Source organism: Poecilia reticulata, chromosome 21 (genome assembly GCF_904066995.2).
Source record: "Poecilia reticulata chromosome 21, P_reticulata-male-v2, whole genome shotgun sequence".
Classification (NCBI taxonomy): Eukaryota; Metazoa; Chordata; class Actinopteri; order Cyprinodontiformes; family Poeciliidae; genus Poecilia; species Poecilia reticulata.
Genome location: NC_088850.1, coordinates 11,552,723 through 11,674,618, shown reverse-complemented (window position 1 = coordinate 11,674,618; position 121,896 = coordinate 11,552,723). Strand labels below are relative to the sequence as shown.

Genomic DNA, 121,896 nt, shown 5'->3' with positions numbered 1-121,896 from the left:
ATTTAGAAAGGAGGGGGGAAAAAGAGCAGGGCAGTCCGGGTAAGACATCTTGTGGAATTCCGGGAGATAAGAGGTGAAAAATGGAGTGCGAGTGAGTGAAAAGTTTGCTGAAGTACGGACAGCTGAATCTCTCATGCGGTCGAGGTCATGCTGCCGTCTAGTGGCGCACTATTGTTCTCCCGCACGACTCCTTTCCAAAGCCACAGACACTGTGCATTGGATTTGCGTTGCAGCATAATGTGGATAACTCAGTTTGGGAAAATTGCAGGGAAGAGTGTTCCTACATTTACAGATCCAACTAAACGTGCCGGAAATCATTTCCAGCAGCAGTGAAAGAAATATTGTTAGAGTCCAGCTAAAAGGAAAACAAAGGAAAAGGAAACCGTTTATTAATTTGCTGCCCAAAGCACTAGTACAGCCTGCAAGGCAAGGATGATAAAACATCATCAAATAATTAACATGATTCGAAATAAGAAGGAAAATGGTTTATTTGATTATTAATTATAATAAAGTTATTAAAGCAGTCTAAATAAAACTCCAAATCAGTGAGGCTAAATGGAACATTAGGACTGCAAGTCTGGAAAAAGCAGGTTTAAGTCAGCGAAGTCCACATTTACCGTCAAATACACCCAGCACGCTGAATATGGAAGGAAACAAAACTTACTTCTCATAAATATCACTTTCTCACAAGTCTCAACTTGAACCTGTGGTGGGAGCTAAAGATTAGCGCCAAGGCAGGGAGGCCTTTCAGCCTCCAAAGCTTTGAATCTTATTGCATGGATGAACAGTTGGCAGTTAAAGTGGAAACATAAAAACACCATTTAATCATGCAACCATTTCAAGATGCATTTTTGTATACATGTAAAAACTAAGGTGATGTAAATTGTATATTGGGCTATTTTTTCCTTTTTTTTTGGAAGATGCCTGTGTCACTTTGACCAAACTTCCTAATTGGATAAAAAATGACCTTAGATCTTAATCAAATATTACCATTAAATGACAATATTTTTTGTACTACAAATAGTGATATAGAAAAGAAAATGAAATAAAGATAAAAGTCATTATATGGGTAAATAAATGAGTTGGTTAAACTGGAACCCTCGTTATTGAGTGACGGCTTCAGAGCGTGATCAAAGTCTATCCAGGGTTGATTTGTGGCTGGAAGATCTGCAAAGTCAGGAAAGGAATCTCTCTTTCTCTCTCTCTCATACACAGAGAAAGAGGACGTTAATTATGCACTCCATCTTAAGACGCAAGCTGCCTCAGCATCTATGTGGACTGGATAACTTTAAACATTCCCACATGACTCCTTTCTCACTCGCTTTGTTAAAGAATGAAAAGGAACAACATGATCTTTAGAAAAATGTTATTCATATTTCATGGTAGCACACTTGGAGACAATAGAAACAGAAAACAATAATATCCTTTGGTCTACATAAATCCCATTGAAAAACTTCCACTGCTAAAAAAAAAATAAATAAAAAAAATAAACTTCCACCCTGAAAGAAAGTAGTCCTTTTAAAGTCACAAGAGCAAATCTGTTTTCCTTTCCCAAAATTCAGGATTAGCAGGGGAGAGATTCTCAATTCTCCCGGTGAAGGCCATGTACGGACTTTGGGAAAGGGATCAGTCGTTTTTCTCCCTCTTCTCTCGACGGGCCCTTCTCTTCAGCTGAAGCGTCTTGAGTTCAGTCATGGTGGAAAAGGTCCTGTAAACCCACACCATCTGTCAGCGAGGAAGAAGAAGAAGAAGAAAAGACTTACACGTGATCTGAGGTTTAATCTTTTAGAGAGCATTTCTAACATATTTCTTTGATGTGACAAGTTGAAGGAGAACAAAGTTGAAAACTTGCCACGATGATGACTGCGTTGAGAAGGAGAGGAATTGAGTAAACCAGTGATATGAACATTCCCTTGGAATCAAAATACTGGAAATTAGAAAAAGACCTAAGAGAAGAGCAAAAGAAAAACTTTACATAAACAATTTTTTTGTAGACAAAGTTTAAAAAAAAATGTTTTTTTTCAATTAATAGATACTAAAATGCACAAAAATATTAGGTCTTACCTCCAGTTCATCGCTGCCAGTTCATTCAGATATTCAGCACTATAAACCAGGCCAACTGTGGAGAGATCTTACATTAACTAATTTATTAAAACTTAAACACGTGAGGGCACTTAATGATGTTATCACTAACACGACATCGTCACATGTCTGCACTTTCCTGTCCTCAAAGTTTGCTCTAGTTCGACGGCTCCAAATATCCCAGGTTACTTGACAATTAACTGTCACGATTTAAAGTCAGTAAACAAGACAGAGATACAAACAAGATATGGAAGGGTTAAAAAGGTTTATGATGAACACAACTGAAGTATTTTACAATGTGTGTGCTGTACTTTTATATTGACATTAACTAGTCTTCACCATTTTTCCCATCAAAACTTTCATAGCGATTGTAAACAAGTAAATACACTTAATAATAACATATCAGTAAATATGTAAATCAATACAGCAATATTATTTTTCGAATTTATTAACATGTTTTAAACATATACATTGCAATTTTTACTTATCATATATTTTAAAAAATTATGTATTTAATAGTTTCTGTGCCACAGTTCATAATTATGTTCGCCCCCTTTTTTTTTTCTTGTTTTTTTTTGTCTTCGTAGAATCTACACCTGGCCCAGTGAAGCTGCGACACATTCCTGCAAGAGGCCTTCAGCTCAGCGGTTGTAGCCAAACACTTCATGTTCACTTTCTAAATCTGACACATTTGGCCCTGCTTTCCTGTGTTTAACTCAGTCTCTCGCCTAGACACATGAACTAACCACATGTTATACGATCCTCATGCCATAAATTACCATGCTGGCTCACAGGGCATGCCAGGGGGATTCAACTCCATTCTTAAAATCACATTTCAGATGGTTTCCTGGACCTGAACCAAATGGCTGCGTTAACTCCTCAGTATGCAGTCAGGTTCTCCAGAGTGTTGCTGATTACATGATTATTTGACTCAGGTGTGTCTAAAAGTTGCAGAAAACCGGCCCTTGACAACCCCAAGCTCCTGCATATGTGCTTTTGCTGTGCAATTCCTGCAAAGTTAATGACTAAATGCAACTCAAGCTATCTGCACCTGCACGTTCAGGAGAAGGGATTCCTATGTAGGCAGTCGCTCCATTCGTTTTTTTTAGACGGAGAAGTTTTAAAATTTTCTAGTGTATGTGTTGCATTAAAATAAGCAATCTGTTTGAAAGGTCTTGATTTTACATCTGCTTGCTTAGCAGCAAAAGCACTTATTTTTTTTATCTCGCTATCCTAACTACTTAAATTGATGGGTAAAGCCTCTGAATAAAATAAATGCATGCTGTGGGTCAGCATCGGACCATGACATAATTAAATAGTCCGTTTATATCCAACATTTTCCTATTTTGACGTATTCACTTAATAAAATTAAGTTTTATTAAAACTGGCATTGTTCAGCTGCATTGCTCGTATAGAATCTTGTACAGTTAATGTTTTGTCTTCCAATTATCTAATCACATCCTATATTTCTAAGCTAAAACGATATGGATTCTTCAGAGTTGTAAATAATGTTCTTATGTGGAGTCAGTAAGAAATACACCGCTGCTATGGCGCCTCCTGTTCACTTTTCCTGAGTATTTTTCCAAGCCAATAACTTGCTCGTTTCCAGGATTTTGCTACTTTTGTACTAATCTATCAGCCATCACTCTATTAAGCACGTAGGCTTTATCGGTAGTTTTCCCAGAAACTGATCTAGATACTGATGGGACGTTGCAGAACACGTACCGATGACCAGGAAGTGGCAGATCTGAGCTCTGTAAAACCTGCAGGTTACTACAGTCAGGAACAAACACACAACATGAAATACTATGAGCCCGATTAGCCATGGTTCCGACCACTGCACCTGTAAAACACACAAAATGTTCATTGTAATAAATCATTGTTTTTAGTCAGGCAGAGATGGCTAACACCTCGATTAGCTAGTTAGTTAAGCCATTTTGGCAAAAGGAAATTAAAACGTACCGACATTAGAAACGTCCATATCGACGTTATTCTTAAATTACTGAATCCGTCGATGGGTATGGAGCTAATATTCTCTGGTTTTTGTTCTGTCATCTTCAAAAAACGACAAAGCTAACCGTATAGCTTAGCTAAAGGTAAAAGAAAACGGAAATGCGAATGAGGCGGATGAGGTCACAGCCAGACAGCCAATCAGCTTCCTTCAAAGTGTAAACATGAATACGTCTTCAAAAGTGTGTTTTTTTATTTGTCATAATTATGTTTTACAAAAGTTCTTTAAATGTTTAAACCGTGAAAATCTGAAAAAAATATTTTGCTACACAGCTGCAAAAATGATTAAATAGGTAAAATAATAAAAGACGAAAGTGAAGCAAAATATTTTAAAATCAGTTTTATTTACAATGTAGAGTGCAGTTAAGCACCACGTACGACCAAGAGACATTTTTGTCTTACTACACAAAATCTGACTTAGTCTTAAAATCTATATTAACAACAAAAGATAACACCTCTAACAAGTTTTCAACATGTAACATAAAAACACATTTAGTTTATAGTGCTGTATACAATAAATAAAAATATATATTTTTCTTCTATCAGCTGACAGTAATGCTCTTGAGGACTGGAGCTGGCCTCCCTTTCTCTAAAGCAAACCACAGTTGTCACTACAGAGCACAATACCAGTTTCTGACATCATTATTCATAGAACCTCATCCTTCAGACATGATCGCTGATATAATGCCTCTCCGACTTTGAATTTATAACTCCTACCACATATCCCGCCACTATTTCACTGTCCTTGTGCATGTTATCAAAGGTAGATATGCTTCTAATCACTTTCATGCATGTCCTGCTTCTCTTTGCCACAACTGAATCCAGAGCTCCTCCTAAGGTTTCTCCTGATCTATAAAAATACAGGACATCTTCTCTTCTTCTTCTTCAGTGTTTTCTCTGCACTTCTTCACCAACTTTGCCTAAACTTCACATCTTCTATGAGATTTCCCAACATGTAAACACATTGCATCCTCTAGCCTTACTACATAAAGCAATTGTGTATTAATGCAATTATAGGGCACAAATTGCATTAAAATAAAAATTGCTAAAATGTGCTGTTGCTCATTTCCATATATGTTATCTTTGGTCAGGTGAATGAAGTTATATAAGGCTGTTGGAAAGAAAATGTGTATTCTCACTTCCTACCTGTTCCAGTACAACATACTGTTAACTTTTTCTGTTTCTAAATATCTATATCCACAAAAATACATAAACACATAACCTGCTACTGCTATCCTGCAGCAGGAGACTTGATTAAACATATGGAAACAACAAAATTGTGTGTGGGGGGGTGGGGGGGGGATAATCTATGTATTCTATTCTTAAATATTATACTGTACAGAACATTGAAATTTAAGCATAACAAGTCTAAATAGGTGGAATTTATATAAAAAAGAATCAAAGACAAAAAAAAACAACAATTTTTTAAAAAAATACAAGAATAAAAAAAACACAGAGAGTTTGGTCAAGGTTCTAAGGTTACAACTATTTACAACAAACTCCAAAGGTGGCATCCTTGCAGCGTAGCTCATGTTCTGTCTCTGCTGGGGTGAAAATCCGGAACAAAAGTCGCTGCCGCTGCGATGGGAGTGGCGTAGGCCAGGGCAAAGTTGTACAGACCGAGCATCAGACACTTCCAGGTGGTGCGAAGTGCCTTCCCAACATTCTGGATATAGAAGAAAAATCGTCAAAAAGTTGTTTTTCGACACAAGGGTGTCACCATTACTTTAGCCCTGCCAGACAAATAGGTTAAAATAATAAAAGGACAGCACTTAGTTTTCAAGGATGTATATATATATATTCCTTTGTGGCACAATAACAGCGGCAGGAAGAGAAGCTCGTTTTCGTCCTGACTGCAACATCAAGACAAAACGTCCTGAGAACTCCATTGTCTCGCGCATCCTGGACAGGAAAGGGCTGACCGGCTGCAGCAGAAACAGGATGAACTGAGTATAACTCTATCTACTAGTGGAGCTGAACAAGGAACCATACATTTTAAGCAGACAATCTTCAGTTTGGATAAGTAGCTACCATATTTATGTAGATTTGATAGCTACATAAATACAGCGTAGCTATCAAATCTACATCAAAGAGGCCTGATCTGGATCTCACAATGAGAAGTATCTTTTTTGCCAAAGATTAAGTCAGTTTCTTAACAACTTTAATCGTGTATAGTACCTGTGCTTAGCAAGTACAGCTCCTATTTTTCAGAATGTTACTTTGGCAATTATAACTCATAACTCATGCTTCAAATATTTATTGGAGTATCTGATTGGTGTGGCCATATAGGAGTTTTTATTTATTTATTTTTATTTATTGCAATTGCTTGTTTTGTTTTTGTCCTTGGAGATTTAAAGATATACAAGGCATTATAAATAAAATATATTATATCAATATTTATATTTGACTTTCTGTCCACAGGGTTATGAGGGCAAAATTTGTAAATAGGTTTATTAATCTACAAAGACATCTGACCATTTTTAATATATCATGTGACGTGAAAGAATCATAATCAAAATACATCAGATGAAATTTAGCAGTTGTGTATGGAAATACTTAAAACTCAAAAGTGTGCTGCGCACTCCTTTTTGTCGCTATATCTAAACAGTAACCGCCAGCTTTAGTTTAAATACACAATACATACCTTTTTTACTTTCTTGTAGTTTTCCTTCTTCCTCTTTTTCTTCCCTTCTTTAGCCTCGTCATCTATCAGTGGTTCATACCTCTCTGGCAGAAAGGCAAAGTTTAGGTCTTTTTTGGCTTTCTCGTTTGGACTGCTGTCATCAGAGGGTGGTTGATCCACAGAGTCAACATGTCGTTGATACTTTGCTGCACAACTATTCCTCCTTTCACCTGACGCTCCTGCTGAATTCCTATCAAACAGTCGGGATGGAAAGGATTTGGGCTTCATGTTGTCTCCTGGTTGCAGATTTGGGAGATGTAAGGAGAAGCACCAGTTTCCTCTGAGAGGTCAGCTATGTTGTCAACTAGTGTTACGTGCATCAGGCTGAAATGCATTCCAGTGGTGTTGGTGTGTGGGGGGTTTGGCACACAGCCCTTAAAGGTGCAAGTCCATTCTCCTCACAAGGCTGACCTCGAAAGAGCGTCAAGTGCAGCGTTTTAATCAAAGTGACCATTATTCTGAAGCATACAGCATAGCAACCAGACTTAAGACCATGTGGAGTTAATATTGATATACGTGATTAAGCTAGTGCATTTTTCCTAAACCTGCCTAAAAATAAATTCAAAACCGATAAATTATTTTTTACAGCTTTCAATAAAACCATTAACAGTAGAAGAAAAATGTATGCAAATCCTTTTAAGTGTACCAATAAATGTTTATATTAATAATCCAAAAACAATATACAGGTTTGCATCCCCGCCCCCAACATCTCTGGTCTTGTGCACAAGAGGGTCTTGATTGCTCTATATGTGCATTCAGTGTCTTGCAAGAAAATTAATTTCTCTTAAACTTCAGGATCTGTGAAGACATTTCCCCCCCCCCAAGTCCTGCTACAGATTCACAATGAGATTTAGGTCTGGACTTTGCCTAGCCCATTTCTCAACATAATTTTTTGCTTTTATGCCAACTTTTACTCAAAATACAAATTGGGGATTTTGTGTAAAAGACAGCTAAGAAATAGAAAACAATTGACTTTAAACTATTCCATTATTGCTCTACCTGCAATATTGTCCTTCTTTAAGGTGAACTGCCTCAAGTCTAAAGTATTTTAAAATCTCTGGTTTTCTTCCATTATTGTTGTTTAGCTCTCTTCATTGTCCCACCTACGCTGACCAGTTTCCCCTTCATTCTGAAGAAATGGGCCTGCATGATGCGGTCATGACCACATTTCACCACAGGTGACAAGAAGTGTGTGTACAGACCAATGTGTCGTTTGTTTTTAAACACAGCATTTTTCGCTTGGGGCCAAAAAGTTAAGTTCTTGTCTCTGGCTTTTGACGAACAGCACAATAAAGTTATCCAGTAAAGAATTTTTCTACCTCAGTTTTGCATCTCTATTTCTTCCAGTCAGAAGTATCCCAAAGGGAGGGGGCAAAAACACCAATACACATTTGCAGAACAGTTTATAAACTTTATTGTTTTGTGGCTTCAAAAATATTTAACCCGAGATAAATTATGCATCCATTGAATAGAAATGAGAGCATAAAGAAAATGCTACAAATATGAGAGACTGTTTATGAATCTGAAATGTGACCAACCTTTGCAACAACTGATGGCAAAACGATACAAAACTAGCAGCAATTTTTATTTTATGCTATAACGTAAAAGTTTATCATTCCCTTTTAACAGCAGCCGTAAGAGAAGCGTACTTGAGAAAAAAGTACAAGGACCCGCTGAAAAACCTAAAACTACAAAACTTCTCTCTGCTGCAAAATCTGTACAATTTTTAAAGTGAAAAGGTGAAAAAATTCAATTAATTTAGACGTGTAGGCATTTGTAGGCTTTTAAAAGAATCCCACCAAAATCGTCTTTAAATAATTACAAGTAAAATACAAATTAGTAATTAACATTAAAAGCTTAAAAGTTAACTTTTCAAACAGTTTGCATTTCAGAAATATTTCTTATATAGCCAACACAAGGAAAATGTGCAACATTGTACATCTTAAATCAATTTTGCCATTTTTTTCATCAACCAATCCTTTACACAATAGCTTTTACATGAAACAAATTCGGTCTTAAGGGTTAAAACTGAAAAAAAAACTGTATACTCTTACAAAAAAAACAAACTTTACTTTAGAAATATAAACTGGCAATTGATATAGTTTTTTTTGTGGTATTCAGTCAGTATTTCACCACTAGATGCCACTGTGCTCCAGAAACTGAAGCTGTAACTTGTTTTGGCTCAAGTAGTTGCGTTGATCATAACCTCGACTTTAAAGCTGCAAGCAGCATTGTGTGGCCATATTTCTGAAAATAGACTCTTTAGTGGCTATGTTTTATTCATTATTAATGCAGCCATTTTTCTTTTTAGTTTATTTTTTAATTTTACGAATTGAACACGTTACATTACATTAACAAATTCAACATTGCAATGGAGAGTATTACTGGTCTTCACTGCGAAAGCTGTTCTGCCCTCGGTCAGGGTCCTTCAGGCGGAGGATACGGATGGTTTTGCTCACCGGAAGAGAACTGAGCAGGAAAGAAAGCAACACAAATATTGACAAGATTTTAAGTTGCTTAGTACTTTTAAAAGAATCAGAAAGTTCTTAAAGTAGTGTCATTTCAGTTAAGCGGTTCTGCCAAACACTATTTAAGACACGAGAAAGTAAGACAGTCGAAAGATGTGGGTGGAATTGATTTGTGTTGCACACACAGAAATGGTTCTGATGGTTACCTCATGTTCTGGGGTGTGAGGAAAATGAACTGTCTGTAGCGCTGACTGGCAGCTACTTTCAGCATCATGTCCATCGATATCCTCCTGTTCACCATGTCCTAAAAGAGCAAAAGAGGAACGGAGTCGAGTTCATTTTTTTCCCATCTTAAACCAAGTTATGCTGCAAATTCTAGTAAGTTAGAGATAAATTGGCTAATAATTTATTTTAATAATCATAATAATGATTTTTTTAAAATTATATTAAAAGAAAGTTTTTGCAATATGCACGGCCAATCATATCAACCCCCCCAAAAAAGGTCAGATTTGTGTCACTAAATCAAACACACTCAATAGTTTTCAAAGCGTCTGCAGACTGAGAAGTCACGTCGCAATTTATCCGACTTTAATGTCACCATCGTGAGACATGCACTATAATTCTGCACCAGAAAAAGCCAGACAGTAAATGGATGAAATGTAAGGAGGGATGAACCACACATGTGACGTCTGTTCAGTCAGATCTATAATTACTAAATGATACAAAGTAAACTTTGTTAGCCAGCTATGTTCTGAACTTGTAGACATATCAGGCGGCTTTAATGTTGGGCCTAACACATGAAAAAATAGATCTAGTTCATGTTACCCTCCCCTGGTCATCATGCCAAATAAATGGCATACAAACACGCAACAAATGTGAATAAAACTGTATGACATTACCATGTAAACATCAAACTCGTCAAGGCAGCGAAAAGGCGACTCTGTGATTGCCCAGAGAGAGAGGACGAAACAAACGGTGGAGAAGGAACGCTCGCCTCCAGACAGAGATCGCATGTCATTCAAATCCGCTTTGTTTCCTTGGCCTGGCTGCACCTAAGAAAAAAAAAAAAAAGAAAATCAACCATGTCAGGTTTATACAGAAAATTCCTTCTCTGAGGTCATTTTATTTATTGAATTTCCCTTTGGGATCAAGAAAGTGTTTTTGAATTAATGACTTAATTTGTAAAAAGCAGTGGAACCAATCTATAATAAACAAAACTGCCAAAAACTTTTTCTGTTAACTGTAGTTAGACTTTACAACTGAAACAAAAGAAAGTGCTAAAACATATATACTTATTATAGTTAAATGTAGGTGTATCAACCAGGATATTGGATTAGCACCTACAATTTTCTAGTCTTTCTGCTATGAAAGATCAAAGTACTTACAAGTAAAAAAAAAAACAAAACAAAAAAATGACTGCATTTGATCCTTTTGTCACTTATTTCAGAATCAGAATGCATTTATTGTCATTGTACAGAAGCAACAACATTTCCATTCAGTACAGCCTATCCAAAGAAAAGACAGAGCCTGTTTGTTTGCTTAGCAGCGCTTTGGGTCAGGTCCACAGATGTCATGGGAAGGGAATGGGACCAGGGCAACTTGTTCCGTTAATTTTCCATCTGCCTTAAGAGTCTTGCTGGTACATCGCAATGGCAACTCACACAGAGTCAAATTTGTGGTCGTTCCTGCTGAACCGAGCTTATATCTGAATCAGCATCTGAAACTCATCACTTCATTGAACGTAGAGTGAAATACATCAGGGCTTTATTCGTTGTGGATTATGCTAATGATCAGATAATAAAAACTAACTTTCACCGCTCCTCAGCACCAGTACCACAGGTTAATCACCTCAATGCAACATCAATGTACGTATAATTGATGCTGATCCTTGAAAAAACGGTGAAAAAGATTCATGAGCCTAACAAGTAGTGCCAATCGCCTGGTGGTACATTTCTGTCTGAATCCAAACTTAAGGCTGAAGCAAACAAACGAAAGCTGCTTACCGAGATGGTCAAGGTCTCATTCTTGTGGTCAAACGTCATGCTTCCACTATAGCCTCTCTGAGCCAGCATACTATTAAAGTAGTATTTACAACGGGCTGAGAGGAACCTAATGTGGAAAAATTAACAATCGTAAATAAAAAAAAGCTTCCAGAGGAAAAATAAGAGTATCTGAAACAAAATTAATATTTTTCTGTTGGAAATACAAAGAAAATGCTCTTAAGCAGTGATGCACTAAATGTAGTGCATCATTCATTAAGCAGTGATTAAGTATCACTGCTTAATGAACAAAGGCGTCGTCGTGACTTACTTTCTGAGATCAGCGTAAACTTGGAGTCTGTAGTTCATGACGGTATCCAGACTTCTGATGAAGCTGTTCAGGCTCCTCATTTGCTGAGACATATTCTTGTAGCTCTCTAAAGCCTCGTGATATTGCCTAGACAAAAGAGTGTAAAAACAAAATTAGGAGCACTAGTATTTTGGTGTGTTGTCAGAACTGCATTCTGTCAAGCAAAGAGGAAATTGTACATGGTAATGGCTCCCAAATACAATCCTTGTTGCAAAACATGAAGCTATTACCTCACAATCTCCTCGCGGTCCCCTTGCTGTTCCTGCTGAGTTGAGATCTTGACTTTGAGACGATTAATTTCACTGTCAATGCTTTTGGCAGTTCGACGGACTTCAAGGCGTTCTGGACAAATCTCAGAGGCCTTACTGACAGAAGTCTAAGTTCAAAAAAAGGCAGCCGTTACAAAAAAACAGAAAGAAAGCTGTGGCGTGTCGCCTAGACAACCAGTTTGCATGCACAAAAACAAACGAGAAATAAAAACAAGAGGTTAATATGGGCAACAAGAAATGCTCATCTGAGGAAAAAGACGCAAGCTGTAGCTAAGGGGTCAAATCATCAGACTAATCCTGCATTTAATTTGTCTTTATATGTGATCTAAAGAATGTGTACAGCATATAGTCTTTATGTGTGCAACTGGTTTACAATGATGGTAACAGAACGTTTCATACGTGCAGCAGCGTTATTGGATATCGGGCTTGGAGTAGTTCAGGGATGTCTGTGTTGTTTTGTTTTTTTTAAAACAATAATACTTAAGATTTTCCGTAAAAAAGAAAAAAGTAGTACAACATTTAAAACATTATTAGCTTTGATCCCTGTGTCTAAACTAACTGTAGTTGAAACCATTTAATTTTATTTTTCGCTTTAAACCATCGGGACACCCAGTTGTCTCGCAGCCACTTGTTAATCAATAACCATACACTGACAATCTCGCGTACCGCAAGGTTTTCCTCCTTGTTTTTAAGTTGAGCTTCAACAGTTTGAATGATGCGGAGGTGGGCACTGCGTTTGTCATCGTAGTGTTTCTTGTGATGTTTGCACTTCATCACCTCCTGGTCAGTTTTACTCAGCTCGTCCTGCAGTAAAACAAGAAGCAGCAAAAATAAAGTGAGACACAACATGAATGAATTGGCTGACTGCGCCAGCTCACAAAGTCACACAGTTGATATTTAAATGATGATGATATTTTCATATGCAAAACAATTGTTCAGAATATGCATTTACTGAGACAGCGCATGAACAACAGGATATCTGTTCCAACAGCTTACTTAGGCTGGTGGAGAGAGTAAAAGCAAACAAACAAAAAAACCTGTGGAGTAAATCTGAAAATAAAGTTTTCACACATGTTACTTTATCTTGACAGAAGCTCAAAGTTTACTGTTGTGAATAATAAAGATACATGTAGTAAAGATACATTACATATGTAAATTTAAAACTAAAATATTTGGAATTACCCACCGCAAAAACCACATTAAGAGGATATGCAGGTCATTTTTGAAGACCCCTTAAGTCATTTTTGTCTGCCTCCAACCAGAATAATTACCTTGACTGAATCAGCCTCCTCAGTGATGGTGCTTATGTTCTCTTTGTGCTGCTTGTATTCCTGGTCTGCCTTGTCATAATCTGCCTTCAGGTTGGCCATTTTGGTTTTAGCTTCCTCGTACTCGGCACGCTTGGATGAAATCTTTGCAACAATCTCCTGAAGCTCTTCCTCCTGAGACAGACAAAATATAACAGTTTAACACGATGAGCCTGCAACATCTAAAGGTTTTTACGTATGTGTGAAGGCAGGAACGTGATCTGTTCCTACCAGTGGCCTGAGGTCCTCTGACTGAGGCTCTTCCACGTTCTCTAGGTCTGTCAACTCAAGCTGGAGCTTTGTGGCCTTATCCTAAAATAAATAAGCAAAGTGAGGCATTAAATTAGATATAGCTTCAAGTAGAGATATATTTTAAAAATTTTATACCGGAATTTATTCGTAACAATTGTGGCTATTTTAATTACTCTATATTAAAAGCCGTTCATATTTTTTTGCAAATAATTAGAAGAACACAATAATGCAGAGGTTCCCAAACTGTGGGGCGCACCGCCTAGGGGGGGCGCCGTGCCATTGCATGGGGGGCGCGGGAAGCCGCCTGGATGAAAAAAAACAAAAAAACAAAACAAAACATGAACGCTGTATGCGCTTGGTTTTTACCTTAGAATGGCCAACTCTTTGTTATTCCTCTGTCAATTTGATACAGTAGGGGCTTCCACACTTCCCATATCTGTGTCCTGTCACTTTTATCAGCAGTTAAAACTGTTTCAGCCGTTGTTAACTTGTGGTAACCTGTTTTTCCGAGCCGCCTTTAAACGCAACATGAGCGCTACGACGCTCGTGCTGGGTTTACACCTGTGCGGCAGTGAAGGAGACCTGCTGCTGCTGTGCAGAGTTACGCAGGTGTGTTAGCATCATGGCAGCAAACCAGCAAAACGCAAAGAACATTTCAGTTTTCCCCCCAAACTAACGAGACTGTTGAGTGAAGCTGTTGGATGCAGGTAAAGTTAGCTAAAAGATGACTAACTAATATCAATACAGCACCTTAAGCTTAACAAGTAGCCTGTAGGCTACCGATGTCATTGTCTATGTTCAGCTACGTCACATGTGTCAAACTCAAGGCCCGTGGGCCACATGTGGCCCACCATGTCATTTTATGTGCCCCCCTAGCGTTTTATAGGCCCATGATTGACTTAAAATAGGTTTTGAGCATGAATTGACTACAAACTACATCTCCCATAATTCCGATTATTACCAGCCAACATTACGGCTTCTCGCCACTAGAGAGCAGCAGAGTCACCTCAAGCTGCTTATTGATTTTACCAGCGAATAAAACTGAGACATCGACAAGCTAACGTCAAAATGTCCAAGAAAAGAAACATCAATTTACAAGACTGTGAATGAAGATGTGTGTGAGTTGGTGTCAGGGTGGCAGGTCGCGCTAGACTTTTTTTGTTATCCGTCATCTTGACCGACAACATAAAAAATAAAAAAAAATCAGTCATACTATTTTTATCCGTGAAATTACAATCATATTAACATCGGCTATTTAGTCGTATTTTATGCGGTTTAGTTAATATTCACCGTGAATCCAGATCCCATCACAAATTAAGCAGATAAATGTATCTACATTTTTATCCGTAGTGACAAAAACCACTGACTGTGGCCCCAATAACTTTTAATAAATTAAATAAAGCGGCTTCACATAAATTACCAGCACTTCACCTGCTGTGGTCTGAACACACAGCTTCACAAATTCCTCCTGGTCCCCATCTGTCCCCAACTGACTGATGAATTAGTCAGTTGGATCTGTCTGATCCAAACAGATCAACTAAACTCTGAGTGTTTTATCCTGCGAAGTCCGGTGTGCGCTTTTACCAGAATTTTATTTTTTTTTGCGTGGTTTTGCTTCTCCGAAATGGACAGATGTTACGTCTGCAGCGCTCCTCCAGAACGCCGCTCTCCTGGGTAACGTGCACCAAGAAAGCTCCATTTGTTAAATCTTCTGGATGAGTTACTTCCAGTGGTTTTTAATTCTTCGCAGCGGTGTAGCGGCTTCCGCAGTGTTTGAGCAGCGGACTGCGCATGTTACAGTCTAATTAACTTCTGCGTCTTCATTTATTTCCTCAAGATAAACTGTCGAATCCTCAAATGGATTAATACAACGTTTTCTCTGGTCTGTAATGGAGACTTTTATTTAACGTGCCATTTCAACCAAAGGTTTTGAATGCGCTTCCTAACCAGATGCTCAAAAGCGTTATTTAACAATATGAGGTGTTTGATTTATTTTTAACATTGTATTTTCATACATTTATGCTAGGGCTGCCCAAGTCTAGTTTTCCAGAGCTACCATCTGCAACTTTAGATGCATTCCTTCTCTAACACACCTGGATCATTGACTCATTATAAGCCTCTACAGAACTGAGTTGCTGCTGATGAGGGAAGTCAACCTTTTGTCTGGGGTGTGTTTTAGCAGGGATGCATCTAAAAGTTGCAGTCTGAAGGACTGAACCTGGGAACTCCTGATTTGTACTGTCTATATGGCCCGTTGAGGGTGGCCAATGTGCTGAAGTGGCCCTCGGTGAAATTGAGTTTTACACCCCTGTACATACAAAATGAATGTACTTTCTGGTATATTCATTTTGCTCCCAACAAAGTCGATCCACCCCCCCTTCCTCCGTTCTTAGAGTCACCCCTCCCTTCGCTAACACACGTCGTTCAACCAGACAGCTATTTGTAATCCATAGGGGGGGCACAGAAAATGTTTGTACACCACTGGGGGGAGCACAGGAGAAAAAGTTTGGGAACCACTGCAATAATGAAAAAAATATTTGGAAAATTATTTACTTTGGTGGTTTTTTGCTCCATGAGCACTTTTCTTAGAAGTCCCTCATTGTGTTTGATGTCTTCATCCAACTTTCTCATTTGTTGCTGGAAACGAGCTTCCTGACCTGCCTGGTTTTCCAGTTCTCTCTGTAAATGCCTGATGGGAAAAACAGAAAACAGGAAAGGGAAAGAAAAAGAAAGAGGGTATAAAATGGTAAAGCACAGTTTTAAAGCACAGTCTTTCAGATAAAATAGATGTAGATAAAACTCTAAATACCTGGAGTCAATTTATTATTGCTTTGATTTTTTGATTTGAATTTTCACATTTATGTAAATATGTAGTGTTTATGTTCTTGTACAAAAAAAAAGCACGCTTAGAGAGCATATAAATCTAAGAAACTCACCTGATTTCTTCCTCAACATCCCCTGAGAGGTAGTTTGGTCTGGTTTGATCAGAAGAATAATTACGGTTAGTGAAGATCTGGTCACCATCTTTAGAGAAGGCTTGGATGCAGTTAGCTGGAGGATTCTTGCCCTGCATTATTCTTCGAGCCTCTGTGCGATTCTGAAAACACACACATAACGAATGCAAATAATAAAAAAACCACCACTTACTCACATTTTATTGACACATTTCAGTTTTAAGGAAAAAATACCAAAACCTTCTTACAGATAATCCTTTATATAAAAGGATACACAGCTGATGTTTGGTTCAGTTGGACTTATCCAAGTCTAATAAAGTTGTCTGAACATTTGCACGCAGTGAAGACAGTAGGACATTCACTCTGGACAAAAGACTTCTCACCTTAATAAGAAGAATGCTCTCAATGTTTTTTTGATCAATGAGGCAGTTGGCCACAATGGGATCTTCAATGTCCAGAGCTTGGAGCACAGAGGGATATTGGGGATGATTCACAGCCCTAAACAAAATAAACCGATGTTAGGTCAATAAAATGGTCAGCTTTTTTTTTTTTTTTTTAACAAGTTCTGTCTGGAATTGTGGCAGAATTATGCCAGTGTGAAGTCCAACAGATTCACTTTCACAAGTGGAGGATTACAGTTTTTTGCTATAATGCTCCACTTTATAGTATATATATATATATATATATATATATAATGCTAAAAAAATATATTATATATTCCTTTGGGTTTATTTCAAATGTACTGGACATGGAGATGGAACAAAGAAAGGGAAAAATAGATAGAGAGAAAGGTGGAGGAAAAGTTTAAACGGGATCACAGATAAGAGTAGAGGAGCGAAAGAAGAGTCCAGGTTACACAAGATAACAGAAGTCTGCTTCTATACCTGCAGGAAAAGACAAAACCAAGAACCAAGACACTAACGCAACAAACCACGTGTATAACAATAACTACATCACTGAAGAGTACACGTCAATAATTAATACGAGACATATCTTGTTTTAATTACAAGACATCTTTTTTTATAAGATCAGTTATAAGCCTTAATCATTAACCGAAACAAAGAAAAGTGTTTGTAAAGAATTTATGCAATAAAGAGTTTCACTTTTTGATTTGAATTAAAATAAAAACCTTTTCATTATACTGCAATTTATTTGGCTGGACCTGTACGTTTGGCTATATCACAGTTAATAGACAAGCACCCTTATCTTCCCAAACAGTTAAAATACATCTAAACAATAAATAGCTTTTTTGCCACAGTGCTCTGCAATTAATGTGGCTTGAAAGCACCATAATTATAAAGAGGAAGAATAAACTAATGAGTCTGGAATGAAATGTATTCACCTTCTTCTTGTATCATGGACATGGTGGAGAAATTGGCTGGTGATGATGGTTGGCCTTTGACCAGATTTGTACACTTTGGCCATGAGGCTCTTTAGAATTTTTTCATCCTCATAGTTGTCACATGTGAAAGCCACAAGCAGGTATTTAAGACATACTTCCACAGCCAATGCCAGCTCTGGATCCTTCAGACCTATAAGGTAACCTGCAGAGCGGAATAAATACGTAAGGGTAAAGCAGGCTTTCTCTAGTCATTATGCTTGTTTTCTGACTTTAACAAGCCACTCAAAACGAGAAACCAAATTCTACCCAGAGGTCCTCGAGGTTTGTGTCTGAAGTGGCCTTTGCTGTTAGCTTCCTCAATAGCACTAAGCAATGCAGGCATATATTCTCCAAAACGCCGAAGTCGATTTGAGCGACTGCTCTTCATGGTCTGTAGTTTCCTTTTGTTTGCTTCGATGGATTTCTTGAGCCCATTATACTCCATTCTGGAAAGGTAAAGAACAATTGATTTGAGATGATTAAGTTTTAGACTGTGAAACAAACATATCCAGCAGAATTGATTTCACTCCAAAAGAAATAAATGTGTCGTAAAACTCCGTTGGAGTTCATTTAACTATTAGCAGGCAGATGGGGGAATCTTGTTGATTGTATTTACATATGTCAGCCTGACCTGAAACATCTACATGGAAATGTCCATTTTTAGTTCTACTAAAACCTTTACTATATAATAACCAGAAAGAATAGCATAAATAATGTATTTTTTCTGTTTACATACTTCATCTTTCCTTGCTCTTCTTTGGCACGGTTGCTGGCGTGTTGAAACAAGTCAATCTGTTGACCTAGAGTGGAAATGTGAAGACGGAGGTTTTCCTGCTCGGCTTGAATCTGCGCCATGCGTTCTGCCCTCGCCTGGCTCTCTGCTCCAGTTGTTTGGTTGATGCTACAGAAATTAAAAGGTGATCAAAAAGGAGAACAAAAATAAACCCACCAGTCATATGGTTTATAAAGAAGACTGTAAGCAAAGCTCACACCTCAGAGTCAGATCCTTTATACGTGAAGTCAGCTGGGCTTTGTCTTTTTCCAGGTCCCTGAGGTTAGTTCTACACCTATGGACAGTGAGCTGAAGAGAGGAAAAAAAACAAGATTAATTTCCTGCATCAAAATTACAGCAATATAAGAAAGTATTGCATTTTTAAGTAAAACAAGACTGTAAGATTAAAGGACTGCTGTAATTGAGTAACATAAATAATAGCATTACATTTGGCACTGGTACTTTGTTGGCTCCATCTGTGCTTCTAATTAAATAAACATGTAATTCCTAATTACTTCCTAATGAGCTGGATTGGCCAAATAAACAGTGGTTTGTAAAAATGCTGTAACAGCTCTTTCTTCTGAGCCGCTGTAACACTAACAGCTACAGGAGATCCTTCCTGCCCACACAATCAGAATCTACAACAAATCTTTGAAGAAACTTGGGTAATAAGAGTCAGCCTTGAATTTTGTTTTGTAGCAAAAGGCAACTGTAGGAAGAAAATGCACAAACATACAGTAGAGAAATAGTTTATCATGAGTTGCTGCTGATATCTACTTTCTTTGCTTTTGTAACAGATTTGTACCATCTGGAAGTTGTTTTCAGGTTGTTTTTGTACCATCTGGAGCTGAGCACAAGTGGAAACAGAAAACACAAAAGTGTGTGTAAAACAATGCTCAGACTCTGACCTCACAGGACTTGAGAAGGCTGTTGCGTTTCTGGGCTTCAGCCTTAAGCTCAGCACATTTAGGCTGCAGCTCCTGGACTTGCTGAGTGATTCCCTCCAGCTGTTCCTGAATCTGCTTGTACTTTTTCTCAGACTGCTCAACCTTATTCTGTAAAAACATTCACGTTACAAAAGACAACAAGGTTGGAGTCAATAACTATTACATTTAAAGACTAAATTATTGATTTAAGTAAAATGAGCAAATGGTGCAACAGGTCATCATTAAAAATAAAGGAGAAAAAAAGGTTCAGGAGATTTTTTTTCCCTTTAACTGACATTTAAATACTGTTTTAAAAAACAAAAAACAGCAGACATATCCTACCTTCCATTCATCAACCTTTTCATCATATTTCTCTGTGGAACGTTTGTCTGCCTGTAACTTCTCCTTTACTGGTTCCAGCTCTCTTTCCATTTCAGTCACCTGAAAGAGTCAAGTCACTGGTTTTACTCAATACAAATCCTACATACAGTGGGATTCATGCTACTTGCACAAAAAATTATATATATATATACACACTTACCAAGGACCAAGCCATTTGTTTCTGCAATTCTTCCAGTTTGGTGTGCATTTCCCCAAGTGAAGCTAAGCTCTTGTACCGGTCCTCTTTTTCAAGGTATTTACGCTTCAAGTCTTTCAAACACTGAAAACAAAACAAATGATAACAGTAATAATAATAATTCTAATAACAATACTGTTATGAGACTGTACAAAGTGTTAAATGTTTTGTTACACTTTAATTTAAAGAGGTTATATTAATTTTTTTTCATGAATTTCTGAAGATCCTTGACAATGAAATGAATTAGCTCATGGCCCAGTAAATCCATTAATATGACTTAAGATCATAATAAATAACTATGGACAATATTTATCTCACTTAGTCAAAATAATTTAAGTTAAAACTAAACTTTAGCTACAAAAAAAAACAAAAACTAAAAAAAAACTAAAAAATACAGTAAAAAGATTTGACACATTACTAATAAAAGGTTCTAATAAACAAAAACTTGTAGGTGAAACCGAGCCATACTTCTCCATGCTGCTCAACTTTCTCCTCTGTGACTTGCTTGGTGGCTTTGATATAAATAAAGTCCTCCCTCATCTGCTCTAGTTGCGTAGCCTTCATGAAAAACTGTAAGAAAAAAACAAAACAAAAAAAAAACACATGTACATTTGTTTTTACTTGCAGAAAAAGAAAACAGCTAGATCCAAATGACAACAAAATTGAGGTCAAGGTTTGCAACTAACGCTGTGTCAAGACAGGCTACTAACTACTAAGATAGAATATTAACTACTCTAAACAGACCTTATACTTGTCTCCTTCTCCTTTAGAGTGCAGGAAGTATTTGCTCATTTCCTGTGTGAGAACTGACACAGGATTGTTAACCTAGAAAAGAAAAGCAAAAAATAACAATCACAGATTTTGCTGTAACACAGGACCATCAGTTACACAACCTCACCTGGGTGGAAAAATACAACTTTCTGATGTATTTAGATGTCCAACTTACTTGAATGTTGAAATTGTCCAAGATGGAAATGAGCTCTTCTTTTTTGGTAGAGATGACCTGACCTATCAGAGGATAAAAAGAATGACTTTCAATGATGAGGTTTTCCTTGCAAATCCAAAAACAGAGGAATCTAAAACACCCCCCCCCCCCACCCCCCCCCCAAGTGTTTACCTCCGTTACTCTTCAGTTTATAGGTTCTCAGCCCTTCCCGTGTTATTCGCAGGTCTATGGTGATGGCCGGGCCGTACACGTCAAGCTTGTAAGCATCTCTCCCTTTGTTACGCAGGGTGATTGACACATCAGCAGAACTGAACAAAAAAAAGAAAAAGCATTTGAAAATTTTTTGAGTAACTTTTTAATTCAAAATTGCTTATAAGTTTAATATTTCATACTGGCTTACATGGTTTGTAAAAGCAAGTAAACAAAAATCTGACTTTGAAAACCCGATCAAAGATAAAGAACCTCTAATTAGACAGGACTTTAGAAAAGATAATAAAATTCCAACTTAGAATAATAGCAAAAATATTATTAAATTACATTTTTTTAGGTAATAAATACTTGAGTTTTTATAACAATTCAATCTTTAATTTAAAACAGGCAGAAACAATTTATGCAATTGTTTTTAAACAAGATCAGTTATAGCAGTCATTAGAATCTCTAACAAGCAAACGAATAAAAAAAAAAGGCATATTTTTAATTATTTTAACACTTCTAGTGGATTTGGTATGAAACCCATCCATCCATCCATTTTCTTTACACCCTTGTCCCTTAGCGGGGTCGGGAGGGGTGCTGGTGCCTATCTCCAGCTAATGTTCCGGGCGAGAGGTGGGGTACACCCTGGACAGGTCGCCAGTCTGTCGCAGGATGAAACAAAGTGGAATAATATGTGGTTACAAAGGCCCTGGTAACCTGCTGGAGTGCATGGCATCATTGACTCTAAATTATCAGAGTCCATTAGCATTTGGTGGCTTCAGGAGGCTGTCTGAAGTCACCAGCAGTCTGAGTGTTCGCTAGTTCAGCCAAGTCCGGCACAAATTTGTAGATAAGCCAGGTATCTACAAATTGTAACAGGCTCCAAACAGCAGAAATCCTGTTATGAATAAATCCAGGGTGAATCCCGCCGGGTATGTCCCCTTCAGGACAAGAGGCCACTCTTGTGCCCAAATTTTCTCGTCGAGAAAATTTGATGAATTGCATTGAGAAACCGGTTGAGCAGATCCATAATTTGTAGATTCGGAGGATGTGCAAAAAAAGGCTCCAAAAATATAGAAAAAGACAGGACAAAAACAGAGCAAGCAGGGCAGGCAATGGCAGGGAGGGAGCAGAGGTCTATATGCTCCTATTTGGAAATGTCATAGGTGAAGAGTAAGAGCTGGCGCTTTGGCAAAAGTGGATGGTACAAAGTATTAACAGCAGTGGTACCAGTATTTAATTTGCTGAAAGTGACATTTTCTTTCCCCACTGAGGAATGGTATTGAAAAATAAAAGAATAGACAATTTTGTAGATCAAAGAGCATGCTAGGCTTTTACACGGTGTCATCAAATGCATAAAAACTATACATTTGGTAAACCTTTACCTTTCTCCTTCTTTCACAAAACCCTTCAAAGAGGATCCTCTATTTGTAGCCTGTGCATTCCCTCCTAAGGCAACTATGAGAGCTGTCAGAATGGCACTTTTCCCACCTGTTACAAGCAGTTTGCATACAGATCAGAGGTTATAGAAAATTAAAGACAAACAACGGGTATTGTAAAAAGATAGCTGATCTACATTGTCAAGTTTAAACCACTACAGGAACCCAATAAGGCTTAGAGGCTGTTATCAAGTGTCATGTGTGATCGACTCACGCAGAAACATCTACTTGTACTCTTAGTAATGAAATGCTTACAAGCAAATGCCCCTTTTTTTAAGTAACAACAAACTACACATTAAGATAATCTGTAAACCTGAAGTTATATTGTGTAAAAAATACTGTTTGAAATATTAATTGCAATTTATCTAAAAAATTATCTCCAAAAGATTATTTCAATTAAAGACATTTCAAACATTTATAGATGTCGACTTACTTCCATTATTACCAACAACAAAGTTGACATTGGAACCAAATGCAAATGGTCCAAGAAGTGAGTGACACATGAAGTTCTTCAGAGTGATGCTCTCAACTATCCCTGCATCACTCACCACATCACCAGAACACTGAAACTATACACAAAAAGTTAATGAGAGGGCTTTTTGAGAAGTATTTTGAGAAATACTTCTTGAACTTTTCCACATGCCCACTTGCCCCCAAGCTCCAATGAATTTTAGTAGCATTTTATATGATAGACCAACATAGAAATAAAATGGAAGTAAAGGAAAATGAGTAATTGTTTTCAAAATGTTGGTATGATCAACAGTCACTTTTAATCTCATAACATAAAATCTAATGCAATCAAATTTCATAAGAAGATTTTGGCATAAAGTAAATGGTATGCCAGTTTTCATACTCATGTGTCAGAATAACCCAGTCAAAACCCGGGGATACATTTAAATCAAAATCTGCAGCAAAATTAATGTAAACTAAATGTTAACAGAAGCTCTCCGTGCAATTTATCCGAGTTTAAGAGAATACGCTCAGAATAATGAGCAAAAACTGGAAGTGTAAAGCTGCTAGAAACATAGACCAAAAGATAGATTAGCAGCTATAATTTATGCTATGATGTATTCATTCTGGAGCCCTTTTATAGAAATGCATTCCGCACTTTTAAGATAATCCACTTCGACACACACACATCATTTTTCCTCAACTTCTTTGTTAATGAGCTACTTCATGTTAGTCTAGTACATAACATTCCCCCAAAATACACTGCAGAAAAACATAGAAGTAACATTACCTACCCGTTTACTCAGAGCGGAGTCTCCCTGCTCACTTTCAGCAATATCCTGATCCTCATCGTCCTCATTTTCACCATTCTCGGCAGGTCGGAGACGTTTGTTTGGGGTTTCACTAACAGCTGTGTTTCTTCGCTTCGACATGTTGGACACCCGACCTCACTTTTAAGGACAAAACGAAACCGAAAGAAAAAATGACTAGTATCAAGTAAGACTGAGCTTTTTTAAGCGTGTTTCATCCCGCCACTGTACTCCCATTTAGTGAGACTCGTTCCGGCGGTTATTAGGAGTGAAGTGTTTTTTCTTTTGCCACAGGTATACTTTATATATTATTGCAGCCAGTTAGCTTGTGTGGCTAACCAACCTTGCCCGCTAAACAAAAATAGACGAGGGTTATCTATTAAAGAAGCAGCTAGGAGCATTGTTATTGACTTTATGCTATTAAGAGTAACAAAGGAAAGACGTTAATTAACGTAACGGGCTGACCTCTTACCTAGTTTGTGTGGCTCAGCAACTAAACACCAAACCGGCGTCCATCGAATTCGCGCTATTTCCAACAAAACATCGCGAGAACAGATGAGATCAAACAGTGCAAAAAATGCCTCTTTCTACCTGCCAGATGAATTTGAAGGGTATGGTTACATCTTTTGGCTTTAAATGGCATTTCTAAATGAAAGTATATGGAAGTAGTTAGCTGTGAAATACCGCAAGGTTTTTAGCAAAATTTCTCAGAAAAAGGGTTTTATGCCATAAACACTGCAGTGCAAATAACCTTTGTTATGACCCTTCAGAGAAGGCATGAAGGACCTGGTTATGAATTTTTTTTAGTTCAACTTCCTGTTTCTGTCTAATTTGTGAGTACAATAGGGTACACAATATTTTTATTTGCTCAATTTACAGTGTGACAAAATATTTTAAAATGAAAATTAGATTTTTTTTTTTTTTACAAACTTTACTACTTTAGTGTTCTCAAATGTTTTATTAACCTCCTGAACTACCCTATGACTTTTGGGTCATATTTCACACAGCCTTTTGTTAATAAATAAATCAAGTTTATCAAAGTTATTAACAGATTTTAAAATAGATTAATTAAGATCTTGAGAATTTCCTGTCTGACCCCGAGTTGCAATATTTTCATATCTTTCTTGCCATTTTTGCATTGTGGCACAGTGTTAGGAAAAAGCATTGTCCTCCTGAATCGTCAATCCAAGTCTTTTCCTGAAGGCAGGGTTTTTATAGGCAAAATTGTAAGTAATCAAAATTGTAAGTAATCAAAATTGTAAGTAATGGCAGTGGTCATTGTAAGTAAATGACCACTCCCAATGGATAATGGAGACTCAGGCAATGAGCCTCCGTTATCTAACTCAGACTCATTTCTGTCAACATGATTAACATTCATAGTCATGGTTGTGTTCACCTTTTTCCTTCAAAACATCTTAGATAGCATGAAGGGGTCTTCGTCAAAGAGGATAACTTTATCCAATTTTTTTGAAATGGCTAATTTTGTGCACATCTTCACAGATATCCAAAACATCCTCCTTCTTCATGCGTTCTTTCTTCGCAGCAATTAAACCTCTCTACTGAATTTCTGCACAAATCGATGAGTTGTTTAGTGAGATGCAATCTTATGAACAGCAACACCCTTCACCCTAATTCCTGAGAGGGAGCCATATAAGTGACAAAAAGGATTCAGCTCCGCATTTAATTGCGTTTCATCTTATCATTTTTTATGGCAACCTAGACTCAGTCCAAATTCCCACCATAAAAACCAAAGCTAAAAAGTGTTTAAATAACTGTATTTCTGCCAGACTCTTTTAAAGCTTTTGGATACAAACAAGATTGAATAATGATCGAAGCCAATGTTTTTTATTTAAAGAGAAATATGCTTCATTACAGATTGCACATTTCTAAAACGTCACAGATTTAAAATGTTATTCATACACATACACAGAACTGCACTACTGCTAAATGACCATGCTGAAAGAACACCCAGAAAAGATGTAGCTACAGACTATCAGTGGCTCCCGGAGCTCCCAGTGCCATAAACCTGTTGAGCTTAAAGTCAAAATCTATGGGACGTTCGCCGGGAGGTTTATAGGCTCCTGTCATTGCTGAACTGAGGTAGGTTATGAGCTCACAGTTCTCTTCAAATGATGCAAGTTTTTTCTTGTACTTCTGACGAAGACAGCCAGTGGACTTTTGATTGAAAGCTTGTAAAACAGAACAATAATAATAATAATTAAAAAAAAAACACTTAGATTCTTTGTCATCATAAAACTTGATTAATGATTTAGTTTAAGTACATGCACCTTTGACAGTCTGCTCACCTTTCAAATAGAAGGCCACATACACAAGAGCTGATCTTTTTACACTGACAAAAGGGTACTTTGGTTTGAGAGACCCAACAGCTGTCATGGCTTTGATCACTGCTTCTGCCACTCCCTAAAGAAACAAACAAGTTCAACTCGAACCCGATTCAGAACAGCAAAAACACTCGTAAAATGCATGCAATGAAAATTTCAACTTTAAAAAGACATGAGTCGGGCGGACAGGGTGTCTAACCTGTTCCAGGTAGCCCAGTGTTGGAAGAGAAGTGAGCGGAACAGGCTCATCAAGAGGAGGAACCTTACAGGGCAGCTTTTGGTCACAGTAGAGTTCAGGCGTCCTTTGGTAACAAATACCGAGGCAAAAATGTTTAATTCCATTGTCATTTAAAACAAAACCTGGAACTGTTATTTTCAGACAAGAACAGAAATACAGTGATGTAAAAGCATTTTTACCCTGATACAGTTCAGATTTTCTACTGTTTATGCACTTTTGTCACACTTGGATATTTTGGATCATCAAATAAAATTTCATATCAAACAAAGATAACCTGAGTAAATGCAATAAGCAGTTTTCAAAAGGAAAAAAAATATATATATACAAATTGTCCTGGTCCTGGGAAAAATAACTACTGCCTAAACCTAATAACTATTTGTGTCACTCTTTGGCCAGAACATCTTTTGAGATGTATTTTAATTCTGCCAGTCTGGAGGCTTCTCAAGCATGGGCAGCCTTTTTAAGGCCACAGTCTATCAACTGGATGTCAGTCCAGACTTTGACTAGGCCACTCCAAAACCTTGGCTTTGCTTTTTTTTTTTTTTTTTTTGCCAGTCAGAGTTGGATTTGCTGGTGCTGTTCAGATCATTGTCTTTTTGTGACTCCTTGAGATTTTCCATAAGGGTTGAAGAATTTTGCAGAAAAGCAGTTTTTCTGTAATGGCTACTGAAATTCTATTTAGCTTTCAAAATCATTCATGACTAAAAAGGGGATGATTGGGATGGGACTTGCTTTTTCACAATGGGCCAGATTAGTTTGCGTAGTCATTTCCCTTGATGAACTAAATCACCATAAGAATTTCTTTTCATATTTACTCAACTTATATTAGCCTGACATTAAAATTTTGTTTGATTATCAGAAATAAGTAAGAAGGAGTACAGGTAAAAATAAAAGAGCAATGAGAGCATAATATAGCAAAAAGTTGTTTTGCATCGTCTACCTCATGAACTTCTGCTGCTTCTCTTTTGTCTCAAAAATGTAAAGTTTTTCCTTGTATTCCACTGCATATTGCATCAGTCCTCGAACCAGTGCTTCATACCTACAAAAAAAAAATGTTTAGACATGTTCAAAAGATATGACAAAGCAGCTACTTTTTTAATGTATGATGAATTATAATTTCTGCTAGCAATGCATACCTCTGGTTTCCATCCTTGAAAGTGACAGGACAGAATCCCTTCAACTCAATCTGCTGTGGGAATTTGTTTTTCACCTGCAACTCTGTCAGCTTTCTTGGCAGTAGATGGGGTCCAGGGAGGTTGTATGGACAACAAGGCGCCAAAAACTCGTCAGGATTTGACAGGAATATCTGTTACCAAAAGAATATAATGCAATTGTTATCTTTCTTAAGCGCAACTTTAGCCATATATTTGGTCGTACATTCAATTCAATACAGGGAACGTGTGTAAAAGAGAACGTAACCATATGCAAGTAATCATATTATGTAAATATCGTACACTGACCTCCAGATGGTTTCCACCACATAGGCGATAATACAACTTTTTGTACTCAGCAGCATGAGTCAAGTCTGCAGTTTCTGAGCAATCCTCCAGGTGATGGAAGAGAGCAAGGCAGACAGGACAGTAATGGCCAAACTCCCCAATGCGACTATTAAGCTCTTTGGGTGTGATGCACAGCCTGTTTATGCAGGCAGCTTTCCCTGTTTAGAAATAATGTTTGTAATTGAAGGGCTGCACATAAAAAGTTTTAGAAATTTTTTTTTCTTTACAGTTTTTCCAACACTTACCACTATATCTCCTCTTCATGTAGGAATTCACACATTTCATACTGATGTCGACTTGTTGTAAAATATTTTTCCACAGCCACCATTTGTTTTTAGAGCCATCGAGCATGAACCAGTTCTGATGCTGTTCTTGGAAGTATGGCCTAACATGTTCAACCTCTTTCTTGTAAGACGAATCCCAACTGTGCAGGATCTCAGAGCTGTCATGTAATAGGTAAGGCCTACATTGATGAAAAATAAAGCATGGGCAGAGTTTGCATTGATTTTTATTTGCTTCAACCAGCTATCAGACTGGCAGTATTTAAGGAAACTGCTGTTTTTAATAAAAGCTGTTTTACTTGTTGGGGTTCATCTTGTCAGAAAGGCCTCTCAGAAGGACCTCTACGGTACTGATGTGGAGCTCAAATACTAGTATGGGTATGATGTTCTGAGACTCCATGAGTTCTACCTGGTGAAGGGTCATTGGAAAGCCATCCAGTACATACCTGAAACATAAATTAAGCCAGATATTTGTTTTTACACTCGCATAACTAGAAACTGTAGTTTTTTTCTTGCATCATAAAAGATCATTTTCTTGTTCAAACTTTAGATGACAGAATAAAAAAAAACAAACACACTTTTAGACTTACGGGGCCTTCTAAAGCTATCAATAACACTTGACTTGTTTCAAAATTCATGTTACTACCACAAATTTTGGATTTTGTTTGTGAGACCAGTAAAAAGTAGCAAATAATTGTGAAGTAAAAGGAAAATTATTCATGTTTTTTTTTAACACTTTTCTTCAAATAAAACTGGGAAAACTGTAACATTATTTTGTATTCAGTTCACTTTGCTCCGGTATCACAAAAAGATGCAGTGTAACTCGTTATGTTCAGAAGTCACCTAATTAGTGAATATTTCTGCTATCAGTTTAATGCCAGGATAAAGACAGATGTTCTGTGAAGTCTTCATAGGTTTGTTGACAACATTAGAGAGCAAACAGCATCACAAAGACCAAAGAATACAGCAAACAAGTCAGAGATAAAGCCGTGTGGAAGTTTAAAGTAGGATTAAATCTTTAAACAAATTACATGATTTTGAACATCTCACAGAAGCACAGTTCAATTCAGCCATCTACCTAGAACAATTGGCCGGTTAAGGAACGCATTCATCAGAGAAGCAGCAGAGATGCTCATGGTAACTCACACCATGGAGAGCAACAGCGATCCACATCTCATACTGGAGTATTTGTGGATAGATTATGGATATGGAGTGGATTGTTCACCCCATATCCATCATCTGTCTCTCATGGAACAATAGCCATTGTTGAAAGAAATCCTAAAGCAGTTGTGTTATTACACAATATAAAGATTACACAAAACAATTAGCACTGATGGGAAGATAAATAGAGCAGTGAACGAGTAGTATTGGATGAAAACCCCATGAAGTCTGCAAAGTCTTAAGAGCACAGTAAAGGTTCACATTCATGTAGTGGTGAGACTAAACATAAAGCTAGAGCTAAAATAGAATGATGTAGATCAAAACATATGCATGTGTTAAAATGGACCAGTTAAAGTCCAGATTTAAATTTAACAGAGAACATGTGACAAGACTTAAAAATGTTCACAGAATCTCTGGATCCCATCTGGGTGAGTTTAAGCAATGTTGCAAGAAAGAGTGAGCAGAAATTCAGCACCTAAATGCACAAGACTGGTAGAGACATACCTCAAAAGAGTTGCACATGTAAAATGCAGTAAAAGGTCGCTCTACAAAGTGTTAAAGTGGAATAAAATCTGATGCACGCATCTCTTTTTGAGTATTAGGGGGTATGTGCATCTTTTTTCTCTCAATTCATAATCTATAAAAATTAGTTTCTGCACTTCTGTGTTGGTCTTTCACATAAAATTCTAATAAAATATGCAGACATCTGTAGCTGAAATGCAACACATTTCAACAAACTGCAAATGATATTGAGACCAAGGTACTGTCATTTCAAATAATATTGTATGAACATAAATAATAATAATATTAAGAAAATATATATCTTACCCTCGAATGCTACATACAGAGCTAAGGAGCGCCACTCCCAGACACTGAACAGCCAGTTCATCAGGCACAACAAGGCCCTGTGTGAGATACTTTTTCATCTCTGCAGCGAGGTTGGTGTGCGCCTTGTAGTTCAACACCAGACGCATTGCTGCCCCAATGGAAAGCCGAGCTAAACCATATTTATCGGCAAACATTTTTGACACTACAGAGATAAATGGTTAACAAAAGTCAAAAGTCATTTGACGCTTTCTTGACAATTGAGAATCATCTGTTTTTACACTCACTCACTAGGTAGCTGCCTCGAGACTTACCAGTGGTTTTTCCAGCTTTAGGAGGTCCAGTCACTGCTATTTTTATAGGGAAGGAAGTGGTGGGCGTTGGCTGTCGAAGGTATTTTAAGGGGTTCAGTGTGAACTTGCTGCGGTTTTCCTTGGTTCGAAAAAAGTAAATAAACGGACTGAGGATGAGGGAATATGAGGAAGTTAGAGGCCACTGGATTGGATGAATTATGTCCTCGTCGTATTGCTGGGTTATACATGAAAAACAACAACAAAAAAAAAAAAAACAATTCAGGCAATCAGTCAGTTTCCAAACTCAAAATAGAAATAAATATAAATGAATGTCAAATCATTTTTAAAATCTCTAGAAACACAGCTGTTACTTCCCATTTTCCTTAATTATACTAACCTCGACAGGGTCTGCACAGCCAAAGGCACTGTTAAGCTTATAGGAGTAGAGCAGCAGATTGTGTGAGAGTCTGTATGAGACGTGCTGACATGATAGGAAAAGTGACTCCCTGTTTGTTATCATGGGCTTGATTTTGTGGAGCATGTGATTCTGGATTTTTTCTAGCTTTTGAGATGCATTGAATTCCAGCTTGGGTATGTGATATTCACTGATGAGTTCCTGAGATTACAACGACACATGAAAAAACTCAGAAGACCATTAAAAAATGCAAGGATGTTAGGATCTTCACATTAACATGAAAAGAGAGGTGGAGAAGACATGCTCAGAAGTCATATGTTCTCCAGAGTGATTATTAGACTTCCACTTATTAGCTTTTAAAAGTTTTCTGTATTCATACCATCACAGACATAATGTTTGCAGAGTCCTTTTCAAAGCGGTCTTCTATTTCCTCCTCAATCCATTCAGTCGCTGCCTCTTCAGTCTCCTGTTCCTCTATGTCCTCATTGAAGCCTGTTTCAGGAAATTCCACCTCCAATATAGCGTCTATCTCTTCCATGTTGGTGGAATCGTCTGCTTCTTCCTCATTTTCTTTCATCTGGTGCCTAAACTATTCGTTTAAATATATAAAATTAAAGAACATCTAAAATCCAAAGTGAAATAACAAGGTATTGATGAGTTTGCTTACGGTAAATCTGGACTCATCAGCCTCTTGTAGTTCTATGAGTTCAGCCGTTCTCTTGGCGATCATTTCATCCTAGATCAAAGCAGTAAAAACAAATGATTCAGACACTAGTAAAGGAAATAACATAATAATAACAATCTGTCATCACACACACACACACACACACACAAAAGAAATCACATTCATACTCGATTTTTTTGCCGCAGATGTTGCAGAAGTTTTATCTGTTCTTCATGCTTGTGGTAGAGCATGCGCCACTTCTCAAGGTAGCCTGGCAACAGGCGTCTTTGGACATCTGTTGCTTCAACTTCCATGACAACAACAACATCAGGGAATAGCTGTCGTTCCAACATGAAGTCCACCTGCTCAGGATCATGGGGGAAACCCTCCATGATGAAGCCTACAGACCTAGAAAGTACACAGCAGCATATGAAAAACAAAAATCGAGAAAAAGTGTTTACCATAACCAAAACTACTAAAGATGTAAAAGAAAAAGGTGCATGGTGTTATGTGTGTTAACTACATTTGAATTCAAAATAAGATTCTGAGCTTAATGCTCGTTAATGCGGACAGGACCTAATATAATTCCCGTGAAGACAGATAGAGCAGCTGAAAATCCAGACCCCTGCCTGTCACCTGACTTGCATGGCACCCAATCCCAATGTTCCTGAGTGCAAGGGGTGAAGGGGGCTTCCAGATATGTCTTCAGGCTGTTTACAGCCAATCTTCAGGACCAAAAACTCGACAACGGTATGACAGTAACCTCCCCCAGAATAATCCAAAATAAACTGTTGTTGCCACATGATGTTTAATAAAATGGATATGTGGATTTATGGATGGGTGGACAAACAAACAGCTTTAGAGTAGTAAAATAACTACTCTAGTGAAGTACATCCTAAAATGGAGAATGTCTGATGATAATTACTTGTATGGTTCTTCTTGAAAGTAAGGTAAAATAACCATATCCAAAACTTGATTAGTCAATGGCTCTCCCTCGGCTAGGTAGGCTTTGATGACTAATTCGTCTTCAGTCAAAAACATCTCCTGTTGTGAAAACAAAAACACAGAAGTTCTGTTCAAATATTTTATCCTGACAACAACATTCCTGCTTTTAAAACTTAGAGAAAAAACCCTAAACGTCAATAGCAAAAAAATAAAAAATTAAAATGAACCAAACCTCATCAATGTTCAAGTTGCCAGATCTATTTTCTGTTTCCTCTTCCTCTCCCTTTTCTACTCTTATTTGCTCCTCCACATACTCAGTATCACTTTTTAGGTACACGGCCTCATCAGCAGAGGGAACTGGGTTATATGTCTTGGCCATAATTTTCATTTGCAGTTGCTCTTTGAACTGAATATGGAAAAGCCCGAGTTGCTTTGCAAGCCATTCACCATTAGTCGTTTTTCCTGACCCTCTCGCGCCAAGCATAAAGATTCGCAAGGGAGGAGGCTTGCATAGGAGGAAAGTAGAAACACGTAAGTGATTCTATCTTATTCTGAAAAAAAAAACACTTCTTTATTCTCATTCTTGCTGCTTTACCTTAAGGAGCTCTCCTTGTGCAACAAATTCGCCAGGATTTTCAATGAAGGAGTATCTGGCCTCTATGGTGGAGAAGTAATAAGTTCTTTCACGGTACTTGGCTGAGATTTTGTCAGTCACTGGCCACAGGACATTGTTTCTTTTGAAGGCAACAGGGCAGAAATACTTGGTGTCGCCCAACAACCTCCTGCTTGCTAGTTCAACCTGTAACATTGGTTGAACAAAAAATGATCTTACAGATTATAAAAATCTATATTTATCTACAAAATAAAAGATCTACATCTTAGTAAGGTTTAAACAGATTTGTAATATCAATTTTAAATCAAAAGTATTTGTCAGTACATCCTCTTCCTCGTCGTCTTCATCTTCTGATTCCTCACTCTCTTCTTCTTCGAGTAATGCTAAGGCCTCCAGATCTTCTTCCTCCTCGGTCAGGTCAACTGAAGAAAACTCCCAAGCCACATACTGAAATGGTCCTAGAGGTGATGGAAATAAAGATGAAAATACTTTTTCTCACAAATTTTCTCTATTTTTGTGCGTTGTCACACTTAAATATTTGAGAGCATAATACATATCAATATCAGACAAAGATAATCTTCGAGTAAATACAAAATGCAGTTTTCAAATACAAAATGTTATGTTTATTAGGGCAAAAGGCTTTCCAACCCAGTCTGGCTCTGTGTGAAATAGTGATTACCTGCCATGTTTAATCCAGGCTGAATTTAGATTATCCACATTTTCTTTATAGCTTTGTCCAAATTCATTTAAACTGGATTAATGCCAGACCTGTTCAGTGAATAAATTGCTTTTAGTAGATTTTATTATATTTTTTTGTTTTTTTTGTGATACTATGTGACATGTCTTTCTTCTAAATGAGAAAAGTCTAAAGAGATAAAGGATAAAAATTGCACCTGTCTAACAGCATGAAGTAGACTAACTATTCTAAAAAACAACATAACATGCTTGAACAGGTTGTTCATGATCAAAAACTTTTGCAGAATTCAAAAAGATATTTTAAAAGGACTCCTTGCCAGTTTTTTCTAATAAATGGTGGTAGTTGCTATCAGCTATGATCATTGCCAAGAAGGGATTATTTTTTTTACACATGGCCAGGTTATTTTGGATAATTTTTCCCCCTTAATAAAGGAAAGAATAATTTAAAAAAACACTTTTTGCACATACGTAAGTTACTCTTTGAATATAGCATTTTTGGCAATTTGAAATATTTAAGTACAAAAAAGCCAAAAAGGCACTACAATTTCCATTCAAATTGCAGAACCTTAAAAGTTTATTGCAATGACTTGAAACAGGTTTGTACACTCACTTTCCATTTTTTTGACAATTTCTTGAAGCAAGTCGTCAGGGCTTTTTTTCCCAATCTCAACATCGAAGTGGCTTACTGTTATATTCGATTGCATTTGATCCCACTCCGTCTCAAATATCTCAATTTGCTCTCTATACTCCATCATCTCTGGAATGCTGGCGTAATCAATTTCCATACCTTCTGGTAATTCTGCCAGTACAGCACAGAGTAAGAGGAGAAAGGGATTCAAGATTAAATTTTTATCGTTGGCGCTTCTGTTAATTTTTGTTCAGACTGTCCCGATTAGTTCTAAAAGCACATGGAGATATAATACCCTCTTCCTCTTCGATAATCGCCAGTAGGTCTGACTGGGCCTCTGATTCTTCCTCCTTTTCTTTGCTGAAGTGGGAAGAAATTTAACACTGTATCAGAAATGTGCAAAAACACTTAAATAATCTAAACTGGAGAAGGCTACTGAGTCTGAACTTACAAAAGTGTTTCACTTCGCAGACACGGTTGGCTCTGTAATCTTTTCTCAATCTCTTTGTCCACACTTTCCTTATTCTTCTCATAAACTCTCTGCATTACTGTTTTGTGCACATACACAATAAAGTGGACACATTAAAAACACGGTCTAAGGGGAAACTTGGAGAAAACAAATCCACAAAGTATGCCCCCACTGTAATGTTTATCAGTGTCTTGGAGACAGATGATTGTGTCTGGCAGGGTTCCGACTTGCTGAATGACATCCATTTCAGAAAGATTCTTGGGAAAGTTGTCAAGCACCCATCCTGTTTTGTCCTCAGAATTGGAGTTCATTTTCTCTATCTGTGACATCAACACTTTAATGCTAATATACTTAAAAGCAAAATTGACAACGTAATAAAAATAATACTGTACAGCAGTTAAGAAAAGCATACTCAGATTAAACGAAAAGTGATGCATGAGTGGGTTAATTAAAAAACTGAAGATGTGTATGTATTTTGTGAATTTAAGAAAACCCAACAACAACAACAAAAACTGTCTACAGGAAGAATATATATTGAATGCTTTGCCTGTGTGCATAGTAGATTTTCAATTTTCCATTGTACATGTTCAGGATTTTAAAATGTAACATATTGCATACATGAAAGAAAATAATAGATAAGAATAAGAATGATGAATCAATAAAACAGGAAAACAAGCTCAATGCTAACATTGAACTTGGAACTTACCTCTTCCATTCGATCTTTCAGAGCATTAACATACATTTCAAAGGGCGGTATGGCCATTTGTTTCGCGTCCTCAATGGCTTGTTGCACCAGAGCAGTTACTTGTGGATTATCCATCGCCACTGAGAGCAGCATACAACAGAAAATTACACACACATACATGTTATGTGTGTATGAACATGCATATAGATATATAAAATATATACATATTGCCTGTAGAAAATGACATATGACTTTATTTTGCAAATACATTTTTGAGATATTTATTTTAAAACAATCATAAAACCATGCATCATTTTTTACTTAGTGATTTTGATTTTATTTGATTATGTCTATTACAAAAACCAAAAATGCAGTGGCTGTAATGTGACAAACTGACAAAAGGTTAATGAGGTATGAATATGTATAGTCAAATTATTTTTAGTTACGATAAAAACTCCATTTGTTCACATAAAAAATATAAGGGTTTAACATAATATCAGTGATATATATATCTACATAACTTTGATAAAGGATAATATTTTATGTGAAAATCTGAAATCTTACATAAGGCCCAACTTGCCTGAAGCGCTTTCTCGCGATTTCTTCTTCTTCCTCATACTCTTTACAGCAGGTGTTGTGATGTCTCTAAGTTTTTCGAACCTCTCCTGGTCAGCCTTGGCTAAAAATGGCTTTATCAGCTCCTCTAAATCGAGCACCACAGCACCGTAGTGCTGAGCTAGAAGACTGCACATGGTGCTCTTTCCAGCCTGAGAAAAGCCAATGATGCCAACCTTGCAAGGGGGTCTGGGCATTGGAGGCAGTAGGTACCTGCGTGGATTTGCGATAAACTTGTGGTAGGCGTCCTGACATGAAAGTATGTACAACTTGTCCTGAAAGCTGTACAATAGTTGACCAGGGAAAGGTTTTTATCCAGTTAGACCTATTTGTTAGTGGTAGGCCAGTCAATTTAAGGAGCATACGTCATTAAAGAATACTCACCCTACACACAAATCTATCTCTCCTTGAATAATGTTGCCCTCCTTCAGAGCAACTGGACAAATTCTACCCCAGCGGCTTCTTCTCCACCGAAAGCCAGGGGCCACGATTCTGATGGAGGTCATGTATCTTAGAAGGTCTTCCTATGAAAGAGAGAAATGCCTGCTAAGACTGATTCAAGTTAAATTTGCAGAAGTTTCGTCAGAGGAGGAGTATTTAAAGACTCCACCAACAAATTAGTAGGAGGTTTTATTCATTAATGAAAATTAAGGAAAACTATGAGGATGGCCTTGCTGTGGAAATGGTGTCTGTTAGTTCTTCCTCAACATGTTGACTGAGCAGGATTGGAACAGAGACAGGCTTTATAGCCATAGTTTCAAGACGAGCCATCACAGACTGCAAAGTAAAAATAGAAATAGACCAAAGTCAGACCACCAAAAAGATCAGCTGCTGAACTTTTCTAAATGTATATTTTTAACTTTACCAAGTACAGTTCTCCAGGTGGGTCGTTTCCGTCTAGTTCCAAGAGGTAGATGGGGTTGTGTTCTGCAAAAACGTCCTGGAAAAATGTCAAGCAACACCAAACATGGTATGTGTTCAAAGAAGTTTTTATCACCCATGTTGGTTCCATTACTTTATTCTTTACTTAATTTTTGCAAAACATTGGCTATGTTGGTGCAAATCACGACAATTTTATCCAGGGTGTGTATATGTTCTGCTGAATTCTGATATATGATTTTATTCTTTTTATTTATTTATTTATTTATTTATTTGTTTGTTTGTTTGTTTGTTTGTTTATTAACAGTTTTTGATTTTTCTATATGCCCTTAATCTTTGCGAGAATTAAGCCTGCATGGAAAATGGCCCACACAAGAAATCAAAGGGCATCATACACCTTGGACAGGTCATCAATGTATCACTGGTAAGATGTGGAAAGTAATTTCACTTTACACTTGTAAATGGGGAATGCATAAAAATCCACCTTTTGTGTGTTTTAATAGAAAAAAATAAGACTTTAATAAGTAAAACTTCAGTTTATGTGGCTAAAAATTCAGAATATTTTGAAACACGTACAACTTAAGTTGATAAAGATTTTCTTAAAATCTTGAGATGCAAAGAATATTTTTTGTGGCAATCTATAATGTTTTATTAAAGAATCGAGTTGAGCAATTTATGAATGACTGCAGAGCAAAATAAAAAAAAGATCAAAATCCTTCTTGCTGCCAGTTTTGCTTTCTACTAGCTTTTAGTGTGCTGCTAAAATTTAGGAATTTACAAATTCTAAAAATTTATGAATATTTTACATGCATAGCAAATAGAAATCAGAATCAGCCTTATTTGCCAATATTATACTTAAAACTAGTGTTAATATTTTCCTAAAAGAATAATGAAAACAGTATCGCTATGGTGATCTTCAAAATAGCATTCCTTGTGTTTAGGGGACATAAGAGGAACAGAAAATATCTACTGTTCAAAACACACTTCGGTCTGAAATGAAAAGAAGTACAAAACGTTATGTGTGTACTGAATATTTTAGAAAATAAAAAAGCCATTCTAACTTGCCTCCAACTGTCTAAGCAGGATGTTCTTGTAAGTGCTGATTTTAGCAAAAATATTTTGGGGCAGGTATTCTGGTAACCACACCATCTGTTCAAATATTTCCATAGAGAGGGGTTGCTCCTCAGCCTGAAAGAAAAAAAAAGGAAAGTGGTGTATTAGAATATTGTAGTTAAGCACATTCTTTTCAGAAGTTTGTTGTTGTCCTATTATCATGTCTTATTTTATTTATTGTTTGCTAAAAATAATAAACCTGGTTGCAAATCCAGGTTAAAAACCACCAACAACAAAATTAATTTATGATTTTATGAAACAGCAGCAGAAGTAAAAAAAAGTTTTTGTACACTAAGTACCTCCTCGTAATCTTCGTCAGCATCGTCCATCTCCTGTTCCTTGCTCTTCCTGAGAAGCTCCTCTTCCTGTTGCCAAACAGTCAGGTTGTGTAGCTGCCCAGTTTCTGGATGCTGCTTCAGACCAGACAACCTTTTGACCAGGTCAATGTCTGAACACTGTTAAAAGACAGGACATATCGTTTATAGACGATATCAGTAACTCTGAGGAACATTTTTAAGTTATATAAGTTTTCTAAATATGTACTGTTATCATACTTTGATTATGTGAACTACAAATGAAGAAGTACAAAATAACAAAAGAACAAAATACAACATTCAACTCTACGAATTTGACCTTGATGTTAATGATGAAATCTGGCGTCAGCTTGAGGTTTTTGATCAATTCAATCTGGTCATGGATCTCTTGGGGATCTTCTGTTACATAAGGGAGGCAGCTCAGCACGTAGCCTGTACAGAGAAACGGAATGACCAAACATTGGCACGGTTTTAATAAAAATTGTTTTTTCTGCTTGCTTAGGTAATCTCATACATTCTGGTTGATCATTTTTGGACTTCTTATTATCAAAAACAATGTTTGGTGTTTAAAGAGCATGCAGTACTAAACCGTTTTAGTTTACTATTAGAGCAGTTTACCGTAGTGCTGAACATCGGGCTTGTTAATTCTGTCAAGAATCAACTGCACAACCTCATCGTTTGTGACACTTTTCCCCTCGTTCAAGATGTTCAGAAGCTGAAATGGTGTAAAATTACAACATGGACATTATATTCCTTTTAAGATGTATATAACCACATTAATGAAAATAATCTCTCTTACCTCTATTCCTTCCTGGGTTTTGGTTTTAATGTATGTGTTGATCATATCTGTTGCTGAAACGTTTTTAAATAAGAAATGTATTAGGTGCCAGGCATACAAGTATGAAAACAAAGTATCTGAGAAGAGCATACCATCAATTAGAATACACTTGCAAGAGACTGCAATGTTTCTGGCCAATGTTGTTTTCCCAACACCCTGTAAAAAAAAGAAAAAAAATGAGGTCAAGGATACGGAATTAGTCTTGGAATTTATATATATATATATATATATATATATATATATATATATATATATATTTTTTTTTTTTTTTGAATGGGTTTTCTTCTATGCTTAAATGTAATTTCCTGCAATAGCTCAAATTGATGCCTTATGCACATTGATAAATTAAACCATAATCATCTGGAGCCTATTTAACTTTTTTTAAATGAGGAAAACACCATCCCTATTCATCCCACATCTGTCTACCTTATCTTTAGTTTCCTTACTTGTTATGGGTTGAACAGATAAGTCTACTTAATCCATGAATCAATAATTAATCAATCACATTAATATCAACATTATTAAGAGGGATATGACTTGCCGTTACAGAATTATTGATACTTTGTGGAGAATTTAAGTCTGTTCTTTACATTTATGAATTGTTATCTGTAGAAAGAAGCCTACATAATTTCCAAAGGGTCCTTGAAGAAAACTGTAAATGTCTCATAGAACTTACTGGTCTTCCAAATATAACGAAGCAGGTGGGTTTGGCAAGAAGACCCGCTCTCTCAGCTTCATCTTCTGTTAGATAGTCCACCAAAGCGTACATTTAGCTTGTCGAACGGAGAAACTACCGAAACATTAAAATGCTTTCAAAGAAGACCGTTTCTTTTTTTAACCATATCAACTGTCACCCGTTTAACCGTTTGTGCTTACTTTTGCCTTAAATAATCGAATAATCCCTTCTACATGTATTAATTGTAGGTAACGAACACTGTCGACGTTGCTTTTGGAGAAACAAAGCAGCTGTCTGCTGGTTGCCATAGAGACAAACTTAAACTCAGCGCGTGGAAGGGCACAAGTTGCTGCATATTTTGCAATCTGACAAATTCGATAAATTTGTCAGATTACCTTATCATCAGTTTTATATATATATGAACGTTTTTTCATATATATATTTTATATATAAATTATATATGAAGTATAAATATGAAAGTGGGGAGTTAGTATTTTCTCCTCGCATTTTCGCCCCTTGGGACTTCGCCCTTTTAGATTTTTTGACTTCGCAAGGCACCGTATCAGCTGATAAGCGACATATGACTGTCACATGACTACAATGAATTAATTTAGCATTTTTCTGGTTTCTGACCGCTAAGGTTTACATAGACATATCTGTTAAAATTCCTTGCTAAAACATTTAATACTGTAGTTTTAGCATAAGTACAAATAAGATTGTTTCTCAATGGGAGCGATTGCTGTTTTTTGCAGCTAGCTAGCTAGCTAACTTATTAGAGAGTTATGTTTGCTAGTTTGGGAGATTCAATAAGACAACGATCTGAATTAGTTTCTTAATCAGTGTTTGGTTTTAGGCGCATTTTGTACGGTTTTGGACTTATATGTTTATTTTCACTTTGCAACTCTTGTATTATCTCCTCTGTACTTTGACTTTTTAACGACCAAAAATGCCTCAAACAGCGGCTGTCATCAGTGGGATCCAGAGGATGGTTTTGTACGAAACAAGAGCAGTAAGTTTAAATGAACTATATAAATTGTGTCTGCTGCTAGTTCTATGTTGTCATGTTCATGAGGTTCACTTAGAGTCCAGTTCTAATGCCAACTGATAAAAATTTACCTGTATGGGCTTCTTACCATCTTCTGATTTTTTCTTGAGATTCCTCCAGAGCAAGGATGTAGTGACAATCGAATCAATGAGCATATAGATGCTCAATCCTCCCAACTCTGTTTGTTGAGAAATGTATTTATTATTTATAATGTTGACATTGGTCTGAAAATCAACCAATGTGCAGAATAAAACTGAAATATCCACCAAGCCTTGTGGTTATTTGCTTATGAAAGTAAGAATTATTTAAGCCCAATTCAAAATATGACTGTTGGTTTTACAAGTAAAATGTATGTGTCATTAGGTAAGTTACTGTGCTGTAGCTAATGGTAGGCTGCTGGATACATTCAGATTGAATACTGGCTGATGAAGACAATAATTAAAACTCGTAAAAAAAATGATCACTTAAAACTGTACTTGTGTAAACCACTGCATTGTTATCAGTTAATTGAAAAGAGTTTTAAAGGTCTTAAATTTTCTGGAGCAGTATGAAATATGATTTGTAGTATTTTTCTAACTTTGAGAATGTCTATTGTTCCTTCCATCAGCCTGTTTCTGGTTTTTGTAGGTTTCATATTTAAAACCTCACCGTGAACTTTTGCATTTATTATGTAAGAATGGGCTGAAAATGCCTGAGAACTGAAATCTTGATTTTTAAAAAGTATGGAACTTTGTCATCAGAAATGTTTTGGAAACTTGGAACGTGGAGCGTGATAGCGACACATTGTTATGCTGTGACACTAGATGGCAGTAGATGTCTACTTTGGATAAGTGTCGCACTCTTTTAGGCTTAATCAAAATGTACAACTTTTTAGATCGTTTTAGTTAACTGGTGTGATTTTTCTTTCCCCCGTCATGTTGCTAGAAGGAAAGTAGATATTTTAATTCATTTGTATGTTTATAACTCATTCAAAAGTGGAACAGAATAGTTCTGATAGTTACAGAACGTACAATACATGACGTTCTAATTTGACGCTTCTTGCTGGCCTCCAAATCTTCGGCCATTTTGCCACCGAGTATGACGAGGATAATGACATGAAAGGAAGAAACATGAATGGAAGTTCTGATCAACATTTTATTGTGTAAATTTGTTATCAGATATTTGACATGTTCAAATTGTTCAGTACTTGTTACTTTCTATTTTCCATAAAGTGCATTGATCAATATATTGCTTAATTAAATTTAATTATATACGGTTTATCATGCTTTAATACAGTATATTGTATGATTGCACTGACTCCAATTATATGCTGGTTCATCATATTAATAAGTCAAAATGGCCAAATAAAGTGCTGTAGAAGGGAGGAATGCCATGTATTTCTATGAGCTGGATTTATAAACCCGAGTGTTTTCTTTGAATTTTATAAATGAATTTATAACGTGGTAGACTAAAAATAAATATATAGATTAATTGAATACTACGCATAAGAAAACTTTTTTTTTATTGAGTTCTGTTTTTTTTTCTTTTTAAAAAAAACTGTCTTCAGTATGCACGTAGAAGAGGTTCCTCATTAATTATTATTATTTTTTCTTGCCAGAGATACTTTTTGGTTGGCAGCAACCATGCACAGACCAAGCACAGAGTCCTAAAGATTGACCGCACCGAACCAAAGGATCTGGTGATAATTGACGATAAGGTAAACGGTGACTTTTCATCAGATCCGATATCATGTCAGTGTATATGCGTATGCAATATAGCACTATGGACCTCTAGTGACTTTGTTCAATCACTGAGCATGTCACAAATGTAACTTGCACGTCACTTCCTGTTTGGCTGCCTGCTGCTCATTTCTAGAATATATGAGCTGGTTGTTGATAAGACTTTGGTCATGTTCTTGTTTACTACACTTTATACTTATGATGTGTTTCGTTATTATGATGCAGCCATGACTAAAGCATGAGCTGTATCAACTCATGCTTTCAATTTTGAACACTCAAAAACTGTGACAATGTTGCCACTGGTTTCAGAATCTCATCTTGAAATCTCTCCATATTGAGTTTGCCTCCAATGACGACAAACCTTATTTCCCGAGTAAGACAGATGCCGCCTGACACATGACCACTGCAGCCACGTCCAGGCTTGCAGGTGCTGATATTTAGACTCCAATCAGTCACCTGACTGTCAACACCTAGGGTATCAGAAGTTCAAAACGAGTCAAAAAACAAAATAAGCAGAGAAGACTAGGGATTTTTTTTTTGTGGACAACCTATGTACTCAACTGTGCTACTAAACTCAAAGAAGCATTTTCTTTACACAATTATAGGCAAATAAACAGGCTTTCTAATGGTTTCAGATTTCTTAGCAAAAAATATGTTTCAACAAAGAAGTTACGTTCAATCAATGTCGGCATCTTAACTCTATGACGATATCAATCTAATCCCAGTAGAATAAAATCTGTATTTTTGCTATATATGTTTTTCTGTCTGTAGCATGTGTATAGCCAACAAGAAGTGCGGGAGCTACTAAGCCGTCTGGACTTGGGAAACCGCACCAAAATGGGTCAAAAGGGCTCGTCTGGTTTGTCCAGAGCTGTGTCAGCTTTCGGCATTGTAGGTGAGTAAAGTTTGTTCACTTGCCCCGCTAAACTGGCATTACTTTGACTATTGCTTTGTTAAACAATGTCAACAAGTAGTTTGTTTTAAAGCAGAAACAGTGTGGGGTGACCTGGTTTTGCTTTTATGTAGAGGGAATTGAAAGGACGAAGTAAAAGGAGCGAGCACCTGCTTTGATTTATCTAAAAAATCAAAAAGCAAACACGTTGAGTCTCCTGTCAGGTCAACACGTGCTGCATCAACACATTTTGTGCAATAGCCAAAATGTCTAAGTAAAGAATAGTTAATATTTTTGTCTGTATAGCACTTTACCGAGAATGTGGGGATAAAACGAACAAGCTCCTAAAAAGAAATATCGATTAACATAATGTTGAACAAATCAGATTTTTGAAAAACCAATTTTTTGGAATTTAGTGTCTTGGCAAACTCTGATCTCACTTGACAAATTATTTTTCAGTGCCATGTGGTTTTCATTCTGGTTTAGAAGGTCACAGAACACAAAGTAGTTACATTTACACAATATGTTATGTGTGTGTTTTTGTTTAGATGGTCTCTATGAGGTAGACCTTGTCCACGTAGCTTTTTTTTTTCTTTTTTTTTTTTAATCAAATTCTCAAGTATATTAACTGGTTTAACAAAACATTACACAACATTACAGCATTGCAGTAATCCAATCACCCTTAAGCTTTTTTCTTCAATTTTTCTGTGTATAGAACTACTTTTTAAGAGTATAAGAAGGCCAACATTGCTGCAGTAGACAAAAGTACCTCGATGTTTGTGTGAACTCTTCTGGATCTTTTTTTATAATGTCGGGGTTTAACATAATTCTTTTTTGTATGACGTGGTTTGTTGGTTAGCACTGTTAGCTTGCAGCAAAACCATTGTGGGTGTGTCTTAGCTTAGGGGTTGCAAAGAGTTTGCACGTTACATACTGTTTTTCAAATGTCTTAATATTCTGAAATGACTTTGATTTTACATTTTTAACAAAAAGTGTTGTTCAATAGAAATCATTGTCACATTGAGATGCACTGATGAGTTTGCCAGAGAACAGAATTGGTCAATTACATTGGCTCTGTTTAGTGATTGATCATAAATAAAACTGGGAATATTTTTTATTATTCATTAAATGCATGAAAACGTTGAACTTCTACCACTTACAGTCTATAAATTAATTAACCAGAACCTTCAATACAACTTTTTCACTTAAATTAAAAATCTGATCAAGTTTATATTTTGATTTGGAGCATTAATGAGGATAATCTTGTAGTTCCACCATTATCCATTGGATGTAAAACTTCTGCCAATGTCAAGCTTCTGTCAAGCAACACAATTATTTGTGTTGAATGACGTTAACATTTTCAAAACTTTGAGAAATTCATACACAAAATGACCCACTATCATTTTTTTCTTAGAAAAGTAAAGAATTAAATTAATGTGATCTGTGAGATGCAGCTGTAAAAACATATTCATTAATCAGCCTTTTATGTTCCACAGAAAAATAATTTCCCCTCTATGGTTTTCATATTGACCTACAGACCTAGTTACAGTTTATTATAATCAATGTTTTTCACTGCTTTAGAACTAGCCACTTTTTCTTTTGTCAAAATCCAAAAGAGGCTTCTGTAACTCATTGCATGATAAACATTTCCAGTGTCACTGAGGTGTGAATTCATTAGTGGGATCGTTAAGTACACTAGTCTCGTACAGGGATCGAGTGCGATAAGCACATGTACTAGACACACCACAGTGGATGTAGCACTATAGGTCAGGGATTTGAAACCTGTGACTCCATGTGGCTCTCTAGGACCCTCTACTGTGGTTCATATCAGCTTTGATTGAAAGCACTAAAGATTTGAGCAATGTTTCAAAATATAATGATAAATGAATGCTAACTTCCGTAGTTTTTCCTTGGCATTTTTACGTAATATATGCATAGCATTTTCCACGAAGAATGAACAAATGCAGCGTATAGTTCCATGAGTTACAGCTAAGCTGTTCAGGTTGTAAAGAAGTAAAGCAGGCCCAGAAAATTGCAATACGGCCAACGTGTATGACTGTGGGTTAAAGTTGTCTTATTCCCAAACATTGCCAGTTTTGTGCCAGATGTAATAGGAGGTACACTTGTGAAATGTCCCACTTTTGTCTCAACAGTTCACTGAGTATTATCACACAAATCTTGGGGTTCATCATGATGTTTTTTTTTTTTTGACATATTTGAATAATGCTTTTGTGTTTTCTTTGAGTAAGAATGGTTTTGGCTTTGAAATTCTCTGAAGGCTATTTTTGGATGATCCATTTGCTTTTGTTGATTCATGAACACTGAATTTATGTCATTTACATTAAAGCTGAAATGCTTTAGATGTTTTGGGATTTATTATAACTTCCTGACTGATGTTACATGGAGGAATTCTGTTAGTGACTCCTGGGAAAATGTAGTAATTCCTGGGAAAATTTCAAAACTGTTCATTTAAGGATACTGGTTCTCGCTGTGGTTTGCTCAAGTCCCAAAGCCATAGAAACTGATTTAATGCAAACTGAACAGAAAAATGTACCTAGACTAAAATTTGATTTCTTACTTCAATTTGTGGAAAAGTTCCTTAAAATTATGACAACTACTTCTCAAGCAATGCATGGATGATTGTTGAATTTATGTTGCACTCAACATCATTTTAAAGCATCATGGTCACACTGATGCTAACAAGTTCTGTTTTTGACATTTAATTAGACTTAAATTGCTTATTTTCCATCTATGTTCGCAAAACATTTTTATTCCCTTAATAGTATAAGTGATTCACCCATGTGGGTTACAGTGCCTCTTAGGAGACGCTTTGCCTGGTACAGTTCTTATTATAGTATTTATTAAGGATTGTCATTCTAAGTATATTTTTATTCAATGTCATTTTCTGGGCTTGTCATTCTGACCCAGTATCCTGGTAACAAAACACAGCGTTCTGAAAGAAAGAGAGTCCTGAATTAAGTGATAACTATTTGAAAACATTAGACATTATTAGCTTACGTTAACAAAACTATTAACATAAAGCCACTTTTTTTTTTTTCCCCAGGGATAATTTTAAAATTTCATTATCAACTAAGAAAAAGCCTTGGATGTCTTACAGAAGACTGAATCATTTATTTTCAGGGTTTCTAAGCCATTTTTAGAAATAACATGCAAACATGTTATGTGTGAAGTGTGATATTTGAGAACTAGGTGAGCCGTGGCTAAAAGCAAGTAATTAACCTTGCTGCAGGTCATCTCTTTGAGATGTTTCAATAATAAAAGCGTAAATGCATCAGTAGTCCGTATTTAAAAAGAGAAATGAGTCATAATGAACCTCTGGTAATGGGTTAAATAAACTGAGACATTGACATACTTATCAAGTTGTTGAGAGTTTGTATTGAACTGATGAACTTTCGCAAAGAGAAAGAAAATCTGGGTCAAATTACATCAACAGGGATTAGGGACTACTAGGCTCCTTGCAAATTTATTCCAACCCCTTAAAGTTTATGACATTTTTGTCTGAATACTACCACAAACTCCAATGTTTCAATAGAATATATGCGATACAAAAATAAATGTATTCCAACCCTTTCACTCTGATATGCTTAATGTAGTTCAGTGACTGTAAACAAGCCACAGGGGATACAAGGAAATGGTTTAGTACAAAGCATACTCATGTTAGAATGACCAGTCTTATAACTTAAGACTTTCTGACTACACTTAAAACTTGAGACACTTTTGTCCATCCAGTTTAGCTGAGCTTGAACAAAAGAATAAAAACTACTGTTTACATCCTACCAAAGGTGTGCAGTGATTGTTGCAGAGAAAGATACTTCAACAATATATAGACCAAGGAGTGGTGAACACAGATGACTGCAACACTTTTTCTAGTTATATAATTATGCACTACTTTATGTTGGTCTATCACATAAAATCCCTACATATTACCTTAAAGTTTGTGTTTGTAAAATAAACATGTTCCTTAAAAGAAACCTGTATTTATGTATGTGTGTAATTGTTTTTTTGTTTTTTTTGCAGGGTTTGTGCGTTTCCTTGAAGGGTATTACATTGTACTCATCACTAAGCGCAGAAAAATGGCTGACATCGGTGGCCACTCCATTTATAAAATTGAGGACACCACCATGATCTACATCCCCAATGACTCTGTTAGAGTCTCACATCCTGATGAAGCAAGGTGTTGTCTCAATCGCTCCATCATCCGTTTTTGTGCTTTTTTTTTTTAAATATAATGAGTGTAAATTAAAATGTCTAATACTACAGGAGAGTTACTGATATTTTTTCCTATTGATATCTTTATATTTGCAGATATAATATAAGATGGATATAATAGATATTTCTTTGCAACAAGTTATTTGTTTTAATCTTTGGTTTAAACACAAAGTTAAACCATGATTTGCTTCTAAATTTGTGTTTCCTCTTAAACTGTGATTTTAATAAGCCTTCATTAATACGAGTTCATTAAGATGCTTTGATAAGTTGGAGGCAGCAAAGCAACAATTTACTAATTAGGCTGCTTTTGGTATTTCCCGGCATCAAATGCTTTCCTTCGCATTCTGTCTGCATTTTACTTCATTCACACCTACAAAGTCATGAATAAAATAAAATTCCAGCTTGATGAAACTTCTTGACACTAATCTCTCTTCATCAGGTTATTCCAAGGAAAACAAATCTTGTTTTTTAAGTACATTAGCTCATCATTGTGTTAAATTTGGGATGGCTGAGTTGATGACTGTGTTTTTATGTTACAGGTACGTGCGAATCTTTCAGAATGTGGACCTTTCCAGCAACTTCTACTTCAGGTACGACAAACTTGAGTTTAAATTCAAAAACCTTCAAAAACCTTCTTGAATTTAGGTTTGCATTTGTGGGAAATTACTCATCCAGCGCAATACGCATTATTAGTTTGTCAAAAAAAGATTGAGTCTTAATTTCAACAAATTATTTGCAGTTTATCATGAGTGAATCTTTGACTCAACTGTTTGAATGAACATAAAATAAAACTATATATTTTGGCGTTTTTCCATTTTTTTAACAAGATGCTCCTCAAAATGTAAAATAAAAAAAGTAGTTCAATTTGTTTTCATTAAGCAGAACTTGCATAATTTAATAATGCAATTTATTTAAGACAGATCACAAACGTATTAACGTGGTGTCTTTTGGAGGAGCAAATGCACGTTTTTATTTCTTTCTGTTCTGAGCTTTTGAAGTCTAAAGATAGGAATGAAATCTTCTCACATCAGTTTTAAAAGGTTTTCTTCGGCTGAGTTAACGAGTCACTCTTGCCTGATGTAAAACGTGCTAGATATTTCTTACTGTTCTAATTTCTAGCGATAGCAAATGGGTGAAGGCAAATTATGGGGCTGAACAGCCTGTTCTTTCTTCACATGACACTGCCATTGTGCCCTGCAGCTACAGCTACGACCTGAGCCACTCGTTGCAGTACAACCTGACATTGCTGCAGAGACCTTACGAACTGTGGTCAGCGGCGCCCCCCTTGACTAAGGAAGAGGAACACACACAGGGCAAGCAGGACAGCTTTGACATCTTTGAGGACGAAGGTTTGCCTACACAAGGTGAGCAGAGGTGAATCACTGTCACTTTTGTTGAATGTCTTGCCTCGAGTTTGCCTGGGTGGCCTCTTTTAGTTTTTATGTTGAGGTCATACTGGTACGCACAAGATAAGGCCAACGGAATAAAGGCGGTAGATTGCTTCAAAAATAGTTGGATGGAGGAGAGCCGGAAAAGAAGGAAGTCATTCAAAAGGCTAATTGAATGAGAAATAAAGCATACTTCGGTCACAATACAAAAAAGCAAAACATCCGCTATGTGATATTAACAAATGTATTGGAAATATGTTCACTATTTTATACATATAATGGTTATAAAATAATTAAATTGGAGAGGTCGTTTCAGGATCTCGGGAAATAATTTACGGAATTAGTATTCCAATAAGATAAAATGTTGCAGTAACCAAATATAGCTCTGTAAAATTATATAATAAAATGCCCCAATCAGCCTTTTTTAGTGATGTAGGAATGTGCACGGCTTTCACATGACATCCAAATAATTTGCGTCACTTCCTGCTTATAAACACAATCTGTAAAATGCATTTTTGTTGCATGTTTTTATTTTTAGTTTAATTCAAATCAGGTTAAGTATGGGGACAAATGCTGTGATGAAAAATGTAAATGATCTTGCAATTCCTTCATTCTTAGTAGTTTTACTTATAAAATGTGTCATTGATTAAAAAAAAAAAACTTAAAAAAAAATTCCATTTAAAAAATTTTTATTTACATGTCACACATAAAAAAACCTGGAAAATAACAGACATGAACTGTGACTTATCAGTGCATCTTAAATTGCATTAAAAAAAAGCTGATTTTGGGTGGGTAGTAAATTGTTCAATAAACCTGCAAGATGTAATTGCAAAAACTTTTTTCTTTAGTCGCAACCATTAATTTTGTAATTTATGATACTGTGTTGCATTTTTATGCTCAATGTCGTCTTATAGATACTGGTACATCAGAACAGGTGTACTTGTTAAAAAAAACAACTTTCATTTTCTAACAACCCACTGATTACATTTATATTGCAACACACACACATTTCATATTGTACCACCTTTGTAAGTTTTTTAAATGCACTTCATAGTTTATGATGCATATATTTTTTTAAATATGTATTTTCCAGAACATTATTTGGACTGAATCCATGTCAATAAAATGACCCGCTTGTTTTGTGTGCTCCGATTTTCCGCCACAGTGGTTTATGGTCTCCAGAACGAGCCGTACTACAAGTACGTGTGGAACGGCAAGCTCCTTGAGCGGATCAAGGACATTGTGCATCCTGACTGGCTCATGTACATAATCCATGGCTTTTGTGGCCAGTCCAGTATCCTTTTTTAAGCAAGGGAGTAGCTTTATTTGGTGTTTTTTTTTGTTCTTTTGATTTCTCTGAGAAGTTTTTTTTTTTTTTTTTCTTGAGCTAAATGTTTCCTTTGCTTCTACTATTAAGAAAAACGTGAAAGTATATTGGTAATAAATAACACACAAAGTCCCTTTCTGAGGCTTTGAATGGGGATTTAAGTGAACACACATACCCAGCAAACACAGTTGCATTTGTCTTTTGTCCCAATTTCTCTCTTTGTTGAGCACGTGGATCTCACTGAGCTCCAGCGTGGGAGTCAGAGTGAAATTTGCAGGATTTGGTAACTAAACTGAAGCAAAATAAATTTGATGGGTTTCGGCAAAAGCTATCAGGTGTAAAGACACTGGTGATTACATAACCTCTCCTTCTGTTAGTGGCTGGGAGCAAGTTAATTGTGCATTTTTTTTGTTTTGTTTTTTTTAAGACAGAAGGGAAAGTCAGTGTTTTGATTAAAACCTAAGCTTGTGTACATTTTAATCCAATCTTTTAAGTAAATATATTCTTGATGCATACCACTAAATTGGTTCCACATGAATAATTCTCTCTCGACTTGTGAACAGCTTTTGTTATAATGATTCATGATTTATTCCAGCAAAGCATTAGGAGACTGATTGATTCGGGTAGCAGTCTCCCTGAGGCTCAGATTAAAATTTCAAGTCATTTACCATCAGCACAAATCATATCAAACCGAGTGAAATATGTCACTTTTTTACTAATATTATTTTCAGTTGTGGCTGATTCTGAACAAGTAAATATTTCTAGGCCAGCCTTTGTCTTTTGTTTGCTCTGTAGTTCTTCATTTAAAGTACACAGACTGATAAGCGAGTAAGTGCTTTTCTCAACATCTCTATTTTTTTTCTTCTTTTTTTAAAATTCTTTTTATTTCGCACGTGAGTTTGTGCTGCCACACGCTGACAAAGTGTGGGTGAGTTTAGATGATTCCTAGAAACTGCTTGGCCTTCACTGGGGTTTCAGTGCGACAACAAGAGAGCCAGCTGGTGCAATGCAGCAACATTCAGTAGATTGGGTATATCTAAAAGTATGAAACATGAGGGAAGTACATACTCCAAAAACAACATGCAAGAAAAGACACTACCTAATCTTGTTGGTGTTGCATGTGCACTATTTGACACCCCTCCTCTTTCTGTATATCATCAGTCAAATGCATCCACTTCTTAAGTGACTCGCTTTAACAATAATATGCTAGTTTCTATGACTACAAGACACGAAATACAAAAACATTAATAAAAGCATGACATGTCCTGGTAGAAAAAGGCTGTGCTGACTTTGGATATGGTGAACCAACACCAGCAAATAACAGAACCCCCCAAATCACCAGTGGCTGTGGAAACTTTATATCAGACATCAAGAAACTTTAAGTCATTCTTTTGCAATCTTCCTCTAGATATTGATGTCCCACAAAGTGCAGCAATTTTCATCAGAAAAGAGGAATTTGAACGGTTTAGCAACAGCCCATTTCATTTACTCCTTGGTCAAAGTAAGATGTTGTTTTCTGGTTCAGGAGTGGCTCTGACTCTGACTCTCGCCAACGTCCATGCCTGGTCCAGCAATTTAAATAGCTTCCTCGATGCCATCGGCATCTCGGTTGCAAACGGCCATTTTTCTACCAGGATTCCACTTAACTTTCCATTAATATTTTTTTTAGTTATGACCTTTATGACTGCTGTTAAGGCAATATTCTTCCCTTTTATTTTATGTTAGGCAGCAATATGGGAATAACATGAAATTTCAGTTTTAAAAATATTTTTGATTTAATATATAAAACACAACTCATCAACATACGCAAAACATGAACAGTTGAAATATATCCCCCTTTGCACCTATGTAATGCGAGTTTCTTTTTTTTTTATTTAATAACAAACAACAAAAAAATATATAAAATTTAGATTTGTTAAGATGTACATAAAACGCAGATGCATCAGAATGTTCAGATTTGAGACTTTCGTTTTGCTTTTGCCAGCATGCTTATTCTTTTAATCCTTAACCCACTGACTTCAGAGCTTCTGATCTACGGTCGACCGGTTCACATCACCCTCATTGCCAGGCGCTCCAGCAAATTCGCCGGGACCCGCTTCCTGAAAAGAGGTGCTAACTGCGAGGTACAACCGTTTCCGCGGCAACGGGGACAATAGATAGTGGAAGCAAAGATGAGGGCCTTCAGCATGATTGAGATGACTCAGGTTGATCACAGGGGGTTAATTGGATCCCCTGCCTCTTTCTTCAGTATGCATGAGTATCTGTGTGGGTGTTTTGTGGAAGGAAGGATGAACTTAAGGCACACATTTTGTTTTTCATTCTCCTGTTTTGGACTGTTTTAATAAAAAATAAAAAAAAAATTGGGGATTTGCAGGTAGTCGTATTTTTGTGGACATATGAATGAACATGAATGGATACGTGTCATTTTAAATAAGAAAATCCATAATTAATTTTAGAAAGAAATACCCATATCACCCTTCACCTTTGCTTTTTGCATTTTCTGTATGAAAATGAAAGAGGATTTTTATCCTGCACCGTTACAGGAGTAAATAGTCCTGCAACTAATATGTCTTAATGTAATTTCAAGATTGTGGCAATTTCTGAAGAAATCTCTGAAGAGCATTGTCAGTGCACATACTGTAGCTGTTGCTGTACCAAGATTTTTCAATCTTTTTCTTTATGTTTAAATAAAGCGCTAAAGAACATTCGCTCTCTGTATTTGAAAATGTCTCCTTTTTAATCTCTTGGTTATGATTTAATTAAGTTTTTCTTTTCTACCCCAGGGGGACGTAGCTAATGAGGTAGAGACCGAACAGATCGTCCACGATGCCTCGGTTATGTCTTTCACAGCAGGAAGCTACTCCTCGTACGTCCAGGTCCGAGGTTCTGTACCACTGTACTGGTCTCAGGACATTTCCACCATGATGCCAAAGCCACCCATAAGATGTAAGACCTATGGGTATCTCATGCACTATTAAAAGGGAATGTTTTTCATTGTTTTGTGTACATGTATTCAGCTTTACTCGACAAAAAACACAGACTACTTGTCTTTTTAATAAGTTTGAATCTCCATGTCGTTTATTTTTAAAATATTATGAGGCAGCACTGAGGCCCAGGAAAAAAAAAAAAAAAAAAAATTACATTTTGCTTCTCAAAACCTAAAACAACCTGTTTGGAACCTGTTTTACATTAAAATAAGACTTTGGTTTCTTATGAAGGCCTTTCTGTTTCCTGTACAATCCTACGTAAGTAGGATTTAAAAAGATCAGTAGATAAGGGCAGGATGACCCCCTCATGGTTTCCATATTTGTATCTGTCTCATTCCGAATGGAATAAAAGCTCTATAACCTCAACCAATGGGAGGTGATCGGGTGAGACTGATGACACTAGAGACTGATAGGGTTTACCGTGTGTGTATCAACAGAAATACACTGAGGCTTACGTAAGTACAATGCCTGTATCAACTGATAATCCCTTTCTCCTCTGCTGTGGTCCTTTTTCATCCTCAGATGACTTTTAGTAGCTCAACATAACCCTCAAAATCCCTCTTGTCTTGTCTTATTGTCCTGGTCCTCCTCTGATCCCAAGTCCTTATATGACTTTTGGAAATCTAATCCAGGCCTTGGACAGTCTGGTTATATTTCATACTATATGTTTGTATATACTGTCAGTATATATTTGTGGATTCTTGACACCGGTTTTTGATTCAAGCGAAGTCTCAAAGTTGTTTTTGGGGGTCATCTTATCACTGAAGACGCCATAAATTAATGAATGAATAATTTTTTAAAATGTTTTTCATATTTTGGAATGTTATTCCTTTCAGCTAAAATATTTTAATCATAAAAATTGAGAAAAAGTGCTACTTGTGTTTGTTTTCTGACTCTTAACAGCTTAAATGTAGTGCAACCAATTGCTGTCACAAAATACCTAATCGGTAAATAGTCTACCTGTGTGAAATTTATTCATAAACTGAAGACCAAGTAACACAGAAAAGAGTCCAGGGAGACGTTTAAAGCTGGTTTAGCCAATAAAGTAATAAAACAAAGTTTGAACATTTCACCGAGTACTGCAAACCTACCAATACACGGCTGTCCACCTGAACTGACAGATTCTCAAACAAAGCCTCTGGTTACTAATATAGCTGGTGCTTTTCATTAAAAGCTGAGCTGCTTATTCAAGACAGGACTGTAATTATTTGGCCTTTAGTCCTTATGAAACAGCTTCAGTCTTTGTTTGACTCTTCAGAAACTCAAAGATAATTAGTGTGTAAATGAAGCAAAGTATCTTAACTAAGTATACTTTCATACAGTTTCTTTGTGTGTCGAAGTGGGTGTGACCAGTCCACATCCAACGCGGTTGTAATATTTAACCGATCCCGTTGCTGCCTGACATCTGTTAGAAAGATCTAGGTCAGCGCCATGGCTGTAAATGCATAACCATCCATTTCTTGCTACTCCATTTTCAAAATGACAGCAAAATCTCTAAATTTGCATCTGTAATGTAATGGGTAATGACTGGATTAAAGATGACATGATTGCGAAGTTGATAGTCTGAATGATTTGCTCTGCCCCACTATTGTTGACGTTATCAGCACAATAACTCTTCAGAGGCACATCAAAATTATAATGGCGAAAAATGATGAAATGAGGGACAACAAAGTTGGAAACTGTCAGTTTTAAGTTGCATCAGCTGTCACAGTTATTGTCCTGGTGCAGTCCTGTAAATAGAATAAAAATAGATCCAGCGGTTTCTATTTAAAAAAATATATTTTAATTTAGTTCATCAGTGTCAAGGGATATTTATTAAGTTTATATGAGGTATAAATATGATGTGACAAAGAAGTCCTTTTCTAAGTAGGTGTTTATTGAGAAAAAATAATCTCCAAACGCAGTGCAGTTTAAGAACTGAAGCACTTTGTTTACTGCTGCAGCAGAATTTTTTATTTATTAAATTTTTTTTCATCCCAAGGATTTTCCACATCTTTACCAAGGGTGGCAGTTAATGTGGAAGATGCTGTACTTAAATTCAACTGCATGAAATGGCGCCTAGGACAGTCTGACCTATTTGATGCCTTTTTTTCCTCACACTTAATTTTCGCGCCACATAGCAGTTCTGCGGCTCAGCATGTGTCAGATGGAGACAGGTAATGTTTTTCAGGTTTTAGAATGAACAGAAGAGTGTAAATGGAAGTGAAGACACGCAGCACAGAACGCGAAGGAAAGGGGGGAGCTTGTGGTGAAGTTTGACATCACAGACTCAAGTTTCAGACTCTAAAAGTTTCAACCTTGAAAAGAAACGTGCGCAGATTCCAAAAATAAAAACCATGGATTGATTTTATTTCTAAAAGTTGCCATAAGGTTTTTTTTTCATTTGTTTTCTGCAATTGTGAACTACTGGATCTCTTGCAAATGTATACTACATTTTTCCAAGTACTTAGGGGAAGTTATTTTGAGGCAATCATGATTTTAGACTGTTGCACTTCCTATATAGGTGTGATGCCATCTGTTACAGAAAGGATTTTTTTTTAAATGTCTTATTTGCATATTGTTCTTTATGACTTTGGTTATATTTATGATTGTCAACCAAATGCTTCAAAGGCAGTACTGTAAGAATTGTATGTCTAAATTCCCAACATCCTTAGCACCACACTAAGACAACATTTTGCCAAATATGGAGCAAGATAATAATGTTGAATTCTTTTAAAAACGACCTTGATCAGAGAAGAATTTTTTTTCATATTCTTGTAGTATATCCTATCTCACCCTCTTCTATTTTTTGTTTTCTTTCCTCTCTTTTTACAGTGGACCAAGCAGATCCATATGCTAATATAGCTGCCCTGCATTTTGACCAGATGCTGCAGCGGTTTGGATCACCCATCATCATCCTCAACCTGGTTAAGGTGATAAGCATTTACAGAAACGTCCCTCTGAGATCCAAAATCTCATGTGAAGGGGAAACCTAGCTAAGGTTTATTGACACTAAACCATGTCAATAATTGTCCTCAGCCAGAACATATGCAGCTTTGCAAAATATAAGTGTGGTGGTTAAGTGGTGAGTTAGATTGAAAATATACACTATAGATTTAGCAATAATGTCTTTACTTCCCTTTTAACATTACAGATAGGGACTTTTATGGCTTGCATATTGCTGAAGCGATTTGTATTATTCTTAAGCTGCGCCAACAACATTGTTATCAGAGCATATACCTTTTTAGACCGTTTAAAAATTGGGGTTTTCTTCCTTATTTTTGTACGATGAACAGTTTAATTTGGTCAAGTCTGCAAACTTTTTAATTCTCAAAACCTTCTGGAACAAAGAGAACATGAAGAAAAGCCCACCCATGCTTTGGATTCACATTATAGGTACTTGAACACATACAGTTGTGATTAAGCTTCATTAACCACTCTCTCCTACCTTGAATAAAAGACAATTCACACAACAAAGTTCTTGAAAAGCTGAAAAATGATTTCTTACATTTACCAAACATCCTGTTCATTAAAGGAACATGCGGACAAAAGCAGCTTTAAATCTACATTCACAGATGGTGATTAAAGCAGGATGACCTTGCATATAGTCGCATAGCAATGTTAATGTTATACTTAATTTACTATCTATGTTGAGGATAAATTAAAAAGTTATTCGTACTTAATTGCGCAATAAAACACTAACTGACAGAAACCCTGATGATTCCATCATTTTCACTCAATTTTAAGCACATTCACTATACACATTAATTGAGTTCATTCCTAAGCATACTGAGTTTTTTTTTGCGTTTTTTGTGTTATTTCTATGGATGCATGGCTAGATTGATTTAAGCTTAGATTTTTTTCAGTGGTTAATCCACTTGTGAATTTTAGATTAGATGTACTTCATCATAAAACTTTGTACAACTTTGATTTCTCAAATATGTCTGCTCACTGTAAAAAAAACAAAAAAAACAGCAAAAACAAAAATAAAATTCCTCCCTTTGTTATTTAGAGAACTGGCATTTTACTCTGTGGATTATTTAGGAAGCAAACAGGAAATGTTCTGCATTCTTGGAAGTATTTATCTTTTTATCCGCTCTGCCTGTGGTATCACTTGAGCGGTGTAACAGGGCAAGGTGGAATGTGTAATTTCTGCGGCATTCGATTGATTGCTGTTCATTAGCTGTGAACTATTATGGGCACAAGAGATTTTTCTCAGTGGTTTGAGATCACCAGCTGTTGAAATCCTACCCAGGGCGGTGGTAATATCAGTATTTAAACTGCTCTTATGTTTTAAAGTAGGGACCACTGCCATCCTAAAAGGGGAACAAACAGATTGATGTGTGCATGTTTCACTTTACTTCCACCCGGCTGTCCGTCACATTACAGCTTTTGTTTGCTGCCCAGACATATGATTTGTGGCTTGGATTTCCAGCTCACGTTGTCACTCACAAGGGGAGCTGCGACATGAGGGACCAATCGCAGGCCGCCAATGTCCGCACAAGCAACAGCCATGTGAAATCTGCAGACCATAGGGAATAGAAGAGGGATTTGCCCCCTTCTTTCACTGTACACTCCCTCACTTATCCCAGAGAGACGGATAGAAGGGGAAAAAAAAGGAAATTAACCATAAAGCCTCGACAGCCGACCCACCTCCCCCATTGGGGACACTGGGGTCAGCAGGTATCCTGTCAAGTCCAAGATATGTTTTAGAGAAGCACATGGCCAATCATGTGAATGACTTTTACTATAATTAAATTAGAATAAAATGTTAACTGTGTGCAAAAATACATTATTTTTAGATAAGATAATAAAAGTTAATTGTTTTAATGTGATCACAATTATTTGAATATTCACTCACACAACTGAACTGGCAAAAGGGGAACAAAAAAAAAAAAAAACGTGTGGAAAAATATGCTTTGTTGCCTTAGAATGAAATTTGACATAATTACTCCCATTATCTCCAGCTTCCTCGTGTTCACACATGTGCTTGTGTCACTGCTGCAGATTCTGGTTTAATGTCAGAAGCTGCACCCACATAAACCATTGACTGTCGTGTTTTTCTATTCATACATGCAAACACTTCATTGGGGCACTTTGTGAGCGCATGCACATATATAGGATACTTGTAGTATCTCATCTGAGCGCAGAATGTGTGACTGAATGTCTGACGAGCCTTGCAGAGTAAGTGCTAGGAAATGCTCTGGTAAGTTCGCCGGTTGCCATGTTACTTTGCTGCTGCTAGATGGTGTGAATGGAGATGTGAGCCTGCTTAATGATGCATCCATGACAATTATCACCCAGAGTGAAGGGTCATAAAGGCACAGCGTGGGGGCACACAAATAACTTAATGGATGGCCTAAGTCACAGAGATGGACTGACTGCATCCCTTTTTATTGACATAAGTCATTGTCTTAAGGCTAGAAGCACATGTGGCTGAAATCAAATGTTTACATAGACTGCAAAAATAAAATAAAAAATATTTTTTCCTGTCATCTTACATAAAATTAGAGTTAAAGTTTCCTGTTTTAGAAAAGCACCCAGACAAGCATTTATCTGGACTAAATGCCAGAATAATTTAATCATTTTTACATACTAAGTTTCTTCTACATCAAAAATATTTACATACATTAAATTTGGCAGCATTGACTTTAAGTGATATTTTTCACATTAAACATCTTTGCTGTCCTTCCATTAGATTCTCTGAGTTTGCTGGGATTTTGGCCTTTTCTTCCTTACTAGTATAACCGATTCAGGTTTTAAGGCTCAAACACAAAATGCGTTTCATTTTTCTTGTTCATTCTTCATTCTTTCCCACTAATTTCCAATAGGACTGAGATCAAGGCTTTTCAACGACCTCTCCAATAGACCGATTTTATTGTCCCTAAGCCACTTTGGGGCTAATTCGGTGGTATGCTTATGGTCATTAGCCAGTAGGAAGTCATATTTTTGCCCAAGTTTTAACTTCCAGGTTGATATCTTGAGATATTGAAAATTTGCACACAATATCTATATAATTCCATCTATTTTCTGAAGTACATAAGTCCTCCATGCACCAATGAATTATGATGCTACCAATAGTGTACATCAGAGTTGGGACAGTGTTCTCAGGCCTTCAAGTTTCCCCCTTTTTTCTCCAATCCTAGCAATGGTCATTATGACCAAACATTTAAAAAATGTTGGAGTAATGTAGTTGGTTGAGAGATTTAAAAGCTGCCTGATGCCATTTCCATCTTGTTTACTTTGGCACTCTCCATAAATTCACTTCTCAGTCCTGTTTTAGCTGTCTGGTGATGATATCTGTTAATGATGTAACCTGGTGTACATCTCTTTTGGATCCTACAGAAACGTGAAAAGAGGAAACACGAAAAGATTCTCAGTGAAGAGCTCTACCCAGCTGTGATCAACCTCAATCAGTTCCTCCCTCCAGACCATCGCATTGACTACATTGCCTGGGACATGGCCCGCTACACCAAAAGGTAATTAATTTAAGAATTAAATGGATTAAATGGTTAGTCCATTTATTAAAAATTCTTATTTTGGACTATTCTAGACAAGATGTGTCCTTTTCAGTAACTCAAATCTTGTGCACATCTACCTGCACAGCCAAGTCATCTCAGTCTGCCAAGAGCCCTTCATTAAAAGGCTAAATGTGAATAAAGAGCATCAAAAACAGATAAACAAGAAAGAACAGATTTTCAATTTAAATGTGTACTGAGATGCCTTCAGTAGATATAGTGAAGTGTGAATGAAAGAGCATCCTTTGCAAAATATACACAAACTGGAGTGTGTGTTTGGAAAATAGCAATATCAAATGACAAGTCAACCAAATCACCAAATTAGGCCAGAGTATTTGACCTATACATTTCCACATCATTTAAATGTAGACAAGGCCAGTTGTCAAGATAAACTTGCTTCCCTTGATTTGTTTGCTTATTTTTTAAAAATACCAAAAAACATTACAAATCCCTGTTTTTCACTGACTTTTCTAGCTGGCAGTTTGTGGTGATTCTCATACTTGAATGTACCTGCCAGGAACAGTTTTCAGCACCAAAAGGCTGCGACAGGTTTTGCCAGGCATCACACATGACATCTTGTACCTGTGCACAGGTGGCACAAGTTTAAGTGGCCAGTCACTCCCAGAGCGTTTCCTATAGCTGAGACGCTCACTCATGCTACTCCGAGAACCGGGGTTACGAAAGTAACCTAAAGTTTTCTTTGCGAAACGTAAGGAAAAATAAAAGGAGTTTCCTTTTTTGGGGGAAGATGTTGCAACTTTTGTGTTGGTTCAAGGGATGAAGGTGGAGCGCGAAAAGGAAACGCAAAGCGACAAAGTAGATACTTTTCAATAAAACACCGAATTAAAACCTTTTTCAGAAGAATTTTATCAGCATTTTTTTTATTTACATTGAAAATAATTCAGTTAAGATATCCTTATGTGAAAATGTATCATCTGAAAAATCTAGGAACATCTGACCACCGGATTACGGATCTGGTGATCTAACGTTCAAAATCTTTCCTATTTTCCAGCAAATTATGCAACGTTTTAGACCGCTTGAGCATGATAGCAGAAAACGTGGTGAAGCGAACAGGTTTCTTCATCAATCGCTCCGACTTCTACTGCCACACCCTGAGACCAGATGACAGGTGAATCTTTGTATTTCACACTTTCTACTGGTTTTTATTTTTCTTTCAGTGACAGCAAATGTGAAACATTCATAGCTGCAATCAACACACCCAGATTAAACAAACTGCAAAACTTTTGTCAGGAATATTTTACTTTCAAGTCTTTGCGAATGTGATCAATCTTTTCTTCTTTATGCAGGGTCAAGTGTGTTAGTATTGCTTGGATTTGAAAGATATTAATTCATAATGGAAATGATGCCTGATGGCGGGTCTAATGCAAGGAAACTTTTGCTAATAAGCCAAGTAGATTGCCGTTTCTCCTCTGAGAGACTGGTTCCTTCACCGTCTGCATATTTTAATCGCTTTCAGCCGCTATTACCATCCTGTTATGTAACCCAGCAGCCATACCCTGGCCAATATTTATTACCCTTTCTTCTGCATTATACAATGCTTGCTCACTTGCTGTTTTTTTTATGCATATGCATGCACACACAACCACGATTCCTCTGTAGACACTCATAGCGGTGGATGAACGACTAATGATGGCACCTGTAGTCTTCATCTGACACGTGGGGAAGGTTCATGTCTGAATTTTTTATTCATTTTTTTAAACACCTTCTTTCTGTTTTATTGTTGCTCTGGGATATATTACCAACCACATTAGCCAATTCTGTCTCAGTCTGAATGAAGTCATTGACTTCCTGCAGTGACAAGGTACACTTTGTATTACAACACTCCTTAATTTCTGTTGTGGTTGTCTTAAATTTTAACTTAAACAGCTGGAGGTAGCCATTCGTTTTAAAGTGCCTCTTTGAAAAAGCAGATATTGAATGATCGTGTTTAACCTAAGAAAATATGTACATTCAAATACTTTTAGGCTTTTGAAAAACAGATGTGGGTAGTTAGCAATTGCTTTTATTTGGCTATATTTAATTGAGTAGCTTTTTGGAAAAATGTACTTTACTTTGTCCTCTTCATCATGCAGCAGTTCAGACTTTCGAAACCTGTTGGTAAAAATCCATATATTGGTCACATCAGGCAGTGTTCAAAGCATGTTTAAAAAGTAGCGGCTTATAGTCTGGAAATTACAGCATTTAAAATATTGAATATTAATAACATTTTCCTTTTATTTAAATTTCCCTTGGGATCAGTAAAGTATTTTTGAATTTGAATTTTACTTTTTTGCCTAATGATTTTATTTTATTTTTATTTTTTTTGTCAGGTGGCGAGATGTAGGTGGATCTGTTACATCCACTGGACGACTACAGGTACATCACATACCGGTAGTTTTGGTGTAACTTTGTAAATGGTAAAAACAACTTTGTCTAGCAGACATTTTTTAAATGTGACATTAAGATATGTGATTATTGTTTTTTTACTACTGCAACTGTTTTGTTGACTTATAAGTGTGAATACTGTTTTAAGCATAGCTTTAAACCAGAATCTGAATAGCTTCATAGATATTCATAAATTAAAAAAATATATTTTTTTAAGTATAATAAGGGTAGAAAATGTTTCTTGTTTTATAGAACTACAACAAAACTGAAAGGAAAGTAAAAAAAAAAAAGAAATTGTTATTGAAAATAATTTGCAAGATTGGATTTTTCAAGCTGAAAGTCATTGGCTAATTAAATCATCTGTCTGATAGGCTTGAACTGGGAGGATGAAGTTTAAAATTACTGAAAAAGCAGAAAAAACATCATCGTTTTGTGGATGACTAGTTTAAAAGACAGAGTATAAAACTGGTCTGAAAGCAGCTCGCAGAGAGAGTGTTGCCTCTTAATATTTAAGACTTGGGTAACAAAAGTACGCAACAACTCAGTTGCTTTTGAATTTTAAATATGCCTCTTTGTTACCAACAATTCTGCTCAAATTTATTTCCTTTTTGGTCTGTGAAGTAAAAAACCTCTTATAGGTTAACTGGTTAACGAAGACTTTGTTGTTGCAGACTGGTGTGTTGAGAACCAACTGTGTGGATTGTTTGGATCGTACCAATACAGCCCAGTTCATGGTGGGAAAATGTGCACTGGCTTATCAACTGTATGCACTGGGAATGATAGATAAGCCCAAGTTACAGTTTGATACAGACTGTGTCAGGTAAAGATAGCTTAACACTTTCACATATTTACCATGACTGTAGATTTTGCTTCAGTAAAAGTTTCAGAACCTCATCGTTTGACATATGTTTAGCAAAAAATAAGATAACAATAATAATAATAATAAAACAAAACCTGCTGTCATGTGTAATATTTTTTCATTTGACCAGTCAAAGAAATCATTTTTCTTTTATCCGTCACCTGCTTAATTTAGGTTATTTGAGGAGCTGTATGAGGACCATGGAGATACTCTATCTCTGCAGTATGGCGGGTCTCAGCTGGTCCACAGGGTGAAAACCTACCGCAAAATTGCACCCTGGACTCAGCACTCCAAAGACATCATGCAGACGTTGTCACGGTACTACAGCAATGCTTTCTCGGGTATGTGCGGCATTGACACATGCAGCTTTGCACAGTTATTAACATTTAAAAAAAATTATTTTCTTAATTACAGCTAGAAAAATATTTCATTTGTCACACTTTATTGTTTAAATTAGAACAAGTTTCTGGCCATGAGTTTTTCTCTCTCATAAACAAATTGATGCTCTCACTTGTGACTCGTGTTAATATAAATCACACCCCAGTTTGTCGTTGTATGTTGGTTACAAGATAAACAATTCTGACTTGACAGTTATATTTTCATGACACACTAGTGACTCAACCAGTTTTAGGACGGTCGGGCGTAATGGCAGACAATCACAGCTGCTCTAATTTACCTGCTTAGTCAACTTCCTGCTTTGTGTCTTGGCTTTTATTCAGGTCAGACGGATATTTTACAAATCTAGGTCAGCTGACGGGTCGGATACTTTTGTCGGAGCGAAATGTCCAAGACTGTCCGTTAGCCTGTCATGGCAGAGCAATAGGAGACGGTGGCTGATTACTGTATAGGACCCGCACATTGGCTCAAGCCCAGTGGCCCACAATCTCGTCTTTGCGTTACTGCTAATATGTTTTTGTTTATGACATTAACGTCATATGATTCCTCAGTCAATATATTGACACTTTTCGATTCAGACCTGTCTGTGTGGGCTTCATTTAAAAACATTTTGTCATTTATATTTCCCCCTATCTGCCTGCACTTTTGCATGATCGCTAAGTTCCACTTGGTAGGGTTTGGTCTTTCAGTCATACACTTTTCTTTATGAGCCTGTTGTATGTGAGTCATGGAAAATTATACTGAAGGTCATGGAGAGTCATGGAAAAGTCATTTTCTAAATACCATGGACTTATGTACTGTGTGCACTGAAACAATGTCATAGAAAGTGTCCCATTTCTTTAAAAGTATTAATTTCATCATTTCCAGGAAGAACCTGACAAAGATCACAGAGAAACTTAATAAAGTTATATGTAGGTAATAAACTGAAAAATGCCTTGCTGTCCCCACTCACTACCTGGTGTCTTCTCTATGCCTGTCCTCTAAAAGGAAAACATTAAATTACTTTGTAAGTGTGATGCCCTTTATTTTTTACTTGGGTGCAGACCAATTACATCTCATCAAACTAATTGCCACTGTGAGCTTTCTAAATAGAGTCGAAATTGTGCCTCTCTGTTGCTCAGTGACTATTAAAAACGCATCACGATTCAAGGCCCTTTGCCAAAAATGTTGTCACTTGATCCATTCCTAAATTTGAAAGGGGAAAATTATTTCTTTCGCTCTCTAAGTCCAATTATTGTTCGCCTGCTTTTTGTGGCTGTTGCTGGTAAAATGTTGGCCAAGAAAGATGGTAAAAAAAAAAAAAAAAGTATAACTTTTTCAACAATATTTTCAACTATATACTGTATATTATTTATATGCTCTTCTCTTAGTGAATGTATTGAAAAAGGATTTAAAAAAAAAACAAATTTAGCAGTTTTAAACGTAAACTGCAAGTTTTGTTGTAAAGCTTGGTAAAAGATTACACTTGACACGTTCTCATCAGAGCTGAGCTGTACTTTAATTATCTCATGTGTAATCTTTATTCATACTGCGTGATGAACAAAGATTTATCTCGCTGTGAGCTCATACTTTTACATGAGCTGGCACAGTTTATCTCTCTACCATGTGAAAAATTGGAGAAAATTCTACTGTAAAAATGAGTGTGAACACTTTGTCAAGGACTCCCTCCATCATGACTGCACATAGGTGCACAGACATGAGCCATGAAGGCATAGATGACTGAGTTTAGTTGCAGAAGAAATTGACTTGCAGAGTGAGTCCAGGTCTCAGCCTAACATCAAACCTTTGGTTTGAATTTGAGCATGTGAGCCAGTCCTTCCTGTGCACATCAGTGATTCACCAGTTACCCTAGTCTTATCATTACCTGATTGGAAAAAAAAAAAAAAAGTCTGTTTGGCATGCTTTAATGGGCCTGAAATTAGCTTCTAATTATCCACTGACACTGCTGGAGCATTATGCACGTGACTTCACAATTGGAGGGTGGAATAGCTGGCACCAGGCTGGGCAACATGTGGAACATGTGCCTCAGGCTGAGCATACAAACATCTACTGGGATTATGTTGCAGCCGTACAGCCAGAAATCAAACTGCTGCAATGTTTTTTCTTTCTTTTTGTAAGGTTGTTAGGAGATTGATTTATTGTTGTTTGATTGGTAAAGCCAGACAGCTTTATTAGGAAAAGAAAATGTTCATCAAGGCTTTTCTATTCATAGTTCTGATCTTTAATAGAGAGAAAAATGTTTTGCACCTTTTTTTTATACCAAGATAAAAAAAAAACCCATCTACCATCTTCCTGTCTGGAAAACCACTGAAGATTTACAATTTGATTTAAGCATTTAAAAAAAAAAAAAAAATATATATATATATATATATAAGGATGAAAAACAGTTGTATTTCTCGACAGTGAGATATATCTCTGTTCTCACTTGTTTATATTTTCTAATCTTGTGTGACTGATGGTTGTGTTTGGATCTTTCAGATGCAGACAGACAAGACGCCATCAACTTGTTCCTTCAGGTTTACCAGCCGTCAGAGGGCAAGGCACATCTGTGGGAGCTTCCCACTGACTTTTATCTTCATCAGAGGAGCACCATGGCCCTTCAACACAACAGACACAGGTAAGGAAATGACTTTATGCTCATAAGTAAAACTCCCCCTTCATGTTACTCACACAGACATCGATCCTGTGGCTTAAAATACTGGAAGTTGCTAGTTGACACAGAGCGAGAGTCTCGACAACAACTCAACACATGAAGGCATCAAACAGTTATGATAGCGACATTTGAAAGAGCATCTTATTAAGAAAGGAATAAGAAACACGTTTCTTGTTTAAATTGAACGTGACAATAAAAGTACATTTACCTGGGGTATAAATACTTTTGTGCTTAACTTTGTGCAGTGTTCCTGTTTCATTGGTGCTATTATTTTTCAGGTTTTGACCCAGTATCACTTGCTACATGTGTGTGTGTATTCATGTTCTCTGCTTTCTTGTTGTTTTCATGCTTACACAAAAGTGGACCTAATTTTCTGTCTCGGACCAGTAGCTTCTGTGCCAACAATGGTCCCAGGAACCAGACTCATTATTCCAAGAAATTAGCATGACTGCAGCTGTAATCAGTTTAGCTGCCACATATTGTCCAGTTTCTCTCTGGTTAGCTCAAGGGGGGCAAATCACATGGTAAAATCACCGTGAATGCATTTCTTCTTTCATAACGCTGAATAGGAGTAGGGTGTATTCAGCACTACAGTAGGCGGTCATGACAAGCCAATTTCTAAATCTGGGTTAAGTACAGACTCAGATGAGTGCAGACAAAAGAGAGCACATCAGTGGTTCTCAGAGGAGATTAATAAATTTTTTTTTTTGTCTACCTTGTTTCCAGCTACACATTTTGGTGGTCAGAAGGAGTCCTGTCCTACCTGCCTGTACCTTATGATGAAGGTAACGGTGTCTGTGCATTCAACCGCTCTCTCTACTTTCTACTTTCTACGTTATTTCCAAACGGCACAAAAATTTAAGAAAAAAAAAAAAAGCCAAATAATTTGTTGGAATTAGAATTGGAATTGTGTTTCTAGGAAATGTGCCCTCTGAAAACCTCAGCAAATCTATATCACCCTTTCCTGTTGCGTTTAAAGCAAAAAAAAAAAAAAAGAACTACAAGTTGTGCCTTTTTAAACTATATAATCTGGATTTGAATATATGGTTTGTTTGTTTTATTTCTTTCTGCTCTTTCTGTTTTTTTGTTGTTGTTTTTTTTACTTTAAAACAACATGTAAGGATACATGACAAAATTCTACGTCAACAAACAGATGTGAGATTTGTAATAAAAAAAAGAGAGAAAGAAATAAGCTGGAGGAAGCTGGACGTCATGCTGAGAATCTTTGGTAAAAGATTCTCAGCATTCTCAATAAAAATCGGGTTTTTAAAAAACTCTAAAAACATGCTGTGAAAAGACCAGAAGCATGTTTTAGTGCTTAAAAACCTTCCAAGCTGACTGACTTAAAAGATAAGATTGGGACATCATTTTTTCACAGCAACGCAAAAAAACTCTTTCCTGTTGGTTGACGGTAGTTGTTGCCGTCAGGTTGGTACACCCGGTTATTAGATTTAAAGCATAATTTCTTTTTCACTTTTTCAAATTTTTTTTCTCCTTATTAAAAAAGAATATTGTGAACATTGGTTGTATTTTTCTTTTGCTGTTTTAATATCTGTTTTATGATCTGAAACGTGACAAAAACATCCTTATTTGTTCATTCATGATTGATGTGGCAAATATCTGGCATTGTTAACTTTGAAAGTTTATCGCATTGTAGCTGAACCATTTTTTTTTTGCTTTACATGACAAACATTTTACAGAAAATCCTTTTCTTATTAACAATATTAAATTGTACTGTAAGAAACCATCTGCTTTTAACCTCATTTCACATAATTGTCTTTTCAAATGTTGCAGTGCTCATTAATGTGGCACATAAAAACTCTTGATGTCATTTTCGTTGTGTGGCCAGCTGTTAATGTTCCTCAGTATGTGTTCTTTTGTTTTTTTGTGTGTGTGTGTGCGCAGTTGCTTGTGAGAACACAATGAAGACCATCAAAGTAAGGAGGATGAACCAGTTTGATGAAAGTGTTGACATCTACACAGAGTTCTTCAAGCCTTACGAGCTCACCTCCTTTGATGATACTTTCTGCATTGCGATGACCAACTCTGCAAGGTACACGAGTACAAACACCAAAAACGTTGAAGGTTTTGGAGGTGAAATCGAATACCGTATTGAGTTTGCACATTTGTTCATGTAGAAATTGCAAATGAACCGATTTCAATATTTTTGATGAATTTATTAGCCGTTTATTGGCGGAATGGAAAAGGATGTCGATTGATTATATTTTCTTATTTGTTCATAAAGGGAATTTATGCCAAAATCCGTGGGAGTGGATCCAAGTCCGTTCACAGTCCGCAAGCCAGAGGAAACTGGAAAATCAGTGCTGGGGTGAATCCTTCTTTAACTATGTTCATTTTGGCACACTGGGGATGATGTTATTATGTTTTGTTTTTTTGTAAGGTGAATCCCATGTCACCATGCCCTTACACACACACACACACACACACACACACACACACACGCTTCATTAAACACACACACAGCTTCATTAATCATCATGTTCTCAGGTTACCAGAAAATACGGTCTGTCCTTTTCCGTGTTTTTGTTGAGCGGACACATTGATGAGCTCTGTTTGTGAATGCATGCATTTCTGGTATCAAAAGCTTAAACAGACAAACATTACTAAGAAAAAGAATAACGCTTACAGCTTTTACGGTCATCTCCGCATTAGTTCAGCGCAACATTACCGTAAGTATGTATTCATGGGCTGTCAAATGTTCTGTGCTGAGTCATAGTTTGACCTCAAAACAAAATATTATGAAGTGACTGAGGTAAGCGGTGACCTGTGTGTGTCATTTAATCTCTGTATAAGCTCAGCTGTTTTTAATAGCCTTATGGTAACGTTGGAGGAGCAGTAGAGCTCGACAGCTCATGTGGAATAATCTATTGACAGAACAGGAATTAAGAGAACTGGAAATCAGTCTTGTAGCTCTTTCATCTGAGCTTCATAAGACAGTGGCACAATGAAAGCCGTTGTTGAGAGGTAATGATAAGTGGTCCCATATGACATTGACTTGCACCTTAATTAAGGTTTGTATAAGAGTTACTAATAATGTGCTTCCTTGTTGAGCAGCAAGAGCAGCAAGGAGGAAACCATTCTCCAGAGGAAGACTGCAGCCAGCGCGCCTCCCCCCCCCAGTGAGGAGGCCATCTCCAGTACGTCTGAGGACGACTCGGAGGAGGATCGGGACGACGAAGGGTCTGTTTCACAGCGCTCTACCCCGATCAAGCTGCTGACAGAGTCTGGAGAGAGCGGTCGCACGCAAGAGGTAAGATAAAGCCACATGCTGGCAAAAAAAGTCAGAAACAAATCAAATGTGACTTCCTCTGAGATCTGATGTATTATCTGCTAAATGAGGCCTAAATCACATCTCCTACCAACTGAATAGTTTTATAACTGTTGGGCCTAATTTTTATTTATTTATTTTTTTTTTTTTATGATGAAGAGAGAATTGCTTCCTTCCGTGTGGCAATCCAAATATAAATAATGGTTCCTAAAGGCCTAAGGGAAATAAATGCAATGATAACTGCTTGTATTTTAGGCCTTAATGGCATTTTTCCTTTGCAAAGTGAGTACCTTACCTCTCCTTATTTCCGTGTTTTTACTTGTATTTAAGTCTCTCACAAGAAAATTATTCCCTTTGGTTTGCATCAAACTGGAAACTGTAAATATCAGCCTAGTCACAGTCTATGAAACAGCATGAAGGTCAATAAGGTGAAGTTAATTTTGATTTTCACCCCAAAATAAGTGAAGAGTCCCAATTAATGGAATTCTCTCTTTCCTACCCTAAAATGTCAGTAGCAGTGTTGTTCGGCTGATGTTGCAACATCAGTTTGGTGCTACAAGTCTAAAATTACACACATGGTTGCTAAACTGTTATGGATACATAAAATAAATTCAAGCACCATAAGCATTTTTCTTCCAAGGCACTATATTTGAAATGTTGATGACACACCAAACTAGTATTGTTTATGGTCTACAAAATTGCACAAGTGACGAAAGCAAAGATCTCTATTAGCACTTTTAAGTTGTTTATGCGTTTGTGTGTGTTTTTGTGTGCAACATCCACACATTAATTGGATTTTTTTTTTTTTTTTTTTTTTTTTTTTTTTTGCAGGAGCATTCAAATTACACCAATCGATTTCTGTCACGGTCACAACTTTTGTTGTTTGTTTTTTTTTTTCTTTTTCTGCTAAGTTTGATTGGTCCAGCTACACTAAGTGTCATTGATTACTGTCCTTCAAAGTCGGTGTGTAAATGAGTCCCAGCAGACCTTTGCAAACTGCAGCTTGACTGATGGACTCAGAGATCTAGATTAATCATTTACTTTTCAGTAATTCTTAAGGTCTCACATCAGATGCATTGTTCTTTACGTGTTTATGAACAAACACCATAGAGGACGTGACACAAAAATATGTGTTATTTCATGATTCCAAATTAATTTGTAGCTAAAAGTATTTATTAGGAATTTTATGAATAATTCAATAGGTGTTTGTTGTGAAGAAATGGTTGAAGTATTTTTTTCAGCACCTTATTTCTCTCAGAGGGAGTGTGTCACACTTCCATCTGTTTTCTCCTTTAAATCAAGTTGTCTTTATGGAGTCTGAAGCATGTAGGGCAAGTGCAGTGGGATTTGTCTGCTTTTAGTATATCAGGTGAGAGCCACATGCAGGTGTCTGCTTTTCTGGGCTTCACTTCACTCCCCTCGGTTGATTTCTTAGCTTGACTTTGATTTGTGCTCTGGCTCCTAAAAAAAAAAAAATCAAAGTAGGTTAGAGTTGGTAGTAATCTTAATTCACAGAAATAAAAAATAAAAAAAAGGTAACCATTTTCAATACGAGTAATATCTTTTAGATTTATTGTGCCGGGGCTGTTTTGATTCCGTTTTGTACAAGTGTAGTTCTTTTCCTTTTAGATTCCTTTTAACCACTGCAGACATACTTAATGGAAATCAGATCGAGACATCCATTGGTCCATCTGTCCATTCATCCATTAACCTGTAAGTTTGTGTGTAACTCTGGCCATGTTTCCCTCCATTCATCAATCTGTCATTTGTCCACTTCAGCTATCTATCCATTTTACCATCTGTTCATCCTTTCTACAGTTTTTGGTTTTTACAAATTACATACTGGTACAACTTTTAGAAAAAAATTGCTATAAATTAATTGTCAAGCTTTTTACATATAGTTCATCAACTGGATGAAAGAAAATGTAAAAAAAAAAAAAAAAAGGCTGAAAGTTGTCCAAACAGTGTAAGAACCTTGAAGCAAAGAGCTTTGGATTTATATATACACCAAGAACTTATCTTAAGAACAATTTAGAGAATGAAACAAGTTGGGAATTCAATTTCCATTATTCTTTGCCCTTGAACCCAAAGCGCCATCAGTGAATCTGAAGTTCATTGATTGCCTTGAATCATTAAAACTAAACCTCATCTGAAGAATTGCTTGGGACTCAAACAGGATTTGCAGCATTTTTCTCTAAAAATGATAGAAATGGAAATTCAGCTTTCAGTATAAAGTAACAATCTCACTGTGCGCATCATTTGAACACCATTTTCCATAAACGCTTTCTGAACCAACACCTACGAGTATATAGGTTACCATATGTTGGCTGTTTGCGGAAGGCATGAATCTGTGAATCTGCCCCGTCTATATCTGTATCCGTTTCACGCCCCGTGTGGACTGTTCGCACGTTTCCATCCCCCTCCCCTCAAATCGGCCCAGATTCTGTATTTCTGCAGGAACATCTAGTGCAGGTACAATGTCACTGTGTTAACCAGATGGATCAATTGTACCATGGAATGTACAACATTCTCCAAGAGCACTCTTCATAAGAAATGCTTTAGACATATATTTCAAGAGCAAAATGTAAACAAATTCAAACCTCCTCATGGTGTTTATGACATCAGCTCACACTCTATCCTCCTGTCCTCATTTACATGTAATGAGGCTGTGATTCACAGTTTTTCAGATGAGGTGATTGTTCCCACAGTCTGAAGTGCTTTCTTGGCTGGTGACTCAACAGCTGGGCTCCGCTGTTGAAGGATTTTGTTGTGTCGGACATATGCCGTCTGGTTCTGTTGGGTACAGATAAGGGGGACCTCTGTCCCTACTTGTAAATAGTCTTTCTGTCTCATGAAACTAGTCCTGCTCCAATTTCATGTCACCATCAACTAATTTCTTACATTAAAGCTTTGCTCTTCATTGGCATATTTAAAAGTACAACTGAGCCCAATTCATATTCATACCACCTGCCAGATTTCGATTTAATTAGTAGTTTCAGTCAATCAAAAAGTTTGGTTTTGTTTGAAAATTAGATAAGCATCTCATAAGTACAGTGGGGGAAAAAATGAAGAAGAAATAAAAATTAAAAAAATTACATTTCATTAACAACGGCATGTTAAAAATGATGACTAAATAGTGAGCAACAGTTACTTGAGCTATTTCTAAAGTTCCACAGATTAAAAATAATTGTTTTCATTTGAGTCAAGTAAAGAGTTCCTTGAGAATAATGAAAAGATTTGTACACTCATCCATCCATTCTTGAGTCTTTATTATGTCATGAAAGGTGACAGGAATTTTCAAAGAAAAAGGATTCTAAGTTTATTTATTTCTGAGTGTTCTCCAGAGTGTCTATATGCACTTGAATCAGCTAATAAATGAAGGACACTTTAGAAAATTCTTTCTTTTTCAGTTGTTTTTGTAGTTGATTAACAAGCCTCCTGATTTGTCATTTCATACACTTTTTTTTTTTTTTTTAGCTCATTACTAAAAGTTATCTGAATTCTTTTCAAGTTGCCTTAAATTTAATTAAAAAACAATCCCATCTTAAAATCTTTTTTACCAATACAGATCAAGAATACACTGGTCAGGATTTATTTTTCTGTATCTATCTCTAGGAAAGGGCTGGCATGTAGTAGCTTTATGTAAAAATAATGGGGGAAATGGTAAAGCTACACTTATAGTAATGCAATTAATAAAATGCGTAAAAAAACACATAACTTTCATCTTAATTGCTTTTTGTAAAGTCAATAGTGTACATACATTATTAGCATCAGAAAGTCTCTAAGCATAAGAAAGTCCACTTAATTAAAAATGTCATTATTTTGGCATTTACCAAATGGAAATAACTTGGTAAACCCAACTGACTTAAAGCAGCTAATGTCTGCTCTAATTTAATTTTATACAGTGAGATAAAGATGGCTCCTTTTTAAACAGTGTATGTGTATCCATGAACATGGGACACCCTTGTGACATCCTATGAAAGCTTGTTGAAGATGTTTGGACACAAAGATATATACTATCAATTCTAACAACAGAATTGAATTCAACTGAGATAAAGAAAAACAATAAAAACTACTTAAGAACCTTGTTAAAAGAGGTTTAAATTAGGTCACTCCCTTATGTATTTAGAAGGTCTGTTCCATTTTAATCTGTCACTTTACACCCAAAGTGGTTGAGGGATTTTGGTGAGCTATTATCTTCACAGTCTGCATCTAATTAAATGGATTTTAAACAAAAAGAAAAGTGCTTTTTTTCTCCTTTTTTTTTTTTTGCTACTTTGACACAACGTCGATTAAAACCTTAAAATTGAATATTTTTCTGAGCAGAGAAAGTCTGCTCTGAGAAATCTCAACAGGTCTGACTGTGATTAGAAAAATGCCTGCCTCTTTTCTCTCCATCCATTTGTTTCCGACTCCTGAGTCATGATGTATTGTTCTTCAGTTTTCTGTCTTGTCAGGACCTTGAGCTATGATCCAGTCATGAATAAATGCATTTGGTGCTGGACATGGAGCTCACGTGTCGGGCAACACATTATGTGTGTCGCTGCCTGCAGGCAGTCTCTGAGAATGGATTTGGTGCCAGCACAACACACGAAAACGCTGAAATATTTAAACATTAGATCATTACCGCATTCGCTGTTAAACTACACATGCTTGGTTTTTTTTTCTGCTTTAGTGTGGATGTATGAGTAAGTTCACGTTTTCCCTAAATGTCCTATTCTTGTCTCTGTCTGCTTTGGACAGGATCTGTGGATCTTTGTTTTTGTGCATTTATGTTTTTTTGTGTCTAGAGCAGCTATTTTTTTGTTCATGGTGCCCTATCTGTGCAACTCATTCGCCTGTTGGTGCAGCTCACATTAATACAGAAACAACAAAATCGAAAGCATAGTGCTGAAACTATTGCTGCAATACAAAGAGGGATATTAGCCTTGGTTGCTGCTCTATGTGCTGTTACACAACCAGCCGTCTGTTGTTTCTTTAGAGGCTCCTTCCAGTTCAAAACGAAGGCATGTAAATCACCTCCAGTTCATAAAAAATTTAAGTGATATATTTCTGAATATGCTTTTTTTTTTGGTCATATCTGCACATTACAGATCATAAAACACGTTTCAGTAGACTTAAAGATGAATAAAACAGCTCTCTAAAACCTTTCTTTCAGGTGCCGTAAGGTAACTTTAGAGGTCGAGTAGAGTTTGTATTCCGGTGCGTCATTCCTCGTAGTTGGCAGAAATGAATTCTTGCAAAAGATTAGACATGTGGTCATAATTCTATGGACATTTTGTGTTTCTACGAACTGGGCGCCATGCGAAAGAACCCCGGGAGGCCACAGGACACAAACATGGAGAAACCTAAAACTGCCTCATCAGACGCCACTAAATTACTGTCAAAGCTGCTTAACTCCTTGGGTGGCCGTAATTGCTGAAGACGTTGCAGAGGAGCATCTGAACTCGATGACCTTGTCTGAATGGGTTTATGTTCCGAGAAGAACGTCCCGAACTGGTCTTCTTTGTACCTCTTTGGTAACATTGATGTTGACGCGTCAACACGTTTATTTATTTCCGTGCCGCTCACATTCATTTGTTACCATTTGTCTCACCTCTGTAGGAGGTCCAGCCGCAGCAAGCAATGAAGGAGCCTTATGGTCGGATTCTTGCAGAGTGTCCCGCAGAGGAGGATTTGCTCATTTATGAAAGGTAAAGGTTACTGCTATAGACTGCATTTATGGACCCACCTTTTTGCAAATTGTCCACATCAAAGACAGATTTATTGTTTAATAAAGTGGTTCATTAGTTTTTGAGGAATTCTGTTGTTGGATGCTTTTATTTTCCTCTCAACAGAGTTTTTTTTTTTTTATTGAATAAAGAAAAGATGTTGCCGACCATCTAAAGAGTGGAAATTGAAAGAAAACTGTCTATGTCTAAATGTGGTAAAAAAAACAACAAAAAAAACATAGCTTTAAAAACATAGCAAAAAATGTATGCTAACTTTATGGATGGGTAAACAAAACTAAGCGTAACTCAACCTTATGATTGTCATAAAAAAGATGTTCCTAGATGTTCAGTGTTCAGCTGTTTTTTTTTAACACTTTTTGTCTGCTTATCTCTTGTCCTCATCTACATCAGGTTTTACTGATTATTTCAAAACGCAGCTGGAGAAGCTCGACAACCAGAATAACCCCTTTACGCCAGATTAAGGCCGCTAAAAATCATTTTGGCCATTCGTGGTTTACGTATGCGTCGTGTCCCGTCACCACTGCAACTTTGAACAACAGAATCTCACCACGCAATCTATTCTCATGCCAATAATTTCTGTGCTGTGCTTAGGCAACAAGTTCTCTGACCTGACAACTAACCGTTGAAATAATTGCTTTCTTATCTGACCTAAATACCTAATTTATGTCTGAGGTAGAAGTGTTGTTCTGATTTTCAAAAGGTTTTATTTCCATTCATATGTCCCCAGGTCAGCGAAGGATGAAACAAGGACTCTGTGTCAGTCACCGCCTCGGGGCAAAAATAATCAATTTTGATAAATGGACATAGTCATATTTGCCCTGCTCTGTGCATCACACTCCTGACCCGACTGTTCTTTGTCCACCTTTGTCCGCTCGTTCACTTGTCTGTTTCTCTTCTGTGTTGCATCTTATTTTTTGCCCCAGAATGCACCCAGCAGTGTTGATAAATAGATCCCCACAGGCTTCGAAATTGAACATAACTATTTCTTCCTTGGAAGCTAAATGAATATTTGATGATGGCTTTAATAATGTCTTTTTCCAGACATAGCCTCTCGTGTCCTTGGAAGACCCGGAACAGTTTGGAATTATCCTTTCAGTACAAACAGCACTGAGGTCTACTGTAGGTTTTTTTTTTTTTTTTTGAGTTCACCAGACGTTTAAGTGATTGCTGATCAGAATCAGTCTGGATTTTCTTTTTTTTTTTCAGACCACACGTTTTTCTTTCTTTTTAATGCACAGGACAGTTCTTAAGCTAACTTTTAGTAGTTTCCGTAAAATCTCTGTAGATGTTTCCTCTGCTCAATGCATGAAAATGACTGGAAACTCCTTAAACAACATCTTTTCCCCAACCACAAAATGTTCCTTTCGCTTGGGGAAAAAAAAAAAAAAAGAAGCCACTCATTGCTTAATTTGGAGTTAAGTAACTGGCTGCCAGCTGACAGATAATCACCAACGGCGTTATTACCCAGTAGGAGGCTCATACTGATTCCCTTTAGTTAAATCCAGGTCACATCTTTTATTTGGGTCATGTATATACAATTTATTTTTTGTGATGTATTATAAAACTTATGCTGTTTAAGAAAAATGTTGAAAGAAAATTCGTCTTGGGTACATTATTTATCATAACAGCTACATTGTTGCATATATTGCTTATTTCCTCTTCTCCTGGTGTGACATTTTTGGGGAAAACGTGCTTGCGGGTGGGGCGGCACAGTTGACTCGGTGGACTGGACCCGTCCGAAACTTGCTCAGTGCTCTCTGCCAGTTGGTGGGGGCGTGCGCTGTTTTGTTCTCTAGTGTCGGCTGATTCCTTTCTGACACACATCGCTACGGTCTCCCCTCCCAGGATTCGTTTTGTATTCCAAACACCTTCAGCGCTCTTTGTTTTCTGTTCCATGTGACTCTGACGGCAGACAGAGATGTAATTGGAGCAAGGGAATTGGCCTCCAAATTGTCATGAAGAATGACGTTCATATCCCCCGACCATAGTGGCTCATAATAAGAACTAAATTGCATTCATTATTGGAACTGGAAGTAGCAACAGCTCTAAAGATGTTAGCGAAAGCCAGAGCGCCACTAATCAGTGCATCAATAATAAAAATCATAAGCAAGAACAAGAAATCCCCTTGTGATTTTGCACATTATTGCCAGTAGGGGGAGGGGGGAGGACAACCTGATGAATAATTAGAAGACGGTGGATCCAAAGTTATTCATAAAGAAAAAAAATATGATACTGAAGAGTTAGGATTTATAATTTACCTTTAGAGGGTCATTTTTTTATTTACGTTTCTTTTTTCTTTCTGCAGGTTTGCACATCTTGGTGAGAACCAGCACACAGTGGAGAAAACAGAACGCATAAACTTGGCGAATATCATTTGCTTGTAAGTAAAACGTGAACTATTAAATGAAAAGAACTGATGTTGCTGTTCGGCACAAATGCTAGAGTTTGGTGTTTTCATATCAAAACATAACAGAGTTGCAGTTTTTTTGTGTATATATATATATATATATATATATATATATATATATATATATATATATATATAAACCTTATTCACTGTTTTTTTTCCTGGATCTCATTTTACTGATACTCTATTTGACTCTACTTCTCCTTTCTCTTGAGCCTGTGGTGTCTTTAGAGCTGGTTATACACAAATGATCTAAATCCATAACCTTTTAGGAGAACCCTTTGATTTTTTAAAGATGGTCCAGGAATACTCAGAAAGGGAAAACACAGCAGAGGCAAACACACAGAAAACAGCAAAAATAATGTTGACTCTTAATTTCAATGCTTATGCCTCGCAGCTAATGAACATCCAAGTTCAGACTCTGAGAAAATTTGGATATTAAAGCTTTTTAAAACATATCGTTCTGTATATAGCCTGTGAACTCATGTGAAATACTGTTGACTTCACCATTGTCCTGTAGAAACTCATTGACATCTTCCACAAGGACAGAAAGCCACAAATAGCCATAGCTAAAGAAGCTCAATTTTCTGATTACTTTTTGAATTCAAACATTGTTACCGTTTGTTGAGATACACACGGAAATACTCAGACACGTGCAGCTGAGCTTTGTAGCTCAAACTCACGTTTTGTTCACTGTTGTCGTATTAGCTTTTAGTCATAAAAAAAAAAAAACACTTGGAAATACAATTTTGCCCCCTAAGTCTCTTTGGGAGTCTCCTTGGGAGAAAAGCAAAACTAAATAGGTTCCCACAAGGCCTCTAGCTGTGCACGCGTATGGTATTTACTTTATTTCTTTTCATTCCATGCTTGGTCCAGCCGTCTTCTCGCTGCGGCTGCAGCCGTGACCCAGCAGGAAGTGGAGGCAGTATGCACGAGCACACGTGTAATTTCAATGTGCAGCCATAGAAAAACACTCTTTCTTTTGATGATAAAAGGAAGCACATATTCCATCCCGAGATGTAACATTTCTCTGCCTAAAGTAGAACATCTCTACTACCCTATTTTTTCAGATGCAACTTGTAAGCCTTAACATGTTTTTTTTAGTCATCTGATTTTTTTTTTTTTTTTTTTGTAATTTTAATTATTGAAATAATTTCCCTAAGTATAATTATAATTAATTGACAATATGATGCATTAGAAACAAAAGGATGCATGACTTTAACATGCCGACTGAGTGCCAAGGTAAGCGGCCATCGCATTATTTATCTCTTTATCTGGAGCAGAATTGATCTAAAATGGATTAAATGCATTTTAATTGATGGTTGGGTAAAAGGCCTTGGAATTTTCAAGCATTAAAGACAAAATTAAAGTTAATTTCAATTTCATCTCCAAGTCTACAGAAAAAGCTGAGTTTTTTTTTTTATTTTGTTTTTTTTTTAAACCAGCACCACCCTAAGCAGCAGTAGGTCAACAAGAAAACCTGTACATAAAGACAAGACACTTTTATCTGCAACCTGGAGCCATTTTCTTACATTTGGAGCTGTTTGTAGTATATATTTTGATGTTTTACTTTATAAAAGCAAAGTAGTGCTCAACTGTGACATGGAAACTTTTTTATGCATTCAAAGGTTCTTTAGATGAAGAACTGAAAAGTTTAGATGCGCTCAAACCATTTTAATTTGTTACCCCTAAATATAGTCCAGTGCAACCATTTTCCTTCAGAGGTTTCCTTCCTGTAATTTAATCTCATTCTGAGTACAAACCTAAAATTATATGGCTAGAAATGATGGCCAAGATAACCAGGGTAACTCTGTATCCACTTTTAAAGTTTTATTTAGTAAAAAAGACAAAAACATTTAAAAGCCTCACTAAGATGCACCTGTCTGCTTCTCACATGAAACCCTGAGATAAAGTAACTCGGATGCTTTTTGTTAATCAGACAAATTAAGACAATTTGGTTGCAATGAATTATACATTATGGCATCAGAATAAGAGAGCTCAATTCTTTTGAACGTCAGACTTTAGATTTTATTTATTAAAAAAACACACAATCATTGTTTAAATACCAACTGCTGTGAATCTGCAATCAGCTATGCAATAATTTCATCACATTTTAGTAAATGTCAGATCGATTTGAATACATTTTAAATATGGAAATACTGTATTTTGAAAGTCGTAATGCACAAATTCACTCTTCACTGTTTGTTATCTGCATAGTAAAGCAAAAGTTTAGGAAACAACTGCTACAAAGAAAGAAATGTAATCTACACAGAGAACATCTACGAATGGGAATGTGAAGAACATCTAGCTGGAAAATAATCAGGCATTCTACAAGTTTTAGTAGAATGGGGAGAAATAAAAAAAAAACACTGCATGAAAGAAATTCACGTGGCAATCCTTTTTTTTTTATTTGTCCTGCGATTGTACATTGCTTTGTGAGGACAAAGGCTGCAGAGCATGTGCAGTTGAATCGCAGTTAAATGAATTGTAAAAAAATGACCCTGAAAGAAGGTTTTCTTCTTTTCCAGACCTTTCTGAGCAAACCCACGGAAGTCAGAGGTCGATGTATTCAGAGATGCTAGAAATTTTATAATGAAGGTTTTTTTGTATCTTTTATTAAAGAATGAGATCACCTGTACGTGTAACTGTTCACTTTTAAACCTCCTAAAGACTGTTGCACTTTCTGTGGTTAGAAAAGTCGTTGATGTTGACCTGCTCATTTACACCAATAATTATAACATAAAACTTCAGGGGGAAAAAAATAGATTCTCTTGGAGACATCTTTACAATATCCTCTTTTCTTTCCTCTGTTCTTTTTCCTTCTTTCCTTTTTATTTATTTATTTTTTTTTGCCCCAGCTCTCTTCCTTTCTTTTTTCTCTGGTTCTCTCTTTTTTTTCTGTCTCCATGTCCATTGGTTTCAAAATAAATCCAAAGTAATTTCTAGTCAAGTTTTATATTGATCACATCAACTGGAGCACCGTAGCGAAAGCCGCAATGCTTCACTTGTGAATGTAAATCTATTTTGGCTTCTCATTGGTACCAAGATAACAACTCTGATTGCTACAAGACAGACTAGAAACATGAATAAAAAGGACGTTTTCTATAAGTTGAGTTAGAAGGTGGTCTCAATTTTATCGATTATTCCTTCTTCTTTTTTTTCTTCAACTTTCTTCGTCTCCTCCTGCCTGGTCCACAGGTGGTGACAGGTGTGTTGGCTCTTGCGTAACCGGGCTATTCTAAGTTGTTACGGCACCCTGAACGTGTGGCGCCTGTCAGGGACGCATTATTCATTCACCTCCCTCTGTGCGGTTCCTCTATCGATCCATCCGGAATAGGCAACTGGATACTGACTCCATTGGTGGAGATAAAAACGGAAATTATATGAATGCTGTTGCCCATTCCTGTTGTTGGGCATTAAAAAGACGAGGGTATGAATTTCCTTTTCAGTGAAAGTCACTGATGAGGATTACAGTGCAGACTAACATGCTATACAGGAAAAGGAAAAACTAAATCTGATTCCTTTTTTTTAGAGCTGCTGGTTGAATCATCTGTTCAGTTAGTATCTGCACATAGAAAATATCTTTAGGAAATATTGCAGCTTTTTTTTCTGTAAACACTGCAAATGTCACAAAATTGTAACACTTGGCTTATTTTTGACTTAATGCAATTTTTTAAAACCAGAACATGCACAAATTACACACACACACATATACTCAGTTGGTTCAAGATGTAGATGTAAGTTACAAATTGCATTTGTGGCGAGAATTGATGATGAATTTCACAATTAGAAAATACAGCTGGCTTTATTTCTGCACTTGCGTGTATATTTGTTCCATTTTATCTACTTGTGCTTATCGTGCCATCTAAATGAAGGTTTCTGAATAGTGCACAAAAAAGTTCAAAGCTATTACAATATTAAGTTTTGCAACTGAGAATAGCTCTCTATGATGCTCTTTGTGATTTGCATTTGACATTACACACTTAAGGTCAGAAAAAGTGGGGGAAAAAAAAAAAAAGTTGGAAAATCCTACAGTACTCTTAATGTTCTAAGGTCCTGATAACATTCCAGTAAGTGAGATATCAGATTAAATGTTTTACAGAGTTGGTAGTATGGGCATGCAGCTGGTCCTAACTTTGCAGAAAGTGGCATTCTTCTGAATCTGCATGCAAGCATCCAATCAGTAGATGGCAGGTATCTAGTAACAGCAGTGCCTCCTGCTGCTCTCAGTGTATTGACACCATGTGTTGACGAGCATAGTCTTAAGAAGTGTACATGGCTCTTATTGCAAAAGCTTCAAGGCTTTTAATCAAAAATTGTAACTCATGTAGCGCTCAATAACTACTTGAGGAAACATGAAGTCATCCTATATTAACATCATAACTACAGGAGGTAAACTAGCCTGGCGATGAAACAAGGTTTAATTTTCATAGAAAACGTATGTATTTAAAAGCTATCCGTATAAAGACCCTAACATCTGTGATTTAAAGCTGAAAACTTTTTTTTCTTTTGTTTGAGATGATACCAGAATTCTATATGTAGGGGTTAATTTTAAGCAAAAAGAGAAAAACAGTTGAATCATTAAGTATAAAATCTCACGCCTTAGCACATTGCCTTGACATGTCAAAGTCAAAGCTGAAGCTCTTTTTTTTTTTTAACGTTACGTACAGACATCAATTTCTCCCTTTTCATTCTTTTTTATCAGAAATCTTTGCTCCTAACTTTTAGCCAGCAGTTGCTTTATATTCTTGAATTCACAGCATTGTGCCTAGTTAGAAGAGCCAATGCCAAGTTTCGTACATGAAGGCATGCCTTTGTGTCTACCTGAAGTTTTGTCTTTGCTTTCAGAAATCTCATTCCCGGCAAGGTCCTGTTGAAACTCCGTTTTGCTTTTTTTTTTTTTTTTTTTTTGTTCCGCTCCTGTATGATCACCAGCTGCTGTCAAACGGACTGACTGAGTGAACCATCTGACAAGCAGAAGCTTGTTAATTCATTGTTTGGATGGAAAGACATGCTTTGGTGTTTAGTTTCTGAGAAAACATGACAAAACATCTAATATGCTGCTGAAAAAGTGCCCGTCTCCACAATCCCCGTGTTGCTTTTATTATCAGCGTGGCCATTAGCTGCTGCTTTAAACGTGATATTCACAAAGCTTTTTTTTTTTTTTTTGGTAAAATAAAAATAGCTTTTTTTTTTTTTTTTGCTAAATATATGGAAAGGGTTTTTTTTCCCCCGCTTGTTAGTTTTCCGTTGCTACATGATTGGTCTGACAGTTTGCCTTTATTCTCTTGCATGTCTACTTTCAGAGAACCAGTGTCCCACTTCAAGGATGACAGCATCTATGCCGTCTCTCTTCCTCAAGTGGACAGAGGCAGTCACGAAATGTTTGCGAGCCATGTAATGATGGGTCACGGCCAGATGAGGGCGCTGTGCAGGGAGGATATGTTGATGTACAGGGAGTACGTGAAGAACAGATACATGTGAAAGCCAAATATCTGGAACTGGACGATGATGAGGACAAAAATGTTTCAGGTTTTTTTGGGGGGGTTTTGCTCGTGACTCTGCTAAATTGTGTGCATTTGTCCTGACGATGTACAGAAGACCTTACACAGCTGAATTTTGACTTTAAAAAAATTATAATAAAATCTAAAAAGCCTTTTGTATATTGTCTGTTTTATAAGTTTTCAACTATTTTATTTGTCCAAACCTGCATTACAAGGCTACAATGGTGGTTTTTATATGATTTTCACATTATTTTAACTCTGATAAAAGTTATATAGTAGCAGAATAAAAAGCAAATATAAGTTGTGGGAATTGATGTAAATAATTGTAATCTTATGTTATGCAACACAGTGCAAGGAGCTGGCATTGAACTGTTTATAAAAGAGCATATTATTTGGAGTCAATTTGTCATTTCTGACTAATTGTTTGTCTCTTTTTAAATGCCGTTTTATTTTGCACATATTCATCATTCCGAAAACATGTCTGCTTATTTTTGTAAATATGAAGTGTTTCTGTAAACTTGAACCATAAAACCACCATAGTTTACAAAGTGGAGCACATTTTTTTCCTTTTTATCATGTTGTGTTGAACGTGTGAGATGTGTCTTAATAAATTAAACACATATTTATCCAACCTACACGAAGGACTCCATTGTGAAAGTGTTGTTTTTGAGGTGCGCATGCACAGCAACATTAATGCACATAAAACTGACCTTGAACATTCTTATGCACGCACAAATGTGCACTTGGCTATTTTGACCAATGCTGTCGAAAACCGTCATGTAACATTAGATATAAAATCAATATTTTAATTCGGCAGACTCTCTTCTTGAGATTGTCCAAATGCAATGATGGTAAATATGTCAAACGTGTTAAATGTCTACTGAAAATGTAAACGCACAGGTTTGATCCAATACCATTTCTGTTTAGCCTTTCAGATGAAGACGGATGCCTTTTGATGAAGTTCAGCTTTTAACAGCTAATGGAAAAATTGAGACTCGTTCTCTAACCACGTGCAGAGTACCCCAGGGTTTCACCTTTGGGCCTCTTCTCTTTAATCTCCATAACCTCCCCCTAGCTCAGACTATAGCAACTGGTAATATTAATTACCTTAACTATGTCGATCAGAGATGTCACACTCATTTTCATTTTTCGTCCCATCAAGATCATGAATGTCCTCAAAGGGTCAGTTGTGTCGGGATGTGACAAAACTGCCTTTTTAAGCTGTTAAAACATGTTTAATCAGCTGTCTCGGCATTCAGTGAGTACATGATAAAGTTGAATAATATTGAATATATTTTCCCTTTGGTGCAACTTGACAGTATACAAATAAAAACTTTGATTTGATTGATTAACTGATATTTAAGAACACAGCTGGTAGTTTTATTTTCTTTCTATTCATGTAAAGAACTTAGCATTGCTTTTCTAAAAAATGCGCAATACAAATAACATTGCCCTAAATTCCTCTTATGTAGTTGGATTTCATGTATGTTTATGTCTTCTTACCCAAGGAAGCTTTATATTAGTGGTATTATAACTAGTTTCAATTTTAAAAAAAAATTTCAGTGACTTGATGCATTATTCAGTTAACAACTGAAGCTTCCATATTGTATTTCTGCAATCTGGCCTCCCTAATTTGCTACCCATCCATGGATCTAATATTTTACCTTTCATGCAGCTTTTTTAAGTGTTAATTTCCCCCTACCATTAGATCCTTTTTCCCGCTTTCACGTCCTTGCTGCCTTTCACTTTGTGTTCCCTCTCCCCTCACACTCTCTCCTCAGCTCTCAGCTTTCAAGCGCAGGTGTCAGAAAATGTGAAATGTTCTCCGTTGTAAACGCTCATTCGTCATTCAGACTGACCACCGGCCACAGCATTAGTGCCACGTGAGAGTCGGGGAGGAGGAGCAGGGAAGGGCATGATATGCATATGATGCGATGAATGAAGAGGTTTCTTTTTAAATATCAGTGAATATTTATATATTTTTTGAAACGTCGCAGGGACATTTAATTGCAACGAGCAAAGATTGTATTGCTGATTTCAGGAGTCCAGTAATGACATGTGACAAGAGCCTCTTGGTGGACCCAGAAGGCTTCTTCTCCTGCCTCGGTTGAGATGCTTCAATGATTTTTGGGTTGCGTCACGGCTGCGGGGTTCTCATAGTTTCTTTGTCGATCGCAGAGTAGTGAGGTGATGGTGCTAGCAACACCTCGGGTGTGACAGCATAACTCACACCATGCGCTCTACCTTAATAGACAAGACTACATTGGGCAGAGATTTCTAACTCCTTTGTTTACGCTCTTCTTTGGAGGCTGAAATACAGGGAGACACTGAATCCCTTCAACATGTGGCTTGTAAACCAATAGAGAAGTGTGAGTTGCAATTATTGGTTACGTTTTCTGTAATTCTGCCAAACACAGCCTAAAAGGCCATCAATGAGACAGGACTCCCTGAAAAATGGCTCCTATCAACTCTGATTAGCTGATTGTCTTTTATTTCAAAGTTTTAACTCTTGTTAGATTATATTTGCTCCATTCCCAAAAACGGTCTTCTGCTTGGACAGCTGCACTTAAATGCCTCATATCAGGTGACTGTCACTATCTGATAAAAATGCAGTGAAATGTAGAAGAGACCGGTTTTAATGTGAACATATTTTTCTCTCTCTCGTTTTATGACTGAATAATAAGAGCCTGCCCAGGAACTTGTGGAGAAGCTTGGTGAAAACAGACCCTTGATTACTCAGGATAAGCCACAGTTAAAGTTCGAGGCGGTAGTCTGATTATACATGGCTGCATGAATTTCTGTTTGTGTACAGGTTGAACTGTTCAGGTTTGAAACAGAACAGTTGCGAAACCTGCTACATCACCTCATTAATATAGGTTTGTTTTTAAACACTGTATGGGCCACAAAGTGTTTCTTTGGATAAAGAAAAGTCCTTGAGATTACTGTTTCTCTGATGAAAACATAAATGCTTTTTTTTTGTTATCCTAAAACAAATATGAAAATAAAGGCAGAGTTTCAGTCTTAACACAAACCTCTATGTGTTTTTATATGATCGACTTTTACACAGTATTTCATAACAGTGAAGTAAAAGAAACAAAAAGGAATGTTTAAGTGTTGCCCCAGAATGAATCTCTGTGGGATTTTTGATGTGGACTTTGAATGGGCCACTCTCAGATGTTTGTGATCTGTTGTTGTCTCACTCCTTTTAGTTTTCAGCAACTAAAAGAGGGGCTCTCTGGGGGCCATTCATGCAAGAACCGTCACTTTCTATCGCTTGTGCTTAAAAGCATAAACATTATATGCTTATTGCTAATATCTGCACTAATCTTGCTGGTTAAATGATGGGAATCCTATAGAATTTGGGTCATGATAGCTTTTACTATATTCTCACTGCTGAACAGTGGCTCAGGAGCTTTTATCTAATTATGTGACAGCTCTAGTGATGGAGCCATCCAATTTGTGTGATAGATGTGTTGCATAAAGAGTACAAGTTTCCTTGGGTGAGCACAGCAGCTTTTTAGGTAGGAAGTAGGTCAATTTTCTGAGTGAAATTGAAGTGTTATTTATCTGCTGTGTCTCTATATAGTCACCAAGGACAGATTTTAGTTTTTGCTGTCACCACCAAGCCCATTTCTGCATCCACCTGTCCATGCAATTTTTTATTTTTTTTTTACACTAAATCTGTTCACCCACTACTTAAGTGTAAACTTAGCACCTGCACTCTGGGTTGTCTCTTTATTTAAATTTTCTGAGGGAGCAGGCTCTTGTTATTGACCTTTTCGCCGCCTATTAGAGACATGCTCGGATTCTGCTTTTGTTAAATATCAGTAGAAGGGCATTCCTGTATTGAGGGGTGAGTCACTGCCTTGTGTTTACATAGACAGGTGTTTGCCCCCTTGTGCTGCTCTGCTGTTTGTGTTTGCACGCTGTTGACAGTTGAGATTTGCTTCCCAAAAATGGGACTGTTTTGACGGAACGGAGGCTTTTCATGAAATAGTCCTGTTTTTCTGTTCCTAATGGCAGATGTCTCATTACACTGAGGCCTCTCTCAGAGCACATTGGTGTGGGTGAATAAATGCAAACAACTACGGATTTTTTTTTTTTTTTTTTTTTTTTTAGCTCATTACGGGAAGGCCCCTCTAAAATAGAGCAGAGGTTGAATATTTGGATTTAGCAGTGGAGTACTTTGGTTTTGGTGGCATTTTAGCCCATTTAGCTCTCTAGCAAGGCAAATAAAAATGACTTGTGTATTTTATTTATTTTTTTATCCTGTTTGGAGTTTAGAGTCTTTGATATAAAATATTACATGCTTCACGTGACTACTCAGCTCATGAATAAAGATTTCTGCAGCCCCCAAGCTTGACAGAGGTTGACCAAACCACTGTTACCAGGAAACCAAAGCTAGTTTACATATTGCTTTTCTGCTGCTTTGGCTCTCTTTCCATCGTCTCTCTTTGAATTCAGCATTCACCAGAAGCTCAAACACATCAATGATCAGCTTGAAATAATACACTGTTTTCACACAATAAAAGTAAAAGCATGTAACTGTTTGAATGTATGCTATCCTCTACCCGATAAATGATTTCTGCTATATGTGATTCACATGTAAACTCTACGCTGCCACATGAGGTAGGCGTTTCAAACGCACCACTCTCCCACACAGAGAAAAAGCTGAAAAGTTTATTTCACATTACATATGGATGCACTCAGTGGCCACTTTATTAGGTACACCTTGCTGCTGCAGTTACCCATAGTTACAGTTCTTCATAGCATATACTCAGCAAGATGTTGCTGCAGGTTTATTGGTTTAATTTCCATGTTGCACTTTCCTGAAGTGGAATATGTACTCCAGCTAATAAAGTCATTTACTTCAAAATTTGTAATTAAAGTTAATTACATTCTAAAGGAAATAAAATACACAGGTTTGTCATTGAAAAATTAAGTTAAAAATTGCATGGACTTTTATTTATTTTTTTAAGTGTTTCCTACTTGACTATTACAGAGATGATATTTTGAGACCAATACGTGACTGACCCAATCAAAGTTAAACATACAAGATGTGTCAATAACCATGATAAGGCTGAATACATTTTATTTTAAGATTTTAGAATACTGTAATTTATTCATCATGCTTTTACTTCAACACATATGACTGACTTTAAGCTTTTCATATGTTTGCTCAAAAACAGGAGGTAATATAAACAGTTTGAGCTTTTCCTTGCTTTTGGTATTCCTTATTTTTAATAGTAGCTAAAATAAGAGTGTATTGTTATTTTATAATAAAAAAAAATGACATGTACAGACGGATTTCTGTTGCTTCAAACAGGATGGGCTCCTCATAATCTCCAACAGAGTTTAATGGAAAGCAACAGTTTAAGTGTTTGCTTCAAATCAGATATCCATCAGTCTTTTCTAGAACCTGTCTGGAGTTTTCTTATGACTCTGTTTGCTGGATTAATCCAAGGGGAAGAACAGAGAGCCATGTACTGTGTTTCTCTCTTTCTCTCCCTCCCCCTCTCCCTCTCTCTCTCGTTCGCCGTCTCCACGGTTTGAAGCGCTCCTTGCATGACTCTGTCTCTCCCCTCTATACCGCTCCTCATCCTCCTCCGCCTCCTCACACTCACCTCTCTCCATCGAGCTGAACAGCAGCCAATGCTTCACAGCGCTCCTGCCCTGGGTGTTTGTCCCATGCCTGGGAAGCACAACAAGATCAAGGGCTTCACCTGAGAGGGACCCGAGCGCCTTCATTCTCCACCTCTTTATGATTTGAAGCTCGATTTGAACGACAATTCCACTTTGCACAGCTTTGTCAGAAAGGTAGGTTGTCTAAGCCTTTTCTAAAGTACCACAGACTGAAAAATAGAATCTTTCTGTCATCTTTTATAGTGTTGTTTTGTCTTCAGATAATATCAAAGTGAGAACTGTGGGAGTTGAATCTTTTTATAAACATAATGTAGAGAAATGCAAGCAGAACACATGAAATGAGTTTTTTTTTTTTTTTTTTTTTACTGTCAGAATAACAGAAGGGGGTGACTATTAAAACATTTAGAAATATTTTTCACAAGCTTTAATCTTTAAGCTAAGAAGCACTCTAACTTTTTGAGACTGATCTTTCAGGACCGGGGACAGTTCCTCTGCTGGCGCAATAGCACTTTGGAAAGATATGCCAAGTTTCAAGTTACTGTTCAACCTACTTTTTTATACATATACATAAAGAATCTACAAAAAAACATTTTAGGATTATTTTCCTTTGATTTTGAAAGGTTTGTCTATATAATCTACTAGAAAAGAATTAATTTAAATGATGGGCATCTACGTGTCTTGTAGAGAGAGAAATCTCAAGCAGCTGTTTCATTTATCTCTAAATAAAGCATTTTGGAGGGATTTCAATCATGGCTTTAAATATACAGAACGACATAAAAGTAAACTTCATGTTGGAAATTTCACATTGCTCTCCTCTAACAGACGGTCTTACAGTGCATGTTCCTATTATCACTTCGGGAATTGCTTAGTTCAATATTTGCTTGTTCTCTACATATGCTGCTGGTTGATTGAGTTCTTTGTTAAATTCAGTGTAGTACTCAGCTTGAAGCACTTTATGGCTCGGTATGAGGGACTGCTGCAAAGTTAGTGACTAAATGCAATGAGCTGTGTTGCTTAGACAATATTTTTTTTTTTTTTTTTTACCAAATACCAGTTATTTGATCAAGAGAATTTTTACTGCGTAGCATTAAAATCAGAATTAAATTGGAGTCTATGTCACATAATTTCAAACTTTCTATGTGATTAAAATTTTTTGGGATGAAATTGATGAGAAGTTGGATCTTTAAAAGGGCATTGAAATTATATTTTGTTGTAAATTAACAGCACTGATGTTGAAGCGCCTTTTAAAGTCGTTGCAAACCTTTCACAAAATCTTTCATTTTGAGCTCCCCATATTCTACCAACTAAAGGTAACTTCTTGATAAAATGACAGCTTCCTTAAAAACAACCTTGCTCTTACTCTTTGGCAGTGTGGAGCCATGAACGAGTCCCTGGTTGTGAATGACTCCTCTGCAGCCGGAGAACCCGTCCCATGGATGGAGGCTGAGTCTTTGGAGCAACACAACGGCAGCTTAGAACTGTCTGCCGCTCCCTTAGAGTTCCCTGTCAACCCGTGGGACATCATGCTCTGCATGTCAGGCACCGTCATCGCCTGCGAGAACGCTATCGTTGTAGCGATCATCTTCTACACTCCCACCCTGAGGACTCCCATGTTTGTGCTGATCGGGAGCCTGGCCACGGCAGACCTGCTGGCCGGCATGGGATTAATCCTCAATTTTGTGTTCCAGTATGTCATCTCCTCCGAGACCATCAGCCTCATCACGGTGGGCTTTCTGGTAGCGTCTTTCACGGCATCCATCAGCAGCCTCCTAGCCATCACCGTGGACCGTTACTTTTCCCTCTACAATGCCCTGACGTACTTCTCAGACAAGACGCTGCAGTGCGTGCATCTGATGCTAATCGTGACCTGGGGGGTGTCTCTGCTGCTGGGTCTGCTGCCGGTGCTGGGCTGGAACTGCCTGCACGAGCCAGCCTCCTGCAGCATTGTCCGCCCTTTGACCCGGAACAATGTCATGCTCCTAGCCACGTCTTTCTTCGCCATCTTTGTGCTCATGCTGACCCTTTACTTTAAGATTTGCAAGATCGTGTGCCGACACGCACACCAGATCGCCCTGCAGCAGCACTTTTTCGCCACGTCCCATTATGTTGCCACCAAAAAGGGGGTGTCCACTTTAGCCATCATCTTGGGGACCTTTGGTGCCAGCTGGCTGCCGTTTGCCATCTACTGCCTTGTAGGTGAGAGGGAGTATCCATCAGTGTACACCTATGCTACGCTGCTGCCCGCCACTTATAACTCTATGATCAACCCCATCATCTACGCTTACAGAAACTCTGAGATCCAACGCTCTATTTACATGCTTCTGTGTGGCTGCTTTCAAGCCAACGGGTCTTATCGCTCTAGGTCACCAAGTGAGGTCTAAAAAAGGTGCTTCTGATGTGTCTGAAGGAATGTGTGCGTGCGTGTGTGTGTGTGTTAGAAGAGACAGAGCAAAAAGACAAACCAGACAATTGGCTTACTGCCGACAGTGAATGCTTTTCAGTCACAAATGGGGCGTGGACACCGTATCTGCACTTTAATATGTCTCGAAACAAGTTCAGAAAAGTTAGAAATGCTGTGAACAAGAGTTCTTGTTATTAAAAAAGGACAACAAATCTGTGAATGTATTTAACTGAAGAAAAAAAAAAAAGAAGAGGAAAATATTTTTGCACTTTTGAGTGTTTTGTTTTTTAATACCAAAGCAGTATTGTTTGACTTTGGATGTGTTTAAATGTTTTGAACCTGTGTGCATCCTGTGCCATTTTTTTTTCCTATTTTGTATTGTATTGTCAACAAAGTCCATTTTGTATCAAACAAATAAAGGAATAAAGTCCTGCCTTCTCGCCATCCCGCGTCTTCACTGTTGCATGTTTCTTTGCTTCCTGTGGCTTGTTTTTGTCTTTTTCTGCCAGGTGGGTCTGTTTGGATAGACTAATAGCCCACTGTGAAAGCAAGTCCTGGAAAATAGCTTAAATTGACAGCCAGTCACATTCAAATCGTGTTTGCTCAGTGTGCTTGTGTGTGAACACGAGTGTTTGAGGCAGAATAACCCAGAGAAATATAAGAACTGAAAATGTGCTCTTTGATAGAATGTGCAGACATTTGCGTTACCATCTAATCAAGTGGGTAAAATATATCTAAATTAAGTCAAATTAGGCAATACATTTAGTACTTAGCTGAATATGTGAGGCACAATCCACTCAACGTGTCTGCACATCATATAATCATTGAGAGAGTTTTATTTTTTTAAACTCTTCTCATCTCTTTAGCATGTCCAGCTATGACTCAGGGCCTAGGCGGCAGCAGGCACGTGGATGTGAGTGTGACAAAGCATGGCCAGGAATGATAATAAGCCTTTTGCCTGTTCTAAGAAGACTCTGAAGCCACAAACACGGCGGTTTATCTGGCACTCTGTTTAAACAGGTAGCAGAGAGGCATCAGCGTGCCAAAGGGAGTCGAAATCGGTGCTTAACAGCAGGAAATCTGAAATTTATTCCTCATAAATGTTTTTACACCTGCTTTTATCAAACTATTTCTAACACAGTTCAGGTCCCAGTAACCCTGAAGCTAAATAGTGAGAAATAGGTAAACTCTACTTGAAATGCTTGAATTCAATAAAGTCGTGTTTGGCAACAAGATTGAACAAGTATGTGGGAGGATTTGATGAATTTTCTTTAAAAAAAAAAAAAAAAACTATCAGCAGCAGTCTAAGATGAGCTCGGTAAACACAACAACTCTTTTGATAGAAATTTTTAACTTCAATCTGTTTTATTTGCTGCTTCAGGATGCAGCAAATACCATAGATTATACCATAATCTATGGTATTACAATATACCATAGATTATATTGTTTTGTCTCTATGGTATACTTAAAGTGACTTGTAAAAGTATTAAGGCTCTTTGAATTTTCACACGATTTTATATGACATACAAACACAAGCTGTTATGTAGTGGAAGGATAACAATACATGGTTTCAAACTATCTTTACAAGTAAATCTAAAGAAGGGCTAATGTGTATCCAGTCCTTTTACTCTGACACCCTTAAATAAAATCCAGTAAAATCAAACCTCCTTTACATGGGGTTCATTGAAGGCCTCTGACGTTTCTTGGGAACATAATTGAACAACTCAAACTTGCCTTTGTTGTTTTCATTCCTTTCTTTTCTCTTTCCTGTTTAATCTCTGGTGGAAAGTACCATTTTAAATACATTTTGACAGTAGCTCACACAAAGCATTAATAAATATCTCTTTCTCTGTAACAGCCTCCAGTAGCAGAGCTGCTTTCGGTCAGTTCTTGGCAGAACGTTAAGTGGGAGAAAGGTCAGGGACACTGAAGGCCACTAATAGACCACAGACTGAGGCCTGGCCACTCAGAGAGGCGGTCATGTTTACTCACTCAGTGATTTTTTTTTTCTTTTTTTTTTACCTCAACAGATGTCTCTTTTGATCCTCCACTGTATCAGGTAAAAACTAGTTCCTTTACAATGCTTTAAAAGTAACCAGTTGATCCGGCTATAGTATGGTTCAGGTCATTTTCAGAAAAAGGTTTATTTAATCGGTTTTTATCCTCTGTCATATATTACGATTAAAATCTACAATAAAAGAAAAACAGTTCAAAGTAGTTCTACGTTATGCAGTTATAAGACATCTGTACTAATAATTCAATCAGAATAAAACCAGAACTGGTCCAATTTATTGACAATACTTTTAATTGTCCTTTTTGGTAAATGACTCAAAGCTTTTTAAAAGAAAATGTTTCATGTTCCTTAATGAGTGATTTCCACCAAATGGTCATTTGACCCAATAGTAGTTTTACTCAGTTTCATGTGTTTTTTTTCCCTCCACTAGTCACAGTTGAAATCCAACATGGCCGCTGCATGATAAATCACCTTGTTTTATTTTCTTCTGCTCCAGATGATTTTTTGCAACCAGAGCAGCCTTTCAGCATTTTTTGCTGCAAGACCTTTTAATATTTTCTCTGATCCAACGATACAGAAAAATAACCACATTTTTTATTGGTATATAGAGGTCATAAATCAGGTACTCCTTGAACATAGCATCCATTAGACGAAACAGAAGCTGGTAGCTGTGTTTGAATTATGTAATGCTGGATTGACTGAGACCTGAGTGACTCTTTGGGCAATCACTAAAGTACACAGTCAAATGATTCCCTCATTAATAACATAACTACAGGGCCATAGCAAATGCTCTCCATAGAAACATTACTATTACTGACTTCATCATTAGTTTGATGGAAAATGCTTAGGTGTTATGGATTATGTAATGCGCTTTTACTCCCTTACTGATTTTCCTTTTCCTATTCATATGGACATGATCTCCCAGGAAAGTCATAGAAACAAGTGATAAGGGATAACACAGCTGGGAAAGAAATGTTTGCTCCGATCTCTAATCTCTTTGTTCACAAACAGCTTTCTGAGAACCACGAAAAACATCAGCGTGACTCTCCAACTCATATGTACATCTTTGATTTTACAATAATCAAGGCACATGCACAAACGTAAACAACATCAGAGGATATGTTAACAATTGCAAAAAAGGTTTTGATAGCTGGGGATATAAAAACCACTTATCTTTGCAGAATGGCTTTAACTCAGTTTACTTTTTATGTTAAGGTTTTTGTACACAGGGGCCTGGTTATCTTGGGTGACTTTTCTTCCCTTAATAAATGTTCCTTTTTATAATCCTTCCAGCTAACTTTGATTAATACTAAAAGTTATCAGATGACCTGAAAAATTTAAATCTGAGAAGAAACTGTAACTTTTTAACAGCGTTGTATTTTGGGTCTATCATAATCACAATTTTTAAGTTTCGTCTTTAGCAAAAGCCACATTGAAAACTACTGAACATAATGATCTGACTGAATGATCACCGTATCAAGAGAAAGATATTAAACAATCTCACAACTTTTCAAGACATTAAAGTGAAACTTGCACACTACAAAAGAGGAAGCAACTCTTTTATATGTCTTCAAATAACCGTTTTGAAATACTACAGTAACTCCTTGAAGCATTTGGTTTCAAGAATTTACCTTAATATCAAAACATGCTCTTTATCCCCTAAACAGGATGACGAGTCACCATAAAGGGACTCTGAAAACAGATTCCGGGTCCCCAAAATGAGTAATACCCACGCCCACCGGTTTACAAATCCTAAAAGCTTTTATTGAAAAACAGATTTAATGCTTCTCTCAGAGGCATGTTTCTGATTGCCAGTAGATGCTGTTTGTGTTGCAGTGTGTGTCGGTGTGAAGGCACAAATTGGCAGGAGGACTGAGTTGCTTGAGTGTGCTTGTTAGCAGCCTGGCACCTGCAAAGATTTGTCATTACTGAATTAGCAGACTGAAGGTAGGTGTGTATGTGCTGCCTGAATCCAGTCGGCGATGTGTGTGTGTGGCGTGCAAGAAAAGCGTGTAAAGATCAGAGTATGTCTGAGAAAAAAAAAGAGAGAGAGAGAGAAAGAAGCAGCCATAAACGGTTCCCTTCAGCCTCTACTTTCTCAGAAAAACACTTTGTGACGCAGTAAGTGAGACTAAGAGAAATTTTTCAAGCTACACTGAGCTTAATAAGTATTATGGGCACTCAGCATCATGCTGTTTAACCACTGTACTCTTTGTCTTAGAGGTTCAGCTGCAAGTAAAAGGGCAGAAGGTCTTCCCTTAATAGATAGGTCTAGTAGGCAGAAGTGTGCTCTATGTAGGCTAAGTTTGGACGAAGTGTAATGATAGTTGAGTTGACTGAATCAAAAAAAAACATAATTAACAACATGATTAACAGCATAATTATTGTTTTTTGGTATACATGAACTAATATTTGATTAAAAAGTGAAAAATAAGTTTCACTACAACATATTTTTTACTGCAATAAAAAAGAAATCTCCCAGAAGAAGAATATGTGAGAAAAAAGAAAAGAAAAAAATCCATATTGTGTCAATAGGTGGCGCTGGTGTCAAATGTAGCAATAAAAAAATAAAATAAAAATTGGTGTAGGGTAAACAGGAACCCCTCCCACAAACTGCAGACTGCAGCTCGAGGCTTCTCTGTATTTTAGTCAGTGTTTTAACATTTAATTCTAATAAGTGTTGTTGGTAAACTATCGTATTTAACATTCCAAGCATGTGGGGAAGTATTTTTGGGTGCAGAAAAAATAAGTGTGCTATTGTTTTGTCACATCAAGCAAACACAAAAGCAATACAGGGTTGACTTGAAGAGGGTTTTTTTAAAGATCCTAAGAACTTACACTCTACAACCTGATATTTTCCAAGTTTTTGTAAAGCTCTGGAAATGCTATTGGGTGAACATGTAACATCCATGGACATCAGAAAAAAAAAAAGTTGGAACAGGTAGGAGATTGAAGCTTCAATTCTGTCTTCAATTGTTTTTTGTTTTTTTATTTTATTGCTATTTTTTCAGTATTTTATATCATTGGAAGAGCTTTTCGTCTCATAACTAATTGTATTTATTTTGCTCATTTGGACGTAGTTTTTGTCTTTTTCACAATGTTTTTGGAAGACAATCCTAGCTCCCTGATTTGCTGCGACTCTACGATTGTCGTCATCGTTTCCAGCTGTGTCCCGTCAGCCACTATATATAATTTGCCTGTACACCCGGCTTGTTTACCCAGCCTCTGTTCGCCTTGTCTGTGTCAGCCGTAGATAATCACATGTTTGCTCATCATCAGTGATGTTTGATGTTCTTTGGATTTGTGTCTATATAGAATTTTGGGCTAATTGAACCTTGCCTCACATGGCCTTTTGTTCTTCACATTCATTGGAGTTTCTGTACGTATACCTGCAGTGGCTATGTTTGCATTTGGGTACTCTTAGTCCTGCCTGCTCAAAATACGTAAGAAACAGTAAAAAGAAAAAGAAAGAAAAGAAAAAAAAAATCTGAGGAATATTGAACTCCATCTCAAGTTAGAAAACAGAAAAAACTGGAAAGCAGCAGAAAGCTATGTGTGAAATCAATAGTGACAGTAATCAATAGTCTTTTTATTCTCAGCATCCAAGTTGTTAAGACCAAACTCTTAAAAAAAAATTATATATATATATATATATATATATATATATATATATATATATATATATATTCTGCGCGCAAGATACTGCGCAGAACCCTCAAGCTCCCAGGCCTCTGGTAGAGGACCACCCGCAGAGGGTGAGAAGGGAATTAAAAAAAATAAATAAATAAATATATAAATAAAATGTATGCAGGGCCTATCAACAAGTTAGTTTTTTTTTCCATCTGGTGTGTATGTGCAACTTTTGACCCTATGCTACTGCTGCCCTGGGAAACTGCCCATTTGGCCTATATCGAAAACCAATATCATCCACCAGCAACAAAATACAGTCTGACAACTGCATCACTGCCTCATCCTCACAAAGCATTTCAGAATTGTTTTAATACACTTTTTGTAGTGTTTAATAAAATGCCATTGGACTGGTTCATTGTACTTTGTTCTCAGGCTCATTGTGATTGGAATAGAGGGAACTTGATCAAGCTTTTGTCACAAAAATAATAATAAAAAAAGATGGCAAACTGGAATAAGTAGGGGGCTTATCCTTCCTTTAGTAAAGATGGATTTAAAGAGCTAGGGAAAGGAAGCGGTATTTTTTCCAAGATGGTGCAGATGTAAAAGGAAGAGGAAGGGGATTCAGAATGAGGTCTAAATTTCAGAATAAAAGTCAAATGCAGTGGATAACCACATTTACAATCTGTTGAAACCAAACTAAAGTCAAAGTATAATTTAATGTTGTTTCTAAAAGCAAAACAAAAAAAAAACAAAAAAAAAAGCGAAAAAGCTAATATGCCTTTTTGGAAGCAAGAGGACAGGACAGGAGAAACGCAAGCTAGTCAACTTGAGCTGCACCGATTCACATGCAATGTACTTCATATTCTACATAACATCCATGTAGCGCTCCCAATCTGGACAGCTTCATTAAGATTCAATACTTCCTCTCTCACTCATCATGTCTATGCTCCTGCTGTTCTTGCAAGCTTCAATTCTGCATTCTTGCCATCCACCTATCCAAAAGGTTTTGCGATAAAGATGTTCTTACAACTGTACGAAATGTCAAGAAGCATGACCGGGAAGGGATGGGAGTGCTCACACTCCAAACTGGAACCATGTTCTTCAGTAAAGATCTATAAATATTTATGCATCAGTTGTCGGGCAGAACATCTTCAAATGCCATGATGTTTTCCATCTGTTGGGAGAGCAGCATCTGAGCCGGTGAGTCAAAAAATATGAATAAAAATTAGAGATGTCTGGCTGTGTTCTGCTTGGTGCTGATGCTGACTATGGAAAGGAGAACGTTGTAAAAACCTGCTGAACAACATGCCATTATGACATCTTCATTTATACTTCACCAAGAGCTGAAAATGATCTTTACAAACGTATTTATCGAATGGAGAATCATACATGAGATTTTATTACCTTAATTACCCATAGTACAGATCAACGTAGACGTTTGGATTTAAAATGATGTTCATTCAACCAAGAAATTTGTCAAAAGTGTTTTAAAAACAAATAATTAATTTTCACCAAAACAAGTGCTTAAATGTTAATTTGTGTAAAATATCTTCTCTTCTTTAGCCTTCTCAGTAGTCAGTGGGAATAAAATATTGCAAGAGCAATCAAACCACTTCTTGTAATTGCTTAGAAAGTATGTTGCACGTTTCCACTGCTATTTTTTGACGTCTTGTTTTTAGTGATGGGGGTTAAGATTTTGAGTTCGAAGCTCATCTTAATACAATTTCAAGTCAGGATAAAAATACTGGTAAGGTTGAAAGACTACTTAAAACTGTCATTGATTTTGGTAAACTGTTTAGATGTCAAATATTTTACCAACAATTTTCTTCAAAATTCAAGCTTCAAATGAGGAAATGTGCATTTAACAACAGTACAGGATTTCTTTTCTGAGGACAGTGTGAGCAAGTAACTTGTGTGCTTTTATAAGATCATTGACCTCCAAACACGTCTTTGCACTGAGATCTTCATTCTGATTATTAGCTGTAGTTCGCAGACATGCGAAAGAAAATCAAAACACTTAATCATCTGCGCAAAGCACAGAACTTTAGAAAACCGTGCAATCAATAGTTTCTCCCAGAAGCCCCATTAAAACTCTATTTCCCAGACAAGTGTCAAACTGACCAAAACGCCGCCAAGTGGAGCAAACCTGAAGTACTGAATGAAATATCTGCAATAATTTAATATGTGAAAAAGGACAACTTGACCTACAGGAAAGTAAGGTTAAAGAGACAGAGCGAGAGCAGGTGCTCTCATTCACTCACACCTCACTCCCAACATGATTACCTGTCATCAGTTTACTCCGTCACATCCTCCTTTGATTAAAGGACAGCGTAGAAAAGTGTGTCCTTCATAATCTGGCAGTTGACTCCTCCAAATCATTTCTACGACAAATCAACCAGGTGCCTCACCACGACTTACACCCGTCACCCCAATATCCTCCTTAATTTACTAAACCCTGCTATCATCTGACTTTAAGGAGAAATTGCTGGGAGATTGTTCCCCTCTCCTAACTGTAGCGATGGTGACTAATGCAGAAATTAAGCATGGAGGGGCATATTCAGCCACAAGCCGCGTGACACTCTCATGAATATGACTTGCATCACTCCCAGCGCACAAAGACTTAAATGCTAACGATTATCTGCTATTACAGCTGCTGATTCGAGAGAAATTAGCTTCAAATGTTTGTACATGTCACTCTGGGTGAGTCTTCAAAGTGAGTTCTTTGCTGATAATCTGCAAGCCTCGGGCTTTACAGTGCCTTCCAAAACTAGTCACATGTCCACAAACGTCAGTGAATTTATGAAGATCTTACAAGTCGAAGAAAAATGACAGTTTAACATTTTTTGGTGCCAATAAAAGTCAGAAAATTATGTCAAAGATTTGTATTCAGTGCCCCTGGGTCAGTACCAGGGGTGAATGTAGTTTTAAATTTTGGGGGGTACTATGACAAAAAAAATATAAAATAATTAAAATAAAATAAATAAATAAATTATATATATATAATTTCTCTCGAATCAGCAGCTGTATATATATATATATATATATATATATATATATATATATATATATATATATATATATATACTGTTCAAAAAAATAAAGGGAACACTTAAACAACACAATATAACTCCAAGTAAATCAAACTTCTGTGAAATCAAACTGTCCGACAACGGGGACCCTTGTCGGGTCAATCAGTGTTGCTTCCTAAGTGGACAGTTTGATTTCACAGAAGTTTGATTTACTTGGAGTATATTGTGTTGTTTAAGTGTTTCCTTTATTTTTTTGAGCAGTATATATATATATATATATATATATATATATATATATATATATATATATATATATATATATATATATATATATATATATATAAAAAATTCCCTTCTCACCCTCCGCGGGTGGTCTGTTTCATCCTCTGAGCTCGGGTCCTCTACCAGAGGCCTGGGAGCTTGAGGGTTCTGCGCAGTATCTTGGCTGTGCCTAGAACTGCACATTTCTGGACTGAGATGTCTGATGTTGTTCCTGGGATCTGTTTGAGCCACTGCTCCAGTTTGGGGGTGACTGCCCCGAGGGCCCCGATGACCACAGGCACCACTGTGGTCTTCACCTTCCAGGTCCTTCCAGGTCTTTTATATATATATATATATATATATGTCCACTATTGTGCACAGAAAGGTAGTAAGCATTTTACTTGCACACACACACACACACCACCACACACACACACCTACTAAGACATGCTACACTGTGTTACTGACATCATGGAGATTCCTACACACGTCTACATCTTGAAATAGCACCTGACCCAAACTCTTGCCTGAGTTGTTCTTGAAATCTGCCTTTGAAATACAATCATGAAGCCTTTTTATCCCCAAGGCTCCTGAATGACGCAAGCCAAGAACTTCTGGGTTCTGGACCTCAATAAAATTATATATAAGTCCTGATCTGGATCGCTCTTCTGCTTTTGTTTCTTATGTTTGGTAAAATAGTCACAGCATTAAATTGTCTGTGAAAATTAATAAAAATAAATATAATAAGTCACAGACTGTTCCTAGCATTGTGCAATGATTAATACATGAATAATTCTAATGAATTAATAGTAATTAAAAATAATAGTGGATAAAAGGCTTCAGAACATTTTATACCACAGCAGGTATGGAAAACCACAGAAGCAAAAATTAAATCATATACAAATCTATTAATCTCTTCATGTTAAATAAATAAAAAATATAACGTTTTATTTAAATATTTATGTCAGCTTAAGTCATGCAGATCTGCTCTAATCATTTCCATAACAACGATCAGAAGCAAGGCGTTGCACCAGAAGTCTAGTGAGCTCACTGATGAGGTCATCATCATGTACATCACAGTAGATCAAAGAAGTTCTAATGCTTGAATACTGGAATCTCTAAGCATCAGTGAGGATCCAGACATTTCTTGGAGTTTCAGATTTGTTTATAGCAACAATGTTCAGTTTTGCGACGGCGCTTGTTCCCCTGATATTCCCGGTTGGTTGGGGCATTGGATATACCGTGACCACCGGGATGAAGAAAGTGTGCGATCGTTTCTTCCCAGGGAAGGATTGCAATGAAGAAAACGATCAGGATGAAGAGGACGATCTGTTTTGGAAAGGATATCCATCCACTTCCAAAGAACAAACCGACCCGGCTGGGGAGGTTTGTTCTGAAAAGGCGTTGGATGTTGGGACCTCGGACTCCATCTCGTCCTCGGTACGAGACAGTACAGAGGATGATGGTACTGTCTCTAGACAAACCGATCCGGCTGGGGAGGTTTGTTCGGAGATGATGGTACAGTGTGAGGGTGAGACTGCAGTCGCAGAAAAATCTAACCCGGCTGGGAAAGATTTGTCTGCGGCTGATCTCGCAGCCGAAGCTGTGGCTGAAGTGACAGCCAAAGCTTTGGTTTCGCTGGTCCCATCCTTGCAGGAGAGTCCTCTGAAAGGCACATTCACAGGGTCCTTTGAATTACAACGTTCCCCAGACAGGGAATGTTGTAATTCAGATGAAAACAGTGTTGCTCATTTGTCTGAAAAACCATCTCTGAATGTAAAGATTTCCATTGCTGTCGAGGTTTCCTGTTCCCCTAACGTTAATTCAGTAGCTAGCGTTGGCTCGGATCTGCTAGATGTAGGGAGGACATCTGCAGGACCAGGACAAGCGGAGGAGAACTTCTTCAAGTTCTCCAATGAGCTCCAGAACAGCTGGGTGAATGCTGTGTTCCAGAGCATCCTAAACCTGAGCGTCACCAAGCGGTGTCTCGCTAAGGAAAGGGTTTTTCTGGAGGCATCGTCCATCCCCTGCTGTGGGAGTCTCATCCTCTCAGCTGTCCGTCAGCCTGGCAAGCATTTTAGTCAACAAGACCTTTTCCCAGTTCTGATGGAGCTGAGGGAGAAGAAGCTGCCATCAGATGTGGGAAAGGACTATGACATAAAAAGTTTGCTGGAGTCTGTGCTGGTCTGGCTGGATTCGTTTGGCGGCGACACAGAGAGAGAGTTGTACGACAACGACTCGTGCTCTAACTGTGGAGCCACTTCCCTCAAGCTCCTGAATGACAGCGCCATGATTGCCCTTCCACCAGTGTTATTTTCAACCAGTATATCTATACTGCTTGAATACTGGTTGGATTTGGCATGCAAACGCCGTTGTTCAGGCTGCGGGTCACCCTGGCAGAAAAAACACTGCCTGACCCATAACAAGGTCCTGGTATTTTTTCTGCACAGGTTGACCAGGAAGCACCAAACCAAAGCCACTCAGACCATCGACGTGCCTGCAGAATGTGGGACGGAGACGTACCACCTGTCCTCCGTCATCTGTGCTGATCCAAAGCTGACAGACGTCTACTGTTATTTAATGAATGGAGAACAAACTGTGAAGGCAGACAATGAGCATGTCTTCACTGCAGACAGCGACAGCAGTGAAGACATGTCCAACAACGGTTTTATTTACATTTACGAGAAGAATTGATCAGACACCAGAGGACAAAAGGTAAAAAGATTTGACAGGTTTCCTGTTTGCAGGTTTCTCTCCGGGCACTCCGGCTTCCTGCCACAGTCTGAAATCTCCACTGAAATGTAGGCAGAGGTGGACCCTGGAGGCGGGTCCAGTGGACGGCGCCGGTGCAGGGGGCAAAGAGCACTGGGGTTAGCACTGGGAAGCAGAGCCTCGGACAAGACACAGGGAGGCCGAGGAGCAGAGGGAGACTTTCTCTTTCTCCATATATATATATATATATATATATATATATATATATATATATATATATATATATATATATAAAATTCCCTTCTCACCCTCCGCGGGTGGTCTGTTTCATCCTCTGAGCTCGGGTCCTCTACCAGAGGCCTGGGAGCGCAGTATCTTGGCTGTGCCTAGAACTGCACATTTCTGGACTGAGATGTCTGATGTTGTTCCTGGGATCTGTTTGAGCCACTGCTCCAGTTTGGGGGTGACTGCCCCAAGGGCCCCGATGACCACAGGCACCACTGTGGTCTTCACCTTCCAGGTCTTTTCCAGTTCCTCCCTGAGGCCCTGGTATTTCTCCAATTTCTCATGCTCCTTTTTCCTGATGTTGTAGTCACTTGGTATTGCTACATCCACCACAACGGCTTTCCTCTGTTCTTTATCCACCACCACAATGTCCGGTTGGTTCGCCATTACCATCTTGTCTGTCTGGATCTGGAAGTCCCACAGGATCTTAGCTCGGTCATTCTCCACCACTTTTGGGGGTGTTCCCCACTTTGATCTCGGGGCTTCCAGTCCATATTCTGCACAGATGTTCCTGTACACTATGCCCGCCACTTGGTTATGTCGTTCCATGTACGCTTTCCCTGCCAGCATCTTGCGCCCTGCTATTATGTGCTGGACTGTCTCAGGGGCCTCCTTGCACAACCTACACCTAGGGTCTTGTCTGGTGTGGTAGATCTGAGCCTCTATTGCTCTGGTGTTTAGGGCCTGTTCCTGGGCGGCCAGGATGAGTGCCTCTGTGCTGTCCTTGAGTCCAGCTTTCTCCAGCCATTGGTAGGTTTTCCTGACATCAGCCACTTCAGTTATTTGTCGGTGGTACATCCCATGTAGGGGCTTGTCCTCCCATGATGGTACTTCCAGCACCTTGTCTTCTGTTCCCCATTGCCTGAGACATTCGCTGAGCACATCGTCCATTGAGGCTTTGTCCTTGATGTATTTATGGATCTTGGATGTTTCATCCTGGACAGTGGCTCTCACACTCACTAGTCCTCTGCCTCCTTCCTTACGGCTCGTGTACAGTCTCAGGGTGCTGGATTTGGGGTGGAATCCTCCATGCATGGTTAGTAGCTTCCTAGTCTTAACATCCGTGGCCTTCATCTCTTCCATTGGCCAACTAATTATTCCGGCAGGGTATCTGATTACTGGTAAGGCATAGCTGTTTATTGCACGGATCTTGTTCTTGCCATTGAGCTGGCTTCTCAGGACTTGCCTTATTCGTTGGAGGTATTTGGCTGTGGCTCCTTTCCTTGTGACCTCATCGAGGTTGCCATTTGCTTGTGGTATTCCCAGGTGCTGTGCTCTATGTCTGCTATTGTTCCTTCTGGGAGTGAGACCCCTTCTGTGTGGGCGACCTTCCCTCTCTTTGTAACCATCCGACCACACTTCTCTAGTCCGAATGACATCCCAATGTCAGTGCTGTAGATCCTGGTGGTGTGGATCAGTGAGTCGATGTCTCGCTCGCTCTTGGCGTACAGCTTGATGTCATCCATGTAGAGGAGGTGACTGATCGTGGCCCCATTCTTGAGTCGGTATCCGTAGCCAGTCTTGTTGATGATTTGGCTGAGAGGGTTCAGGCCTATGCAGAACAGCAGTGGGGACAGAGCATCTCCTTGGTATATGCCACATTTGATGGACACTTGTGCAAGTGGTTTGCAGTTGGCTTCAAGGTTGGTTTTCCACAGCCCCATCGAGTTTGCATTGAAGGCTCTTAGAGTCCTATTGATGTTGTACATCTCTAAGCATTCAATGATCCAAGTGTGTGGCATTGAGTCATAGGCTTTCTTGTAATCAATCCAAGCGGTACACAGGTTGGTGTGTCGGGTTTTGCAGTCTCGGGCGACTGTGTGGTCTACAAGGAGTTGGTGTTTGGCTCCTCTGCTATTTATGCCTTGCCCTTCTGTGCCTTGCTCATGTATTTATCCATGTGCCCGCTTATCTTAGCCGCTATGATGCCTGACCTGAGCTTCCATGTTGTAGAGAGACAGGTTATTGGCCGATAGTTGGATGGGACTGAACCCTTCGAGGGTTCCTTCTGTATCAGGATTGTGCGCCCTTCAGTTAACCATTCAGGGTGAGTCCCATTTTGTAGCAGCTGATTCAGTTGAGCTGCCAGTTGCTCATGGAGGGCAGTGAGTTTCTTAAGCCAGTAGGCATGGATCATGTCAGGTCCTGGTGCTGTCCAGTTTTTCATACCAGAGACTCTGTCTTGGACATCTGCCACAGTGATGGTTACCGGGGCTTGTTCCGGGAGGTTGCTGTGGTCCTCTCGTAGAGAGGTTAGCCACTGTGCATTGCTGTTGTGGGACGCCTCCCTTTCCCATATGCCTTTCCAGTATTGTTCAGTCTCCAGCCTGGGTGGGTCTGCTCTGTTGTTATTACCCTGCCATTGAGAGTACACTTTAGCTGGTTGGGTGGCGAAGAGCCGGTTAATCCTCCTGGCTTCATTCTCTCTCGTGTATCTCTTTAGGCGGCTGGCCAAGGCTTGGAGCCTTTGTTTGGCAGTTTCGAGTGCTTCAGGTATGGGCATCTGGCTGTACTTCTTGGGTACTGATCTTTTCATTGCACCCCTTTGGAGCTCTGACAGTTGACTCACTTCCCTCCTTGTTATCTTGATCTTAGCCTCTAACCGTCTTTTCCATGGTGGGTATTGGGTCTCATGGTTGCTCTTATAACCAAGCATCTCAAGGATCACTGATGCTGAGTTGTATATCAGCTCATTGGTTTCTGTTATGGTGTTGGTAGGGATCATTCTCAATGCTGCATTCACATCTTCAATGAGACTTTCTGATGGTACTTCACTCAGCCGTTGTAATTGGCGTCGGGGTCGTCTGGTGTTCATTCGGGCCATGATTCTCTCTCTCAGGTCAGTTGCTGCCTCGTTCAGCTCAGATGGTTCGTTCATTACTGGGGCTACATACCCAGTCTCTGGGCGGGGAGTTGTAGTTGACTTCCTTCTGACCTGGCATCCTGGCTCCTTCCCCTTGCCGTAGCACTTATGTCGTACCTCGTCAATCTCAAGTTGTGACAGCAGTTGCCGTTTGCGGATGTTGGAACACTGAGCTACTAGTTGTTTGGCAGTTAGTGTTGACTGGGGATGTCGAGCTAACCATTCCTCCCACAGCCTTTGCATGTAGCCCCTCTGACTAGGATTACTTGAGTAGTAGCATTCCAACAGATCCATGTTTTCACCTCTCGCCCATTTCCGTCTTGTTCCAGTAGCCCACTTTTCATCAGGGTGCTCTGGTTCCCCAGCACCTGACGCAGACCTTGTTTGGCCGGGCGACGTCTGAGCCGGCATGTCGTGCTTATTTGTGTCTCTCATGGTATGAGGAAGGCTATATAGCTCCAAGGGTCTTGCCTAAGGACCCACACTGACAGCTCAATGTCACTGTTGTAACTTTTTAATTGATATTTATACAAATATAAAAATTCCAAGTTGTTTTATTTGAAAAAGCTCATGTAACATTTGTGGCTAGAATGTCTCTTTGGATTGTAAAGGTTGAAGACCTATGTTGCATTTCATACTGTGTAGCTTCATGAAAGCAGTACATTTTACTACTCTGCGAAACTTACTGGAAATATTGTATTTACTCATTTGACTACTTTCTACCTTTACATATTGAATATTTAGTGCAGAGACTAGACTTCCAATTTGCAGAGAAATCTTAAAACATCTTTCTGTACTAGAAAAAGACAAATTCAAAAGAGACAGAAAAACTACGTAAAATAGTGTTTATTACCCGTCCCTTATCAAACTTCATTGGCCTCAGTCAATAAATCATGAGCTTCTCAAGTGAACACGGAGACATGACGTAGTTTAACTGTATCGAAAAGTAATACGGTTGGTTTTTGTAAAATATGTTTGTTTTTTTAAAGCAGTCTCTAGCCCAACATCAAAGTGATTATTCAAATTAATTCAGGGATGGTGACGACGATGATAATCTTTTAAATCCCACAGAAGGATTGCATAATGGGTTTGTTGATATTTGTTTTCTCTGAGAATAAGAGAGCGAGCAGGCAGAGGCGTGACAAAGTCTGCGTCGGTGCTAACAGAGTGTAGGAGGGAGGGCACACAAATGTTTCCCAACACAATGAAAGATCCCCCACAGGAACAAATTGAAAATTCGCTCTAATCAGATATTCAGATTTCTATATTTTACATGATTTTTTTATTTTGTATTTTGTTCTCAACAGAAACTCCATGAAAAATACTGTCAGGCATTAGCCTGCCCTATCAATGGAACAAGATTTATATTCCTTAAATTTACAGTAGATTGAGACGTTTCAGCTCAATTTATTGTGCTTTTTTTTACTCATCTAATATAATCATAATAAAGCTGGATTTAATATTTATTTTCAGAAATCTGTTCTACAACATTCGTCAGCCTAAGACTGTCAGAAAGTCCCCAAACTTCTTTCGTGAAAAGAAAATGCATATACGTTTATATATGAGAAATACATATATATGCAAACTATCTTTTCATTTAGCTGCTAAACAAAATATCACCCTTGAATGTTATTTGTGTGCATGCATATTTAAAAGGGGGAAAAGTCATGTTGACACTCAATGACTGACTTATACAGTAAAGCAGTTTAAAAAGAACAGCTTTGCTCATTTATGAGACGTCTTTGCTGAAATAAAATGTTAAATTAGATCAATATATTAACAATTTCTTAATAAACATGCTATTTTAAAAAGTTTTAAGCCTCTATAAATAAGTTATTACTGAAACAACTTGATCAGAAAGTAGCACACATGATGTCATGCAAAAACTGGCAACTGACTTCCAAAACTGGATAAATCAGAATTTATTTACAAAAATGAATTAAATCCATTATTGTATATTTGAAGTAAACATAACATTTTTCTGTATGTTTGTCAGTTCTTAGTAGTTTTTTATTAAATGCATACAGGAAGCAATAAAAAGTCAAGCGCATTAACTGATAGGTGTATTTTTTTTTTTTTTACACACAGGCATGAAAGGCAATCATGCATTCACTGTAATTGAGAACTGGCTAAGATAAGGCAAACTTTACATTCAGTGTGCTAATTAGGCTGCCAATGTGTAGCAAAGGTTTTCTAAACAAACACAACAATAAACAAGCTAAGGAATATGTTCATTCATTTCACAGGCAAATCTACCCAACAAGCTTTTTTTTTTTATCACTGTTGGTCCACAGGATTCAAAAATGGTACATAATCTAGAAAGTTCAGTAAATTTTGGCAACTTTATGGCAGCATCAGAGAAACTTTACATGACAATGACGCCACCTGGAGGCAGAACTGAGGCATTTCAATCAACTCTTCGGCTCGTTAAAAAAAAAAAAAAAAAAGTTTCAATCCTTATGACTTTTTTTTTTTTTGGTACATGCTCAGATAATCATCTTGTTACAAGGCTGAGCTGAGCTTGTTAAGAGCAGCAGCTTCCTCTGAGGTTCTCTGTGGCATCATGTGTCATCCTCATTGTAGAAAAAGACGTAGTAGAATAGAGCACTGATCGTAAGCAGGGCCACTGACAGCACCATGTTCCTTCGGTTCTCTCCTCTCAACATCGCAAGCTCTTTATCTAAGGGGAAGAAAAACTTAACAAGAATTAACATGTAATGTTTGGCAACTAGCAGTACTCTAATGTAACTGTGACTGGTTAGTGTTATTGTTTTGTTTTTTGTACAGAACACAGTAAAAACTCTAACAATAAAATTAAAAAAAAACAATCCTATAAGGCTTTTCAGCCAAATTAGCCATTAGCATGTCACTTTCTTAATTTGCCATTTTATTAGTAAACGTAACCCATAAATCAACATCTAAGTGTTAATTAAAATGTTGTTAGCTATAGGTGAGCACTGCTGCAAGAATACTAAAGACGCTGGCTCTAATGTAAGGAATGTGAAAAATGAATGTAGGATCTTGAAAATCTATAGTCGGGGAGTCCCTTAGCTTCAATTGTTAACAATGATCAAATATCCAAATCACACATTAACATAGTTCAGCAATCAAGTGGAGTGTATCACCAGGAACAATCGTTTTAGATGTATCAGCTCACCTAGCTTTTGCACCCTCTCATTTATTATTGCCATTTCCTTTTCCAGTTCTTGTCTGTGGGAAAAAAGTGGAATGGGGAAATGATATGCATCAACTGCTAATACAAAATAAACAACCAAATAAGTTAATAATACACAAGCGTACATTCCCAAAGACAGAGTGTCCTGCATACATATTCATACCTCAAAAAGCAAAATGTAATGTTTCAGTTATTGACTGTGTGTTCTATGATTTTTGTGTTTTTAATGACGTAAAGCACTTTCGAGTTGCCTTGTTGCTGAAATGTGCTCTACAGATAAACATGATTTTGTAACATTACACTCACAAACATTAATATTTCTTATCGGGATTTCATGTGATTGACAAACACTAAGTTGTTCGTCATGATGAAACGGAGTTGAAAAGATACATGGTCTGGACAGTCTTTCCTATGAAAATCCCCTCAGTTAGCCTCGTGTACGAATGGTGCTATTTACATAAACTTGTTTTGCACACCCCACCTCAAGTCCCACAGCATGATGCCGTCACTGCAGTTGTAGTGTTTAATGTATTCAGTTTGACTGTAGTGTTATTTTTCCACCACAGCATTTGCATACACAGCAAAAAATAAAGAAAAAAAATTATTCCATGTCATATATCCAACATGGAAAGAAAGACAAAAAACATTTTAACATATTAATTCGTTGCAATAAATTAAGCCCACAATTTTATTTTAGCTTCTCAACGGAATGTTGATTAGATAGATAGATAGATAGATAGATAGATAGATAGATAGATAGATAGATAGATAGATAGATAGATAGATAGATAGATAGATAGATAGATAGATAGATGGATGAACGTCTCACTGCATTTTAGAGTTGATACCTCCACCTTCTCCTCCCTCACCTCTCCAGCTCGGACAACCTCGCCTTCCTGCTTTTAAACTCCGCCCTCTCCAGGTTGTCCTGGCAACGCTCCCGTCTTTCCTCCAACCGGTCAATCTTTACACATATGGAGACATTAAACGAGGTTACTGTGCACTGAACATAACAACTTAACGAAATTAGAAAGAGAACAAGCAGAACAGTGAATAATAAACACCGTTTGGCATAAAAAAAAAAAGCGACTGACGCATAAGTACCGAAAACAAAGCTTGGAAAGTTTTACCTCGGAAGCGATACTGACATTTTCTCGTTTCTTGTCTTTCATTTTAGCCATTCTGTGGCTAAAGCGACAAAAGGCAAAGTGCAGGTAGCTGGAAACAGCTCTGACTGTGCGGAAGTGGTTTTCTTCTTCGCAATGTTTACCTTCCCGCTGTGACTAAAAGCTCTGCTGCCCTCACTTGGTAAAAACTCTCATTACTACAGAACCGCCACCTGAATCACTTGATCTTTTTTTTTTAAGCTAAGATCAATGTCAACTATATGGTGGCAACCTAATTATTTTTTACATCACAGATGTAATATTATAGTTGAGAGGATACGTTAGCAGCAGAAGAGGAAAGAGGCCAGCTCAGCATCAGCTCTGCGTTTCATTTGGTCAGAAAAATGTCGCTTTTCATGAACAGGGAGCAAATAGTTACACATCAAGTACAGTAAATCTATTGGAACACAACCTGAGGACAAGTAATTAATGATAATGTTGGAAAAACAAATAAAGTGAACGTACATACAGTTTACCAATAAAAAAATATTATTTTAAAACTGAATTCCCCATTCTGTCCACCAGGAGGCGATGCAAAACTGCTGGTGATGCCGTGTGTTTCTCAGACACAGAGCTTCTGTGCTTTTGGCACCAGAGCCCACCAGGTCCACAAGGAGAGACCCCAACGGAGAACTATTGCTCAAAAAGTTAAATGATGTGCTAGAGGAGGAATTACCTCTGAAAATACATTTCATGTTATCCACTAAGGATAAATTGGATTAAGCGGTTTGCAAAAAAAAAAAAAGCATTCATTAGAAATTACATTGTCACATACAATCCAGCAACCTTTTTAAAACAAGTAATGCGACACTATTGAGTGATCATATTGTTTTTAATATTTAAAAATGTTTCTCATGTGACTAAACTCTGAGAAACGTATATAAAAGAAACTTAAGAAATATTGGGTGATAGTTTTTGACTTCTTATTTACTTTCCTTTTTATTAAGTCACCTTAACGAACAACATTATTTATAGTAGATCCATAAATCCACTTACTTACTTAATGTAATATCAAGTTCAAAAAGGAAACCCAAACATCGCTCTATCTGGTCAAAGTCTCCAACTCTTGAGACGCTCTCAGGCCAGAGGGAATATATTTAAAGGGGTTTTTCAAACAAAGCTTACTTATTTTAGTAGCAATTCAAAAAAAGTGATAACTATATAAATTCACAACACTCAGAGCATTATATTTCAAGCATGTGTTTCTTTTAATTTGATGACTGATGCTTCTTGGGACCGTGTGAAGCTTTTAGGGAGGATTTGATGAGTCGGGTGATCTGCTGGTTTCGTCCAATCAAGACCTTTACCAGAAACCTTCAAAGGATTTCATGCTTCCCTCCGCTGACTAACATCAATTATATATTGATTTAATTTCCTAGCTGGAATTTTAGCACCTTCCCACACTACCAAAAGTATTTACACCCACTTTAATGAAAATTGTCTTGCTATGCTTGATTAGCTTGCTCTGATCTAAATCTCATAAAGAATATGAGGTAATATCTGGAGGAAAATTAGACACAACAGACTCAACATTGAAGACAAGCTGATGGACAATAAAACTTTGACGACCCCCTCAGCAAATCTAATAGAGGGAAGATTTACTTCACTTTTCCTTGGCCCTGACTAACGCTAGACTCCTGCCTTTATGGTGCAACAGCTGGAATGAGCAGCTATTTCCAGAACCCCAGAGACAACTTTCCCATGTGTTTGTGATCACCCTCCAGCAACACAGACTGCTAAAGTTAACCAGCGATAATTTGATTTGTCAGTTTCAAGTCTGCTAATTTTAGAAAACATTATTCATTGTATCATGAGTAGAATACCAAACTGCATGTGGTAATCAGATTTTTGTCGCCACCTGTTTTTAGACACACAGCCTGACCTTTTTTTTAATTGGGCACCATGTCGGCGTTCAACAAACTGCAGTGAGAGCTTCTCACAATGGAGCGATTTTTTTTTTTTTTTTGATGCTGACAAGTGCAGATGTGATATGCCGCGCAGCGATGAGTGTTAAAATGTTGAATGATTTCTAAACAGCGAGCTGGGAAAAAGATAAAAATGAAAATAGCAGAAGTCACAGAATAGCTGAAAACATTGGCAGCGTTTTGTGTTTAGATAAGGGGAGAGAAACACCTAAAGTAGATGTGAAAAGATGAACAGAATGAGCATCACAAGATAATGCAATACAGTAGCAGCTACAAAACCAAAACTTACCCATATGTACAGTCAAAGCAGAGGAATGCTTTTGAAGTTTAGAATGGTGGCACTCAAGACTGGATGAGGACGGAATTTGTCAGCTTGTCTGTGGAGATCCTCATTCGTCCAGATCGTGATCGTTTTCCAGAGGGTTTATAGTCTGGCCACATGCGAGTTAGAAACTCACAAGCTATTTTAAAACTTATAACTGCCGAGTAAACTTGCATTCCTTCAGACTAATTGGGGACTGCATACCATTTCATGTTACAAATGATATCTTTATGCAGTCAATGTTTTTTTTTTTTTTTTTGTGGAGTATGAAATTATCCAACCCTAAACAGACTTTTAAAGCCTTACAGGATGAAGCTCATTTAGGCATAATTTCAAACTCGAGGCAAACATGGATCAACACTCACCATCTTTTAATTAACTTCATATCATTGTGCTTAGTTTGCATTGCTTGTATGTTTTAAATTTGTTTTGCATCAGCATTTTAAACCTTTTACAAACCAATAGTTACATCCAATGTTATACGCCCACGTAGCAAGAGAGAGAGAGAGATAGCAAACTAGCGCGAGTTACCATTGATGTGATATTTTTTTTGTTGTTGACTGAAAAAATAAACAATAGCTAATAAATTAAATTAGCTCCACCCTTAAATTTAAGGCTTTTAGCCATCTTTCCTGGTAATTGACAATAATTATATGGTGATTTTTAGCCAAATCAATTATACATTTTATTACCATGAAAACTAAAGTTATGCAATGAATTGGGGTTAAATAGGTACATCAAGAACCAAACATGCTAAAACTGCTGCAATTCAAAATTAGAACCTATACTATGTTATTTAATCTCTTTCCTCAAATAATTTTCATATTAGAGTCCAATGTTGATGAGGATATTTGGCCATACCCACGACCTCTGCCCGTTGATCACTGTTAAATGGATTGCTTAGGGATTTTGAATTGAGGTCCTGCAAAGTTTACAGATCATCATTTTAAAAAAAGTATTCTACAATATCCCTTTAAATGTTCCTCTGCTCTACTGGAAGCCTTGGAATAATTAAAAGTACTATAGCAGATTTTTTTGTAAAAAGGTAAAAACCGAGCTTAAAAAGAGGCCTGTAGAGTATGGGGATGAAACATAACATTAGATTTTTATTAATTCAAGCAAACTGTTACAGTCAACAGTTACATAAGTTATGATATACAGTAATGTTCTCATCTTTTTCAAATTTTTCTTTAAACCAGGGTTTCTTGTCCTGTTGTGCCCCAAAACATAGAAACAGCAAATCCATACAAGCGCAGGCAAGTAAGTAGTAACAGCACAATACATTCATCAACTCAATAATACGTTTTGTACGAACAATAAGGCAAGTTGAAAAAAATGCAAAAAAGAAGAAGAAAAAAAGAAAACCCAAACTCAGAGCGATGACAGACATTTACTTTGCAACGAGCCAAATCAAGGCATAACACGTTCTTCTGTTTTAGATCTTGTAAAGTCAGCAGTGTGCAGATTTTTCTCTGAACAACAGCTGCAGAAGCAAACGAGAAAAGATTTGCGGTTTGGTGGGCAGGTACATACTAAAGTGGGAAAAGGATCTGACAGAAAAGCTGCCTTCTGTGAGACTTAATGGTCCGTACCTGGTATTGCTCTGGTTCGTGCACACTGAACAATGAGAAAGGCAGGAACTCTGATTCACTTTCAGAGTAAAAAAAAAAAGAAATCACTCCCAGAGTCATGAGAAATTTTATTCTACTTTAAAAAAAAATGGCTTAGTGTTTCTTTTGTGACTTTTCCATTATTATTATTTTTTTTATAGAGGTCAGGAATGGCAGAAGTGGCTCCATAGAACCTGGACAGACAGAAAAATGCAACCTCTTGTCAGACATTTCCCCTGGATTAAAGGTAAATGGATGGATATGCACACATGTCATCACAGCAGCCATATGCTTCTTCATCTTCACTTTAAAACAAACGGTTGTCTGTTTTTGCGGTAACGTCAGTTCTGATTTTTAAAAAAAGAAGAAGAAAAAAAAAAAAAAAACAACCCAACGGGTGTTTAAACTGTTCACGTAGTGCTCAGTACTGGAAACTACTGGCCTGCTAAATCAATAAATGTTTTAAGACTATAAAAGATAATAAAACAAAAGCAGCATTCACTCAATGCCATATTCAGCCACCAGGTGGCAAAATCATATCGGAGAACTTAAGAAACAAGAAACATGCCTCCACTTTTCCTTCTCTTTTTGTCCAACATTACTACTGAACACATAAAAACAAAAAAAGTCATTATTCAAAATGTCATTTTCATGTATGCCAGTAAAGATGATATAAACCAGGAATTATTACTGCAGAAATAAATGAAGGATAAAGAGAGAGAGAGAGAAAAAAAACTCTTTAAACACTACACAGTCCAATGAGAGCGGAGTGGAGTCTTTCCACCAAAAACAAACCACAACGAGACAGAAATATGAAGAGATAAAACGAAAAGGAAGCTCGATTGTGGAAATGGGGGGGTGACCAAAAGGCTCCTCTTCCTTGATGGTGAGCCAAGGAGCGCTGATGGAGCGTGGGGCACCTGAACATGTTTTATCATCAACCACCAGCGACTCTCCGTCTCCCCGCCCCCCAACGCTCTCTGTCATTCCATCCAGTCCCCTTCGTCAAATTCGGACTCGTCCTCCGAGTCGGAGTATTCCACGGCGATGCGCCGAGAGAGGATGGTGGCCACGTCGTTCCCGACTCGCTCGTGCTTAGCCTCCTGTTCTCGCTGCTCTTCCACTTTTCGCAGCTGGATTCCTGCAGCAGGGAATTAGGAGGAAACCTCAGTATCTGAACGCAGAACGGTCGCAGCAGAATGCAGACCCTCAGCTAAACGAATTAAGGGCTTTAGTTGTAAATTGAAGACATTTCGAGATGAAAAGTAGAACTTCCCGCAAGGTAAGAAACTGAAATTAGAGCCTTCTAGACATACTAAGCAGGGAAATTTCTATAATGATCTTTATATCTAATTTTGTTGGTTCTTGAACAAAAGGTCTGTCCATTATAAGGAGAAAATCTGCAATTTCACTTAACATGAATGTATTATTTCGATTGGTTTTCACTCTGAATGAGCAATTTTAAAACAGGAATACTTAAGTTGTGGTTGAAAGTCACTGTTTAGGTCCAAACACCACGGAGAAAGCAAGTACATGGACTTGAAGAGTTTTCTATTTTGTCAACAATAAAGCATCCTGACACTTAAGTTTCAGGCAGAGTACACTCATGAGTACATGACAGACTCATTATATGACATATTCTGGCTATGAAGCTGCTTGCAAAAATGACTTCAGTCTGAACAGGAGCAGAAAAATGCCTAACCTGAATTCTGACAGGGTTTTAGTGGTTTGAAGGTCAGTTTTTTCATAATCAATCAATCAGTGTGGTTAATTACATGCATACAGACTGGTTGAAATCTCTCTGTCTGATTCTGGTTTGTTGTGTCTCCAAACTGCTCAACTCAGACAATAGTTATGCTGGCTTCTTCCTCATCATATTAAACCTTCACTTGACTCAAATTTGAGCCAAAGACTTTGCCATCATTACTTTATTGTTTGCTAGGCATTGTGTTATGCATTGATCATTCAGCGTTTCAGGCATATCATCCTTCTTTTGCAGCTTTGGTGCGTGCTGCTGGTTTATGCTCGCTATTTTCCCTCGCTTTCTTGCATATTTTATTTTTTACATATTTAACACAATTGAGAAGGAGAAGTTGTACACTAGTTATATACTTCAAAATGTAACTAGTTTAAAATAAGTGGATGAACATTTTGCAGCTCTGAAAAGTAAGAATAACTTGGAACTGCACAGATTTGCAAGCTTTGTCCAAGAAACTCATCTGACCTTTCCTGATGGCTTCCAAGAGCACGCTCCGTGCGTCGCTGATTGGTGGCAGATTGGATGGATGGTGCCTCTTGGTGCCCACATCGTGCATGGCATGAGGAGGCGGGGAAGCCATGGCTCCTGCTGAGGGAAAGGCCGGCACAGGTGGAGGCCCTGACTGACAAGGCGACGAGCTTCGCTCTCCAGGGAGTGGCAGTGGAGGTGGTGGCGGGGGAGGGGGCAGGATGGTGCCGTCTGACAGGGTCCCAGAGCTTCCACCCAGGCCCTTGTCCTGGCCGTGCTGGAGGCGGGCCGGTGATGAGGAGTGGAGCGGCGGCGCGACGGGCGGTGGTGCCGGGTGGAGCACCCCGGGCGCGATCTGGAGCGGAGCAGGGGGAGGAGGGATGGCTGGAGGCTGATGCTGGATTGGCAGAGGAGGAATGGGAGGAGGAGCAGCGCCTCGCAGGCCCATGGAGGGCAAGGGGGGAGGAGGCGGTGGGAGAGGGGGTGGCGGTGGAGGAGGAGTGCTGGAGTTGAGGCCCGCCGTCCTCGCTGGGGACTGAGGTCTGCTGTCGGAGAAACCTGAACTGGAGCTGGTGGGAGGGAGGGAAAAAACAACGATGTGGTTTAGTCAGACTGACACCTAAAGCAGATGTTCCTTTCCTTACATGCAGTTCGTCTTTAATCTGACTTTTTTTTTTTACTGTGAATCATGTACCGTATTTTCTGCACTATAAGGCGCACCTAAAAACCTTCAATTTCCTCAAAAGCCGACAGTGCGCCTTATATGGACCAATATTGAGCCACAACAGGTCTAGCAACTACGGTAAGCAGCCGCCGACTTCATCAATTAGTTAGTGATCCACATTTTTTTTTTATCAATAAAAATCTGGTTCCATCCCTCTTACACAGACACCATTAAATAAAACTTGGTGCATCCAGTAGCACTTGTATTTACTTAATCTTGGTATAAACATAGCTGTTTATACACTGTTTAATAGCCGTTTATGGCCTCCGTCCACAACCAGCAGGCAGGTTGTGGACGAAGTTGCATTTTCTTGCATGGAAAGAGAAGCTGTTTGCGTTCAATTAGAGCTGGTGGAAAATCCTCTTAGACGCTGCAAAACACTTGAGATAGCAAAGACAGAATGGTGCAAAATGATTCTACGTGTGCAAAGCTGTTAGAGGCACACACCAAAAGATCAGGGAACGCAAATATAGGTTTTATTTGTGCTTGCTTTTAAACCGCAGGTCTTTTGCCTTCCAGTTAACAATTGTGCACTATTTTATGTTCGTTTATCACAAGAAATCCCAATAAACCCCAATAAACTTCACTGAAATGTGTGGCTGTGCCACGATAAAATGTGAAGGTGCTCAAGCTGTAGGAATTACTTGGACCCTCGGGCCTTGTAACCAGACTGCAGCTGATTACATCATCAGTGTAATTTTGAAAATCCAGCTCAATCAACTGATTATATGCTGTGGGAAAACTAAAATCCTTCCTTTGGGAGGAAGCAAATGTCAACATCTTTGTTTGTTTTGTTCAACTAAAATCACAATTCTTCTTAATTAAAAATGTGCAATAACGCATGAGCAACGGGGACTGAGAAATCATTTCGGCAGCATCCTCTCTAAAACCCCCACTGTTATCAGACCTCCCATCAGCATTTACACACATTAAAGACAGAATGCTAATCATGCTGGCCATTCACCGACGCTGAAGCTGTGAGGGTAAATATAGATGTGAACCACGGCATTGCAACACAAAGATGGAAAAGCTCACAATAATGTTTCCTCCTGCAGAGAAAATTGCACTGCAGAAAAAAAAAAAAAAAAAAAAAAAAAAACAGCAAGCGGCAGAAAATAGCATAGAGCATATTTTCTACAAACGCACTCGAATGAAAACTGAAGGAGGTGAAAGTGAGACACAGAGCACATCAATGGCAATTCATGAAGAAGACAACACAGCAAGACGTCAAGCAAATGCTGAGAGGTAAGTCAGCTTTTATGCAGGACCGGTGTGAAGTCAGACAAAAAGCAGAATGCTGAAAGGACAACTGCAGAAGATAAAAGATAAAGAAACATTTTGGTTGCGTTTGATCAATCCGTCTGATCCGTAAAAGAGGAGTAGAAGCAGAAAACCAGCCATTAATATGCTCTACGACTTAAGTATTGATCATGCCATTCATCTTTGACCAGCAAAACCCACTCTCCTTCCCTATTAACCAGGATTTCCCTGGCGTGAAAATAAATCTTTAATTTGACAAACCAGAATATGAAATGGTGAATATATATATGTGTACAGATTTTGTATGAGCGCAGTTGTTAAAAACAAACTTCAGCATGAACGTCAGAGCCAACCTGATCACAGAAGGGGGCTTGATTTCGCCCAGTGGGTGTCCAGGGGGAGGCGGGGGAGGAGGGTCGTGGGGTCGGGAATACATTCTGTCCCCGGTGCGGTTCAGCAGCTCGTTCATCTGGGTGTAGGGCAGCGCTGCGAGCGAGAAGTGCCCGTCCAGATGTTCCATGTACAGGGCGGTTCTGAAGAAAAAGCACACATTATGATCATCAACACCATTTTTGCTTTATTGGCCCCTTATTTACATCCCACCCACCATTGTGTAAGTATTTCTTACGCAAGTTTTTGTGACTAGAGACAAAAGAAATGCTGGTAACCAGTCACCTTTTTCCCCCCACATCACCATTAGAGCATGATGCAGCCACCACCACACTTCTCACGGGCACCACCTCACTTCCTTTCAAATATTAACCATCACTCTCCAGTTAACAACCAGATTTCTAGAGTTTGCAGTGTCAAAGTCCAGATCTAAATCCACCTGAGAATTTGATGCAAGACATGGAAGCAGTGGCTCACAGATGCTCTCTATCCAATCAGACTGAAGAAGAATGAGCAAAATTTTCAGTGTATGTGAACGCCATGTTTCCATTTCAGTCCATTTCATCACCACTCTCTACTCTGTGTGTGTTGTATTATATTCCAATACAATACCTTGAAGTTTGGGGTTGGAAAGTGACAACGTGTGGAAAAAGATGATGAGGTATGTATGAGTTTCCAAGTTTCTGTATAAATTAAAGGTATTTCTTACGTACACGTATTATGTATTAAGGCATATATGCCGCAGCAGCTGTAGCAGTTTCTAAACATGAGGCTCCTATGCATAAAATACATCTGCCCTTCATAGACACCATCTGAAATTATCAGTACACGGGTAACACTGTCATATCAATTTACATGAAATCTATTCTCAACCATCTTTGTAGGAAAGACTTTCTGTCTAGTATTTGTGGCATAGATGCATCCAGGAAAGCAACAAGTTTTGCATAAAATCTTAATTGCGAACATCTGAAGTGAAAGTATTGAACATTAGTAGGAATACACCTTGGTGGTGTAATAAAGTCTATAGAAAATATTATACACATATACGTATATTATGCAGAACCCATTTTCAAATGTTAATTTAACTAAGTCATTGATGGCTTAAGCTCTACGGTCAGGTCTAATTTGTTTTCAGCAAAAAGCAGTTTTGTTTTGAAGCCGTATTCAAGGTTGACGCACCTTTTGCATTAAATGTTTTCAGACTCAAATATCCAGGTTTATTGAATCCATTAAAGCTTATTTTAAAGAATAAAGTATCCATCCGCTTATTCATCTTAAGAGTGAATAGACGGCTGGATACTTATTGTAAAACTACTCACACTATTCCAGATTTCGCAGGAACCCTTCACACACCGTTTCGATCACGGCTGAAACGATGCGTCCTGCACTCACCTGCTGTCGTGGTAACCAGTGGATCCGTTGGCCTCCCTGTGCTTGTCCTCAGGTGCGTCCTGGGCAAGCTCCGCCCCCAGCGCCAGCTTCTGCCACTCCTTCTTCCGATCGTGAGGCTGCCGTGGCACCTTCTCTAGCTCAGGCGGACGGTCGATTGCCTTCAGCTGTTGAGGAGCGGGCGAAGGAGGGGCAGAACGAAACAACGGGAGGGAAATTAATGGGGGTACAAGATGAGTGAGAAGGAGGTGATTTAAATGGGGGGACAGAGCCACGACAAATGAGGATGAGTGAAAGAAGATGAGAGGAAGAAGAAGAAAAAAAAAGTTATTTGGTAGATCTAATCATGTCTAATATGTGATATAAGGAAAACAATAATAAAAATCACACAGTTAAAGCTTTTTACACACAAACAACAAGCAGCGCTGAGATTTAGAGCCTGGCTTATGAACAGAAAGAGAATCACAGTTACTTTTATGCTATATGCTGAGAAACCTTTCAAAACTAATCTTAAGCTCAAAAGTATCTTAAAACTACCATTGCAGTTGTGTTAATCAGAAAGCTTGTTTATTTAGATATGCAAAGATAGAAATCAGTTTTTTTTAAAGAAGTCAGTAAAGAAAAAAAAAAGAAAAAATCGAAAACAGGGAGTGCCCATCGATCAACTCAATCAAAATATTCAGTCAATAAAAAAAACAAAAAAACTGAATAATAATGAAATATCTGCCTGGATTATCAGCACTCTGTCCCCCATACTAATATATAAAGAGATTGTGCACAGAGCTGTAGAGAAATAAAGCAGCAAGTTGCTAAAGCAGAAATCACACACAACATTTCAAAAATAATCAGTTATTTTTTTCTTTCACATACCTGCCCTGGAAGGTCTAAGTACCTATAGACCTGATCATACATGCGGGGGTCCTGCAACTACAAGAACAAAAAAACAAAAGCACCAGGGGTGAGGGGAGGGGGCTCAAATAAAAAAATAAAAAAAATGGCACAGCGACGAGCACAGCACTGCCTCTCAGTCAACAGGGACACGGGCAATATTCATGTGTGTGTGTGTGGTGGGAACAAGAGACAAAAGCGAAACGGCAGAAAAAGAAAAGTGCTGTTGAACAGAAAATGACAGCACATGCATCCTGGGGGCGGGGGGATGTGACAATACAGGTGGATAGCAGAGACGCAAACAACCAGCCTCTCACACACGTCCAAATAAACATGGTGGGGGGGGAACAGGGCCGAGTGGAAGAGTGCACTGGAACTAGCAAACAGAACTGGAAGAGCGAGCATCTGTGAGAGAGCCGGAACAATTCAGAGCAGCGATGACAGAACAGGCTGAAGACATGCTCAACCAAAAAAATGCATAAGCATGCTGATCAACTTATAATAAAATGGCAGATTGATACAAAATTAAAGACAACAGAATGCAGCATTTTAAACTCAGTGACACATTAAAGTACCAAACAGTCTCTAGCTAGACAGCCTGATGAAATGCAATCCTGC

The 121,896-nt window shown here is 37.6% G+C and overlaps 8 protein-coding genes across 12 annotated transcripts in view; 2 read left to right on the top strand and 6 right to left on the bottom strand.

Annotated features, from left to right (window-relative positions):
* Positions 1 to 470: 470 nt before the first annotated feature.
* On the bottom strand, positions 471 to 4,214 carry tmem18 (transmembrane protein 18). The gene is made up of 5 exons (XM_008397770.3): positions 4,045 to 4,214; positions 3,808 to 3,925; positions 2,065 to 2,119; positions 1,853 to 1,946; positions 471 to 1,725 (listed from the first exon to the last, which is right to left on the bottom strand). Exons 1-5 carry the CDS (start codon positions 4,135 to 4,137, stop codon positions 1,627 to 1,629), a joined length of 459 nt encoding a protein of 152 aa, XP_008395992.1. The 5' UTR covers positions 4,138 to 4,214; the 3' UTR covers positions 471 to 1,626.
* Positions 4,215 to 4,417: 203 nt separating this feature from the next.
* Positions 4,418 to 7,098, bottom strand: LOC103457546 (required for drug-induced death protein 1). Its single transcript, XM_008397771.3, has 2 exons — positions 6,737 to 7,098; positions 4,418 to 5,758 (listed from the first exon to the last, which is right to left on the bottom strand). The coding sequence occupies exons 1-2, from the start codon at positions 7,001 to 7,003 to the stop codon at positions 5,621 to 5,623; spliced, it is 405 nt and encodes a 134-aa protein (XP_008395993.2). The 5' UTR covers positions 7,004 to 7,098; the 3' UTR covers positions 4,418 to 5,620.
* Positions 7,099 to 8,172: 1,074 nt separating this feature from the next.
* Positions 8,173 to 24,470, bottom strand: si:dkey-119f1.1 (Structural maintenance of chromosomes protein 6-like). The gene is made up of 27 exons (XM_008397769.3): positions 24,339 to 24,470; positions 23,852 to 24,007; positions 23,041 to 23,176; positions 22,554 to 22,659; positions 21,148 to 21,284; positions 20,977 to 21,038; positions 20,775 to 20,855; positions 20,499 to 20,600; positions 19,995 to 20,114; positions 19,796 to 19,894; positions 19,436 to 19,582; positions 18,748 to 18,836; positions 18,492 to 18,656; positions 18,023 to 18,201; positions 17,717 to 17,918; positions 16,758 to 16,872; positions 16,357 to 16,517; positions 15,974 to 16,109; positions 13,400 to 13,480; positions 13,133 to 13,303; positions 12,528 to 12,665; positions 11,823 to 11,968; positions 11,554 to 11,679; positions 11,247 to 11,352; positions 10,143 to 10,295; positions 9,450 to 9,547; positions 8,173 to 9,244 (listed from the first exon to the last, which is right to left on the bottom strand). The coding sequence occupies exons 2-27, from the start codon at positions 23,987 to 23,989 to the stop codon at positions 9,157 to 9,159; spliced, it is 3,282 nt and encodes a 1,093-aa protein (XP_008395991.2). The 5' UTR covers positions 23,990 to 24,007; positions 24,339 to 24,470; the 3' UTR covers positions 8,173 to 9,156.
* Positions 24,471 to 25,689: 1,219 nt separating this feature from the next.
* On the bottom strand, positions 25,690 to 40,375 carry ak9 (adenylate kinase 9). Its single transcript, XM_008397767.3, has 34 exons — positions 40,056 to 40,375; positions 39,472 to 39,535; positions 39,341 to 39,393; positions 39,160 to 39,256; positions 38,861 to 38,973; positions 38,527 to 38,682; positions 38,180 to 38,302; positions 37,101 to 37,175; positions 36,911 to 37,012; positions 36,620 to 36,759; positions 36,201 to 36,517; positions 35,642 to 35,760; positions 35,108 to 35,255; positions 34,918 to 35,014; positions 34,762 to 34,826; positions 34,449 to 34,637; positions 33,467 to 33,600; positions 33,125 to 33,328; positions 32,762 to 33,034; positions 32,510 to 32,628; positions 31,773 to 31,992; positions 31,588 to 31,656; positions 31,300 to 31,509; positions 30,903 to 31,121; positions 30,527 to 30,740; positions 30,216 to 30,417; positions 28,526 to 28,672; positions 28,191 to 28,408; positions 27,907 to 28,103; positions 27,583 to 27,752; positions 27,387 to 27,485; positions 26,408 to 26,510; positions 26,173 to 26,287; positions 25,690 to 26,055 (listed from the first exon to the last, which is right to left on the bottom strand). The coding sequence occupies exons 1-34, from the start codon at positions 40,146 to 40,148 to the stop codon at positions 25,850 to 25,852; spliced, it is 5,070 nt and encodes a 1,689-aa protein (XP_008395989.2). The 5' UTR covers positions 40,149 to 40,375; the 3' UTR covers positions 25,690 to 25,849.
* Positions 40,376 to 40,589: 214 nt separating this feature from the next.
* On the top strand, positions 40,590 to 83,999 carry fig4a (FIG4 phosphoinositide 5-phosphatase a). Its single transcript, XM_008397766.3, has 23 exons — positions 40,590 to 41,064; positions 42,698 to 42,796; positions 43,590 to 43,713; positions 47,749 to 47,905; positions 48,480 to 48,530; positions 49,141 to 49,304; positions 50,494 to 50,622; positions 52,678 to 52,778; positions 53,439 to 53,601; positions 56,457 to 56,554; positions 59,967 to 60,100; positions 61,152 to 61,268; positions 62,470 to 62,515; positions 63,196 to 63,344; positions 63,558 to 63,724; positions 66,258 to 66,396; positions 67,159 to 67,217; positions 68,338 to 68,485; positions 68,678 to 68,761; positions 69,508 to 69,703; positions 75,326 to 75,414; positions 77,759 to 77,833; positions 83,167 to 83,999. The coding sequence occupies exons 1-23, from the start codon at positions 41,002 to 41,004 to the stop codon at positions 83,342 to 83,344; spliced, it is 2,730 nt and encodes a 909-aa protein (XP_008395988.2). The 5' UTR covers positions 40,590 to 41,001; the 3' UTR covers positions 83,345 to 83,999.
* A 1,258-nt stretch (positions 84,000 to 85,257) lies between these two features.
* On the top strand, positions 85,258 to 91,841 carry gpr6 (G protein-coupled receptor 6). Its single transcript, XM_008397765.3, has 2 exons — positions 85,258 to 89,181; positions 90,378 to 91,841. The coding sequence occupies exon 2, from the start codon at positions 90,387 to 90,389 to the stop codon at positions 91,386 to 91,388; it is 1,002 nt and encodes a 333-aa protein (XP_008395987.1). The 5' UTR covers positions 85,258 to 89,181; positions 90,378 to 90,386; the 3' UTR covers positions 91,389 to 91,841.
* A 16,267-nt stretch (positions 91,842 to 108,108) lies between these two features.
* On the bottom strand, positions 108,109 to 110,680 carry ccdc167 (coiled-coil domain containing 167). 2 transcript variants are annotated; one of them, XM_008397764.3, is made up of 4 exons: positions 110,526 to 110,680; positions 110,247 to 110,341; positions 109,360 to 109,412; positions 108,109 to 108,882 (listed from the first exon to the last, which is right to left on the bottom strand). In XM_008397764.3, exons 1-4 carry the CDS (start codon positions 110,556 to 110,558, stop codon positions 108,764 to 108,766), a joined length of 300 nt encoding a protein of 99 aa, XP_008395986.1. In that variant the 5' UTR covers positions 110,559 to 110,680; the 3' UTR covers positions 108,109 to 108,763. The 2 variants fall into 2 exon arrangements, with proteins under 2 accessions (XP_008395986.1, XP_008395985.1); XM_008397763.3 differs by having other exon boundaries at positions 110,508 to 110,669.
* A 3,196-nt stretch (positions 110,681 to 113,876) lies between these two features.
* The window catches only part of wasf1 (WASP family member 1), a 57,831-nt gene continuing 49,811 nt past the window's right edge, over positions 113,877 to 121,896 (bottom strand). For 3 of the 4 annotated variants that reach the window (XM_008397758.3, XM_008397760.3, XM_081602220.1), the window contains 5 exons: positions 121,261 to 121,317; positions 120,394 to 120,557; positions 118,965 to 119,144; positions 116,625 to 117,196; positions 113,877 to 115,541 (listed from right to left, as the gene is read on the bottom strand). In XM_008397758.3, coding sequence (XP_008395980.1) covers positions 115,384 to 115,541; positions 116,625 to 117,196; positions 118,965 to 119,144; positions 120,394 to 120,557; positions 121,261 to 121,317 — 1,131 coding nt within the window. In that variant the 3' untranslated portion in view covers positions 113,877 to 115,383. The remainder of the gene's footprint in view (positions 115,542 to 116,624; positions 117,197 to 118,964; positions 119,145 to 120,393; positions 120,558 to 121,260; positions 121,318 to 121,896) is intronic. The other variant, XM_008397761.3, reaches the window with a different exon arrangement.

Bases quoted from the DNA above. Each gene is read 5' to 3' on its own strand.
- tmem18 (XM_008397770.3), bottom strand. From the start codon at position 4,137: ATGACAGAACAAAAACCAGAGAATATTAGCTCCATACCCATCGACGGA. The intron at 2,120-3,807 runs GTACGTGTTCTG...ATCTCTCCACAG, and splicing joins CTGCCACTTCCTGGTCATCG to TTGGCCTGGTTTATAGTGCT. The intron at 1,726-1,852 runs GCAAGTTTTCAA...CCTCGCTGACAG, and splicing joins TCAACGCAGTCATCATCGTG to ATGGTGTGGGTTTACAGGAC.
- LOC103457546 (XM_008397771.3), bottom strand. From the start codon at position 7,003: ATGAAGCCCAAATCCTTTCCATCCCGACTGTTTGATAGGAATTCAGCA. The intron at 5,759-6,736 runs GTATGTATTGTG...TTCTATATCCAG, and splicing joins ACTACAAGAAAGTAAAAAAG to AATGTTGGGAAGGCACTTCG.
- si:dkey-119f1.1 (XM_008397769.3), bottom strand. From the start codon at position 23,989: ATGTCGAAGCGAAGAAACACAGCTGTTAGTGAAACCCCAAACAAACGT. The intron at 11,680-11,822 runs GTAATAGCTTCA...TCTTTTGTCTAG, and splicing joins GACCGCGAGGAGATTGTGAG to GCAATATCACGAGGCTTTAG. The intron at 10,296-11,246 runs GTAAGCAGCTTT...TTTTTTTCTTAG, and splicing joins ATGAGACCTTGACCATCTCG to GTGCAGCCAGGCCAAGGAAA.
- ak9 (XM_008397767.3), bottom strand. From the start codon at position 40,148: ATGTACGCTTTGGTGGACTATCTAACAGAAGATGAAGCTGAGAGAGCG. The intron at 39,257-39,340 runs GTAAGAGAGATT...ACACCATTTCAG, and splicing joins AAACCCAGGAAGGAATAGAG to CTTCTGAACATCTTGAACGA. The intron at 28,104-28,190 runs GTAAGTGTTGGA...ATTTCTAAACAG, and splicing joins CATGAAGAGGAGATATAGTG to GGAAAGCTGCCTGCATAAAC.
- fig4a (XM_008397766.3), top strand. From the start codon at position 41,002: ATGCCTCAAACAGCGGCTGTCATCAGTGGGATCCAGAGGATGGTTTTG. The intron at 52,779-53,438 runs GTACAACCGTTT...TTTCTACCCCAG, and splicing joins AAAGAGGTGCTAACTGCGAG to GGGGACGTAGCTAATGAGGT. The intron at 63,345-63,557 runs GTAAAGATAGCT...TGCTTAATTTAG, and splicing joins TTTGATACAGACTGTGTCAG to GTTATTTGAGGAGCTGTATG.
- gpr6 (XM_008397765.3), top strand. From the start codon at position 90,387: ATGAACGAGTCCCTGGTTGTGAATGACTCCTCTGCAGCCGGAGAACCC.
- ccdc167 (XM_008397763.3), bottom strand. From the start codon at position 110,558: ATGGCTAAAATGAAAGACAAGAAACGAGAAAATGTCAGTATCGCTTCC. The intron at 109,413-110,246 runs GTGAGGGAGGAG...TTTTTCCCACAG, and splicing joins AGGTTGTCCGAGCTGGAGAG to ACAAGAACTGGAAAAGGAAA. The intron at 108,883-109,359 runs GTGAGCTGATAC...TCTTCCCCTTAG, and splicing joins TGAGAGGGTGCAAAAGCTAG to ATAAAGAGCTTGCGATGTTG.